Here is a 135163-nt window from a genome sequence, read left to right on the forward strand (position 1 = left end):
TGCGGTGTTTCCTGAGCTCTACCAATCACTCTGCAAGAAGACGTGATGGAAAATCAGTCCCTCTTTGTTGTATCTTTTTTTTTTTCTTTCGGGAAGATGTGTTTTCAGCACTCGCACGCAGGAGACACAGACTGCCTGTGGCCCCCGGGTGCAGGCCAGAGAGGCGAGGATCCTGCCTGGGAAGGGTAATGGAGTGCGATGCCAATGCCAGGTAGGGAGGTTTAACCCTTAGTGCCCTTTTCTGGGACTGCTGGCACTGTCTACTAAGGTCAGAAACCCTGGCAACATGTCAGAAGATTACAGCCTGTTTTTAGAACTACTACAGAGGTCTACCCTCCCCCACCATGAGGCAATATCGAAAAGTCACATCATAACCTTCCCACTTAGACTTATTTTTAAAGCATACACAAAACACATTTTAGTGAAATTGGAGAACTGGAGCCTTTGACCCAGAAATGAAACAGCTGTTGGCTTCCAGACTGCTTGTCATGAGACAGAAGACTTGAAACTTCAGAAGCAAGTTCAAACCCTATAAGGTGCAGTATTGCTCTTTATATATGTGCCAAGAGCTGCCCAGCAGCACATAATGCACAAAACAGGTTTCAAACAATTATAAGGCACGACATATACATCAAGCATTTAAAATATTTATTGATGTTATAATTTTTGAGGAAAAAAAAACTTTCCTCGATAGGACTCACTACCCATAGGGCCAACTGTTTGGATGCAAATAATCTTAACTGCTTGCGTACCCATCGGTACCCTTTCAGCTAAGGAGCCATTCAGCCTCAGCTTCAAGTGCAGAGGAAGTGCAAATAGCCTCTGCACTTCAGAGCTGAGTTTGCTTTGCTAGGAAACCGTTGAGCAAAATCCCAGCACGCTCTGATTCATTCTGCCCGCTGATTGGCTGCTCTCCTGGCCGCTGACATCATCCTGTTGCTGGGTGGAAAACTGCTGCACCGCCGTCCATCCTGACTTCAGATTCTGGTGAAGGGGACATTGTACTCAACAGCGAAATCAGATTGTAGCTCAAACGGAACATTCTCCTTCTTATTAGATCCTTTCCATCATCCTACCCCTCTTAAATGAGAGTGTGCCTGCCCCCCCCCATAATGGAGCAAAAGCTTTTGTGTGGCACTCTATCCTCCAAACTACTCAACCCCAACCCCCTCTAGAATACCTTTCTTCTTTGAGTGTAGATGGTCGATGATGTCTACATCTCCCAGATGAGGCTGGCTTTCTGATTAGTTTATGTTTGCCTTTATCCACAGAATTGAAGTATGTTCTTACTTGCTACTGTGAATTGTGAAGTAGTACTTCGGACTTTGTAATAAATGCCTTCCCGGCTCTCATTATTCTCCCAGTGTTCTGTGAGGCATTGATAAAGGGGGGAAGGGATGGCAAAGGCCAACTGGGCTATTGCCCTTTGCAGTTTGCAAAACTCTTTTTATGTTCATCCTCATTTGTCTCTCACAACAACCCTATGAACTAAGTATATTTCCTCCTCCATTTTATAGATAAGGAAACAAGCCCCCCGATATTAAATTGTTTGCCAGCCACATAGTCAAAAACGACAAAGCTGGGACTCAAACCCAGGCTTTCTGACTCTTGTTTCTCAACTTTGCCCACTCAGACATAGCATCTTTCAGCCCAGGGAGATTTAAGTGGCTTGCAAGGATCAGTCCAAAGTGGCTAAACCAGTGCCAGGACTGACCCAGCAACCCTCGTTTCCTGTACAAGACCTTTTCTTCCAAACCTCTTGCGAGCTCTCCAGGCACCATTCTTCAGGTTTTCTTTAGGGATGTTCTTAGATACACATTTACTTTAAAAATCCCTCGGCTTTCACAAGCGTTTATTTATTAAGTGAAGCTTTAAGGGAAAAAAAATAGAAGGCTAATAATTCAGATGCACATTTGCATACATTACATAAGGCTTCTATCAGGGGTAAGGTTCTCTAGTTGCAGGCTTATTTTAAGTTTAATATTTTAATGGAATGACTTTGACAGTGCAGAAATAGCAGGCTTCGTACCAGCTCAGTAACTTCGGTGGCAGAGGCATTTCTGCGGTGGAAAGTGGGGCTGCTTCTCATCTCATCTCAGAGGAAACACTGGATTTCTCTTGTTGATCTCCAGCTGGGATGATTAACCACCATTTGCTTGGCTCTCATCTTGCCTGGCTGGGGATTTGCTTTCATCTCATTCACTGCTCCAAGCCCTTCCTCTCTTCGACTTTTTTTTTTTAAGATTTTATTTATTTATCTGAAAGAGAGAGAGAGTGCAAGCAGGAGGAGGGGGTTGGGCAGAGGGAGAGGGAAAAGCAGACTCCCCACTGGGCAAGGATCCTGACTCCATGGGCTGGATCCAGGGGACCCTGAGATCATGACCTGAGCCAACGTCAGATGCTTAATCGACTGAGCCACCACCCAGGCGCCCCCTCTCTTCAACTTTTAATACACATTTGAAATATGTCAGCCTCCCTAAGTTATCTCTACGTAAGCAAAGCAAAAAACCACGGAGTTACTCCTTGGAGCCCACCACATCTGGTTTGCTTAGGCAAAAACAATACTCCCTCAGCCATCCTCATTTTTAAAGGAGACAGACTCCTTCCACAAGGACTTGGGAAGCTAAAATGTTGGAGGAGGGGTTGAGGGAATGAGGGGCACAGATGACTCACACGTGGAACTGTAGGTGTTTATTTTCTATCTTGATCTTTGTGAGTGCAGCCCCGAGACACAGCTCTGTGACTTATGCTTTACAATTTACATAGCTGATCTCAGGTTCTTTGCGTGGTTCCATCATCCTCTTAATGGTTACCTTTTCCCTCTTTGGGGACGTTGTGAGACTGTGTGTTCCTCTCAATCCTCATGTTTCTTGACTTCTGTGTGTGACTTATGTATACGTGGGTCACTCTCAATTTCAGCAAAATCTGTCTCTGAAACTGCTTCATTTTACGCTGCTCAGATGTTCACGTTTTCCCTGCCTGTGAAAGTGCAAACTTACTGATGCTTGTCTTTCGGTGTTATTTTAAGGTAACAAATAATTTTTCATATTGAAAACAACAATCTTGGTCTCATGAACTCTCCAGAGTGAACCTAGGCGGTCTCCACACCCAATTCTCCCCGCTCTGTTGAGGGAAGAAACCACACCTTTGCTCCTGCTGTCCCTTTGCAAGAAATGTTTGTCTTCAAAGAGGCACAGAATTAGCTCTCAGTAAATGTTCAAGAAAAAAAAAAAATCCTATGGCCACATAGCTATTTGGTGATGGTTAAAACTAAAATTAGATCCCAACCTCACTTAAACAAATATTTTTTTATGAAGAAACGCATTAATGTAGGTTAAGACATTGGTACAATATCCAGCCCATTCCAAAGATCCAGGTGTGAAAGCTGTCTCCTGGGATCCCAGGAGCTGGATCACTCCTTTCTCTTAATCCACCCAACTTCCCCTCCCTGCCTTCCGATCTCCACTGGGAGATTCATTTTGCCTAGCAAGTGACAGATAAAATCTGGTCAACGAGCATCCATCATGTTCTAAGCTAGATGATCTCAAAGGGCACTGCCAGCCTGGCCTCCTAGGTCTTCAGGCCCTTTGCAAAATAATGCATGTTAGGTTAAGAGTTCAGGCTCTGGAATCAGGCCTCCTTCCAACCTCAGCTCTGCAACACACCAGCAGACTGAGAGGAGGGACAGAAACCAATGTAAACGTGCAGATAACTTAACCTCCCCCCATTGGTTTCATCTTTTTTATAAATCAAGGGTAGTCATAGATGCACTTCTTATAGATGATGTTTAAATAGGATGTGGCCCGTGAAGTCTGTATCGCAGAACCAGGATGTGGGGTGTGGAAGAGTCTCAGTGAATACTACAGCGTATTTTTCCAAACAGACCAAAATTCAGATGCCATAGGGGAAGAAAATCAAGGTAATGAGAAATGAATGAAAGCAAATTTCAAGAATGAGTATCTATGGCACTCATAGCTCCATTAAAGAAAAAAAAGTGAAATAAGCAGGGACAGTATGAAAGACTGCAAATATATCTAGATGGTTAACATCAAAAAGAAGGATTTTTGTTGCTGTTGTTGTTAATGAGCTTTGCCAAATAAAACTGTGGCTTTTATTACATTTGGTAGGCCTGTTAATTAGAGTCCTACTGGCAAAATCCAGCCCTTTTGATACCCTTGATAGATGCAATTGGGCGTCAGTGACACAGAGAAGGAGTTACACATCCCTTGTCTTCTGATTTCACTGCATCGCTTGCAGAATCTCTCAGATAAACTACAGACACTAAAAACTTTCACAAAATAGCAAACTACAGACACTAAAAACTTTCACAAAATAGCAGAAAACGTTTCTGGAGAGCAAAGCATGCGAGGCCGTGGCACCGACTCTGGGGAATGAACAGGAGCCCACGTTACTAACTCAGGAGGACCTGGGGAACATCTGAAGGGCTCAACTTTATATTTCAATCCTGGAAATGTATAGATAGCCTGGCTGTTTTGCACAGTTTCTGCCAGACCATAAGAAAGGATGCAGGCTACGTTCCCAAATAAATGTGTGCTGCGTGTCCACCACATACAACACACCGTGAGCGGTGTGGGGAATCCAGGGATGAATGAGCAACACAGCCATTCCCTACTGACAGTCAGGTATGCAACAGAAGTAAGACAGAACATCGCAAGCACTGCCATCCACAGGGGCCGTGGGTTCCCATCAGTAGTGCACTTCTTTCTGGTTACAAGATAGGGAGCCGCTTTCTGGGATAAAAATACCGTGTGGCATCCAACGTGTATTGATTGATCAATCAATAATCACCCAGAAGGGAATCTCTGATACTGCCATGCTAAGGGGGCTTAAAGTCCCCCTGAGACCTGTCACCAATTTTAAAAGTAGGGTCTTAAATTAGCAAAAAGAAGACATCATGTTTATCAGATCTGCATATGGCATAAAGTTGGGAGAGAGCTAGTGAATTGACGACGAAAGCAAGATTCAGAAAGATCTAGCAGGCTGGGAGGATGGCCTGAAACCAAGAAAAATGTAAAAATTTGTATTAAAAAACCAAATATATAAAAACAGGAGGAGAGAGAACTGGCTCAGAAGCAGCCTATGTGAGAAGACATGGGGAATGATTAACTGAAGCTCTTCTTGGTTTGACTACAAGCTTCTCTAACGAAACCAAATGTCATCATTAAACCCTAGTTTCTTTCAGGGCAGGGATCACATCTTAAATATTTTAATATCCTTCCTTTGCCTACCATAGGGCCAAATACAGAGTATGAGCTCTATAGAACTTTCTTAAACGGGGTGAAAAGTGAAAAAGCTCAAAGTAATAGGGCTCCACTAATGAAGCGGTAGTGGTCAGAAGCACCAGGAAAGGCTGTCCACTCTCCTCTCATGTACAACCTTCCTGAGACTGCTCTGGGCTTTCTCCTCCTGTCTCCTTAAGCTGATACCAAAATCAGAATCGTCTGCATGACTGAGAAGGCTGACCAGATGCCTGCCTAACCTCTGGTCCCCCGGACAGGACTCTGCTTGCCCACACAGCTCCAGCCTTTTTGGTTCCTCCAAGGCCCCTGAAGGAGTGCTGGACTCTACAGGGAAGACTTCTCTCTCCAGCCCCCACCTACACACATGTTCTACCTGCTTCTCCTGCTTCACCCTCCCCTGAACTGCAGCCCAGACCAGAACCCTCTGTTGTACGCTCTCCCAGTCCCGACTTGTCCCCTTTCTAGCACTTACCTCAGTCCTCATTCAACGTCAGTCGTGGCACTATTGCTTACCATCTGTCTCCCTGCTGCAGCATGAACTCCGTGAGGGCAGAGGCATTGGCCATCCTGTGTCTTCACCCCTGTATCCCAATTCCCCGGGCCAGTGTTTCTCAAACTTCAGTGCCCATGAATGACCTGGGGGCCATGTTAAGCTGCAGATTCTGATTCAGTAGGTCTGGAGTGGCGCCTGAGACCCTGCGTTTGTTCCAGACAATGCTGATGTTACTGGTCCTCCGATCGACTTCGAGTAGCCAAGCCCTGCAGCTCATGTGTGCTCCCTGCCTTAAAACCACCCCCTTCTTCCCATCTCCCCATGTCTTCATGGGATCCCCTCGCATCTCTCACTCAGACAATCTGGTCCCCCAGCTGGTCTTCCTGCCTCGGTTTCCTAGAGGGCTAGCCCCTGGGCCACACACCCTCATAGTGTTTTTCTGCGATGTAAGCTGAATCATGTTTTCCCTCTTCTTTCAAGAACTTTAGAGATGCCCTGTCACCCTGTAGGAAAAACCAACAAACAAAAACCAAGTTTCTAAGTCTGGCATTCAAGGCTTAATCCTGCCTACTTTTCTGGTCCTACCTCTCCTGCATCACCATCTTATACCCACACTCTTGCCCTCTCAAAGACTTTGTGGATCCTTCAACTCATGAGGCTATTCCATTCCTCCCTACCTTTGCTCAGGCCATTGACTTTCCTTGGAATACCCTCTCCAGCTCCATCTGCCTGATGGTGCAGAAATCCACACTCTGATCCTGTATGAGAAGCATTTCTAGGATTCCTCTCTCATGGAGAACTGGCTGCTCCCTCATTTGGGTTCTGCTGTGGCTCCTTGTGCTAAACTAGTTTATTTACAGGGCAGCCTTCTCCTTCCTGGCAGTGAGTCCTCTGAGTACAAAATGGCATCTCATTCACCCTTGTAACCTTCATGCCTGGCACATGGCTGGTGCGTAAGGCATGTGTAACACGAATGAATGAGTGTTACCATGCTCTGCTCCAAATGCCATATTTTAAGGGGGATTCTTTGACACAGAGCAGTCCTTCTAAGGAAGGACCATCAGCATTGGTCCAAAATCCCCATGAGAAACAGTTCAAAAAATGGCCTAAACGTGAAGCCTAGAGAAAAAGATGTGCCGGCACATGGTAGGTGCTCAATAAATATTTATGGAACGAATGAACAAATGAGTCATAAGAGCTCTCTTCATACAGAACTCTCAAATAAAGGAGAGATTACATGCATTCTGAATTATCTGTAGTTCCAGAAGTTCGAACATTGTATCAAAGGCAAAGATCTCAGTCCAATAAAATGATGAATTTTCTAACAAGACCCAAATGTACCAAATTTTACTTTCTCTAGGAGCCACCTAAATGATCCCCTTCTTTTACAAATATAAAGACTAAGTGACACGGCTTAAGTCTCGGGACCAGTAAGAATTATTTTTGTGGCAAATGACAGGAAAAAAAATTAAGTTTGGGTGATTTATTGCTTCAGATGGAGTCATTAAGTGCCCCTCTTTCTCCTCCCAGCCCCCGCCTTCCCCTGTGCTGACTTAAGTGTGAAGACCCTCCATAGCTCCAGCTCACTTCTCCCAGGACAAGGGAAGGACATCCTCCCACTCCAGCGCTCCTCTGATGGAACCATCTGGAACTGTGGCCCAGCGAAGCCCATGGCCCCAGGAAAACGGTTCTCTGGTGGAACAGAGGATCACATAGCAATGTTGGCCCCAGGGCACCTGAGGGAGGAGGACAGGGACAGGACTGAGAATGGAGGAGAGGGCAATTTCCCAGACTAAGATGGGCTACGAGTTACCCAAAGGAAAAATAAGAGCAGGAGACAAAAACCACAGTTAGCCACCATGGCCCAAATCCTTGCTTCTATAATAAAATGTGTAACTGCACTCAATATTCCATTTTTTGCACATGATATAAATTTGGTTGACAACCACTGGTTATTAAAAACTCCCAAGCAATTCAACCTACATTTTACTAACCTGGTAAGAATTCCCTAGACCAGAGGACCTGAGCGCACTGATCTTCTTTATTCATTTCTTCAAATAAAATGTTATTGTATTGAGGATATAATGATGAGAAAAACTGTCCTCATGAAGCTTACGGTCTCACAGAGCAGGCGAATAAGCGCAAACACAATTGCAAAGCAGGTGACAAGTAGTGTGGGGCAATAGCCTATCTCCGTACGACTGTATCAAGATATAAGAAGATCAAGCAAAAGTTTAGTCAAGTTCTTCACGACTAACTATGCGCTTTCTTTGCTAACTTGACCGGCCGCCTCTCTGAGTGATGATACAGATTGGCCGAAAAGTTTTTTTTTTGCTGAAGTGATCTCCACGTTTCCCTGGCCTACCAGGAGAAGAATCGCTATCCACTGGCTTGGAGCACTCGGTTTCAAACCTAACAAACACTCACGGACGTCCCGTCGTGGACACTGAGGTCACCACCTTCAGAGCACAGAAAACAACAGGTTACTTTCATTTTAGATGAAATGAGCAGCTCCTATCAGTGGCTGGGTCTATAAAGAATACAAAAGGAGAAAGTGAGGAGAAAACAATGTCTCGACTCCCACACCATTGAATTGCATATGTCACCCATACTTCCGACTCTGGTCCTGCTTGACTCATTTCTCTCAGGCAGATGTTTTGAACTTCTACCGCGATCCCACAAGGGGTATGACCTCTCAGATGTCCCCTTTGCTGTGGACATTCTTGTCTCCGTCTGTAGTGACAGGGCATACTACTCATCCTTCAGAGTCTGCAGCACGTGAGAAGGTCGGGGTGATACTCTTCTCTCAGGCTGAGAGCACCGAAGCTCTATTTTACTTGTCTCTCCAGCCTCGGTCATATATTTCAAGTTAGTTAGGTCCCGAATGATGGCAGGGGTAGTTAGGTTACTAAGTTTACCAGGATTCTGTTCTCTGCGTTTTACCTGATTTTTAAAATTTTTTTTAAAGATTTTATTTATTTATTTGACAGAGACAGAGACAGCCAGCGAGAGAGGGAACACAAGCAGGGGGAGTGCGAGAGGAAGAAGCAGGCTCATAGCAGAGGAGCCTGATGCGGGGCTCGATCCCATAACGCCAGGATCACTCCCTGAGCCAAAGGCAGACACTTAACTGCTGTGCCACCCAGGTGCCCCTGATTTTTAAAATTTTTCCTGTTGCTTATTGAAACCTTAGTCGCTATGAAGAAGCACACAGTACTTACACTGAGTCCAGGAACATCTAGGAAAGGACTTGGATTATTTTGTTATCCCTCTTACAGGAAGCACAGATGTGCTACTCTCAGGTGATCCAAGAGGCAAGGGGTTCCACTGTAATTGCTGGCCCACAATGTGGGCCCAGCTGGGCTGACATTTTAATTTGTCTCTTTTGTGGCTTCCATTATCCTGGGGACCAAGGTATAAACGTGTCTGGAATCACAATTTGTGGAAAGTTAGTAAAATTTTGGAACAGTGCCAGGACCATTCAGTGCTTGGGATGGATTTCTTGGAGACTCTCCAAATGTATGGGTTGTCCGTTGTGCCTTGTGGCCAGACTTGAGTCTAGAGTAGACAATTAAGTTGAAATTATGTTTACTGCAGCCTAGTTGCACAATGGAAAAAAACTGAGGTGAGAGGTCTGGAGAGGGTTGCTTCAGTGTTTAGGAGACTTTCGAAGGTTCCACAGAGGCATGCTGTTTGCGTGTGGTGAAGCTTGGGGATGCTTAGAAAGCAGTTACTATATAAATACAAAAGATGATTTAAAGGGGAAATGATGGCTGAGGCTGGAAAGGCTCTGGGTTTTGGCAACTGTGCTGTCTACTGAAAACGAAGGTAGCTCAATGTGATAAACAAGAGCATGGCCTTCTGGTTCAGCCTGGGTTGCTAAAGCACCTTCACCACTTGTTGGCTGTAAGACTCTGACAAAGTTTGCTCTTCTCAGAAAAGCAGCAGTATCGTGAAGTTAGGGTTAAATTAGGTAATACATACAAAACGTTCAGCATAATGACTGACGTTACAAAGTGTTCTGCCAAGCCTTATAAGGAGACAATCTAAAACGTTATATAAATCCAGTAGGTTATAAGGCTTTTGGGGTCTCAAACCTCCCTGGGAACTTGATGAAAACTATGGGTCCTTGTCCCTCAGAGGGAAAATGCACATATGCAAATTTTTGTGCATACTTTTAGGGAATTCAAAGACACAAGGCTGTACAACCATAGACTTTAGAGTAAGATCCTTTGTTCTAGGGCTAAGACCATTCCAGAAAGAGAGAGAAAGTCCTCAGTTTTATTTATTTTGTATAATTTTTGATCATTTATAATCAGAGTTACATAGCTTTTAAGATGAGGAAGGGTTTTTTTAAAGATTTTATTTATTTATTTGACAGAGATTGAGAGAGCACAAGCAGGGGGAGGGGCAGAGGCAGAGGGAGAAGCAGGCTCCCCGCTGAGCAGGGATCCTGGATGCTGGGCTCCAACCCAGCACCCTGGGATCATGACCTGAGCCGAAGGCAACTACTTAACTGTGAGCCACCAGACACCCCTGAGGAAGGGATTTTAGCTAGTCTAAATCCCCTCCCTCTTTTTTGGAATAACAACATTAAAATCCTAAGAAAATATTTGGTGTTTTAGATAAACGGGGAACTCTATCAATTTCACATTTCTATAATTTAAAAAATAAGTTCTCTTTTTACCACCTACGCTTCATTTTGAGATATTCTTTAAGATTTCTTGTATTTCCCCTCTATTCCTAACCCTGTACTCTGAGATACATTCATAGCCCTCAGAAGCTCACGTCCATTCAAAGCCCCATTATGAATACAATGACCATTTTCTCTGTGTATTTTAATTAGCATATCAAACTACTCTGCTGTATCCATTTGATATTGTGTTATTTGTTGAACTATACAGCTAGAGTATAACTTCATCAGGTAGGAATTCGCATTAACAGAATTATCGAGCACCTATAATGGGACAGGTTCTGTTCCCTTCTCCTAGGATTCATGAATGACTAGAGCCCAGACAGAGATGTGTGCATCATACAGCTTACAATCTAATGATGAAAATGATCTTTTCTTTCAGATGAATATGACTGGGGTTGAGATTAAGTTTGTGGACAGAAACAGAGGTAACCTGCAAGTTTTCAGCCAAGCAAATGTCACCAAAGCCTCTACTACCATTCCTCAAGGACACCTGTCTTCATTTGCTGAAACTATAGTTGGCAGTGTGGACAGCACTAAACACAGACTAGCCAAAGTGTGTCCGCAAAATCCCACCCATAACTTCCCTCTTGCAGGAACAAGAACAGTAGCAGTAGATAGGCCATGTTCAGGAGGTCATCCCTTGGTTTTTCACTGCAAAATGTGTTTAAGCACTTCTATTTTGCTTCCAGGATACTTTGGGTCACTTTTGAGGAGAAGGTGAGCAAGAGAGCAAAGGTCCTGGGGTTTAGCAATTTGCTGTAGTTAGAATGGAGCAGGGAATCTGGCTGACAATGTGGAGAAGCAGCAGATTAATTCAAGGGATAGGAGACTGGAACATGAAAAACTGGAAGGAGCTCAGATAAGTGACAGGGCCAAAGGCAAGAGACATTAAAAGCCTTTGAATCCCTGTGCTTTTGTTCAATCTGCTTCTGGAGCCCGGCAGCAGTGATGACACAAAGTCAGCACCGCTAACATGACGCTGCGATCCACAGGCTCTGGGCAATTCACCTGATCTCACTCAGGATAGGGGTAGGATGATGTTGCTGCAGCCCCGAAGACAAAGGACAAAGACAACAGAGTTGAGGTGGTGCTGGCAGGTCGGGGCTGGAGCCTCCAGTCACCTCAGCTTCTTGTCCTGTCTAGGGTACAGATTGCAGGGCTTCTTTCTGAAGCTACTTTGGATAGCACCAGCCTTAGGGAAACTACAGCGCCAACACACCCACGCCTCGGCCTTCCCTACGTTGCTTTTTCTACCTAGAAAAATCTTACCCATTTTTGTTACCCTCCACATCTAGGACCTTATCTTTATCTGGCTAAGTATACTCCCTAGTTCTTGGGAAAAGGGGAGACATTCTTCTCAGTGTTATCAGGAGAATCCAACTCAGACATCACTTCGGCCCTTTCTTACCTGAGAAGTCACCACGCAATGGGCTAAGACCTACAGTGGAAAAGCAAAAATTAGGTTCATGACATCCAAGGAAGGTGAAATTAACCTAAATGAGTTGCATCGTTTGTCCAAGAGAACAAAATTATTTACTTACGACTTGGTAATGCAGTGACCTTTCTTACATGCACCCGTAATTGGCAAGCCACAATATTTTTGGCAGACGACTTGCTTATCTCCTCTCCCAGGGAACACTTTGACAGACAACAGTACAAATATCCTGTCGCCTGGGTCCTTGGTTTTGTAAACAACCAGGAAAGAAATAAGGCGTTTTGCCTGATGACCAAGGCAGACTCACAAATAAGCTTCTATAAACTTCTATAAACAGAGGGCAATCGTAAAAGGCAAAGATGACAGAACCGATGGCTTGGTCCTTGCTTTATATATCTTGCCCATTATACCACCCAGAGGACCCTCTCGGCCCAGACCCATATTTTAAAAAAACAGACCTATTAGTATAGTTAAGCTGTTGCTTGAGTCATACAGAATACATCAGGCATATTATCTTTCATGATTTTGTTCATAACACAAAAGGTAGTTGCCTCCCATAGACTAAAACTGGAGATCCTCAGCTATAAGCTAGTAGGCAAAATGCTTCAAATATTTCAAGGTGCTCTATCTCAGAATTCCAGCTCTTTGTTGGAAATAATATGAGCTGGCAAACTGCAATTCTTCAGTCAAAACCTTAAATAATAATGATGACTGGCTATCTCTAGCTTAGAAAAAAGAGTTTATTCAGCACAAGACACATAAAGGTATATACACATATGTGTGTGTGTGCGCACACTCACCTATATACATGTACAAGGCCAAGTTCCAGAAAAGACCATCTTTCTTGGGGCGCCTGGGTGGCACAGCGGTTAAGCGTCTGCCTTCGGCTCAGGGCGTGATCCTGGCGTTATGGGATCGAGCCCCACATCAGGCTCCTCCGCTATGAGCCTGCTTCTTCCTCTCCCACTCCCCCTGCTGTGTTCCCTCTCTTGCTGGCTGTCTCTATCTCTGTCGAATAAATAAATAAATAAAATCTTTAAAAAAAAAAAAAGACCATCTTTCTTCGCCTAGAGAGAGGTTAGAATGAGGAATACATTGCTCGTTTCTGCAAGCACTTAAGTTCTTCATTAGTCGACGTTATCTCTGACAGGGAGTTCTCTATCTTGGAATGTGATTGGATAGGCTAATGGAAAACAAAAATGTTCTTTGCAAACACAAGTGCAATAAAGATGCTTAATGACAAACCTTGCACGTTATCAAGTACTCGAGGCCCTTTTAAATCAAAACAACCAGTGGTAAATGGTATCAGGGAAACCAGAATATTAAAATTCAAGTAAACTGCAATTCCTTTTGGAAAAAAGATTGTTGTATGAGACCTTTTAAAATAATGATAGTTAACATTTGTTAAGTGCTCATAATCGGGGGAACACTGTTCTATGCGTTTTACATATATTTTTTTCACTTACTCCTCAAAAAACCCTATAAAGTACTAAAAAATGAAATTTGAAGAATTTTTGATCAGTGACTAGATTATACGATACTGTGATAGAACAAAAAGTTTTCAGTTTCACCCTTACAGAGCTCTTAGACACTATATTCCAGGTCGCAGCTAAAGTTATCCTTGTATAATAAGTGAATGCTTCCATGTGCTCTTATTCCTCAGCACTATAGTTCCTGATAGAACATCTCTGGGTGTTCATGCTTACTCGGGGAAATAGAAAATGCAAAGTGACCACTCTTGTCTATTCAGTAGTTATCTCATCCACAGCAAGTCCGACACAATCAAAGCCTTCCAGTATTGCACAGGGAGAAGCAATTTCCTTTAGTCCCCATCCTCAATGTTTTCGAAGGTGTGGCAAGGCACACCTGCAAAGATGGGCCTCATTGATAAAGTGAAGTACCTCCTTCATTTTCCAAGGGCTTAACATAGCCTAAGAACTATTTACCTAGGAGATAAAGGGTCAGGGGTTGCGGAGCTGCAAATGAGCCTATTATAAAGGAGAGAAAGAGAGAAGGGGGAGGAGAAAGGAGAGAGAATGAGAGAGACTGACCTTAGGAAGGGAAAGAAATGGGGCTCTTGCACAGACAAGGCATATGAGGCACAGGAATGAAAACTCAGAAAAGCCCAGATCTGTTAAGGCTAGTGATGGGCTCTACAGAAACAGCTGAGTCATTTAGGTTCTTTCCACATCTGGCAAGTTGAAGCAAATTAAAACACTTACACATGGGGGTGCCTGGGTGGCTCAGTGGGTTAAGCATCTGCCTTCGGCTCGGGTCATGATTCTGGGGTCCTGGGATCGAGCCACGCATCAGGCCCCCTGCTCATATGTGTTTATATTTCCAAAACAAAATGACCTCCTAGTATATGCCTGGTCCCCTTTATGCCCCATAAAGACCACCACAGTGATCTTTAACCTGCAAATTAACACAAAGTTCAATTGTGATACCCTCATTCACTTTATCTTTTTTCTCGACTACATGGTTCTTGGAAACTTTTGAGGAAATTGAACTTTAATTTCTCTTTTTACTTTTTAAAACATCTTTTGGGTTCAAAAACCCTAGGCCATCATCAAACTGGGACAGCAGGCATTAAGTCTAAATGAAGGAGCGCTTTTTGCCTCTCTTCACATAGACACATTAGAATCACTTGGGCATTAAATGTGAAGGGGAGAAGCAGTTTGGGTAATAGATGACTGATCCCCACTCTCCAACTAAGAACACAAAAAGTTTCTAAAAAGTTTGAGGGTTATGCAGAGCAGACTTTCTTAATGAAATGTGAGCTGTAAGAATTTTTTTTGTGCAAAAACTAAAATGGGGTTTTCTGGCCGAGTGAGTTCTAGTTCTTTCTTTGGGAATGCCTGACTTTCACATCCATTTACTAATGAGAACTAAAAGTAATATTTCATATTTGTAAGTGCTTGACATGAAAATGAAGGAAGACTGTTTCAGTCAGTCTCGTTTGGTTGACAGAAAGTGAGGTGCACTCAAGTTACTTCACAGAGTTGGCAGTGGGAGGAGATGAGATGGGGGAAGGGAATCGTTACAAGAATACACAGCAAGGACTGGACCGGAAACACACCAGGACTGGAGGCATCTTTAAGTACTCGTGTCTTAGTGCCTTCACTTTCTTTCTGTGTGTTACTCCAGCTTCCTCAACCTTCACTCTCTATCTGTTCTGATCCTTCAAAGTTTGAGCCTGCATATGGTTCACGGCATCCTCCCACAATCTGACTTTGCTGCCAACTGGCTGAGTGTCTTAGCTTCCCATTGCCAAATCTCCAAGAGAGGCATCGGATTGGCCCCACTTATCATTTTAAGCTAGTCTATACAGATGGCTGGCCGGGTTACAGAATGGCTGCCTTCAAATCAAGTGTCTACCCTTTGGTCCACGCATCTCAGACAAGGGGCAAACACATAGCATGACTATTCAGAAGGAGGCCACCAGCAGAAAGATTTCCTTAAAGGAGGATTTGGATGGGACAGGTTGAGCTAAATATCTCTAGTTTGCCGGCAGATTATGCGGAAACCAGAATATTCATCTTCCTTCTGAGAGGAACTCAACTAATCACAACAGACCTGGACTATTTGCAACTTGGCACATGAGAGTGACAGCACCACCTTCTTTCCTCTCCCTGTTCCCTCAACTTTATCGCCTTAACCACCGTCTACCACCATCTGCACGACTGACCAAGTGCCTAGGAATCTTCTGACTTCTATATCAAAACATAAGTAATTTCAGCTTAGAGGGCCAACAACAGTATTTTTCATATTCCAGGACCACTCAATCATTTTATTTTAGAGTAACATGCCAGTGAGCAATAAAATATCAGAATAAGGATAATAGATACTACTCTGCCTACTCCCATGGCATTTATATTAATAGGAATCCAATTAATACAGGTGCCCAAACTATATTTGGTGAGTGTTGGGAGATCTAAATCAGCTGACCTCACCATTTGGTAACCTAATACAGAGAATTAGTTCAAAGAGTATTCACAATAGGGGCGCCTGGGTGGCTCAGTCGGTTAAGCTTCTGTCTTCCACTCCAGTCATGATCCCGGGGTCCTGGGATCGAGTCCCATATGGGGCTCCTGGCTTAGTGGGGAGCCTGCTTCTCCCTCTGCCTGCCACTCCCCCTGCTTGTGCTCTTTCTCTCTGACAAATAAATAAATAAATAAATAAATAAATAAATAAAATATTGTTTTCTTTTTTTATAATAATTTTTTATTATGTTATGTTAGTCACCATACAGTACATCTTTAGTTTTTGATGTAGTGTTCCATGATTCATTATTTGCGTAAAATATTGTTTTAAAAAAGAATATTTACAGTAATGGCTGATTGTATAATGCCAAGGCAGGGTTGCAAAAGACTATAAACCCTGGCATCAAGCAAATATGGATTCAAATCACAGCTGTCTTGTAATAACTGTGGGACTTCGGCAAAACTGCTAGTCCCCATAAATCATTTGTAAAGTGGATATAATAATAACCACTTCATGGGGGTTTTGCATATAGTTAGGCAAGATAATATTTATAATATTATTTAAAATAAATAAATATTTAGACAAGATAATTTAGGCATAAGTTATTGCAAAATGACTGGCACACAGTAAGCACTCAATAAGTGGTAGTAATGGTTTCCATTACTATCACTATTTTGATTATAATATTGTTACCATGGGTGTTATGGGGATTGCAGAATAAAGATGAGAGATATGAGGATTATCTTCAAACACCAGACAGTCTTAAGAGAGATGACACAGACATACATCTTAGAAGTACAGCATACATAGAATTTGCACATACACAAGGGGAACTCAACAGAATGGTGGACTAAGTGGGAAATGTTATGTGAAATAATGTTTAGTGACAGTCTTTAATCGGGAAAAGTAGGTTCAAATTCTGGCGAATTTTTAATAAGGATCATGCCTCTTCGAAAAGAAAGGAGGGATTGCTCCCGGTGTAAAAGTTTATCTGTTGTAATGTAAAAAGCCAGGATGCCTCGGATTTTCATAACTGGAGCATGAACTCTATGGAAAGCATCGAGAATCGCAAATGGAACGGACCTACTGGATGGAATACACGGAAGTCACCATCAGAAACTAGGGGACAGCCCACTGCTTGGATGCACATTTCACTTCCCTGGGGAAGCCTCAACCAGGCTAGGATCCCCTGCTGTATATTCTCTTCCTGTGTTTTCCCTAATAAAATACTCACTACATAGTGGCATTATTTGTTTAAAGCCCATCTTCTGTGCTCGGTTGTAAGTTCTGTAAGACCCTAACTCACTATTCATCACTTTATTTCTGGGACTAGTCACGTTCCTGGTACATGGTAGGTACTCCACAAATATATGCTGAGTGAATGAATGCATGAATGCAAGAATGAATTAAGTAATGAACATGGAATTCAGAGGTGATTTCATCATACACTGTTGTGCATTGTTCTCTAATATTTATAAGGGCTAGTCCTGACTTCCTGTTGACATTTTAAATTGCATTGAGACACAGCAAGAATTCTGCATCATATGTCTCTACCACTATGAGACATCCAATTACAGGCATAAATCCTCACAGGGTCTTTCTGAGCTCTTTGCTAACAATCCTTTTTATCCTCTACTCTCCATATTCTATCTTCTATTTTCTATACCAATGCAGAGATTATACCTCAGTCTCACTATTAGATTATAAACAGGTCTTTTGCTATTTTTATCACCAGGACTTACTGCCTGGTAACGGTCCCATAAATAAATGAGTGAATAAGGGAATATTTGGACAGCATATATTTCAAAGCATACTATCAAAACTTGCAGCCTTCTAGAACCTCACAAATTGCTGTTGTGATTCCGAGCTTATGTTCATGTAGAAATATATCATCTCAAGCCAACATTTTATCTTTGAAATTGCTGTCTTTGTTGTTACCATTCACACAAATGTTGAAAGTTTTTTCTTGCTAACAAGGCAAATTTTACCTTTGCATGAAAATATTTTTTAAAGATTTATTTATTTATATGAGAGAGAAAGAGAGAGAGTGTGTGCGTGCATGCGCGTGGGCACAAGGTGGGGAAGGGACAGAGGGGGAGAGAGAATCTTCAGCGGACACCTTGCTGAGCACAGAGCCCAATGTGGGGCTCCATCCCAGGACCCTGAGATCATGACCTGAGCGGAAACCAAGAGTTGGACGCTCCGTTGACTCAGCCACCCAGGCACCCCTGCATGAATATATCTCTACAATTTTATAACTTGAGAACTTCTGTTGGTAAAAATAACATGCTCACTTGTTTTCTAGTTAACAAACTCTAATACATTCAACCATTTCATCCAATAAGCTTTTTTGAGCACCTCTTAGTTTCCAAGCGCTTGAATTACTCAGATGCATGCAGAAGACTCGTCCCTGAAGGCGGTCAAAGTCTTCATGTACCATAGTCACATTCAGAGGGTCTGAAAGTTGAAGTGCAGACTGTTCCTTTCCAAGGGCCCCTTCAGTCTCACCTTGGTCCTGCATTTTGACTCCTGCAAATCCCTCGTAATAAACTACTACAGTATTGAAGACTTCTGAGTCCACAAATTATAACTCCTCTGTATTCCCATTAATTAGATCCTACTCCCAACCTTCCTTACTGTCATGTGGATTTTTTCTATTTTATCCATCCACTTTCATTTTTAACACCTAGACAACATATTTCACAACAATCTTTCTTTAAAATATATAAAATATCTCTGTGAGTTTCCTCATCTCTAAAAGAACGATATTGAGAATTTGGAACAATGAATTTGGAATACCAAGGAGAAAACAGATGAACAAGGAGAAATAATCCCAGAGCAAACAAGGGAAAACCAACACAATTCTGACAATTTTGAGAAGAGAACTACTTTAACTTTCTCTGTGCCTGCTTGAAGAAATGCTCCTACTTCTCCTATATCCTGCTTACACTAGATTCTCTCAGAAATACTAAGACAAAACAGATCCACAGAATTTTAGAGTTTGAAAAGGTCATTGCAATTCTCTACGCCAACATGGATTAGCCACAAATATAATGAAGTTTAAGCCTTAGGGTCCATCGCTAGCATTGGCCCCTTCCAAGGCCCTGGGAGAGGTCCAAGCAATGTGTTCACATGGTCACATTTTTAATTAAATATCAAAAGTAAGCTATTTTAACCATTAGCTTAAAATGTACGTCCTTCAAACTCTGCAACCCAATGTACATCCTTCGAACTGCCCCTTGTGCTGGTGGAACTGGGAAAGCTGTGGGTATTTTTGTCACTCTGGCTAAGGAGCAGTTGAGGTGGAGACACTTTGGCCTGGGTTTCCTGGGTTATATCCACATATATGTGGATAACAGCCATTTCACTGTGTGGTTGTTTCTTTGAGTTGTTCCTGTGTAAGGATGACTTCCAAACAGTTTCACTGTCCATTGGGCCAATTTACCAGCATCAGGTCACAAAGATACAGGATTAGAGGCTATTTCATGACACATATATGTCTTAAGGCATTCAGCACTGGAAATGTATGGTAGGGAAAAGATAAAATTATCTTTCTATTCTCTCTGGAGAAGATAATACTGCAAAAATCATTGTCATATGAAGAGGAAATCAGCCCCCAAAATGTAGGAAAAACATAATAAAGGGTTGTATCAGATAGTTAATTAATAAACACTTATTTGAATTTTGTGATGTTTATGGTATTTTCACCCTTTTAAAATTTATTGTGATTTTGTTACTGATTTTAAGTATTTACTTTTATAACTAATTTTTCATCTACAATTTTATATTCTTTTCTTTAAAAAGGTTCTCATTATATATAAGCTTCAGTCTCCCTAAAACCTGGATTTGGCTCTGGCCCTACTTAATTACCTCTCCACATTTAACAGGTGAGGCCCAACCATACCACATAGTTCATAGCAGTACTGAACTAAATCCTAGGTCTCCCGACTTTCCGTCCATTGCTATTTTAACCCACATTATTTTACTTTTGAGAAGTCCCCCAAAGATCAAAGACCTCCACTTAAAAAAAAAAAGAAGCAAAAAAAAAAAAAAAATCCCCTGACCACAGTATGTAATAATAGTTAACACTTATATAGCATTTCTTATATGTTAGGCATTGTTTGAAAATATTTTACATACAGCTCATTTAATCTTCAAAACAACTCTGACTAAGCTAATATTAATATCCTCATTTTCAGAACAAAAATTTGTCCATAAATTGGCGAAGTAAGTAGAGCAAGGTCACACTGTGCAGAGAGCATAACATCCTCTGTATTGTAGAGCTAGCAGCAAACGTTTTTTGTGGCCGTACAAATGTTCTAGGCACTTTGTTGAGCGTTATAGTACATTATCTCATCCAATCTGTACAATCACCTATTAAGATATGTAGCATTATGACTCCATCTTAGAGAGGAGAAACAGAAGTGTAGAGAAATTAAACGACTTGCCCAAGATCACATGTCTCATAAGGGGCAAAGTCACTACTTAAATCCAAGCCTGACTCTAGGGCCAGGGCTTGTAGTTTCTACATGATAATGCCCATCAAAAGAAAACACCCTCGATGTCCTTCTACTATTACCACGTCCCCTGTGCTCCCTTTCTCCTAAAGTTACAATTAGAATGGGCATGTGGGCAGAATTAGATTAAGGAGTGGGGTTAGCACCATAAAGGACATAGTAACCCCTTAGACAACTGTCCTCCACCTTGTGGGATGTATATATATTATATATATAATCCCATTGTGCACACACATGCACACATACACACACACATATTTAGATCTTAGTGGAATATTTGTTCTTTAGAAAATGAGCTTTGGTAAGAATTTTCTTGGTGGAGATGAGGGTGTGTGTGTGTGTGTGTGTGTGTGTGTGTGTGTGTGTGTGGGGGCATGTACCTGTATATCATGATATTCCTTGCGTCTGATCCCTGTCCTCAACTTTTGCTATCCCTTAGAGATGGCAAATTTAGTTTTGATTCATTTTCTGTGATAAAGTTAAGAATGGCAATCAGCAGATCACTGATTGAGATGCTGAAGAAAGTTTATAGAGGTGGCAAATTCCTACAAACGGCAAGAAGATAACATAAATATAGTGGCAAAAATGTAACTTCCAGGGAGTGACAGACACCTTGGTAGAGAGTATTCATCCAAAACCATATAGCAGGTACTGAGCTCCAGCAAAAGGTTGCCATGTGGCAATAGGAGTGTAGTGTGACCAGATCTGACAATTTTTCAAGGGAAACTGGAAATCTAGATTTGGGGTGTTAAAATCTCCTGACTTGTAAAAATTTTAAAGTAATTCTTTTTTTTTTTTTTTTTTTTTCTTAGCACTGTGCTGGCTCACATTGTGCAGGCCAAACAAACAACAACAAACCCCACATCTGTAGGCCTCTCCCTGGAAGTCCGCTTTGTATGGAGTTAAATGCAGGGAACTCTGAAATGGGAAATTACAAGAAACAACCAACAGAAATTTGGATCTTGGTGGAATATTTGTTCTTTGAAAAATGAGCTTTGGTAAGAATTTTCTTGGTGGGGGTGAGTGATTCAGGGTGTGGGATGGACATGGGCACTAAAGCTATAGCCCTTTTGGATCAGATGCTCTTAATTTCTCCTTTGGAGTAGTATTGGTCTTGGGCCTTGGGAAAAAAATAGCAGGAATCTAATTAACAGCTCAAAGGGAGCAATCAATTTACAATTGTGTGAAGTGCAAATTCCTTTGTGCACGAAACAAATTACAGTATTTGCAAATTTGTAAATAATGCAGCACTTTCTGCTATCCAAATGCTTTGGGTGCCCCCGGGAAGAAGGAAAAAGAAGTCTGAGAAGGCAAAATGTTAGAAAATGACCTATTGTCTCAAGAAATGGAATTTTAAAAATATCTTTAGTAATTGATTTTTTCAATTGAACCCTTATTTAGGAACTATAAAGGGGCCCAGTTCTTAGGTCAGTAGGAGAATATCTAGAGAAGTAAACAATTTCAAGTCCAAAGGTCACAACATGTTATTAACAGGGTACCTTCTTTCAAAATTACTGAACAGGGAAAGTTGCCCCCAACCTTCCCTGCCTGAGTTTCTGGCAAGAACTTTCAATTAATAAAGGCAATAGCAAGGCCCAGCCATAATAATCATTATGTTTAATGTCAGAGAAGGAATCAGTGACTGATAAGGACATGAATCCAGCCAATCTGCTTCGCAGAAATGATTTTGTGACCACTCAATTCACAAATATTTATTGGGGTCCTTTTATAAGATGCTATCACTGTTATTTGAGACTAAAAGACGCCCTGGAAGAATGCATGGTGTATTTAGGAAAGTAAGAGTGAAAACTCATTATTTTTTTCCAAGATTTTTAAAGCACTTCTCTTCCTGTCAAGCTAAGAATTGAGAATACAAAGTAGGAGTGCCCGGGTGGCTCAGTGGGTTAAGCATCTGCCCTCAGGTCATGATCCTTGGGTCCTGGGATCAGTCCATCTGGCTCCCTGCTCAGCAAGGAGCCTGCTTCTCCCTCTCCCTCTGCTGTGCCCTCTCTCTCTCTCTCAAATAAATAAATAAAATCTTTTTTTTTTTTTTTAAAGAAAAGAAAATACAAAGTAATTGTAACTTCATCCCTGCCCTGGTGTTCACAATCTAATGAGAAAACAGAATTTAAAGCCAATCATTTCAATACTGAGATTGTGCTAAAGAAGAGATAAGAGGATGACACCATAGACACTTCGATAAGTGCTTGAGTCCACCAGGAGATCTTTCAACAGGAGATGAAAATCACCAGGCGGAAGGGTGAGGAAAGCATTAGAAGTGGAGGTAAGTGGACTATTTATGGGCCCAAGGCAGGAGAATGACAGTTCAGATTTGTGCTTTCCAAATGATTCTCTTCCCCATGTTCTCATTCACTGTGGGATGAGTGCAAATTGGTTAAACCTTTCCACAAAATATTTTAGCAAATTGTAACAAGAGCCTTAAAACATATTCACATCCTTTCAGTTAGAAATTCCATATCTAGGAATCAGAGGGGTTGCCAGAAACTTATGTATGAGGAAGCTTATCATAGCATTATTTATAACCATGAAGAACTGGAAAGAGCCTCCATGTTCAATAATGGGGTAATGGCTAAATACGTCATGGAACATGCAAGCCATATGATTTTAGGCACTATGTGGGGGGGAAATCACATTTTAAGAGAATATTTCAAAACAAGCAAAAATTATTTCTAAAAACAATGTCAAACAGTTAATAAAGTATCATCCTAATTTTGTAATGAGAAAGTTAAAAAGCACTTCTCAATGTGGTTGTAGTTTTCACCCATATCTTACTTTTCTGAAGGTCTTTCTTATTTTATACATACCATACAACAAAAGGGAGGGAGTTTCTCCTTGTCCTGTGTGAAATCAAATGAACTGCCTTTTGTTTTCTTCCCTCTTAAGAGTGTGATCCAGGATTCACAAATTACTCTCTTAAGTCACATTCTCTTTATGATATCCGGGCTGGTGAGAAAAGGAAAGGAGATCAGGTAAGGAATGGAAGAGAAAGGAAGGATCCACAAGTTAAACACTGACATGAGCACAGACAAGAAGGATGATTGATGGGAGTGGGGGTTGTGAGGACCAGAAGAAAAGGTGGAGGCTGTGTCCCAAGAATGAATTACTGGATTGAAGATTTTAGCGGTGAAACATAGACACATATATAAGGGTTCAATATAAGAAATGTCACACTGTTAAATGTCAAATAAATGGCCCTCTGGATAATTAAGTTTACAAAAGTTTGGAGGAGTCTGGTGGAGTGATCCATCCTTTGGTCACGTACATGTATCAATGAAGCTATTCCTCTAAAACCTCCCTTTAGCAATCTTTGTCAGAGCGGGTAATGGTGTAGATTACACTCTCTTGGCCATCCTTTCTGGGGAATTTAGTTACTGAAGAGCTTTAAGAAAGTCATTGTGAAAGGATTTTAACTACTAAGTAAGAGGAAAGGTTATACGAAGAATATGATAGAAAACAATTTGAATCTAAAATACTGTTTGAGAAAATTCAATCTCTGCACAAAAATTCACTTCATCCTTCAATATCTCCTATTCTTTAAAATGTATTCATATAAAATCTGCTTTACAAGAGAGAACCAGCCAGGAATATAGCCCAAGAAATTTACCACTAAATGGGGACACATATGTGTTTCAGTTCTTAGGAAAACTGTGCTGTGCTAACTTTCTCCCTGGATTTCTTGGTTCCCTGCTTTGAAGAGCAGGTGGTGATTTCTCTCCTTACCTAATTTTTCTTGCTTTTGCAGTTTCTAACTGATTGTTAAGCACTTTCCCCTCACCACTGCTATTCTAGGTTATATATGTCTACAACAGCGTCAAGTGACCTTTAGCTATCACTAGTTAAATGGATCAACACATTTATCCAACCACATAACTTAGACGCTTCAGGGGTTTCCCAGTCAATTTTAATCTATTTAAACCTGACACTGGCAGATTTCCACTTCCTTTGTTCCTTGTGTGGACTTGGTTTATGTGTGTTGGTCTCTAAAAGGGACAGAGGAGGCAGCTGTTGAAAAATGAGATTGACAGTTTTAACCACACAATTTGGTCTAATAGCTTTGATATGCTAAACTTGCTAGCACCTCCAAGTGTACCTTTCTGATTTTGCATTACAACACCACACTGAATCCCTAAGGAAACGGGGGCGGGGGGGGGGGGTGTGTTTGTTCTTGTGTGTGTGTGTGTGTGTGTGTGTGTGTGTGTGTGCGTGTGTGTTTAATTAAAAAGAAAAGGAAGAAAAGAAAAAAATGCAAACCAGTGACACCGTTCTTTTACATCATCTCCAGATTCATTCTGCGGACTGCAGGCCTTCACAAATCCCGGTCCACTAGAGACCTTTAAAAAAGGAGAAGCTGAGAATACAGATCATGTTCTAAAGAGCGAAAACAGGTGATGTCATAACGTACAGTCCTGTGTGGTCACAGCCAAGGCCGGGTGGGGAGCTGGGGCTCCAGTGAGCACGGAGCTCCGCGCCAGTGGTGAAGCAAGTTGTCTCCGGGGCCAGGAGGACACCGGTGGGGACGCGGCACCAATCAGGTTCTCGCTCGGCGCCTGCCTTTGTTCTCACTGGGGAGCAGGTTTCCGGGCGTCTCGCGTCGGGAACCCGCACTGGACCCGCACGCGCGTTGCTGGCCTCCTCGAGAGACTTGGCTCCCCCTTTCGCCTGTACCCCCACACTCTGCCAGCCAGAGTTGTCCCCCAATTACATGTGCCCTCTCTCCCTAGAGCGTGGACGCCAAAATCCTGACTCACCATTTTTAGCTTTAGAAGAGGCAAGTCCAGCCCAATAGTTTACAGACGATTTGTTCTCTGAACCTTCCCTCCCGAGCAAGGCTCTGTGTTCTCCATGTTTCTGATCAACTGTCTCAGAAAAGACCATTGGGTGTGAGGATAAACCTGTCTCTTTGGCCCTTTCCTTCCTGACAAATAAAGGAACTTTCATTGCGGAAAGGACTGCGAGAAGGTGCTTCAGATGGAGGAGGAAACCGCTAAACCAGAGGTTTTGTGTCTCCCCTCCGCAACTCGATTAATGGTGTAAATATATCTCAAACGTCTATCCCTACCCCCAGCCCAAGCCTCAGGTAATTGGTCTTTTGCAAAACAAGGCTCAAGATAAATGATGCATAAAGTTCTTTGAGATCCCTGGATGCCAAACACTACGTGACTGCGGTCTTCTTTACAGCTAAGCTAAGATTCTGGCTGAGAGAAAGCCTAATCACTGTCCTGATAGCGTGAACGTTTTAGCTACGGCCTCGCTCCAGTGCCCAACCTTTCTCAAGAAACCAGGAAATATTTAGCTCAGTTTTAGACCCTCTAGCGAGGCTCTAGCTCCCAGCTTTTTCTCTCACTCTCCTTACCATTTTTGCAGGGACCTAGAGAAGGGGGCGTTGCTTGTCTTCGGGGAGGGGCTGGGCTTCCAGGGATAATTTGCATACGACACACCCTCTTCCTCTTATTGGCGGAGCAACACAAACTGTATTCCCTTCCACCCCACTACCTAACTAACCCGCCATCTCTCTCCAGTTCCGAGCCTCGGAGATAAACTTAACTTGCCCGGAGATTCAAGGCGTCCTCGGCCTCTGTGATTGGCCGGCGGAGCTCCCAACCGGGCTCTGGTTGCTCATTGGCTGTGGGCTAGCGGCCCAGGGGCGGGGCCGGGGCTGTCCGAATGGCGGGAGGGGGCGGTACCGGAGCGTGGAGGTGGTGAAGGTGGTGGGGAGGCGGGGGCGGGGCCGCACTGAGGCGCTGCGGCGGCGGCGGAGGCGGCGGCAGCGGTGGCGGCTGCTCGTCCTAGCCTGGCGGGGGCGGGGGTCTGGAGGATGGGGGCGGGAGGAACAACGGGCCGGTGAGGAGCAGCCGCCGCCGTCTCCGCCGGCGCTTAGGCAGCCGCCGCGGTGGTCGCCTCGGGCAGCGCCGCTCACTCTCGGGCCATCGCTTCCCATCCCGACATTCCGCGCCCGGGGGAGGCTGAGGCTGAAGCGCGGCCGGCGGCAGGGGGACGGTCCGACCCGGCAGCGGCGCGGGCGGCCGCAGTGATACCCGGCCCCGCCGTCCGTCTTCGCCCTCGGCGTCCGCAGCCACGATGAACCGGGGCGGCAGCAGCCCGTCGGCCGCCGCCAACTACCTGCTCTGTACCAACTGCCGGAAAGTGCTGCGGAAGGTACGGGCTCGGCCTGGGGTCCAGCCCAAGAGGGGCGCTTCCTGCCGGCGGGGCTCGGGCTGCTCGGCCCCGGGGCACACTGTTGGGGCGAGGCTTAAAGGGATCCCAGGGCACCTTCCCCATGCCGACACCGAAGAAGGGGGCGTGGGTTGAGGGTGGAGGTTTGCACTGCTGCTTTTTATCTCCGCCGGGACAGATGCTGGTCCCGAGGGGTTGGGGATTTTTTTTCCCGATTTTCTTTTTGCTGCCAGTAGTCTGTTTTGCGGCTCACCTCCCTGCCTTGCCACCTCCGGCCTGCTCTTCGGGCGGAGGGAGGGAGCGACCGGTTCGATCCTCCTACCGGTGCTGTAGGATGGAGGTCGGTGCGAAATCTGAACAGCCTGGTCTGGTCTTGAGGAACCTGGCTCCCTCTTTGCTGTGTGGCTAACTCTTGGGGGGGGGGGGTATTGTTTATTCGGTCGCTTCTGCCTTCCTTGCGCGCTCTCCCTTAACACCCCTTTTTACATTCATTTGACGGCAGTCTTGTGTCTGTAGTTCAGTCTTGAAAGAAACTGGTAAAGCAGCTTGAACTTTATGCCCATGAGAAATGCTATTCGACCTTACAGTTCCTCTGGGGTTGGGGGAGGAGGAGACGGAGGTGGACGTGGGTTATCACTCCTTAGCACCCCCCCTCCGCCCCGTGTAGGTCCAGAAAAATCAGACGTACAATCAGCTTATTGCTTCCCCGAGTGACTGATAGAAAGTTTACTCCAGAATTGTTTAGCTTACTTGGCTTAATCACTCCGTTAAGGGGTGGGGGAGGGGAATGAAAAGATGTCGCTTTAGACCGAGAAAAGCTTTTAATCAGACTTTTAACAGCCTCTACTGGGTAATATTATAATCAGTTTATTTTTCTCCAAACTGTATTTTTACATTTCATTAAGTGGAAACAGTAGTCGAGGTGCTTCTGTTTGTCCAGTACAAATGAATTAAAATTGCTGAGCTGTGCAAATGCATTGGGACTGAAAGACTAAGATGAATACGGCACCGTTTTTAGTCAATTTCTCTAAATACAGTGCAATTGGAGTTGTTATTTATATATTAAAAATAGAAAGAAAGCCTGTAAGTAAGCAAGCTCAAATATTTGCGCTCTTTGTCCAAAAACTGTTTTTCTTCCTCTGTGGGTCAGGCCAAGTGCCAATCAAAGTTGTTTTTCAAGCCTCTTTTCCCTGCAGTAGGGCTGCTGCTTTTTCCCCCCCACTATTTTATTTGAGAGTATGAAGAAAGCAAAGGGATTGCAGATTTGAAGTTAATCGAACAGTTAAATATGCCTTAAATTGTGTTTATTGGATATGTTTCTCTTGAAACAGATTTTTATTAAATGTGCATGTTGAGTATGTGCAGTTATTTTTTTTTCCATAAACTCTGGGATCAAATTACAGTTGATACTTGCTCAGCTCATTGTAGGGCAGCTTGTGAGAAATGTAATGGATCAGAAGTGCAGATCAGCTTAGTGGAATGTTAACTCTTTCACTTCAGGGTCAGATGTCATCTGAACCTAGCTTTAAAAAAAAATATTACTATTATTTCCTGACTTCAAAAGTGATAAGTTATGTCTTTAACATGAAAAAATTGTTGCTTGGGACACATTTGATTAAACTCAAGCCTGGTTAAAATTACAGCTAGTTGGGGTTTTTTGTTTTTTGTTTTTTTAATTGAATAAGGAGCAAAGGAAGTATATTGACTTTGACTTTTTTTTTAATAGCTCTGTCAGTTTGGTAGGCTTAATAAAATGTTTGGACGTGATATTAGGCTTCAAAATCTAGTTTTTCTTTTAAGAGAACCATGGCCATGGATCCATCACTCTTTGCTGGCATTCTTTATATCTTTCTCTTAGCTTTTAAGAAACTATTTCTATTTACCTAGAAGGAACATCCTCATTTCTAGTCATTGTTAAAAGAGGTATATGGAAAATAGATATTCACCATTTTCATATTTTGTAATTGCTATGTACCTCTGCCAATATTCCAGTTTTTAGTAACTCCAAGGTATTTAATACTGATTCATGCAGTAGCATGAAATAACTTTAGATGGAAATGGGATTGTTTGAGCCAGTTATGACATGACTTGGCAACATTTGTGGCTTTTAAAGAGTGCTATTCTTAAGTGCTCTTAAAAGATACCAAGTGTTTAGCATTTTAAATTCTTCATCATTCTAAAAATAGCATGTAAGAGTTTATTTCTAATAAAGATGATTTTCTTTTTGATAGAAAGTATATACCTTTAAAATTCATCTGTAACTCTAAAAAATGTGATTCTTTGGATTTATCTTGTGTTTTCCACTTAATAAAGTGTTCAGTAATAACCAAGTGAGTCATAGCATTTTAAATTTTAGTTCAGTTCATAATGAAGAATGAAACTCATGCACACCCAGTGTGAATTACTCTTTGCTGTTATAATCCTCATTAATGATGGGGAAAGAGTCACCTTTTATGTGGCATGAAGCCTTTTTCTTTAAGTAGCTTAATTTGTTGCAATGTGTTGAATTTGTGGGGGGGGGGCTTCAAAAGGAACTGGATTCACCTTCAAATGAAATAACTTGGTTTAACCTGATGTCTGAAAATTGAGTTATGTATTGCATGAGAGTCACATTCATTATTTGAAGTGCCTTTACAGTTTTGATTCAGTGTATTCTAAAATAGAAAGATTTCTTTAAAAATTGAATATACCTAATTTGGTATCCTAGGTTAGTAAAAAGAATATATTTCCCATACAGGGAAACAGATGAATGAACAAACAAAAACTGTCCTCACATCTATAACTCCTACTAAGTCTAACTTGTTCTGTTATCAATGAAATAATTTAATAAAGTTTTTAATAAAAGAGGAAATGCTTCCACTTACTTTGGAAAAGTTAATGAGTTTTGAAGTAAAATACATGTTACTTGAAGAAATTCCGGTGACAACCAGACAAATTTCAAAGTGGAGTACCAAACTGCATTAAGAAAGGTAGGTAACTGTCAGTCCACTTATCTTCTGATGAATGAAAGGGGGCAGATTATGATGTTCTTTGAGTATGGAGCAGCCAGTGCTGCTGAAGTGAATAAAACTGCACTGTAAGTTAGAACATTGAACATTTAAAAATTATTAATGTGTTTAGTTAGTTCTAGTGATAGATCTTTGTTGGTTACTGCATTTTTCCACTTTGTTTATATAATCACTTATTTTGGCAACTTTTTGGTGAGTTTTTAAGTGAAAAGACTGCAAAAATAAAATAGGAAATATTAAATTGAACCATATGAACCTCACTTTTATAATTAAAATTGTCAATTAATAGCAATTTTATAAGGTTCAATCAATAGAATGTAGAATGTAATTGCTTTGACTGATTTTCGTAGCTATACTCTTGGTTAATTAGGTTTCTTAAATGTATTTTTTTGATTGTCAAAACGAGTTTTTTACTTATTTTATCTTAAGTGAACTAGGCAGAGATCAAGCTGTGAATTTATGATAGCAAACAATTATACAGAGGTTTTCAAACTGCTTTTTAGGGAGCCCTAAAATGCTTCAGTGTTCAAAATAGATGAGTTGGATTAAATTTTTAAGTACAATTAAAATTAAGTTATAACTTAAAAATACAGCTACCTAAAAATATGTTTTACCAAATTTTAACAAATTGTTTTAAAAGTTATCCTTTGTTGCAAGATTACTCTTGTGCAGGCCATGGAATAAAACTTGTTCTGCTACCTTTGTAAATGTATTTGAACTTTTTTGTTAATGTGATATTGATAATAAGAAAGATGGTCATTGATTATGAAGGCTTTGGCCTTCAAAAAAAAATCCTTCCCCCACGTATCTACTCATGTTATATTTTTACTTGTTAACAAACTTATTGTTAACAGTAATTGTTACTTTATAGCTAAAACACATTAAAATCATTGTTTTGTGTATTTATATGTTGCGTAGTTTGGGTCCAATTAAAATTTCATTTGTTAAAGGGATTCTGTTGCTTCTCCCACCTTCCCATCACCAAATAAGTAAATTGCCAAAACATAACTGCTAATGTAGTGATGCTGGAAGCCACTGGATGTGCTCATGGTCTCTGATAGGTCTTTTAATTTGGTAGGTCTCTGGTAGGTCTTTTAATTTGCGGCAATTTAGTTAATTTACTTGAAGCCTAGGTTTCTCTGTAAAATGTAGATAATTTCTGTTTGACTTAGAGGTTGCTGCATAGCTCGAGAGAGGTAATGTGTGTTAAAGTGCTTTGTAAACCATAAGGTATAACTTATAAATATAAGAAAAACATGAGCCTATTTATTTTCCCAGGTTACTGTAGTTCTTTGTGAGTTTTAGCAATATATTTCAGTACATACTGAGTAATTTGGTTAGTCTTCACTTTTCTGTCCTTTTTAATTATTGTCTATAAATGAGAGGTAAAGATACTATGCTTTGGTTAGAATGATCAACATACTGATTTTCAATTGGCATATTTCTATTTTACCTACTCCTCCCCCTCTTGCATAGTAACCCCATGCATTGCTTTCATTTTTTCCAATAATTAAATAAAATGAAATTGCCTTTTCGACACTTCAGTAGATGAGGGAAAGTAGTATTTAGTTGGAAAAGACTGAGTCAAAGATGACTATATTTAATAGAAGTTGGGGAGATCTAAGGTAAAGCAAAGAATTAATAATTCTAATTTAGGAGAAGAGTTATGGGAGTAAAGGTGTCTTAATCTTTTCTCCCCATCTCCATCCCTTTCTTTCCTTTTGAAAGTATTGGGTTATAACTTAAGTTTGTCTAGACTTTCACAATTTTTAGAGCGCTTTCACATTATCTCAGTTGATTCTTAGAAAGAAATTTAAGTGCCGTGACCTCTATCATACAGCTAGTAAAAAGTCCACTTAATTCTTAGAACTGCTTCTGTAATAAAACTATATTCTTACGGTCCCCTGCAGTATTGAAGCTGCCAGGGAATAGCCTCACTTCAAGCTTCAGCATCTGTGAATGGCTGGAGGTCCCCAAAACTCTCCATCTGACCATTCTCTCTCTTACTGGCAATGAATGTTTTCAGTGGTTCTTCAATTTTCGGGATCACTTGTCTCATTTTTGAGCAAATGTTTATCAAAATCCTACATGGGTAAAAGATCTATTAAAAGTGCAAGCTAGGCAAATAGGTTTTAATATAATAGGGTATAGAAAGTTAAGTTTCCTGGTAGGGTTTCCAATTCCACATTGTAACTAACCATTAGGAAGCTCTGCTTGTGGAGTTTTGGTGTGCTATCAAAGAAGAATAGTCACAGTTAACTCTTTCATTTCCCAACTTCTTATGTGTGCGAGGCCAGATTTTCCTCACATACTTCAATCAAAACATCGCAACAGATTGAATACAGAATCAGATATGAAATTCAGCTGTCTTCTATTAAACAGACACTAAGGAGATTTGCAAAACGTAAATGTCACTCTGCTCACTGTTTTTTTGTTTTGGAAAATAAAATTATTTTCATAAAAATACGTGCCTTATGTTAACATGGAATGGATTTATTATTTTAAGTGAATTAACATTTAACATTTTCTCAGTTTGAATTTCTAATACAGTAAATATTGACAGTTGTAACCTGTACACAAACAAAAGCTCTTCAGGTTCCTCCATAATTTTTGAGTGTGAAGGAGTTCCAAGACCAGAATGTTTGAGAACTGCTGAGCCAGAGTTCCTATAAAAGTATGGTACATGTAAATGTAATTCTCAGGAGTCTATGGGGAAAACAAAAGGCAAATACCACTCACAGAAAATGTAGATAAGGCCAACCCAATCACCTCTATTCTGAGTGAGGATCACTTGCAGAGGCTGCCTAGCACCTTTTCAGTGACACCCTATAAGCTTCTCTACTATCACAGTAGGAGTTAGGCTAACTAGAAATGATCTTTACTGTTTGTGAGCATACCCTTACCTGGTAGAAACCAAGGAGGGGAAAAACACATCTCTTTGGCTCTGAGGGAATATTCTCCTAAGTACTATGCAATAAAGAATGGTCAGATCCAAAGATTATGTCCATTGTGCTCTAATTGGTTGGTTCTTGGTTGAAAAGGAAAGGCTCTGAGCAGCCAGGTTAGCCTTTTTTCTTGAAAGCTGAGACATGTGGGAGAAGCAACAGAAGAAGAAGAGACAAGAAAGAATCAGAGAAGTATCACTGTAGACTGCTGATAACAAGCGCTGGTAGAATAAAGAAAAAGAAAACCACCACTGTAGACATGAGATAGGACAGCTTTGAATGTGGGAGTCCCTAAATACTGCAATCCTCAAAGACAGGGCGTTTTCTATTTTGTGTGTAGGGGATGCGGTTACCCTGTCCACACAAGGTACGACAGACCGCTACCTGCAGTTCAATGTGGTGTTGAAGGCATGGGCATAAGGATCTATTTGATCAGATCTGGTGAGACCTATAAATGACTACCAGTATCTAGACTATCCCTAAGATATCACTGTGGTGGGGGGCAGGGATGGGGGAGGAGGTAGGATTCGCCATATACAGTAAATACATGGCAAAGCCAAATGATTAGTGATATGTCCCACACAGTTACCTTAAATGTGTAAGTAGATGCAGTATAAACTATTTAAAAATATATATCTATACCATCCAAATCTATAGTTAGCATGTAGAATTCCTATTTGTCTTTCAAAAATCTTCAAAACTTGTGACATCTCAAAAGCATCTCCTAATCTGTAAACCATTTTCCTTCTCCCTATTTCCTCAGGACTGCTCTTCTACCCAAATAGACTGCATTTATCACACTTATCATATTAAACTATAATTAACAATTATTTACATATATCTTCCCCTGCTAGGTTTCCTCTTATTTGGAATCTGGTTAATAGAAAGTTATTTTTAGCAAAATTAGAATTCTGATTTAAAAATTTATTGCTCTTGGGGCGCCTGGGTGGCACAGCGGTTAAGCGTCTGCCTTGGGCTCAGGGCGTGATCCCGGCGTTATGGGATCGAGCCTCACATCAGGCTCCTCCGCTATGAGCCTGCTTCTTCCTCTCCCACTCCCCCTGCTTGTGTTCCCTCTCTCGCTGGCTGTCTCTCTCTCTGTCAAATAAATAAATAAAATCTTTAAAAAAAATTTATTGCTCTTATAAATATTGGCAGTGTACTTGTATTGGATACAATATAATCTGATAAAATGAAAAACTTCTCTCATTTTCCAAAATAGATTTGATATTTGCCTGGTATGTCTGTTCTTTACAGTCAGATTTTGTTCTCTATAAGGAACACTTTGAGAAGTTCAGTGGTAAACATGACTTTACCATCTTTGTGGCCATGGGAATGTTTCAGTGAAATATCCTGCTATGTTTTGGAGAGAGTTCTGATAGGGAGCAAGAATGTCAGTTCACTAAGAGGGTCAAGACACTGGCCTTAGCTATTGTTCCTTCTCAGAAATGTAAGATGGCCATTGCTTTAATATGGACATATGCTCTACCTCCTGGAATGTGCTAGTGTTCTGTAAGGGATGGCAGTTTTGGAGTACTAAGGACGTAACTTCAAACTTCCAAGATTCTCTGTAGGCCACCTCTTAAGGTTCTTTTCACATATTATTCTGGCTAAGACTTTCCCTCTTACACTTCCCCCAAGTCCTTTATTTTGGAAATCTCCCAAGCCAGCTGTGATCCCCTTGGCCAGCAGGCACTCCCTTGGTAACTGAACCAGAGAATTGTTCCTAGGCCTGGACTGCCCCCTTAGTTATTAGCCTTTACTTTTTAGATCCACCCAGAAGTGAGTCACTTTTTGGTCCATGGGCCAGGATATTGACTGCCCCCTGAGGGACACATGAATATTATGGGGTATTTAACAGTGGGTTTGAATAACCTTGCTTTTTGTTGCTCAAAACTTCCAATAGGTAGTAACAGGCATTTTACCTTACATTGCATGAAGAATGTATTGAACATACCATATATGAATAAGTATGACCAAGTATAAAAATGGTTGATTTAGGGCTGTATTATTTCTTGCACCAGAGATTTCTTAAAGTATAAAATAGACATTTGAGTGAGACTTATTTTTTCTCCTAATTAACAGCTACTTGTAATGGAGGTATATGTTCTCATTTCTAGGTACATATTTTATTTTTACATCTCCCTCTATTGCAAAAACAAGCTGCTTGAAGAAATGAAATCTCTCTTTCCAGTTATAGGCCAAATATTGAGAAGGTTGAAATTAACCTCCTGGCTAACTAAAGCTGGATTTTGTGGAAGATTATTGTAATTACCTGAGATCATAACTCTTAGTTTTGAAGCACATTTTATAATATCAGTAACGATACTAGCTTCTTATGAATACTGCATATGTACCATAGACTGCCAAATACTTAATTCCTGCATATGTATCACATTTAATCATCAAAATGAACCTATAAAGAATTATTACATTTTATGGATGAAGAGATTAGGGCTCACAGAGCTTTAGTTACTTGTTTAAGGTCACAGTACCAATAGGTGGCAGACTCAGGATTTGAAACCAGGTCTAACTCCAAAGCCTGGCTCCTTACACAGATAGAATCACCGAATTTCCTTACAATCCCCGTTTTCTTTATGGAACAACTTTTACAAAATATGAAATTAATGAAACTTAATAGGACTTGATTACTCAAGAGATTAATAAGAGGGATTTCAAATTCAGATATTTTCTACTTTATATTAGAAATGCATATTTCTTGAAAAGATTAAATCAATTGAAAAACAAATTGAGGTTCTCATTGACAGTTTTGACCTATCTAGTTAGCTCTTTTATCTATCTATGTCTGTTGTTACTTATGTGATCTTTCTTCCTAATCCCAGGATATATTTTTCCTAATTTTCCAGCAAACTTTGACCCATTTCTTTTGCCAATCAGTCATTCATTACTTCAGTAATGTTGATTCACTCAATACTGCTGACATGTATCTGACAGAAGACATTGTCTAGAACATTTTGAGTTTAAGTGTTTTATTTCTTAAATAGGGCCTCTAAGAAATGTTCTCAATTTTTAGTAATATTTTGCAGTAAAAAAGAGTTACTTATGAAGATAAATATAGCATGAATGTTCATTTCCACCATTCATTTTGGCTTTTTGTGATAAGGCAAAAATGATGCTAAAAGGAAGCACAGATCCGAAGATTGGTGTCCAGCCACTGGCCCCCCCACCTACATTTTGTATGCAATATCTACAGAAGACTTACAGAGGAGTTACCAGTGTTAAAAAGCATTTATGTTGGGGAGAGGAGTTTGTGGGAGGATGTGGCTCTGCTATTTGTAAATTAGAACTCTTGAGAGTCTTTCCATAGAAACACAGTAAGATATCTAGTTAAGTACTATTAATATTACAGTTATATTCAATAGGCATTTACTGATTAGCTTGGAAACCTAACCACTAGGTATAACATTGTCTCCAGGGGAAATTACATTCCAACATCTAAGTAACTGCTTCTCTGGAGAGCTTTCCTAACTTGCATACTTAACACTGAAAAGGGTAAATGATTTTGACAAAAAATATTTTTGCAGTATGTTCACTCTGAGATGATGTTTGTTTATTGTGTCTAATAGGAAAATTCCGTGAATGCAGTTCTATCCAATATTCAAGTAAGAGTTAAAATGAAGAGGGGATAAAAATTGGGTGATAGTGAGGTGTTGGGATAACCAAGGGCCCAGCATCAAGCTGGCTTATCCTAGTGTGCTTTGTACTTACTTACCAAGGCTCTGGCCCAGCACGGTGAGTTTTAAGCTGGGTGGGGTATTTTTTACTTTCATTTTGTCTTTAAGGTAATATAAATGAAAAAAATTTTTTTAATTCCTCAGAAAGTTTCCTTCTTATATGAAATTAGGGATTTAACTTGTGTATCTTATTTTTTTTTGGTATAAATTAATAAAAGAAAGCACACCCAGCAAATTTACTCCACCAAAAAGGGATTAAAACAAAAATCACCTAAGCTGAAGGTACCTCAACATTAAACCCCAAGTAATACTCAAATTCTTTTATATAAACCTTTTTGTATAATATATCAGTTGAACTTAGTGAAATCTCAGGTGGGGTGTAGAATATCTATTTGCATTGTAGTTTTATTTTTTTAATAGAGTATGACCTATATAGTTAATAATCTTGTAAGCTATTGTTTTATATTGGGTAGCTATTTAGATAACCACAAGGTCTAGGTTTTAATATTCTTTAGGCAAAGTTCATTGTTGAATACCGAAGACTAGCATGAATTCATAAATGTTCTTTTATGCAAGAGACCTACTTAGTATTTCGTTCCCTTAAAAATGGGGGAAAATACATGTTTAGGCAAATAAGAATGTAGAAACAATTCTTTTTTTTTGGTAAAAATATATATGTTGCCATTTTATGCTTATTCTTTATCTCAATGTTACTACTTCATGGCCTTCATACTCTTAAACAGGCAAGAAATGTAAAGGCCGTTAACATTTATAAACCACTCACATACTATATGAATATCTGTCATTCTTTTATATAGCAGACCTCAAATGCTCCTACCTGTTAGGTGCTCAAAGCACAGTCAGTGAGGACATCAGCGTTCTTGGCTAAGCTGGGTGATGAGTTAGAACCTACATCTGGATCTCATAAAGAGAACTTCAAGATTATGCCCCTCATTTGACAGATAGTATAGAGTAGTCTTTGGCAAATTTTTTCTGCAAAGGACTACATAGTGAGTACTTTAGGTTTTGCAGGCCTATAATGAGGCCTAAGTAGTTATCTGTGTGACAACCACTCAACTCTGTCCTTGGATGGCAAAACCAGCCATAGACAATTCAGAAAGAATAAGCATAAAATGGAGATGTGTATATTTTTATTTAAAAAAAGAATTGTTTTTGCATTCTTATTTGCCTAAACATATATTTTCCCTCATTTTTAAGGGCACTAAATACTAAGTAGGTCTCTTGCATAAAAGAACACTTAAGAATGGATGTGGCTTTGTTCCAATAAAACTTTGTTTGTGGACACTGCAGTTTTAATTTTATATTATTTTCACATGTCATGAATATGCTTTTGGGTTTTTTCCAATTACTTAAAAATATAAAGCCCAGGCAGTAAAAAAAAGAGACAGCAGGCTGGACATAGCCAGCAGTCTAGTTAGCTGACCTCCTGATGTAGAGGACAGTGCAAGGAATTTGGCATCAGAGGCCTAGGTTAGGTGACCTTTCTGAATTATGCCTGCTCACTACTAACATTTAGATAGTATAGTACCTATTTAAAAAAACCATTCCTATATCACTCTAACTATACTTTTATTGGCGTACAAAATTAATCCAAAGCCAACTATTAATAAACACCGCATTTATAAAAACATCTAATTAGAATGACCTGTCTTTAGTACCTGGATAGGTACTAATTTGGATATATCCAAAGTAAAACTTTTAAATTAAATCTTTAGATACTAAATATCCTTGAAAGCACATTTGTCAGGCCATCAAGCATTCATAAACACAGAGTGCTTTTTTACCTCTTTTGAGGTAACCCCTTGTCACACCTTGTTTGATTTTTAATAGAAGAACCACTATGTATTACAAAACTTTGCATTTTAATTACAGTTACATTTTGGGAGTTTTGCAAAACCTAACTTATATGAATGGTTTGGATTGATAGACCATAGTGCAAAACTAGTTACTTAAGAGTCTGTATTCTGTGTGCTGGTCAGAGACCCCATGTTAGGATTTCAGAGGTCTGTCTTTGAAGTCTTGAGTGAGGAGAATATAGAATAGTCCCGTAGACATTTCTTATGACTACAGATAGGCAATGCAACAAGCATAGTACTTTTTCTATAGTGAATTTTAAAGTGTTGAACTCATTCTCTTATTCTACTGAGGTCCTAATTCCCTAACTACTTTCCTCCACCGACATTAACATGGTAGCGCTCAAGAACTGTGTCCTATGGTGAGTGAAACAAACACGTACTCCAGAGCTGACAAGGCTAGTACCTGAATGCAGAAATACCTGAGTGCTGGGATGGGCAGTGTGTGTGAGGGGAGGGTAATCCAGTGGAAACAAACCCCTCCTCTGGTGAGCAGAAGTGACGGCTGTCAGTAATTCAAAAATGGAAAATCATTAATTATTCAGGATACTTTTTAAGACGAAGAGCTTTAAACATTTCACACCTCATGTTTAGTCAGCGAATATAAATGGCACCATTTTCCAGGGTTGCACGTTTGTGAAAGTATCAGTATATGGTGTCTTCCATGGTTGAGTTCTGATGATGTCCGGAGCAATGACACCGCCAGTGCAGAGTGCAGGATTCAGGCCCTACTCCTTCAGTCAGACTTTTCACTGAAGTGAAGATTGACAGCTATAAATTTTAATATTGTGTGCTTCATGCTAGATCTGGTAGGGAGTTCTTTTGACCAACTCTTGCTATGACTGCATATTATTATGATTATATATAGGAGAATTAAATGTACATAACTCAAGTGTTGATATGGACGATTGTGCTTATCTTGTTCTCTTTTTTGGTATGAAGTAATCACTAACCTGATGCACTTGGTTTTGTTTGTTTTTTAAGTACAATTGATATACATTGTATTAGTTTCAGGTGTGTGGCATAATGATTAGACATTTATATACATTGCAAAACAATCACCACAATAAGTCTAGTTACCACCTGACACCATACAAAGCTCTTGTGATGAGCACTTTTAAGATTTACTTTCTTAGCAACTTTCAATTTTGCTATATCATTGACTGTAGTCACCATGCTGTATATTACATCCCCACTACTTATTTATTTTATAGTTGGAAATTTGTGCCTCTTGATCCCCTTCACCAATTTTGCCCACCCCTCCACCTTCTTGTCCTCTATATCTCCCCTCTCCACCAGTCTAGTCTCTGTATCTATGAGTTTGATTTTGTTTTGTGTGTTTATATTTTTAGATTTCCACAGGTAACTAAAACCGTACAGTATTTGTCTTTCTCTGTCTGACTTATTTCACATAGCATAATACCCTCAAGGTCTATCTGTGTTGCAAATGACAAGTTTTCAGTCCTTTTCATGGCTGAGTGGTGTTCCATTGTGTATATATACCACATCTTCTTTGTCCATTCATCGTCAATGGGCATTTAGGTTGTGTCCTTGTCTTGGCTGTTGTAAATAATGCTGCAGTGAACAGAGGTGCATATATCTTTTTAGATTAGTCTTGTTCTCTTACGATAAATACCCAGAAGTGGAATTTCTGGATCATATGATAGTTCTACTTTTCATTTTTTGAGGGGCCTCCAAACTGTCCTCCATAGTAGCTGTATCAATTTACATTCCCACCAGCAATATACAAGGGCTCCCTTTTCTTCACATCCTTACCAACACTTGTTATTTCTTGTCCTTTTGATGATAGCTATTCTGACAGGTGTGAGGTGCTATCTCATGGTGGTTTTGTTTTGCATTTCCCTGATGATGAGTGATGTTGAGCATCTTTTCATGTGCCTATTGGCTATCTGGATGTCTTTGGGAAAATGTCTATTTAGATCCTCTGCTCATTTTTTAAATTGGATTGTTTGGGGGGTTTTGTTATTGTACTAGTTCTTTATATATTTTCTATATTAACCCCTTCTCAGATACATGATTTGCAAATATTTTCTCCCATTCAGTAGGTTGCCCTTTTATTTTGTTGATTGTTTCGTTTTTCTGTGCAGAAGCTTTTTAGTTTTATGTAGTCCCACTTGTTTATTTTTACTCTTGTTGCCCTTGCCTTTGGAGTCAGATGAAAAAAAAAAAATACCACCAAGAATGATGTCAAGGAGCTTACCACCATTGTTTTCTTCATGGAGTTACATGGCTTCTGGTTTTACATTCAAGTCTTTAATCCAGTTTGAGTCAATTTTTGTGTATGGGTTAAGATAGTGGTCCAGTTTCATTCTTTTGTATGTGGCTGTCCAGTTTTCCCAGCATCAATTATTGAAGAGATTGTTCTTGCCTCCTTTGTCGTAAATTAATTGACCATTTATGCTTGGGTTTATTTCTGGGCTCTCTTTTTTGTTCCATTGATCTATGTATCTGTTTTTATGCCAATACTATACTATTTTGATTACTATAGCTTTGTAATATATGAAATCAGGGAGTGTGATCTTTCCTCTTTTCCTCAAGATTGCTTTGGCTGTTCGGGATCTTTTGTGATTCCACATAAATTTTAGGATTGATACACTTTGTTTTTAAAAAACAAATCCTGTGATGTAAATGCAACTATCCGTGGAAAATACTTTACTTTTAATTGACGGAGCTTTTAAAGGTAAGTACATCTATGTGTTTTTCTTTTGTTTCCTTTACTAACGGTCTTTATTAAAGCTATTGCAGAGAACATGTTTGTCACAATGGCAAATGGAAAGAATTGATAATTAACGAGTACCTTGATGATAACACCATTTAACTTCAGATATTTATAGAAACAGTTGAATTTTTTTAAAAACTGAGTAAAAAACTCACTCAGAATCCTACTGTCAATGTGCTACCAGGTGCTACATCTTTTGTTTTAGAGTGCCACTGAGGTTTGAACCTGTCATGACTATGCATTTAACAATTTTAGCTCTTAATAAAGCACAGTGTTACCATTTATGAAAGGTACTCTGATGTCATGAGAATAAAGTAGTTTGTCTACCAGTACTTCTAGCTTGCCCATCACTTTGTCAGTGACAGGTATGCATTTCATGCCCATAAAATAGTAGAGGAGTATATTGTTATAAAAAAGTCTGTTTCCCTTTATTCTATCTTTATAGTCACTTTAATGCATTTTAGTGTTTATGGATAATTAACTATTTGACAGAGCCGTAGAGCACTTGAGAAGTAAACTGCAATGTGCTGTCAGTTGTAGATCAATCAATTCAAGATAAAGGATTTCTAAAATAAAATGTAAGTCAGTGGGAAAGCTAGATTGGACTCCAAGAAACATGATACATACCTTTTCTGGAACACATGTAATGCATAATTGGTTTACACTTATTTCTAAGAAAAATTTACATTCAGATGCTAAGTTCCTCCGCACAAGTTTATGGCGGATAGTTGCTCTTCAAGGCCAACTGAATCCACAGGAGACACAGCCATTTTCTGTTGGTCAAGGTTTGGTTTTCCTGAATGTCATTGTAACCCCAGCAGCTGCCTAACCACTGGATAACAAGTTTTAGGAATTAACTTGGTTTTGATTGAATTAATATCCTTTCCAAATTGCTAGGATTGACCGTTCCTCCCCCACCCCCACCCCTGAAACTGAAGCTATTGTTTTATTTAAAATGGTTCCTTTGGGGAAAGATTGAAGTGATTTATTAATAGAGTAACAATCTTATAAGTTAATAAGCTTATTTAATGTCTTAGACTGTGGTTCTTGAAGTGTGGTCCCGGAAGCAGCAACATCAGCATCACCTGGGAGTTTGTTAGAAATGCACTATTTGGGGCCCCAGCCCAGCTCTGCTGAATCAGAAATTTTGGAGGTGAGGCCTTCCCATCTGTATTTTAACAACCCCTCCCATTGATCCTGATGCACTCATAAGGATCGAGAACCACTGGTCTGTGGTTATTAACCAAATGCTTCTACAAATCAAAATTGTGTGTGTCCATTTTATTTCCAGAATGCATTATCAGTTGTTTGAAAACTACCGTAAAAAGAGGAGATTGTTTCAAATTAAATCAATACGAAATCCCTACTCTTTATAGAGAATAAAGGTAGTACCAGCTCTAGAATCAGAAAGATTTCTTTGCCTGTTTAAAAAAATAGAGATTTGAGACCATCTGGTACAACATGTTCTCACCTTAAGAAGTATAATGTCTTATTTTATTGTGGCTGGATTCTGAACTTTAGCTTAAGGAAAATAAGAGAGTTGGGTTTTAGAAGCTATTTTATTACTGAAATTAAATGAAAATATCTTTTGGAATTGCTTGTTTACATAAAAATAGTGTTTTAGCACCAACATTGGTAGACTTTGATGGGTCTCACCATCTTAAATTATTTCTATTTCACAGAAGATTGATGTTTTAAACTTTCATGAAGAAGATTATCTTGGACATTTTTTTTTCTTTAATAGAAGGAGAAGTGATAATATTTGTCCTAAAGACAGGCTTAGAATTGAAAGATGGAATGTTTTTGTTTGTTTTGTTTTGAGTCTCTTAGACAAATTTAAACATACGTGTAAATTATGGATATCCTTTTTACCTGTACTAGTAGCTTACTCCTCAGTTACAAATGGAATGTCAGAAAGCAAATCAGGAAGGCTGAAAATTAACACAAAGGCAACTTAAGGAATGTCTGTTGTACGTGGGCTCTCTATAAATCCAAAGGATTAAAGATTGCTCTTTGAAAGGAAAGATTGTTTTGACTAGTTGCAGTTCTCTCTAGGATAGTAAATAGAAATATTTTATTTTCTTATTTGGTTGCATATAATATGGAGGTAATGGGAGTGTTTCTCTTATTGTCTCTAGCTTAGTGATAAAATCTAACCTATGTTGATCTTTCTCAGGAAAAATAACGAACTGTATTAAATTGCCCCCCCCTCCTAAATTCCCATTTATGTGTTTACTGCCCCAGAAGCATATGTAATTACTTAATTCTAACCCATGGAGAGTGATGCTTTTCTATTGACCACTTTTCTATCCTTCTGTGAGGAAAGGACTAATATAGTACCTTAAATAGAACTGTCTCCATGGCAATGGGCAGTCAGCTTTTGACTTTGAGACTCATAAAAAAGGAAATTTAGAAAGGCATTTTCATGGTCTAAAATAGCAGTGCAGCAAAAGTAAGGTATGAGACTATTTCCTGTCAGTTACTGCGTGTCTGATGAAGCTAGCATAACATGTTTTTTTACATAGTGCTTTTCATCTGAGCATTTCAAAATGCTATACAACAATTCCTCCCTTAATTAATGAGTGATAATTATTATCTTCAGATTAATGGAAGACTTGAGCAGCTCAGATGTAAGTTTAGGATTGGGGCCTCTGCCTGAGAAAAAAAGGGTTGCCTAGCTCTAGTTGTAATTTTATTCTCATAAAGAATAAAAATACTAAATTATGGGTCATTCTTGATTATATTTAAATAGAATTCTCTGGGAAACACTGGAAGCAATGACAAGATTAAAAATAAAAGCAACACTTCATGCCTATTTTTTCCCCCTAACTGCTTCCTATAATTTTGAGTCTACGGATCACTTCTGTTTAAGAGACTCCACTGGCAACCTGCCTGTCTTCCTTGTTCCTTCTTACATCCACACACACTTAAGAGACCAAACTTTGGTTCTCACTGTTGGGCCACCTAGCCTCCTGTAAAGGTCCATGAGAGTGCTGTTTGGTAGGGGCTAAAGAATAAAACCACATTATCATTTGTAATTTTTTGTCTTTTCTATATTTATTTCCTTTCACAACTAAGCCTTATCTCAGTAAGGGTTCATTTCCAGTTGAATCATCTCTTACCTTTAAATATCATCAGTAAATGCTTAATAGTCTGAGGTTACTCTTAATAAGGGAATCAATTAAACCAAAATGTGACATAAAGGCAGTGGTATACTGGACTACTCTTGGGATTAGATCTATGTATTGAAGTGAATAGTGAATGTATTTTCCATAATAGGTTATTGAGTAGAAAAGGCTGGGTTTCTTTTCTTAAAGGATATAACTTCATATCCATTTTCATTTTTAAAAAGATAAAGAGACATAGAAGGGTAGACGTCAGGGGAGACTGGGTGGCTCAGTCAGTTGGTCATCTGACTCTTGATTTCAGTTCAGGTCATGATCTCAGGGTCCTGGGATCAAGTCCCACGTTGGACTCCATGCTCAGCGGGGAGTCTGTTTGAGATTCTCTCCCTCTCCTTCTGTCTCTCCCCACCCCACTCACACCCGCTCTCTCATTCTCTAAAATAAATTAATTAAAAAAAAAAGAAGGATGGACTCCAAAATTAGTAATATCAATTCCCGGGTGATGGGATTGCTAGAAATTATTTTTATCATTTACTTCCTGTTATGGTCTTTTGTTTGTTTCCACAATAAACGTGTATTTCATAAAAATTTTAAGAGCTATTACTGTTTTGAAATAAGTAGAACAAATAATTTCAGTGCAGAGAGTAAATCCAAATGAGATGGTAAATTAAAGGCCCATTGAGACAAAAACAAAAGCTCATAGATTTAATAGATATCCATAGTAGTTGTGGGTAAATTGCCAAGGGAATAATAATGTGTGTGTAGGTGGTTAATAAGGACTCAAATGTGTAGACATCAATGCATACAATCTGGAAATGAATGAAGGTATTGTAGCTATCTGGATAGCAGTTTCCTTTCTGTTATCATATGCATCATTCCAGGATTTCTCTTTAGGAACCTGTTGTACTTATTAGTATTTAAACAGAAATTTAGTTTTTTTCTCTTTAATTTGAATTCAAAAGATGGCTGCTGTTGTATTGCTCTACTTTTATGCTATATGGTAGATAAGACGACTTGTATAAATTCCAGGAATTTATCAAATATTTAATTTGAACACTATATATTAATCTAGAGGTGATACTTATTAGGACCTGAGTATAGATGAAGGTTATTTTATGAAATATTTTTTTAACATTTATTTATTTATTTAAGAGAAAGAATGAGAGGGTGTGTGCCAAAAGGGAGAGGACAGAGGGAGAGAGAGAGAGAATCTCAAGCAGACTCCCCGATAGGCAGGAGCCAGACTCAGGGCTCCATCTCAGGACCTTGAGATCATGACCTAAACTGAAGTCAAGAGCCAGATGCTTAACTGACTGAGCCACCCAGGTGCCCCTGAAATAATTTAATTTACAGTTAATTGATATTTACATTCCAGCATTTTTGATGAATAAAAGGGCATACAGAATATGACCTGTTTTAGAGAGCTTACTGTGTGGTTGGAGAGAAATATATTTTCTAAATACCTATGAAAGGAGGTAAAAATGGAAAACATATTATTTTGGCTTTTGTAGATATTTATCGATTGTTGCCTTAATGATCATGAGGGCATGAATAAAATGTCAATCATCTAAATACAGTGTGTGGAAAAGACTAGTTAAATATTAAATACCTTTTTAATTTTCAAGGCAGAGTTGATGTGGTCTTGGTGACTTTTTTTTATATTTTTTTCAGTCTAGATTTTAACTCTTGAAAATGATCATCTACTCATTAAAGAGTATCTATAACCAGTTATTGTGTTAATGAGTGTTTCTTACTTAAGTGGCTATATTTGCAATTCTGTTTTCCATTTTTAATTGTCTGGAACATTTGATGAGCAAAATTTTGAATTAAGGGACTACTGTGAGCCAATTAATAGTTTCATAAATCTAGTCTATCAATCTTCCTTTAGCTTGTTAGATAACGTTTAAACGTTTTGACTAGTTACATTGTGCATTGTGAACTCAGTGTTGACTAATTCTAATAATAGCAGATATGTAGTTGATAATGTGACACTGTTTTAGGAGGTTTACAGGTATTCACTCCTATAATTATTCTCACTGCTTGTTTTAATAGCTTCCTATTTACCCTACATTGGTGAGGGAGAGATCCCCAACTTTGAGTCATGGGGATGGCCAGACACACAACACCCAACACAGGACAGATGACATCAGCAGTTTGTTCTATACACTCTCGGTCCAGGGGAAGAAAACACTGAACACCACACAGGGCCCCATGGAGGTTGCACTTAGGAGTAAACAACCAAGGGCTGTGGGTGGGAGGCTTTGTCATATCAAGAGGTTGAGATACCCCCTGGTTCCTGTGGGAATCTGTGATTGGCTTGTTTGAATAATTCCATGTATGGTGGGGAATTGAAACTTGCTACTTGGGGATAAGCAGGAATTGCACCTGGTCCATGTGGTAAGGAGGGTTGTTTGGCCTGGGGACCTTATCCACGTGAACAGTGTGAGAATGGGAATTTGTAGTTAGATTATTTGAGATCCTCCTTATTGTATCAGATGTCAAGGCAGCACATAATATTGAGCCTTAATTTTAGGCTTTGCCCCATACTACCCTTTGAGGTGGGTGCTATTATCACCATTTCATGGATGAGGATATCAGGTACACAAGGTAACTTGCTTAAAACTATGACCACATACCCTCAATGATTTTCTTATATGTTTGTTTTCCCTCAACCTAGATAGAAATTCTTAGTATCCAAAAAGAACAGAAAAGAATGTAGAAATGAAGTAACTTAGTGTTTTTATCACTAGTTGCTGAGTTTTCATCTAAGTGCTTTGATGATTTTATTTCATTTCCTTTTATAAGTCGGTAAACTCTAATACAGTTAGATACATTTGCATTTCTTGACTGAGAGTGGCAAGACCTAGTTCTTACCAAGAGAGGCGATAGTTTCTGTTTACCTCTTCTAAGAGTCTTTGAAACAGAATAATAGATAATTTGGATCTTACTCCATCTATCATAGAGGGAATGGTCTACTGGTCTTCATTTCTAAAGGCTAGTGTTTCTGTGAGTAAGTTATATTTTTAATAAATATATAGAATGTCTTTTGGTTGATAGAAATTTTGCTGGTATGCTTGATTACAACTTTAGAATTTGCAAACTTGATTTGTCACTACTGCTTCACAAACATACTTTATCTACACACCAGGAAGTAATTGATTATTATCTAAGATACAAATCCTATTTTTTTACTCTAATGATACCAGGGCATCTCAATTTTCTTAATGAAATTGGTTATCTTTTTCTGTGAATCTGGTTTTCAAATAATGCAACTCTAGCTATAAATTGCCTAAATTAACTGTTTTGTTATGTTTTTAAAATAGGGCCAGATCTTTGATGTAAGAAAGACAAGTATTTATTTATAGAGTGTTATTTATAATAAACTATATGACATGATTGAAAGCAGATTTTCCACATTTGAATTTCTCTCCCTTCATCTAGTCTGTGAACTTTGTCAAGTTAACTTTTTTTCCATGAAACAATTTAACTTGTATGTATTCAAGAGTCTTGAGTTTGGTATAGTGGGATAATAATAATAAATGTCTTTAGTCTTCCTTTCTGTCTTAAGAAGAGCTGCATTTAAGTGAGGTAGTGGTAGAATGCAACATGCTGTCCGTTCTGCTGTAACACTTGGGCAAATCTGTTCCAATTGTTGTGTAAAGGAATGATTTGAGCATAATGGTAATTCTGCATTTGCTTCGTGCAATTTCATCTGTGAGAAACATGAGGTAAATTCAGAAAAGTGCACCCATCTGACCTGAGCTACCTAGGAATATCTCACACACACACTCCTACCTCAAGCATCTGCCCTCTACCTCAGTGTGCCAGTGTTCTGAGCTCCACCCAGCCTCCTCCGGTGTGAAGCCTTCCATCGGATCTCCCATCATCCTCTTTCCACTACTTTGTAATTCAAAGGTGGGTGTGGGGGGGTATAGTACTAACAATAAGTTAATTCATTTCTTAACGAAGGTTTCGGGGAAACACAGTCCAGAATATAGGGGATTTAGTAAATCTTGTCAGAAATTCTATCTAAAATTTGAATGTAGGGTTGCTTTTCATTTTGGGCCCACTATATTCCTGACCCAGTACTAGGCTTTTTCTTCGTACCTTATCTCATTCGATCCTTGTAACAATCTTACTCAGTTGAGATACCATCTCCACTTTATGAAAAAATAAATTGAGGCTTGAAGAGGTTAAATATTTACCCGCTGCTTGGATGCTATGGTATTACTCTTATAATGTATCCTTTTTCTCTGGGGAAATGTGTATTTTTGAAACACTTGTTTATCCTTTTGTAATAAAAAAAATATGATCATCTTGTTCTCTAAATTTGAAAAAAACACATTTTCTGGGGGAAAAAAGTTTGTTAGATTTTGTGGAGAAGGACACCATAACCTTATAACATTGTAGAATATTGCCATTCAAGACTTAGAAATCTGTATTTTGTGTTTTGCCACTATAGAAATAAATGTTATTTCAGTTCTTATCAGTGAAATTAAGCTATGGCCTCTGTTCTATATGGCATCCTTATTTGAAATTTTCATTTGTTTCAAACTGAGGGCTTCAGAGAGGAGGGGTGTGGGGGACTGGGCTAGGCCTGTGATGGGTATTAAGGAGGACACATATTGCATGGTGCACTGGGTGTTATACACAAATAATGAATCATAGAACATTACATCAAAAACTAAGGATATGCTGTATGGTGACTAACATAACATAATAGAAAATTATTATTAAAAAAAATCAAATAGCATTAACAAAATACAAAAGAAATTATTGGCTATCTGAAATGCAGAAGTCTGTTTGATATGTTAAAAGTATTTACAAATATTTACCAACTAAATTCTGCTTAAATAATCACATATCTATTCAGACTTATTAAAAATAACTTTGTTTACATGATGGGTAAGAGTGACTTAACTTCGCTAAGTTCACTTCTAATCAAATCACCATTTGATTAGTTTTTGAATCAAGTTCTGTTGGTTTGGAAGTGTACTTTGTCTTTGTGAACTTAGTCTTTAGGTCTTGGTATCACTCATAATTGTGCCCAAGGAACTGGGTCATTCCCACCCTAATACACTCATCTTGGAACAAAGATAGTCGGGGGTACAACTAAGAAAACAAAGTCTTTGCTCTCGAAAATAAATTAGGCTTTGAAGAGATATCAATAAAAACTCATGGGAAGATCTGCAGCTTCAGCCTTTGCCAGCTGGTTGTGGGGTTTTTTGGAACCTTGCCGCCATAGTTGGAGGAAGCAAAAGCAGCCCATGTGGAGGAGAACCATGGCACCCCAGCCAATAGCCAGCACCAACTAGCCATTTGAATGAGGCATCCTGACCTAGTAGCCAACCCATGAACTCTGATAGCTGTATACATGTTTGGCATACTGATGATCATATGACTCTAAATTGAGAAGAGAACAATGTATTTTTTTGGAGATTGCAGTCTAGTGAAGAAATAGCTGTATTTGAAGACCTGTTGGATTGTACAAACTCCCTAAAAAATAAATTATGGAAAATTAAGACTCACTAATATATTGAGGCCTAGTAACCCTTACTGGTGAAGCTAAAATTCTACAATACATTTCTTAATAGAAATATCTGAAAACAAGTCCATACATCATTTTGTGAGGACATTGAAAAATCACTTACAATAATAGATTATAAAGATTTTTAATCTTATAAAGCAACATGAATCCTTACAAGAAATGGATTGTTTTATTTAAAAATTTTTTTGGAGCAGGGTATGTCTTCTCAACTGGATCATTTATACAGAACATAGAGTGTAGATCATTGAAAAGGTTTTTAGATAAATTTAAACTGAAAGTCATTCTGTTAAAAATATGTAAATTATATAGTATATAAGATTTTATTAATTTAATTTATTTGAGAGAGAGAGAGCACAAGCAGGGGGAGAGGCATAGGGAGAGAGAAGTGGGGCTCCATCCCAGGACCCTAAGATCATGACCTGAGCCGAGGCAAGACACTTTACAAACTGAGCCACCCAGGCGCCTCTCTCATCTTTGAGTTGACTAAAAACTTAGGGATTTCGTATGCTAACACTGAGGCCTGAAGAAGAGGCTGTCTTTAGTTAAGTTAAATTAGTTACACAGAATGCTAAAGAAGAGAAAGGTATGTGAATAGCATCTGTATAGAAGCTAATCTGGAAAATGGGAGGTGATATCAGGAGAATAACAAATTAAAGACAGTCTTTTTGATAATTAGAAGATAACTTTCATGTATTTTAATTGTAACATAATTATAGCTCTTTCAACCAAAACTACACTCTGAGAATTTTGTTGCCCAAACAAATTCAAAATGTTTGGATGTGGGATGATTCTATTCAGTTGTAATTGTGTGTGTGTGTGTGTGTGTGTGTGTGTGTGTGTGTGTGTGTGCACATGTGTGTCTTAGGACTAGTATGAGTCCAAGATGATAATAATTGTTTAAGGCAGGGGGTGCCTGGGTGGCTCAGTCAGTTGGACGTCTGCCTTTGGCTCAGGCCATGATCTTGGGGTCCTGGGGTAGAGCCCCGTGTAGAGCCCTGCACCTGGCTCCCTGCTCAGCGGCCGAGTCTGTTTCTCCCTCTGCCTCTCCCCCAGCTTGTGGTTGCTCTTTCTCTCAGGTAAATGAATAAAATCTTTTAAAAAATTTGTTTAAGGTGGTTATTGCCCCCAAACAGCTACTTAATATCATTAAATGTGTAGTAGTCTCAGTAATATAGAGAGATATTATGTGATCAGTCAACATTTGTTGAGCACCAGATTTGAATTTATTATCAAGTAAGATGGAATTATGCTTAGAATTAAGTTAGTGAAATAAAAGATAAGGCCATATAAAGGTATAATCAGGTATCATGTAAGCGAGAACCCAGAAGAGGGTACAAACTGTTGAATGACTCAGTATAGAGAATGTAGGAACTGAGTTGGGCCTGAGGAGATGAGTTAGCAACACTGTAATATGAAAAAGGGATGTGGCGTTCCATGTCGAGGTTCAAGGACAAAGGAACAGAGGTACAGAAATATGCAAAGGAGTGTTTGGGAGTCAGCAGATCAGAGTGGTTGAAGCAGTGTTCATGTCAGGACCACTCGGAAAACAAACATTGGAAAGCTAGGTGAGGGCCAGAATATTGAAAACTTTACCTTCTTTCTACTGTCTCCCCCCCCCCCCCCCCCCCCGCTCAGAGCTTGGGATACAATGGTGTCTTATAATGAGGTAGTGGTGGTGGAAGTAAAACACGTATTAGTCACTGAAAAGAGACTTTGTGAGCAGGTGGTGAGAAGTTGCTATTAAATGTTAGAGTGTTCTGCATAACAGGAAGTTTGGGTCTTTAATTGCAGTTGAAAATAATCAAACACTGTACCCTTGCCAGCAATCTCCTCTCCCTGAAACTCATATCTTTCTATATACCTGCCTTATAAATTTATATCTCTGGATTATTAGAGTCAACCTAAATCCAACCTGCCTCCTTCTCCTAATTTCTTTTAGATCAATTGGTGCCACCATTAGTCACCCATCCAGGCATCCACTTTAGAGGCGGCCTAGACGTCTCTCACTCCTTCCCCCTCCTATCCAGTCATCCCCTCAGTTCTGTTTATTCTGTGTCCTAAATCGCTCTCAACAGAATGCTTTTTCTTAATCCATACTGCTTAGTGAACCCAGGTCTTCTGTCTCCTAGAAATTATAGGAGGCCTCTAACAGGTGTAATGTTCTCCAGGCTCCCCCTCACTGGTCCTTTTTCTCATTGATGTCAGAAATATTTTCTTAAAAGATAAATATAATCCATTTAATATTGTCTATTATTCATATGAAGTCCAGGCTCTGGTCTGGCATTCATGATACGACTCTTACCTATTTCTGTAGGCTTGTTCCATGAGAGAGGTTCAGGCATCAGGTAGAATAGCAGATAGTTCTCTAAACGTGTCATGCCTTTGCATTTTCTGTTCCTTTTACCTAGGATGTTGTACCCACATACACCCATCTATTTTCTAGATGGCCTGACACATTTCCATTCCTTCCTAGAGATCTGTCCCATTGGGAAGGCTTTTTTGATCCATCCCCTTGCAGGCAGAGTTAGGTATTTCTATTTTGGTCATCTCCATTATAGCTCCTAATGTCTATTGTAATTGTACATCCATATTTATTTACCTGATGTTTCCTTGAGGTCAGCACTTACGCTTTATCTTCATACTCCCAGCACTTAGCCCAAGACCTTCTAAAGAACAACCTTTAAAAAAAAAAAAAAAACCATCTGGGGGCACCTGCGTGGCTCAGTTGGTTAAGCATCTGCCTTCGGCTCAGGTCCTGATCTCAGAGTCCTGAGATCAAGCGTCACATCAGGCTCCCTGCTCAGCAGGGAGTCTGCTTCTCCCTCTGCCTCTCCCCCCAGCTTGTGCTCTCTCTCTCTGTCAAAAAAGTAAATAAAATTTTAAAAATTATCATAAAAAAGTCGAGCTATACAAAAGCAGAAAAAATAGTACACCAAACCTCTGAAAGCCATCACCAAACTCAATATTGCAAGATATTGCCACTTTACTTCATCAATCCAGTGTTGTTATTGCTAAGGTAATTTAAATTAATTAAATCTCAAAAGCCATTTTCTTTTACCCCTGCTACATTAGCACCTAAAATACATGAATGCATTCTTATGTAACTACAATGAGAATATCACACCTAAAAAAATTGGCAATAATTGTTTGAGATCATGTAATAGTTCATCTTATTCAGTTTCCTCTCATTGTTCCATGTCTTTTTAGAGTTGACTTTTTCTGACTTAGTCCCCTGAAGCTGTGTCTTTGAAGTCTCTCTTCAGAGTCATCTCTCCTGTTTGTTGCTCCTGCTGTTTTTCATGCTTTTAACCAGTTGGGTCAGTTGTCCTATAGAATATTTCATAATCTGGATATTTTTCTCTGTCTTCTCATGGGGTCTTTTAACTTGTGCCTCTAACCCTCTGTTTCCTATTAATTTGAAGTCTGGTTCAAATTCTGATTAGGTTCAGGTTCAAGTTATTTTTGGTACATAGACATTTTCCTCATCCTGTTTTTATGGCTGTATAGATGGGTTAGGTTCTCAGAAGTGAGATTGCTGGGTCAAAGGATAAATGCATATGTAATTTTTCCTGACATTGTCAAGTTCCTGTCCCTGAGAGTTGTTGGAGTCTTGCATTCCCACAATTTTTGAGAGTGTCTGTTCCCTTATAATCTTGTCAATAAATAATATGTTGCCTAACTTGGTTATTTGCCAGTCTGATATATGAATATAATGTTTGCTTTTCTCTTTTTATGAGTAATTTCTTCTGTTAATGCCTGTTGTTTGTCCATTTTTTTATTTGGTTTTGTTTTTTTTTTTCTCTTGATTTTTGGGAGCTCCTTAAACAATTAGAGAATTAACTATTGTCGGTGTTAAATTTCAAGTATTTGTCATCTGATTTTGCTTATGGTGTTTTCGTAGCATGTAAAAGGGTGTGTGTGTATGTGTGTGTATGTATGTGTGGTTGAATTACCAATTTTTAAAAATTGTTTCTGGATACTGAGTCATAATTACGAGAATGTTCCATTGGTTTGTGAATCTGTTCATATGCCAACACAACTCGTAATTGTAGAAGTATATTTTACTATGTGGTAGAAGTATTATAGTAATATATTTTACTGTATTTTAAGGGTAGCACCCCTCCTAAATTATGCTTCTTCTACAGCATTTTCTTGATCATTTGTATGTATCAATTGAAAATTTATTTTGCAAATAAGAAAACACTTCCATAGAAGTTCTATGACCCTGTAGTAATGAGAAAAACAAAACATCGTAATTGTTCCTAAGCGCTTCTTAATACTTTGTCTTAATATGAAGGTAAAACATGGCAGTCTTTTTGCAAATGACTGAAACCGTTATATATAAAAGGATACATAATTAAAAGAGAGACCTGAGTGTATTGGAAACATTTATTCAATCAGTGGTTCCCAAAGTGTGGTCTGTGGACCTATAGGCTTTAGCACAAATCAGAGCAGTGGCATCACACTGTAATGGTAACCACTGTTTTCCTCACCACCTTGTATTCACAGTAAAAATTCTTCAGTTTCACTCAAGAATATTCTTGATGGGACAGTAGAGATTACACATTTTGTTAGATCTTGACCATTGAATGCTTACTTATCTTTTAGGTCTCTATTTCAAAATAGAGAATATGCACAAAGCTCTTCTGCACGCCCAAGTATGGTGGTTGTCTCCAGGCGGAGCAGACACGTGATTGAGTTGTGAGCCAAGCTCGTCATTGTATTAAACACCATTTTTACGTGGAAGAATGACTGATGGTTACCCAGACTTGGGCATCTGGCAGTTTCAAAAACTAATTCACAAAAACTAACCAAGTGAGCCTGCCACTTTAAGGAAAACAACTGCCCGGACTTATTGCCAATAATAAATTTGAGCTTTCGTGAGAAAAGAAGTTTTGAAAACTGGTATTCTCTACCATGAGCTTGACCACTTCTCAGTACTTACAGATGCCTCTGATACAATCAGTGGTGGTATTAACAAATTTTATTTTTAATATTATATTATATGTGTCACTATTTTAAAAACCTCCAAAGCTCAGGGGGCCAACGCTTTCTAAAAGAGCACTGGTTAACATTACAAAATCATATGTGGGTTAATGATCAATCTAGTACAAGATAAGCCAATGGATTTTAATGCAGCAGAATAAGAAGTTTATTAATAAGGCTTCAGATTCTACATTACAACTTATAAGTTATAAAAACTACCATTTGTCCAGTTTTAGTATCAAAGAATGTGCAAAATTATGTGAAAAGGCTATTTTACACCTCCCTTTTCAATTACATCTTTGTGTGCCGGATTTTATTCACGTTGTACAATCACTACACAAGATAGCAACATTTTGAATGCAGAAGCAAATGTAAGACTCCACTTCTTTTTAATTAAGCCAGAAATTGGCACAAATGTAAAATAATGCTCCTCTTCTCAGTGTTTTTTTTTGCTGCTATCTATAGTTTCCAAAAAGTTCATTTCTGTTAACATGTAATGGGTTTATTACTTCTGGTTTTGCTTTTAAATGAATAAATACTACAAAATGTTCTGTGGTTTAATTTCTTAAATGGCAATTATTGATCGATATTACTTACATAAAAGCTTTTGGGGTCAATAATTTTTAGTATAAAGAGGTCCTGATATCAAAAAGTTTGTGAATCACCCATTTAAATGAGCATAACTGGTGCCTGGCTGGCGCAGTCAGTTGAGCCTTGGACCCTTGGTTTCAGCTCAGGTCATGATCTCAGGGTTGGGCAGTCTGCTTGAGATTCTCCCTCTCCCTCACCTCCCCCCATTCACCAATGCACTCTCGTCTCTTTCTAAACTAAAAAAATAAATCTTTAATAAAATAAATGAGCATAACAGCTCATGGTTTTAATTCTAATTATAATAGGCTTTAAATTTACCTTTCTACATTAAAGCGCAATTTTGTAGTTCTCTGTTTGTAGACTTAGAGGTTGACACCATAGAACAGAAATGAAGTTAATAAGAATTAACTATCAGATTTTGATTATTATTTTATTATTCAGATCCAATTTTCTATTCCAGGCAAAAATTAAAACACAACTGTTCTTTCCAAAACTAAACAAAAACTTCTGTTTTTCTTTTAAATTTCATTACAACTGAACTTGAATATAATTCAATGTAAAATCAAACACGCTTTAATTTGCTCAGTTGTTGTGTTCCTGGGAGGCTGTGTGAAAGGTACTTTCTCAATTTAAATGAGAGCATAAGTTTCTTGTTATTTTTGACTACTCAGTGTGTAAAGAAGTATTGGTTTTCAAATGGTTAAAATGCTTACATTTTATAAATCTCTAGAAATCAATTGTATTTTGTTTTTCTCCTCATTCCTCTAAGCTAAGCAAGTGATCTGTATTTTGTTAATCATTGTGTTTTGAAAGATCTGGAAACTGTCCTGGCGTCCTGTGTTCCATCAGAAAAACCTAAAGGCCTTTTGATTTTGTTACAACCTAGGTGGTAGATGCTGAGTTTAGAAGTTTGATTTAAAACTGTGTTTCCCTGGGGTGCCTGGGTGGCGCAGTTGGTTAAGCGTCGGACTCTTTGTTCCGCTCAGGTCCTGATCTCAGGGCTCCGTGCTCAGACACTCTTTCTCCCTCCCTCAGACTACTGACTCTCCCTCTCCCCCTTCCCCTTGTGTGCGCACTCACGGTCTCTCTCTCTCTCTCTCTCAAATAAATAAATCTTTAAAAAACAAAACTATGTTTCCCTCATATACCAAGGGAACTACATTCATAGCATAATTTTTTTGTTTCTTCAAAAGACTAGTTCTACCGACCATGTACTATTATCAGAATATTATGTAACTGTAATTGTCTCTAATGGGAATCTTACTTTCTAAAACTCTCAATTTTAATCTCTTTTAATCTAATTAGGACCTAATTTTAATAGTAAAACTTTCTAAAATCAAGGAGAGTTTCTATTATTACACAATACAAAACTTTAAACATTGTTTGTAGAGAAGTAAAGCCCTTCTTAATACTTTTGTGGGACTTGGGGAGAGATCCTATAATTGGTAGTAGAAAAGTATATTGTCTATATGTTAACAGAGAAGTATTGAGTTAGGTAGTGATTATGGACTCCCATTGTCTCAGATACAAAGAGTAATAGTTCTCTCCTCATTGTCTTGGGCTTGAGCCCAAAATTTTAATAGCATGTTCAGCAAGTGTATTTCTGAGTTCTGCATCTCTAAAAAAAAGTGCTCAACACTGAAAAGCTTATATAAGAGCATTTGTTGTTCAGGATTAGTGTCACAGCATGTAATAATATTATTACTGATTCTAGAAAATATTACAAATTATGGGAAATGGCAGATATTATTTGTTTTAGCAATATGAGAAAATAAACGAACAGGAAAAAGTGCCACATAGGGAACTCAGGGGGTACAAGGAGGGTAATGGATTGATGTCCAGGACTGTGTTTATTAGTTTAACTTATTGTTGTTTCTCAATAAGGATACAGAAAATGGCCTCAAGTCCACAGGATGCTCTTGCCCTGTTGAAGGAAGAGAAGAGTCTGTACCAGACTCCTGTCTCCTTAGTTCAGTTCAACAAATATACGAGTACCCTATTATTTTCATGTCGCTGTGCTGTAATACTGTACGTATTGTATCAGAAATTGATCCTGCTCTTTAAGGAGCTTATTTATTATTTGAAAGGAGTGATAAGATAATGATATATGTTTATAGTTATAAGAGAGAGAAACACAATTGTGAATCTTAAGAAAAATAGGTTTAAATTCATAGCAGGTCTTAGGAATTGGTGGGAGTGGAGGGGAGACCAAAAGAGATGATATTTGAGCTGGGTCTTAAAGGAGGAATGGGTAGAATTTCAATAGACATAAAAAAGGGAAGGCAGAGTCTCAGGAAGCACTGGTTCAAATATATCTAAATTCCACAGAATACGGAAAAGACCTGTCATATTAGAACCACCGATTTCTAAGGACGCATGGGTGGCTCAGTCAGCTAAGCGTCTGCCTTCAGCTCAGGTCATGATCTCAGGGTCCTGGGATGAAGCCTTTCCTCAGGCTTCCTGCTCAGCAGGGAGTCTGCTTCTCTCCCTCTCTCTCTCTCTCCCTCTGCCCCTCCCTACCCCCCAGCTCTCTTGCTCTCTCTCTCTCTCAAATAAATAAATAAAATCTTTAAAAAAACTACTGATTTTTTAATTTATAGGTGAAACTAACTTGATAGATTTATGCTACTCTGTGGCATTGCATGGAAAGTGGAAAAGGATGTGTGTTCTTTGCTGCTTGCCTCTGGATGGCCTTGGACATGAACATGATTTTAGATTTACTTCCAGTTTAAAGGATTAGCTTAGAAGTATGATGCTACTTATGTAGTTTAAAGACTATCCCAGCCCCATATTTTATTTTATTTTATTTTATTTTATTTTATTTTATTTTATTTTATTTTAAGAGAGAGAGAGAATCCTAAGTAGGCTCCACACCCAGCATGGGTCTCAATCTCACAACCCTGAGATAATGACCTGAGCAGAAATCGAGGATTGGATACTTAACCGGCTGAGCCACCCAGCTGCCCCTCCCATATTTGTTTTTAATATTTCTACCTTTGTAAGTTGGTGTCAGTCTGTGGTGGTACAGGGTGCTGGTGGTCCTTTTGTTTTTACAAGTTTGCTATTTCATAATCTGTATAAAAATAGAAAAACTTGCCTGCACTTTCTACAGAGTTCACCATGTATTCTAATGAAGAAAATTTCAGAGATTTTGTTACTAGCCAAGGGAAAGCTCATTTAGAAATTCAGCTATACTGTAGTGCAAATTTAACTCATTAGCTACCTTTTGCTATATAGATATACATGTTTAATTATTTTATTGATGGGATAAGGCCCATTCATCTTTGTGTACTTAACTGTATCTACTTCAGCAACTATTATTACTGATTTCTGCTAGATAATAGTCCTACTCAGTAGGTGAATTTGCCTATCTTTAGGCCCACTGTTGTTGGTAAAACAGATTTACCAAATGGTTCCTACCGAATGGCCTACCTAGGTTTTCTGTTTTTTTAATGAGAGTTGCTTAATCATGATGTCTCATTTCTTGGAACTCATTTTTTGAAAAATGAAATAGAAAAAAAATACTGTTATTCAAATGATCATTTCATAAAACTTTCAAAAATGGACCAGATGTTTGCCTGACACTGCAGATTGTATTAAATTGAAATACTCAAAGATGTCCAAGGCACTATCCAGGCCCACCTGGAACTGACAGCTTAGCAGGGGAATGAGAAGGTAAAGAAATCACTAAAATACACTGGATAGGGGGTGCCTGGGTGGCTCAGTCGGTTAAGCATCTGCCTTTGGCTCAGGTTGTGATCTCAGGGTCCTGAGATCGAATCCCCCATTGGGCTCCCTGCTCAGCAGGAAGTCTTCTCCCTCTCCAACTGCTCCTCCCCCGCCAAATAAATAAAATCTTTACAAAAAATACACTGGATAAGTGCATTGCTTTTGGTGGAAGTATTTTGAGATTTCAAGTTAAAATTTTAGTCAGTATGTGTTGGTAAAGAATTGCTGAAATTCACAGTTAACAAAGGTGTCTGCATGACTCTACCTAGGGTTGGCACTATTGTTGACTGAGGGACTTGATAGGTTTTGTTTTACTAAAGTCGGTTAAAAGGAGTCCACGCCTGGTCTTGGGACCTGAAAATGAGGCAGGATTCCCACCTGTGAAGGGGAATTTTGAGTGCTCTTTGGAGAATCAGCATTTCTGCCACTCGCTACGATGCCTGGCTGAGCTCCTGATGCTCAGTGGTTCTTTGCACACCCTAGCGCCGAGTAACAGGTGAGATTTTGGTGGGATTTGAAAGATTCTCATCCTTGGTGCTATTGCCATTTGTTGCTACCAGATCTTTTCTCGCAAAATGACCTTAGATCTCAGTTATTATAATATCATGCAGGTCAGTACATATTTTAATTTAGTGTAAAAGAAGCCACAACTTGTCTTTTAGGCCATTTGGGGGTGGTGGGAACATAATGCATATTCCAGATCATTACAGAAATTTAAATTTTAGTTTTCTGTAAAATTACCAGTCTATCATAATTAATCTTAAAGCCTGTTCTTTTCTCATTTAGGTAGTGATAGAGTTTTTATCTCTGTGTTCCTTTCCATTTGCCCTTTTCCTCTGAAATATGTAATGTCATCAATTTCTCTAAACACAGTCATGATCCCTGAAATTGTCTGCCAAGGGACAAAAAGATGGCATCAGCATTATCTCATAGCATAGAGCCACCTGTCCATCTCTGCCCTTCCCGCAGTGGTTTGTGCCAAAATGAAACACCTGTAAAGAATAGAAGGAGACTCAACAATTGAAATGTACGTTTGTATTGATCATTGCAGTTGGCTTTCTTACAGTCACACTTAAAATTTTTGTTTGGGGCATGTGTTTCTTATGTAAGATGTTTCGTCGCCGTTGTATGTTAAAAAAAATGTTGAGGGTATTAAATTGCCTTTCGGTATAATTTATCTATTTATTTATTATTTTGTTTTGAATAGCCTCCACACACAATGTGGGGCTTGAACTCATGACCCTGAGATTCAGAGTCACATGGTCTACCAACTGAGCCAGCCAGGTGCCTCCTCAGGGTATCTTCAAAAGCTATGGGATCAGTGTGTGCAGTGGAGTCAAATTTCTGTTTTGCCACAATTTTTTTTTAAAGATTTATTTATTTATTTATTCGACAGAGATAGAGATAGCCAGCGAGAGAGGGAACACAAGCAGGGAGGGTGGGAGAGGAAGAAGCAGGCTCATAGCGGAGGAGCCTGATGTGGGGCTTGATCCCATAACGCCAGGATCACGCCCTGAGCCGAAGGCAGACGCTTAACCATTGTGCCACCCAGGCGCCCCTGCCACAATTTTTATATGTTGAAGATTTTAAAAAACCTCCAAGTGTCGCTGTGTAAAGTTAATGATACCTATTACTCAATATTTTTCTCTTCTAAAGAGGTAAATGCATAAGTAGTTTTTACATTTTAATAAACAGAATGTGCATGTGTTTTGCTTTCCCATGATAGACTGATAAATGAAAATGAAATTTAATATTTTAAAAGTATTTAGGAGCAGGAAGTGCAGCACTTAATTCTGCGGGGTAGTCCGCTTTTTAGGGCCACATAATTTGTTGATTACCTCTAAAAACTCGTAATTCTAAGAATTCCTGACTTCCAAGTATCTGAATTTTCTATTGGGTTTAATTTATATAAAGTTATCTGGTAAATTGCTTAGCTGTTACATGTCAAAAGAAGCAGTTTTCTAAATATAATTAATCTTCATCCTTTCAGTGTTTTGTTTTCTAGCAGATAATGACTTAATAGGCTAATCTCCACTGATGAATTTCAAGCATAACTTCTTTCAGCTATAATAACATATCTGAAAAAAGAAACTTTCCTCATGGTAGCATTCTTGACCTCTCAACCCTTGTAAAACAATCTTAGAACACATATAACTGACAGAGTCTCAGTTCCTATTTTATACCTAGTTTTCTTTTCTTGATTGAAATTATGGAATTTTGTGGAAAAAAATTTAAACAAATCCTTTGACTACTGTCTAAAACATTTGAAAACAAACCCAAATTAAATTTACTATTGTTTAAAGTTCCTTAAAATTTTCTATACCCTTGTATTTTTTTTTTAAAGATTTTATTTATTTATTTGACACAGAGAGAGAGACAGCCAGAGAGAGAGGGAACACAAGCAGGGAGAGTGGGAGAGGAAGAAGCAGGCTCACAGCAGAGGAGCCTGACGTGGGGCTGGATCCCAGACCGCCGGGATCACGCCCTGAGCAGAAGGCAGATACTTAATGACTGAGCCACCCAGGCGCTCCTACCCTTTTATTTTTTAACACTAAAGGCAACATTTTAGAGACTTTGCTCTATTTACATAGTGATTTGAACATTGTCATCAAATTAAGACTCTGTAGAATGGTATCTTCCAACTTTACTGCCATTAGAGTTGTTGGTTTTCCAGTTTTAATAGGCAAATCAATTTTTATTTTCTTTCCATAGCTACTTTTTAAAAAAAAGATTTGTTTATTTATTTATTTATTTATTTATTTATTTATTTATTTATTTATGTGAGAGAGAGAGAGAAAGCCTGCGTGGTGGGGGGGGGAGGCAGAGGGAGGGAGAGAAAGAATCTCAAGCAGACTCCCCTCTGAGCATGGAGCCCGATGTGAGGCTCCATCCCAGGACCCTGAGATCATGACCTGAGCCAAAATCAAGAGTTGACCGCTTAACCAACTGAGCCACCGAGGTGCCCCTAGAGTTACTTTAATACATGTTTATTATGCTTTTGTTTATTCCTGAAATTTTAACCATTTTGTATCTTTGTATCTTTGCTAAAATCAGGACTAAGTGATGCTATAGAACAATGCTGTACCATAGACACTTTGGCAATGATTAGAAAAATCCTAGATTTGCATTGTGCGGCATGACACTCACTAGTCACCTGTGACTTGTACTCCCTCAAATGTGACAAATGCAATTTGGGCACTACATTTTTAACTTTATTTAAAGTTAACTTAAATTGAAATAACCACATGTGAGTACTATAGTAGACAGTGCAGCTACAAAAACTCAAAAGCTAGCTTTGGGAATTTAGATTTTCTTTAACTTTTTTTTTCTTTTTCTTTTTAAAGTAATCTCTGCACCCAACATGGGGCTCTATCTCACCACCCCGAGATCAAGAGTCACATGCTCCACCAACTGAGCCAGCCGGGTGCCCTGGGATTTTAGATTTTCACAGAAACAAAACAAGGCCATTGTACAAGCTTCAGGAGTATGATCAAAGCCATTTGTTTCTGCAGAAAAAGATATCAACATTATACTTAAAAAGAGGAAAATATGGCAGTGTTATTCCTCAAAATTAGGCTGCAGGTGACTTTCACTTCTAGAACAACCCTTGAATTCTATTAGAGCAGCATCTGTTGAGAAAATATAGCTATTCTAGTTTGGGGTGTTTGGTTTTGTTTTACAATAGGGAAAATTGACAGAAGAAAAATAAAACTAAGACCTCATTTTGTATTATGCTTTGCATTTTTTTATGTGTTATCTTCTTTTTTTTTAAGATTTTATTTATTTATTTGACAGAGATAGAGACAGCCAGCGAGAGAGGGAACACAAGCAGGGGGAGTGGGAGAGGAAGAAGCAGGCTCATAGCAGAGGAGCCTGATGTGAGGCTCGATCCCATAACGCCGGGATCACGCCCTGAGCCGAAGGCAGACGCTTAACCGCTGTGCCACCCAGGCGCCCCTTTATGTGTTATCTTCTTAAAGCCTCCCCATGAGAGGGAAAGCTGAGATGTTGAATTGACATAATTCTCAGTTGTGAGAGGAAACTATTTCTCAACTCTTATGGCTGAGAAGGGTCTGTGGAGAGGATGACTTAAAGATTGAGTTGGGAAAAGGCAGTTACAGTATTTGGCAACTGTTTGAATGTGCTCCTAGGATGAAGAGTCAAAGGTAACTCTCCACTGGAGCCAAGGCTACTGGTGCGGTGTGATGATTTTACAGCTCAGACAGGAAAGTGAGAAGGGACAATAAGTTTGATGTAGAAGTTTTTTCTTTTTTTTAAGATTTCATTTATTTATTTGAGAGAGAGTACAAGCGGGGGGGAGTGGCAGAGGGAGAAGGAGAAGCAGGACCCCCCCAGCAGGGAGCCCCACTTGGGGCTCGATTCCAGGACCCTGAGACCATGACCTGAGCTGAAGTCAGATGCCCCACTTTAAATGCCCTGGTTTTAAACATGTTGATTCTAAGGTGCAAATATTACAAACAGGTGACGTCGCAGGCAGCTCAGAATGCTCCCCAGCCAGACTGTGGACCCAGCCAAGAAGAGCTAGCTCCGAGCTAGATAACAAGATTCAGGAGTCAGTTGGCCTGGCTTGCTCATTTTCAGTTTACATGCCCTTTTTTCTCTACCCTCCTCCCTCCGGTACAGGGACTGTCACACAACTCAGTAAATTTGGTTTTGTGGAAAGAAGATGTAAGCCCTGGAAGAGAATGCTGACTTGAGAAAATGAATATTAATGAAAGAAATGCAGGGGATGTCCAGGGAAAGTGTGCCAGTGGTCAAAGACTCAGTCAGATGGGTGGTCCAGTGTTACAGAGGCAACCACGCGTAGAGTTGCACAGGAGACAGATCTGAATCATGCGAGGAGGCAAGAAGGCTGGTGATTATGTAAGGAGCATCTCAGCTGGGATCTGAAGAGTGTGCTTACATAAAAAGCACAAAGTAGTGGTTGCCAAGGGCTGGGGGGTGAGGGAAATGCGGAGTTGTTGTTCAATGGATATAAGGTTTCAGTTATGCAAGATAAGAAAGCCCTAGACATCTGCTGTACAACATTGTGCTTATAGTGAGCTATTCCGTACAGTACTCCTGATTTGTTAAGATGGTATATCTCATGGTATGTGTGTTTTACCATAGTTTTTTAAAAGAGAAAAAGGTTTTATTTTTCTGGAGACTGTCCTTTTCCTGGAGACTGTCCTCAGAGCGGAAATTGAGACGGGAATTCTTGAAAGTGGCTGATTTTGTTTGTTTGTTTGTTTCCCCCACCCCCACCCGAATTGCCCTTATCTGGATTCACTCTTAATTTGGTTGAGAGCATTTCTGCAGTTACATTAAAATGCTTGGTTATGGGATTGAGTAGGTGTGATCATCAGACTGATAACTCTGCAGAGAAATCATTTATCATTTCAAAAAGGAATTAAAATGCCAGAGATGTGATTTGAAAAATATAATAAATGAAGAGTCTAGACCAGTGCTATTTGCTAGAACCTTCTGTGTTGGCTCAGGGGAATGTCTGTGCTGTCCTTCATAGTAGCCATAGGCGCATGTGGTGGTTGAGCACATGAAATGTGACTAGTGTGGTTGAGGAACTGTACTTTTAGCTTTATTGAATTTTAATTAATTTAAATGTCATCACATGTGACTGATGGCCACCATACAAGGCAACACAGGTCTAGAGACTTCAGAAAAGTTGATCAGGGTATGAATGAGGTAGCAACTCAGTCCTGGGCATTTCGAATTTGAAATATAAGCTGAGGAAAGGTGTTACAGGGTATTACAGGAGACTGGAACTTCAGCGTAGGGTTTTTAAATGAATCTTTGGGATATGGTGCCACCCTCTTTCTTTTGGGCTTGGCCTTATCAACTTAAAAAACATACAAAGATAGAAAGTAGGTGGAGGCAACTTAGAAAAATGAGTTCACGGTAGAATTTACGAGCTGCCTTGGTCATTTTTTAAATTTTGTTCTTCACCTTCTTATAAATATACAAAACAGCTAACTGAGACAATAGTAGACTCCTCGCCAGAAAAGGGGCTCCTTTTACAGAAGCAGGAACTAGGCTGCTCATTTCAGTCTTGGTGCTATTTTAAAAACATAACTGAAGAAGGATACCTGATGGCAAAACTTAAAAATGATGTTGGTTTTCAGGGGTGCCTGGGTGGCTCCAATGGCTAAGCATCTGACTCTTGGTTTTGGCTCAGGTCATGATCTCAGGGTCATGAGATCGAGCCCTGCCTCGGGCTCCGTGCTCATTGCAGAGTTCACTTGTCCCTCTCTCTCTGCCCGTCCCCATGCTCACGCGCTCTCTCTCTCTCTCTCTCTCTCTCAGATAAATAAAAATCTTTAGAACAAATGATGTTAGTTTTCCCTTCCATTCAGTGTTTAAGCAGCTCTCTTAGGTCAGGCCACATCATCTCCCCCCGGGGCTACTTGCAGTAACTGCCTAGCTGGGGTGTTTCTGTTGGTTGGTTGGTTGGTTTGTGTTAGTCTCAGACCCAAGGGCTACATCACTCCCAGAATTGTATTTAAAAAATTGTATTCTTTAAAATATTGTATGATTATTATTAATTGTATTACACATCCCTACGTAAGAGATTTTTACCTCAGATATGTATATCATGAAAAGTTTCAATCACATTTTTGGATGCTGTTTTTCCCTTTTTTAAAAAAATATTTTATTTATTTATTTGAGAGGGAGAGAGCACAAGAGGGGAAGGGTAGAGGGAGAAGCAGATTCCCCACTGAGCAGGGAGCCCGACGTGGGACTCAATCCTGGGACTGGATCCTGGGACTCCAGGATCATGACCTGAACTGAAGGCAGTCACCTAACCAACTGAGCCACCCAGGTGCCCTGTTTTTCACTTTTGAAGTGAATGAGTGGGCATTTTCTCAGCTGATGAAAATAAAATTGGTAAAACATTTTTGTTAGCATCTTTGAGGCTTGCATCAAGAACTTTGAAGATATTTAGGACCTAAACCCCAGGAAATCCACATCCGGGATTCTCCCTAAAGAACCTATCCTGAATACGACAGTCTGCTGCCCTCAAATCTCTTTATACAAAGATACTCATCATAGCATTATTTATAATAGTGAAAACTGGACATAACCTTAATGTTCAGGAATGACTGAGCAAGTGGAAATTGTTAAAGTGATGTCTTCCCACTTCACCTGTGTGTGTGTCTGCTCTGGGATATGTTGTATGCAGTTCGGTTGGTTGTATGCATTTCCGCCAGGCTCATCCTTGTTTGTGTCTAGCCCATTGTAGATACTCAATGAGTGTTTCCTGACTAAATGAGCAAATGAATGTTGACACAAATGAAATTGAGTGTCTGTTGCTTCGTATCAATTGGTCAAAATGAAGAAATGTTACATTCTTTGAAATGCAGCAGGACACAGTTCCATTTGTAATGAAGACGTATTTCAGATTTAAACATCTTTTCCAAAAAAACAGTTTTGTAGGCAGAATAACAATTTCAAGCAGGTAAAGGTAAATTCAGTTGATAAATGTATCAAATAGTGATTTTTATAAACAAATCATATTAGTAATAAATCATTCTTTATCTCCTGAAATCCCTTCGTACACTTTTCGTTTTTCTCTCCCTATATTGTCTCTGAATTTTATGTATTTTTTATAAATATAAACAAAAACCTCCACTTCCCTTCCCATTGGCATTTTTCTCCTCAAACCTGTGGTAAGTCCTCACAATCAGTTTCTCCTAACTGTTTTCGTCGTCAAGGAAATTGCTTTTCACATCTGACTGCATTAGGCTATATTACAGAGAGAGTATTTGAAATGTTGTTTTCTACAACTCACAGAGGCTAGCAGAGGGAAGAAATCTGTTATTTTCTTTTACATTATTTTTCTGGTTAAAACTAGATTGTGGTTGATGTAGACAGGAAATGCCAATATTAGAACTTCTAAATTACTCCTTTTTACATGGAGTTCTCTAGTGTGTTTGACCAGTAGGTTAAGATGTATTTGCCATCATTTTATAAATACAACCTAAATGCCTGGTCCTGTCTGAAACCTGAGCAGGTTTACATTATCATTATTCAATATATTTATTCCGATAGAATTCTGAAAAATGATGGAGAGTGTGTGCCTTGCTCGTGAGGGCAGGGATCCTCCCTGTAGCCTGAGTCTATCATAGTATCTGATCAGGTTCTCAAAAAATCACTGAATGCCCGGCTGTCTGCTTTTTGTCCATTTGTTTTGTAACTGCTGCTCATGGAAGTAAGGGATTGGAATAACTGTTTTATGTTTGGTAGGCTTTTTGATTTCAAGGAACAAAAAAGACTGTGGTTACCTTATGAAGAGAGAAAGAGGGCAGGATGGAAGGGAGGAAAAGACACAGGAGAGCCCATGATTAGATTTACTTCCTCTAGTGACTCCATAGAAACGCTAGTGCTTTTGCCCTTAGAAGCAGATGTCTGTCTGTTGCCCACTGTAACGCCTCTGCTTCTGAGCCCTGTGCGGTTGCTCTACTCTCTGTCAGAGCGCAGCACTTGCAGACACCTCTGGTAACTCTAGAATCTTAGCTGGTCCCGCGATTACCCCTCAGTTGTGTTTGGGCAGAACTTTTGCATCAAGGCACCCATAGGCTGCAGATCAGTTTCAATGTTGATTGGTCTAGTCTGCTATGGCCAGGAGACAAGGTCACATGAAATAGATATTGCCAACATTGGATAAGGAACCATGTAGAGTCTCACTTCTTTGGTTTAGAAGTTTCCTGAGGAGGGCTTGGTGGCACCTGAAGCTTAATACACTCTTTTCCAGCAGAGCTCTGTTCTCATGTTATGTTCTTCAATTTCCCACACAGTCTTTATAGTCTTTGTAAACCATGGCCAAGTCCCTGTTTTGTTTTTATTGAACTATAATTGACATACTTTACATTAGTTTCAGGTGCACCACATAATGAGTCGACGTTTGTATACACTGCAAAATGATCACCACCAGAAGTCTAGTTACCATCTGTCACCCTGCATGGTTACACACTTTTTGGTCTTGTGATGAGAACTTTTAAGATTTACCTTCTTAGCAACTTTAAAGTTTGCTATACAATATTATTGACTGTAGTTCCGTGCTGTCCATCACATCCTGTGACTTATTTATTTTATAACTGGAAGTTAGTACCTCTTTATCCCTTTCACCAATTTGCCCACCTTTCCACCCTTCTCCCCTCTGGCAACCGCCAATCTATTTTCTCTATCTAAGAGTTTGGTTTGGTTTTGTGTGTTCAATTGTTTTATCATTTGGATTCCACATGTAGGTGAAATTCATATAGTATTTCTCTTTCTCTGTCTAACTTACGTCACTTAGCATAATACCCTCAAGGTCTGTCTGTGTTGTCGCAAATGGAAAGATTTCTTTCTCTTTTATGGCTAAGGAATAAACCATTGTATACATTGTAAACAGTATACCACATCTTGTTTATCCATTCATCCATTCACGAATAGGTTATTTCCATATCTTGATGATTGTAAATAGTACTGTAATAAACATAGAGGTGTATATATTCTTTCTAATTACTGTTTTCATTTTCTTCAGATAAATACCCAGAAGTAGAATGGTTGGATCATATGGTAGTTCTATTTTTAATTTTTTGAGGACTTTCCAGACTGTCTTCCACAGTGGCTGCACCAGTTTGCCTTCCCACCAACAGTGCACAAGGGTTCCTTTTTCTCCACATCTTCGTCAACACTTGTTGTTTCTCGTGTTTTTGAGCTTAGCCATTCTGACAGGTGTGAGGTGATCTCTCATTGTGGTTTTGATTTGCATTTCCCTGATGATGAGTGATTTTGGGCATCTTGTCACGTGTCTGTTGGCCATCTGAATATCTTCTCTGGAAAAATGTCTATTCAGGTCCTCTGCCCATTTTTTAAATTGAATTTTTTTTTTTTTGCTTTTGAATTATATGAGTTCTTTATGTATTTTTGGATATTAACCCCTTATCAGGTACATAATTTGCGAATATCTTCTCTCATTCAGTAGGTTGCCTTATTGTTTTGTTGATGGTTTCCTTCACTGTGCAGAAGCTTTTTACTTTGACATAGTCCCACTTGTTTATTTTTGCTTTTGTTGCCTTTGCCTTTGGTGTCAGATCCAAAAAAAATACTGCTGAGAGCAATGTCAAGGAGCTTACCACCTATGTTTTCTTCTAGAAGTTATACGGTTTCTGGTCTTGCATCCAAGTCTTTAATCCATTTTGAGTCACTTTTTGTGTATGGTGTAAGCATAGTCTCTATTTTTATGTTACGGTTTTTGAGGGCTTCTTTTTTAGAACTTTAGAATATTACTTTTAATATAGAAAATTAAGTGGCCATTTCTCCTCTCTCTCCTCCTGGCTAAGAAGGACTTCAGAGCCTTAAGAGGCTCCCTCTGACTATTCCAGCTTTTCAACATGCCTGCAAAGGAGGAAGTTATTACCTGATTGGAATGTTTGTGGGTTTATAGATATCACACTTAAATGGGGATACCAAAATATTTTTAATTAAAAAAAATTAACAAAAAAATTAAAAACTTCAAAAAAATCTAACACTCAAACATGCCATTGGCAACATCCCAGTCAATATTAAATAGAGTAGCAGGTGGAACAATGTGCATTGCTATATTCTCCATTTCTTACATTAAGATAAGCTCTACTTCTCTAAGTTTTACATTTTTCTTACTTAAAGCTTCAAAACTTTATATTAGATATGTTTATTCCTATTCAGGAAAAAACCCACAGGTCAGGTCATTGCTTTGGGGAGTTGCATGGAATCCTCTGAATTCAACCTTTCCTGGAGATTTCAGGTTGAGGTCTAACTGCACTAGTCTCCTATTAGATAGGATTTTATTGTGGAGATTGACAGTGTCAGTCATATCAACTATGGGCTAAAAATCTCTGGGGCTGTAGAAGATGACTGAGGGAAATGAAATTTTGGAAGCCTACTGTGTATCCAGAACTGGGGTAGGCACGTGCCCCATTATCTTTTTTTTTTTTTTAGTTTTTATTTTATTTTATTTTTTAATTTTAATATTTTTTTATTATATGTCAGTCACCATACAATACATCCCCAGTTTTTGATGCAATATTCCATGATTCATTATTTGTGTATAACACCCAGTGCACCATGCAATACGTGCCCTCCTTAATACCCATCACCAGCCTATCCCAGTCCCCCTCCCCTCTCCCCTCTGAAGCCCCAGTTTGTTTCCCAGAGTCCATAGTCTCTCATGCTTCATTCCCCCTTCTCTTTACCCCCCCTTCTTCTTCCCTTTCTTCTCCTACCGATCTTCCTACTTCTTATGTTCCATAAATGAGTGAAACCATATGATAATTGTCTTTCTCTGCTTGACTTATTTCGCTTAGCATTATCTCCTCCAGTCCCATCCATGTTGCAGCAAATGTTGAGTTTTTATTTTAATTCCAGTTAGGTAACATACAGTGTTATATCGATGTGTTTCAGGCATACAATATAGTGATTCAACAATTCTGTACATCACCTGGTGCTCATCACAAGTGCACTCTTTAATCCCCATCCCGTTTCACCCATCCCTTCACCTGCCTCCCCTCTGGTAACCATCAGTTTGTTCTCTACAGTTAAGAGTCTGATTCTTGATTCATTCTCTCTCATTTTTTTCCCTTTGTATATTTGGTTTCCTAAATTTCACATATGAGTGAAATCATATGGTGTTTGTCTTCCTCTAAGTGACTTATTTAGCTTAGCATTGTACTGACTCCATCCGTGTTGTTGCAAATGGCAAGATTTCATTCTTTTTTATGGTGGAGTGATATCCCATTGTGTGTGTGTGTGTGTGTGTGTGTATTACCTCTTCTTTATCCATTTATTAATCAGTGGACCCTTGGGCTGCTTCCATATGTTGGCTATTGTAAATAATGCTGCTATAAACATAGGGGTGCGTGTATCCCTTTGAATTAATGTTCTTGTATTGTTTGGGTAAAAACCTCATTGTGTGATTGCTGGATCATAAGGTAGTTCTATTTTTAACTTTTTGAGGAACTTGCCCCATTGTCTTATTCACACATTAGCCCTATGGATTTCCTGTGATCTGAGACCTGTCCCTTATTTTGATTTTACATAATTCTATTTATTCAGTTTGTTTTAGTACCTCAGCAATAAATTTGCACCAATTTATCTTTTCTTAGAACGTCATCATTAACACATTAAACTTTTTTTTAAAAACAGGATAAAAGAATCAGAGTATCTCAACCCTTGACAAGAGGACCAAGTGCCTTTATTCCAGAGAAGGAAGTAAGTTTATCTGTGTTAAAATACATTAAGTGTGATATGAAAAAATAACTGAATGGTATCAAAGAATACCTCTATTTTTCATATGGAAGTAAATCCATGTTTTGCTTTTGTTCCTTATTTATATATCAGAGAACCACAGAGATATTTTCTTTTGAACTTCACTTAAAAGTTTGTGTGTTTAGTAATCTGCTTTCTTATTTTAAAGTTAGTTATACTGCAAGGTTAGAAAAAAGTAAATTTTACCATGTTTGATTTCAAATATAACTTTTCCAAACAAAGCTGCTAACAGTAATGAAGCTTTTTAAAAATAAAGTTTAATATTAAGCCAAAGGTTTTAGCTTTCAAATAGCCACTGTTTCATAGTGATTATAGGTTTCATAAATGTTAAGAAAATATATTTGAAATGAAAAAATGAGTTTCCCAACTAAACCTATTAAGCAAAACATGCCATTACATCATTAGTAGTTACTCTTTCGTTTGTTTGTTTGTTTTGGTTCTGAGTCTCTTGGACAGAATGTCAATACAATCTGTATAGTCTATACCTTTGGTGAGGGTGGGGAGGAAAGATGGTAACTGCAAGAAAAAGAGGTCGTAAAATATAATGGAAAGAAAAATAAGATCAATAGAAGATTTGTGCCTCTTTTGTGGGTATACATTTTTGTGAAAGATCACAGCAATGTGCAGGACTTCCTAGATTCCTAGATGCCTCTCAGATATCTACTTGGGCTAAGAAAATTTTAAGAACCACTAAACTGAGGAGTTTTTCTCTGCTGGAAGGAGTTATTGCCTTATTGAATACGATTGTATATACTGATTCACTATTTACTGCAAAGACATTTATCTTAAATCACCAGCATTATTCCTATATTGTTCTGAAAGTAGTCAACAAAGATATACAGAGCACCTGTTATGTGCCAGGCACTGTCTTAAAAGAAGGGATGAATAGAATTCGAAGAACATATGCCAGGTCATTGCCAGAGTCAATAGTCCTTCATCTTCGTTTTGCTTTTTGAGTGATCTTACCATTTAATGGAAAGGTTAAAGGAAAGTTAACAGTAATGTTTTGGGAACTCGGCATCTCTAGCTGATCTAGGTGGTGACCAGTCATTAGAGAAACGGCTGTGTTTATGCCCATTTTCCCCTGCAGTGTAGGGACCCCTCTCAGCCAAATGATTATCTCGAATGCGTAAAGACTTCCTGAAACACAGTCTTTTTCACAGTATATATTTGAAGGTAAGCTGGTTTGCAGAAGCCACCACCCTTTTCAGGACCTCTTGCATCTGTTAACTTCTTTGGTGTCCGTTAAACAAAAGAAACTCTGCTGGGGAAAACAAAACAAAACCAACAAATATTCTGTGTTTAATTACATGTGGTTGATCCAGATCTTATTGTTTTTAACATCACTTGTTCCCTGTAAGTTGACAAAATGGGGGGAAATGGGCAAATGAAAGTGCACTTGGCTTTCTAACTAGCTGAAATGAAATTGCTTTTTTACGCCATTGTAATTAACATTTCCTCACAGTTCACACTTTCCAAACATTCTATTTCCTTTGGGATTACATTTTCCTCGGTCAATAGTGCCTTTGTGTAATTTGTACTTATTTTTCAGAAGAGACTGTGAAGCCAGCCTTACAGAGTAAACAGAGTTTCTAATAGCAGTATGGATCTTTGAAAAGACCATTAGTCTGGACTTCAGAAAATCTGGATTCTAGACCAGGCTCTGTGGTTAACTAGGTGCATGAGCTCGAATTTAATTTTGAATCTGAAATAAGAAATGTACTCTTAAGTCTAGAATTCTAATTCTAAAATATCAATAAATAATGAACCAATCGTAGAAATATTCATCTCATGTCCATTAATTCCCACGGAGCTGGGTCCTTCTACAAGGTGCTAATAAGCTCTTAACACCTTCAGAGCCAATTCTTGGCGTGATGCCCAAGCTGTCATTGTGTATAAAGCCATATATAATAATCTATTTTTGAGAAAGCTCTTTTGATGCCCTGGGAAAGAGGATGTCCATTTTAATAACTAACCTTGTTTTTAGTAATTAATACAATAGGCTGAAAATAAGAATGACAGTATTCTTAAGTCCTTATTAATTTTTCAATTAACACTTTCCTACAAATTATCATATTTTCCTTTGTCCCTAAAAAGACTTCAGAAAGCCTTTTATTTTATGTTGAAGAAAAACAAGCAAAAGATCAGACTGAAAATATTTGTCTTAAGATAATGTGATTAAGTATCTTCCTAGGCTGTTGAGGTAAAATTGTAACTCTAGGAATCAAATGCCACCGCTTTGCTGCTCCACAAATTGGTATAATAATGGCCAGGCAAGTGGGCCCTGAAAACGGTGCCTTATGTGCCTGGCATAGCAGATGGGAGCTGCCTTTCTCCAATTTCAGAGCCGTGTGTTTGACGATTTGACATTTGTTGTTTAATAAATTGTGGTCCCGGAGCCAAAAACGAGTGGTGCTTTCTTTTTTATTTCCGTTTCTGGTATGAGCAACTGCATAATTTCAGGGTCTGTTCATATCAAAAGAACATTCATTTGCTTGAAGAGCGGCATCGTGTATGTAAACAAAAGATACATTGCTTCTCAATAATCCTTGTGCACCTCTCGATTGTAAGGTTGTCCAAGCAAACACGGTGGACGAGCGTACTAACTTTCTTGTGGAAGAGTACTCTACATCCGGTCGTCTGGACAACATCACGCAGGTCATGAGTTTGCACACTCAGTACCTGGAGTCTTTCCTGCGGAGCCAGTTCTACATGCTGCGCATGGACGGCCCTCTTCCCCTACCGCACAGGCACTACATCGCGATAATGGTGCGCCTACTTCCCGGCTGCCTGGGTTCGCGTGACCTCACCCTCACCCACTCCTCCTCCTCCTAGTGTGTGTGCATGTGTGTGTGTGTGTGTGTGTGTGTGTAGCTAAGATAATTTTCTGGAAATAAGAACTGAAGAAGACCATGGCCTTTCGGATACCATGTGTCATAGATACCTTTTGAATTGCTTTACACAGCTTAATGGACTCACTGTTTCTCCTTGAATGTTCAGTTTATTTTCTTACGGTTAATGATGCTTGTAGGGTCCGAGGGAATATCCCTAACGTCCCACAAGTTTGGTTTTGGCTCTTGATAACTTGTTTTTATTATTAACAAAAAAATCAATGACATCTGATTAAGTCATTTTCTACATGAAGAATATCACTGATTTGGCCAGATGAGAGGAAAGTATCCATCAGCACCAATGGAGAAAAATTCTTAAATGAATCATAACCCCGCTAAGTATAGTACTTGATGCAAACTAGTTCACTAGTTAATGTTTTGGTGGGGGTTGGGAGAGAATTATAAATTGAGATGAGAAAGGTAGAAAGGAACAGTGTCACAGTTGGACTATTACAGAGAAAAGGACGGAGGACCTGGTCAAAGTGCCCTGTGTTGGACAGTTTAGGAGAACAGCTGGGCTGGCAGAGCTAGCCGGCAGTTAGCAGGTTAGTTTTTCCCAACTTTAATTTGATTATCTTGTTTATGCTCTCGCAAAGTTTTAAACAAGAAGAAAAGGGCAGCGCTCTGTGTTTTCTCGACTGACAAACACGACCAGGACGATAATTCCAGCTTATGGTTTTGACAACAGTGAGTCCCAAGGCCGCCTTAGAACGATCACAAACTAAGAGATGAGCAAGATACGGAAAATAGAATGAGTAAACAATACTATTTTCCTGAGAAGCAGTCCCAGGGAAAGGAGCGGCGAAAAGTCTGCCTTGCATGGATTTCCCAAACTATTGGTGTCAAGGCTGGCTTTGACTGCACAGGAAGGAAGGTAGCAGCAAGCTTTGGTCTTATCTCAGTAGGGTGATGTGCCCAGATAGGACTGAAATCACAGTTACCTCAAGGGGGTAAGAGGAGCACCCAAATTAGCATGCGTTCTGAATCGATAGAATACAAGTTAGTGAGATTTTATTGTATTTTAAATAGAACATAGTTTATATCATTCACCATCATGAAATGGACATGTATGTTCTTGACATAACCAGAAAGTGGATTCTAGGCTAATCCATACCAACTTCTGGCTGAGAAAGTAATTACCTACATGTGACAGTTAGTTGCTTATACAAATATCAGCTACATGTATTGATTCAAGAATCTATGGCATATTGTGATAGAAGTTTGAGGAGGAGGGGGAATATATAAGAAAAGAATTATTGGTTATTAAAATGACCAAATATTGAATATTGAAATATATTGAAATAACCAAATAAACTATTATTGGTTTAGAACTAGTAGAATCAGACCTCTACCACAATTGTTGTATCAACTGACTCTTCTTGTGTTTTAGGCTGCAGCTAGACATCAGTGTTCCTACCTAATAAACATGCACGTGGACGAATTTTTAAAGACAGGAGGTATTGCTGAGTGGTTGAATGGTTTGGAATACGTACCACAAAGACTGAAAAATCTTAATGAAATAAACAAGCTGCTAGCACACCGACCCTGGCTGATCACGAAAGAGCACATTCAGGTACTGAGTGCTGTTTGGAAATGAAAAAGAAGTTTACTCATGATTCTGGCCAAGAGTTCGTTTTTCTTTTCTTTTGTCTTTTCTTTTCTTTCTTTCTTTTTTTCTTTTTTTTTCCACTTAAGACTTAATTTTAAATACTTACATATTAGAAACTTAAAACATGGGCTATCAGTATGTAGAAGAGATAAATGTAGAAAGTCTTTGGGTTTAATTTAGGTATAAGTGAATATTCCTCTTTAGGTAATCGATAATGAGCTACCCAGGTGGTTTAGTGAGTGGCTATGAGAAAAGTTGATTTCTATTTTCAAGAAAAATAAAGAGACAAAGAAAATAAACTGCACGGTGGGCTACCTGGGTTCTCACGCTTGTGACCTTGAGTAAATTAACTTCTGTGGGCCTCAGTAGTTCCCCCTCTATAAAATGAGGAGCCTAGATTAAATGAGTTCCAAACTCTTTTCTAGTTCTAATATTTCATAATTTTCAGATGTGCAAATTACAATTTTGCAAATAAAAAGCAATGTGCCAACTGGTGTGAATACTTAAATACCTCTGGAAGCTAGAGCTTAGATGAGAAACAGAGTTGCATCAACTAGAACACTTGCAGGTGGAAAGAAGCTTCCATCAAAGGCACACAGGGTGAGGCCATTATACAATATCCTTGGCACTGTGCTTGGCACTTGGTCACTATCCAGTGCATAGCAGCTGTCATCTAAATTATTATCAGAGAAGCCTTAGGCATTTAAATTTCCTGCTTCTGATGTGTAGAGATGTCCTTGGTTTTGTTGATCCTCTCAATTAGACAACATTTTTGTTAGTTCTTTGCCCAGTTAAACCAAACTGAGCTGTTGTCAGTCTCTATACTCTTAGAAATTGAGTATCTGTTTGGTAATATGTGAAACAAAATGCTTCCCTGCGGTTTATGTTCTGACGTGATAACATGTTACTTAGAAGAATTGATCATTATTTTAATGTCAGATGTTAATTACTCTGTGCCATATACTTCAGTGGGTCTAAAAAGGTATACTCTGCCCCTGGACATGCTTGGGATCTAGGGGAAGAAAGAAAGAGAGGTAATGACAATAAACAGCACAGTGGTATATGAAGATATGAATAAAAAGAATGGAATCAGGAAGTTGTGTGCAAGAGGTGACATTTGAGATAGATCTTGAAGACTAAGTGGGAATTTTCAAGGAGGGGAGGGTATTCCAGACAAATAATAGAGTGTGAAACATTATATGTTGGAAAAGTAGCTAACAGCTTCAGATTACTGACTGTAGGGAAGGTTATGTGAGGTGGGGGTAGGATATGGGAAGAATTGGGAGCGTATCACTATGACACAATGAATACTGTATTAAAAAATTTATGTTTTATCCTCAGAAAGCTATGTTCTACAGAGTTGGGTTACGTTACCTCAGGGGGTGCAGAAGGCAGTCCTTCAAAATGTTAGAAAATTGTGTGTGTGTGTGTGTGTGTGTGTGTGCATGCGCCCATGTGCTCATGTATTCTTACCTTAATAAATTTCTCTATTTGTATATTTTACAATATTAGTATTACAGTACATGTGTATAACTAATCTATATAAAATGTTGTATTTTATAAGTATTTATTAATTTATAAATAAATGTACATACTATCAGAGGTTGGAGCCCCCAACTGTTACTGTCAGAAGAAGTATATGTGATCAAGGGGCACCTGGGTGGCTCAGTCAGGTAAGCATCTGACTCTTTGATTTTGTCTCAGGTCATGATCTCAGGTCCTGGGATCAAGCTCAGCATTGGGCCACACACTCAGCACAGAGTCAGCCTGGAATTCTCTCTCTCCCTCTCCCCCTCCCCCTGCTCATACCTATTCTCTCTCTCTAAAATAAAATAAATAAAATCTTAAAAAAAGAAAAAGTAGTATATGTGATCAAAAGATTTCAGAGATCACTATGATAAAAAATTAGGAATCATCAAAGGTTTTTGAGCTGAGTTTTAACATGAATGTGTGTGGTGATGCAGAAAATAAATCACGGATGGCATACGCTAGAAACAGGGGGGCCAGTCGTTAAAGCAGTTGCAGGGGTCCACGTGAGAGATGATTTTTTTTTTTTTAAAGCCAGAGGAGAGATCAGACTGTATGTAAGCATTCTGCATGGGAAGAGGCAGGACTTGGTGACTAGTAGAATGTGAGGATGGAGGAGAGGGGACGGACAGGAGAATGGGTCTGGTTTCTACCCTCTTGACTGGCCAAAGGCAATGCCATGAGCAGGACAGCATACACTGGCCCAAAAATATAAGACTGTGACATCCATATAGTGATGTCCAGTTACTGAAGGAAATACAGGTCCGTAACTCAAGATAAAAGGATAGATTAGAAATGAAATCAGATACCTATTTACAGTAAGCAAAGGTCAAGTTGAAGGAATGAATGATCCAGTCATGGAGATACTGCACAAGGAAAGATCATGGGCCGAATAGAGCAAGCCAACATTTTGGAGACAAACAGAAAAAGGGGGCTGTGAGGAAGATGGGGAAATATGCATTTCAGGGGAGAAAGGAGCAAATAAAATTAGTGGATTTGCTGAAGTCAAGGGAGATTAATTTCAAGAAGGGAGGAAGTAAGGAAAACACAAATCCTACAGAGATCAAATAGGATAAGTACTAAAAGAAATAGTTAGATTTGGCCTTTTGGAGATCATACATGACCTTAGCGAAAGTTGCTTTCAGGAGCTTGCTTAAAAAAGAAAACAAATTATAATGAATTAAAAAAACAGAAATGAGTGTGAGATGAGAAATTTGCCATGATGAGTGCTGGCTGTCTATCCTTTCAGGTTTAATACTCTTGGAAAGACTGACAAAGGCATTGTGAATTCTGCCAGTTGATTTGGAAGGCTCTTTGCCAGTATTATCAAAAGTCTTTAAAATATGATTGCCCTAAAAATCCTATTAGGAATTATTCAAAGCTATAGCATGAAAATGCTATTTATAATAGCAAACAAACAAACAAAAACTTAGAAGCAGTTTGAATATCTAACAGTAAAGGAACAGAGAAGGAGCTCTGTACATCCATTGCTATGTAATATACAGCCCGTGCTCAATGTAAGACAGTGTAGCCTCATGAGAAATGAACATGTCAGAATGTCAGGTTTGAAAAGCAGAGAAAATTAGATGTGTTACTTTGATTATATAATTATGCTTATAAAAATAAAATATGTGAAAGTTCTTTAGGGTGGTAGAATATGATTAATTTTTCCTGTTCTTTTTCCTGAGCTTTTGGTAATATATTACATTTCGTGTGTGTGTGTGTGTGTGTGTGTGTGTGTGTGTGTGTGTGTGTGTGGTTAATGGAGAGTAAAGCAAAAAAGGTTTCTGGTTGGGGGTTGGCTGTGTAGTGAGCAGAATTAAGAGTGTAGATTTGTGGGGAGCTGCTGGACATGCATGCACATGTGCGCCAAGCAAGAGAAAGAGAACACTGATGGGAAGGACCCTCTGATGGATTGAGAGATGGGATTGACTTTTGGAGAAAGTGGGGATGGAGACATCACTGTTTTTAATGGCTTCACTTGTGATTCCATCCTTCAGCTGGAGGATCAAGTAAAATGGCCTATGAAAAAATGCTTTGAAACTTTTGAAGTTTTTTTTCAAAGGTGAGGTAGTATTCTACAGTTCCTATCATCTGCTATTGGCTCTTTCTCCATCAGGAAAGACACCTGAAAGTTGACTTACTGAATTGAATTTTTATGTGACTTTTAAGGTAAAGTCTTTACCTAAAAACCTGAAAGTGAATGGCTTTGCTAGATAATCTTTAAAGTCCCTTCTAGCTTCAATGTTCTTTGATTCTCTGAAATATCTTATTAAAACAACATAATATGTAAAAGCACTTTGGAAGCAGAAGATCCATGGTACATATAAGGGGTTTAGAATAATCTACAACATAATTATATTGTTAAGTTTGCCGGTTGAATGTAATATTGTTTGACCAAAGCCATATCTTTATTATATGGAACATTTTTAAAAGGGAGTTTTAAGTATGATTGCTATAAATGGACCTAAAAATTTGGTGGATTTTCCATGCTTTCTAAAATTGCTTTGTAGCGTTCTGTGATTTTCATTCTTACTCTGATTCGCTTTCTCATTTCAGAAACTCGTCAAAACTGGAGAAAATAATTGGTCTCTGCCCGAACTGGTACATGCTGTGGTCCTACTGGCACATTATCATGCTTTGGCAAGCTTTGTTTTTGGTAGTGGCATCAATCCAGAGAGAGATCCAGAAATCTCCAATGGATTCAGGCTAATATCAGTCAACAATTTCTGTGTTTGTGATCTCGCTAATGATAACAACATAGAGAATGCATCCCTTACAGGCAACAACTTTGGGGTTAGTGTTCTGAGCTTTGTTTTTCTTTACTATTTTGCCTGAAAAATATCTAGAAAGAATTTGTCTGACTAAACAGGAAATCATATACTTGAAATATTTCTACACAACTTTTACTACTGTAAAAACTTCACTTGTACATGAAGTTCTGAATTGTCTTAGAGAGGCTTTTAAAGCAAATAGATAGGGGCAGCTGGGTGGCTCATTCGGTTAGGCATCTGCTTCTGGCTGAGGTCGTGATCCCAGGGTCCTGAGATCGAGTCTGCTCCCTCTGCCCCTGCTCACGCTCTCTCTCTCTCACTCCCTCTCTCTCTCTCTCTTTCAAATATATAAGTAAATAAAAATCTTTGAAAAAATAATAAAGCAAGTAGATATTATTACAAATCATAAAGCTGCCTCATTTTAAAAAATAAACTATAATTTAATAAATACCAAGTGCTAGAATTCTAGATTAAATGTATCTGTACTTATAAATTTTCTAGATTTGTAACTGCAGCAAAAACATCACACTCCTGAAAGCCTTTCAGTCTGTCATATGATTTTCTTTGGAGTTGATGGAAAACCCAATTAGGAACTTCAGAACTGTGCCCACACCACTGTACATAATAAGGTGGCATTGGGAGACAGGGACATTTACTGGAATAATTCTTCATATTACTAACACCCAACATTATCTTACCTGGCTCCAGATTGTTGATTCCCTAAGTGAGCTAGAGGCCTTAATGGACAGAATGAAGAGGCTTCGAGAAGAGAGAGAAGATGAAGAGGCATCTCAGGAAGAAATGACCACTCGTTTTGAGAAGGAGAAGAAAGAAAGTCTTTTCGTGGTCTCTGGAGACACTTTTCATTCATTTCCTCATTCAGGTGAGCTCGTGCCCCGCACCCTCCCGTACACACTGTCTTTGCCTTTGAACTGTTGCATCCCTGATAGACCGTGTTCTGTATTTGCCATACGGATCTGTAAAAGCGACTCCACTACCATGTTCCTTTTATGTCCTCCTCCTCCAGCTTCCCCTGATGCTGTGGCAACCCCCCCCCCACGTTGGTGCATCTATGAATACCCTCCAGGTCCAGTTGAAGGGGACTTCCAGCCTTATAGTCCACACTCATCTGGGATAAAATGCGATTCGAAGCCAGAACAATTGCCTATAAAATTAGATAGAGACACCTAATTCATTCTACTTTTGTGATGTTTTTAAATGATAAGTGAAATCCTGTTTCAATAGATAGAATTTAAAAAAAAACACATCTCTGCCTTTTTTGCGTGTGGGGAGTATGTGGGAGGATTGTTCTCGCATTGCTACTTTTCCAGATTAGTTCTAAAATTACATTGTACATGCATTTGAATTTCTTTGGAGACATCTTCGGAATTTTATAAAAATGCATTATTTAGGTCATTTTCTTATATTGAATTTGGAGGAATTCATTCTGTATTAAAAGCTGGACATCTTTGCTCTAGTCTTAAAAATACACTTTTCCCCCCTTAATACTCTAAGAGACTTTGAATTAGGCAACTTTTCAGTTATGACTAAAAAAAGATATTGAACACCACATAGTAGATGTTATTAAAATAGCCTTGGGGCACCTGGATGGTGCAGTTGGTTGAGCGTCCGACTCTTGGTTTCTGCTCAGGTCATGATCGAGCCCCGAGTTGGGCTCTGAGTTCAGTGGGAAGTCTGCTTGAGATTCTCTCTCCCTCTCCCTGTGCCCCTCCACTCTCTCTCTCTCTAAAATAAATAAAATAAATCTTTTTAAAAAATAGCTTTGACTCAGTAGAAAGCGGAAACCCTCCAAAATCATCAATCTACATAACATTTTAAAAATAGAGTTCCATTGGTTTAAGAAATGTTTAGTCTTAAGGCCAGTCAGTCTCATAAACTCCAAGGGTAACTGATTGGGCCTTAACTTGTTTGTTAATGTTAAACATAGCATTGACCAGTAGTTCTCAGAAGTTTCGCCAGGAAGAACAAAAACCCCTTTTATCGTCTCCCCTGTGGTCTTTTTTTATGAAAGATTTTATCCACCACATTGACTATATTAAGTTCTAGTTTCTCAGAGCTTCTAAGCAGCAGGAAATCCCAAATAAAGAAACTTAGTGTTTTAGTTATCGCCTTAATATCCACTCTACAAACATTTATTGAGTACCCTCTATAGTCTCAGGACTATAGTAGGTACTAAGGTTTTCAGGCTAAATAAGACATGATTCCTGCCCTCTGGGAGCTCTCCTTGCTGGTGGGAGAGAAACAAGTTCAATACATAGCAGAATGTGAACAGTATGTGAACCTAAAAGAGGGCCCTGAATCCAGTCTTGGTGGGGAAAGAGTGTGCACAGAAGGGGTCCTCAAAGAAGACTTCCTCCAACCATTGGGCTCTAAGTCTTAGAGACTCAAGTGCAAGGGAGTTAGCAAGTGGCTGGGGGACAGGGGAGTTGGTGGTAAACAACCCACGGAGCCAAGGCACCCCGCTAAGGAAACAGGATGCTGGGCACAGGAACAAGTGGGCATAAATCATGAGGCGGGTAATGTCATCACGTAAGCTGGTTAGGTAAAGAGAGGCCTTATCATGATGACCTTTCTAGCCTTCAGGAGCATGCAGCCTGCCATATTTTGGGCATTTTGAGCTAAGCGGTCTGTAAAACCTGCAGTCTGGAGATGTCTAGTACACTGCTTCTTAAACTTTCATTGCATGTGAGTCACTGGGGAATCTTGCCGAAATGCTGATTCTAATTCAGTCAGTCTGGTCTAGGACCTGAGAGGCCACATATCATTCCTCCAAGCGATGTCAAGGCTGCCAGTCTGTAAACCACCCTGTAGTAGTGAGGGCCTGGCAGATGGTCCGAAAGTCAGGAAAGGCTTTTAAACTCCAGATGAAATTTTGGAAATTATCAGCATATGATTGGGAGTTAAAATCAGAAGAGTTGTTTGTAAAAACCATCCAGAGGTTGGTTTTTATAAACACATGGGACACAGGAAACACATGGGACAAAGGGAAATTGTAAGCTCAGGGTGAACCTTCAAGGTAAACCAAGACTGGAAAATATAAACATTTTTATTAAGGTTAGTAATCTCTATTTGCTTTCAGGCATTCATTTTTAAGAGCCTTTCAAACATCACTAGAGCTTGAAGGATATAAATGCTTTATTTCTCTTAGCTGTTTTTTAATGTTTAAAATAGATTTTGGTTTTTGTTTTTTTAATCAGAGCTCTTCTGAGAGCTTCTTTTGCTTTGTTTTGTTTTTTTATTAAGTAGACTCCACAGCCAGCGTGGAGCCCAATGTGGGGCTTTAATTCAATACCCCTAGATCAAGACCTGAGCTGACATCAAGAGTTGGACACTTAACTGACTGAACCACCCAGGTGCCCCTTGAAAATATGTTTTGGACCCCAGCTTCTACCTTCTTGGATCCTTGAGCAGGGACTCCTGGCTTCTACGGTAGTGAATTTTGACTAGCAAGTCTTAGATCCTTGCCAAAAATTATGTTCTAATTTTGACAGAAGAGGCTGTATCACTTGTAAATCAGTCAAGGAAATAAATCATTTCTTTGTTTACTCTTAACCATTCCTGATACTACATTTGCTGGTCACACAAAGGTAACAGAAAAAAGACTCCGTGGAGTGGCTAATTGAGTACTTTTTATAAAACTTACCATGTTTTAAAATAGAAATAGAAATGTATTTTTTTTTATATAATGAATTTCTTGGTTTGACCCGTGTGATAAAACATTCCAGATTCCATGTGGAGATTCTAAGAATAGCTTTTCAAGCCTTTTGAAGAAAATAAACGTTTAAAATGTTCTACAGAGGTAGTATTCTATAGATATATATAGATACATAGATATATAGATTTAACTCTATAATTCTAAGAGTTAACCAGCTCTTATTCTTTTTTGTTTTTCAAGTTAGAAAGCTGTTCCATTACTATAATAGAGTGTTTTCTATATTATGTTTGGGGCAGCTGAATGCAGCCAATGTGCAAAATACTATTTCCTTTGAGTCCAGACTTTGAAATATTTGTTTGCATAGAATTAAAATTGGAGTTTAAGATTTGTTGATCAGAGTACTGATTTTAACTTCTTAAAATAAATTTGAAAAAAAAGTGTTTGTAGTTTGAGAGACCTTTGCGCATTTCTTTCTGTGGACTAAATGGTCTAAAAAACAGGTCTTGATTGACTCCTAATTTAAAAATGAATAAAAGGACATTATTTGTAGGATAAATTATATCTTGCTTGATTCCAGTTACTCATTACTGTTTATTTTAAAATGTTTCAAAGTCGTACGACACCTTGAATATGTTTATGGGTAAATCAAAAACTAACATCAAAATCAATTGAACCAGCTGTGTAATCGTCAACTCCAGAATCGGTATTTGCCCATTGAAACCAACTGGTTGTGCTGTGTGGGTGGAGAGATCACGTCAGGGGAGAAACTGTTTTGCAGACTTTAGTTCTCACTCTCTGTTCTTGGTTTGATTTTACTTCACAGCCCACAAAACTCCTGGTTTTCCTAGCAGCCTCAGCATTGCTAACTACATTTTCAATTTTTTTGCTTCGTTTCTATTGATTAGTATGTGATGGACTGAATTAAGGAAAGCATAACCTAATTCATGAATATGGAGAGCCAAAGCATTGAAAACGCCATTTTCAAAGTGTTTCCATTCACCCGAACAGAGTTCTGCAACCCGAGGAGACAACACAGTGGTTGTGGGTTGGGCTAGGGATAAGCCCGAGATTTCACTTTACAAAACTGAAAGTCACTTGAAAGTTTCAGATCAAATTAAGTAGTTCGGTGTTTACAAGTTTTCCACACCATCCTAAACTAATTCGCATCGTAGTTCTTACAGTACTGACAGCACTCTTAGTAGCTTACAGTTAGTTTACTAATTTCTTAAGAAGATATTTCTTTTTGCATTAATAAAACAAAAAATAGGTATTAAGCACATAGCGTAGTACCTGGAACATATTAAGTACTCAACAGGGACACCTGGGTGGCTTAGTCGGTTAAGCGTCTGCCTTCGGCTCAGGTCATGATCCCGGGGTCCTGGGATCGAGTCCTGCATCGGGCTCCATGCTCAGAAGGGAGCCTGCTTCTCCTTCTGCCTGCTGCTCCCTCTGCCTGCCGCTCCCCCTGCTTGTGCTCGCGCGCGCTCTCTCTCTCTCTCTCTCTGACAAACAAAGAAGAAAAAAGTACTCAACAAATGTCAGTCTCTTCGTATTATGGGTAATAAAGAAGTTAGGTAAGAATTTAATATTTCCAAAGTTGGGTGGCCCGGGTGATTGATCTTCCCGCCATTATTGAGCACCCTGTTAGTTCATGGCAGTGACCTAAGGAAAGGGTAAACCTGGTGAGGAAATAATAATTATTGCTAGGATTTCATGAAATAGCCAAGATTAAAGATAACGAAGGCAGTACTAATTTACTACATCTTTTGGATGAATTACTGTAATTGTACCTGTTTTTTTAAGGCTCTCAAGACTGTCCAGTTAAGAATTTTAGTTTTTATGCCATCAAATTGTTTAAGTGGGGCTCCCGGGTGGCGCAGTGGGTCAGACGTCTGCCTTCGGCTCAGGTCATGATCTCAGGGTCCTGGGCTCAAGACCCAAGTAGGGCTTCCCTGCTCAACAGGGAGTCTGCTTCTCTCTCTCCCTATATGCTTCTCTCTCTCCCTATATGCCCCTGTCCCCCAACTCATGCTCGTGCTCTCTTTCTCTCTCTCTCTCAAATAAATAAATAAAATGTTAAAAAATTGTTTTAGAAAATATTTAATACTTGTTTATTATTAAGTATTGTATTTCTTTAATATTGATTAAAATACTTAAAAATATTGTTCTTTGCATACAAGGAGCTGTTCTTTATTATTTTGAAAACAGCATGTTCCTTTTCTAGAGTAGGAGGCAGTAAATAAAGGTTATTCATGCCCTTTCAGTGGTTGAAATCAGAAAAAAGTAATTATAAAGACAGACTATCCTAAAAAAAAGTGAGTTAGAATTTTCTTTAAACGAAATTAACATGCATTGACACTTAACATTTTTCAGTGGTAAAATTTTAATATTATCAAGTATGCAGAAGTCAGCTGTCTTAAAAGATTGTTGGAGTCTTCCTATCTTCCTGAATGCCACTTTTATAATATTCTGATCCCAATTTCATCAACACGTTGTTCTACATCGTACGTTGAATGCCTTTTTATTTACATGTGCACACAAAAGTGCGCGTAGGTTAGGTGTCAAACTCAAGGAATTTTCTCAAACTGACCCTTCCTACTCTAGCACCCAGGTCAACTCGGAATAATGGCAGTACCCAGAAGGCCACTTTCCTCCCTGTCCCAATTCCCTTCCCAGGCCTTCTTCCTGAATGCCCTTTTGTGAGCTAAAAATGGACGAGATTGCACTAATTTTCAGCATGAACACATCCAGATGAAGCACCACTGAATTTTAACAAAATCTATCTTAACATTAAACTCCACTCAAGTGGTCTTTCACCTTCCTCTCTTCTTTCTCCACATCCCACTTCATCGAGCAAGAGTTCAAAAAATGTTTAAGCTCTATACTCAAAGCCTTGTGCTATCATAATCTTCTGAATAAGTAAAGGTAGTGTATTGATTCTTTGCTGCTACCGCTTAGATATTTCAATGTTGTCACATTTTTGCCCAGACAAGTATAGTTAAATGTTAAGATTGCCAGTATTTGGTAATGAGATTGAATTCAAAACTTAAGCCAGGAAGTCAATATTGTCACTTCAGAAATCCATGAAAAAGCTAAAAAGTGGAGGGAAATGGAGCAGTTCCATTGTTCTATGCACAGTTTCCTTTACTCTAGATTGTTCATTATTGTCCTTAGATTTTGAAGATGACATGATTATAACATCTGATGTCTCCCGATATATTGAAGACCCTGGTTTTGGGTATGAGGACTTTGCCAGACGAGGAGAAGAACATTTGCCAACATTCCGAGCTCAGGTAGGTTGGATGCCTTTAATTCAGAGCAACTAGAGAAGAAATACTGTCATTTTAACTGTGAAATGTTGAAATGAAAATACGTTGACTTCTAAAGAAATTAATGGTCATTTTGATAGAGTCTGTAGATTTTTTTATGTAACCTAGTTTTTGGCCTGGTCTAATCTGATCTCCCAGTAGATGAATTATTATTTCAATGTTTTCCCTCTAAGAAGGCAAAAGGAAATGGTCTTATTCGGTTACTTGCGTTATTACATGGTAATTGTGTAATGTTCATACCATTTTTTTTTTCTCAGAGGAGCAGGGAGGAAATCAAGTAATAAAGTTACATTTATAATAAAATGGCATTTTGTACTAAGATCATATACCAGTAGTTATGGACTTAAAGCCCGCCCCACCAACCCCTAGAAAACAGAGCCACAAGAGTGATGTGGCCCCTAAAGAGAGTGGAAGTTTGAATTAAGACAGACTCCTTTGCACTTGTTTCACTGATCTGCTAATTGTCCGTGTCACTGAGTAGGTTTGGTCACATAGGAATATTCTCAGATCTTCTGGGGTTCTTCCAGATAAGGGTGTAGCTTGAGTAGTACCCGACCACAGGAGGTGGCCAGAGTTCATCCCCAACATGTCAAACCATGGACCCCACTGAGCAAACTCCATGGCACTCTGATCTCCGAGCTGATATGAAGGGTTCTTAGTAAAGCTATCAACTTAGAATTACATTGGACAACTAATGAATCATCGAACTTTACATCGGAAACCGGGGATGTACTGTATGGTGACTAACATAATATAATAAAAAATCATTAAAAAAAAAAGAATTACATTGGAAATATCTTCACTTACTCACTTCAGTAGTTATATTTACTACAAATAGGGAATTTAAACGGAGACTGCCCATTTTGTAACTGGATACAATTTCTTCTTTTAGGACTATACCTGGGAAAATCATGGGTTCTCCCTGGTGAACAGACTTTACTCTGACATTGGACATCTCCTTGATGAGAAGTTCCGCATGGTCTACAATCTCACCTATAACACTATGGCCACCCATGAGGATGTTGACACAACCACGCTGCGCAGAGCTTTATTTAACTATGTTCACTGTATGTTTGGAATCAGGTACGTTCATTGTTGAGACAGTTTTAAGTGTTTCTAAATGAAAATTCTGACACGAGTCTTGCTCCTGTCCTGTTTAGTGCTATACAGTATTGGGAATAAAATATTACATGTGGATTTATGATTTTGAAAAATGACTTCCATTTTATAGAAAAACATTTTTCCTTGTTTAACTGTTAGGAATCTTAACATGCACCTGTAAATACAGTAATGAGAATTTTCTAAAGAGGGGAAAAAAATCAGTAATCATTGGGGGATACGATAGAATCAGACTCAATTTAAGAATCCTTTCTGGAAGAATTAGACAGTTAAAAAACATTTATTGTGCCCCTTTAGTTCACTGTAATAAATGCTGGTTTGTTTGTTGATTTTTAAAGGAACGGTAATTAGGGTATATAAAACTAGGATAGATTGTGTCCTCATAAAGCTCACATATAAGAACATTGAAATGAAACTATCAGTCTATATAAATTAATGGCCTCTAAATTTTGAAAATTGGCATTGAGAGGACAGTAAGTACTAATGAGTGAATGAGATTGAATGGTCTAATCAGGAAAGCTTTTTTGGCAGAATGTGCCTTTTTGAGCTGGGTTTTGAAGGCGTTTATGGAGATGGCTTTGCAGAAAGAAAAAATTCCTAGTTATGAATACATTCAATTTGACTCTACTGTATCCTTTCTAATATAGTATCGGAAAGCCTTTATGGACTGGAATTAGAATTCAATTTGTTAAGCAAAGTATTTTCTATAATTTTAATGTAAAAAAGTTTTCCTGAAACGTCAACATAGTCAAGCATTCTACCTAGAAGACACTGTTATGATGGTAAATAGTTAACTATGCTATTTGCTCATTTACCATTCCAGACAATAAGTTAACACAGAATCATCACAGTTTAAAACACATATGTCATACCTACCTAATTTACGAAAAATAAATACTAACAATTTAGTTCAACTGTGATAAATTATGTTCAAGACAATCCATGACAAATGTTATGGTGATTATATTTATCTGTTGGCTGCTATCAAATAAAACTCATATAAGATCTTTGAATACTTATTTTTAACTAAGCATATGTTTGGGTTAAAAATTAACTGAAAATATAGAAGAGAAATCCCACGAGCTCCCACTACTGCATTTACCCTCCTATTTGTCTCTGTGCCCATTGACGCTGCTTTCTCTTCTCTCCTATGATGGATGAACTTCTATAGCCCTGTGCACCTGGGCACAAACTCCCATCTCCTCTCGTTTAAAGATCCCTATTCTAGGATAAAGAAGATGTGGTAGATAGATAGAGAGTATATCGTGTATCTGTATATGTACACATTGTATACATGTATATGTTTGTATGTGTGTGTACACACACACCCTGGAATGGTACTCGGCTACAAAAAAGAACAAGATCTTGCCACTTGTGACAATGTGGACGAACCTAGAGGGTATAATGCTAAGTGAAATCAGCCAGAGAAAGACAAAAACCATGTAACTTCACCTATGGGTGGAATCTAAAAAGCAAAACCAAGAAACAGAACCTGGGGGCGCCTGGGTGGCACAGTGGTTAAGCGTCTGCCTTCAGCTCAGGGCGTGATTCCGGCGTTACGGGATCGAGCCCCTCATCAGGCTCCTCTGCTGGGAGCCTGCTTCTTCCTCTCCCACTCCCCCTGCTTGTGTTCCCTCTCTCGCTGGCTGTCTCTCTCTCTCTGTCGAATAAATAAATAAAATCTTTAAAAAAAAAAAAGAAAGAAACAGAACCTGACTGAAACAGAGAACAAACTGGAGGCTGTGAGGTGAGGGGCAGGGGAGGGCGACATAGGTGAAGGGGATCAAGAGGTGAAAGTTCCAGTTATAGAATAAGTAAGTCATTATGATGTAATGTTTCAGCCCAGGGACTCTAGTCAGTGAGACTGTCATCACTTTGTAGGGCGACAGATGGTAACTACGTTTGTGGGGAGCATTTCGTGTAGTAGAGTAATGTTGAATCACTGTGTCCTGCACCTATAACTAATATCATATTGTACGTCACCTATAATTAAAAAAAAAGTTCCTCCTTCCAGGCGCACCTGGGTGGCTCAGTCAGTTAAGTGTCCAACTCTTGATCTCTGCTCCGGTCTCCATCTCAGGGTCGTGAGTTCAAGGCCCTACTTAAAAAAAAAATTCTTCCTTCTCTCTCCTGCAAAATCAACTTTACCCTCTTCACCTGATCTTTCCCATCAGTATGTACACAATGCTGTGACTTCTCTCATCTTTAAAAAAAAGAAATCCTTTCTTTCTTTTTTTTTATTATGTTCAATTAGCCAACATAGGATACATCATTAGTTTTTGATGTACTGTTCAGTGATTCATCAGTTGTGTACAACACCCAGTGCTCATCACCACACGTGCCCTCCTTTTATCCTTCTTTTCCTTCTGCCCGTTGCCTCATCTTCGGGCTACCACACACAGCCCAACTCTCTGACAAAGTGTGGTCTATTTGCTGTCACCATTTTATCCCCCGTTCCCTCTTGAACGCACTACAGCACCACACCAACAAAACCACTCTTGGCGAGGTTCCCTGTGACCCCCACACGGCTGCTTCCGGCGCACAGGGCTCAGTGTCTGTCGCATTTAATTTGTCAGCAGCATGGGACGCAGTGGATCACTCCCTCCCACCATAACTCCTGCCTTCTCCTCAGATGGCCCCCTCACCCCTCCCTAAAACCACAGCTTCTCTTCTCACAGCCTCGTTTCCCTTTCCCTCCACAGCAGTGAAGATCATATGCTTGTCTATTTTTTTCTTTTCTTCTCCAATAGAATTGAAATTCCATGAGACCGGGGAATTTTTGTTTATTCTGTTCATCTGTGTATCACCAGTGCCTAGAAAGGTGCATGGGAAGGACACAGCCCATAATAGGCACTCAGTAAATTTTTGTGACAACAGTTAGCTAATGAGTTTTTGGTATTGAATTGCCGGACAGTAAACGTCTCTTGATCCTGACTTAGAAATCAGAAATTTTGATTTTGTCATTATAAAACTGTTGTCATTCGGCTCGTAGGTATGATGACTATGATTACGGAGAAGTTAATCAATTACTTGAACGAAGCCTGAAGGTTTACATTAAGACAGTGACCTGCTATCCGGAGAGAACCACCAAGCGCATGTATGATAGTTACTGGCGTCAGTTCAAGCACTCAGAAAAGGTGTGTTTCATGACTCGATGTTGTAAACACCTTAGGCATGTGTCCAGTGTAATTAATGATCAGGAAAAATTATACAGGAAAATACTGACAAGTTAGTGCCATTAAAGAAAAGGAAGTGGCATCATCCAGCCATCTTTTAAAAATGTGTTTAAATTCCGATTTATTGAATATTAACTAAATTTTGGCTCTATGTTTTGGCCAACTTGTCTGTACGGGACATGTGTAGCATCAGCCTTTGAAAGGCTGGACCTGGATGTTGGTATTTTTAAAGTACCTTTAGGAAAATGTCTACCGTTCTTATGATTAATAAAAATCAAACCTAAGGAGATGTGTTGGGGGTGACTGTGCCAGGCCCGGAAGGTATCTCCGTGTAGAGATTAACTCTAGCCACTAGAGTTAACTTATTAGAAAAACAGTTTCTCATTCCAGTTTGGTAATTTAGTATTTGGACAATATAATGCATGACCTTTGAGCCAAATGTATGTACCATTATATAAGAATATTTCTTTGAATTAAATATATAGGAGTCATTATTTAAGACCTAAAAAATGTTAAGAGTCTTTACCAACATTACAGTGTAAGAACTGGCCTTACACCTTAGGTCTTTTCAACCTGTAAGTCCAAGAATCTTCCATTTTTACCACAGTTTCCAAGCTTTTGAGAGTAAGAAAATCTCTTTAGGGTCCTAATATTCACTAATTAATTCTATGACCTTGACAGAGAATGTTATGGCCTCCAAACCTAACCGATTTTTTGAAGTCTTAGAGCCAATCACACATCAGATAAATACCCATCTTACTGCCAGGGTCTCTTCCCGATGGATCTTTATGCCCTGTTTATATGTTTGCATTAGGTCTTCTTCCTTTGCCAGGTTGTATCTAGAATTCTCTTTACTTGTCAAGAGAATATATCTAATAGCATATCTAACCTGTAGAACATTATCAAAGTAAATATAATATCAGAAACATTGTAGTAAATTTCAAAAATACATGGATATTAATTTTAATCTATCAACTAAGGTGTATCTCCCCTAAAACTTAGAGGCTTCTTCACAGTTGTATCTGAAAGACTCCAGGGAAGCTATGCAAATCTGATAAGGACCAGACACTAATTACAAACTGCTTTTGGCTTCAGGTTTTCACTTTAGTATCTTTCAAGGACACAGTAAGAAATGTTTTTAAAAGCTTTCCAAGGAATGGACATAGGCTGTATTGAATGTAGCGCTGACTTTTAGCCCTATAAGATTTGACAGCTGGAAGAAAGTATCACTTACAGGAAGGTTGTCATTTATAAAAATATTTTTTAAAAGTTATTGCATAATCCAGAAGATTGATTGGCTTTACCTAACATATATTCTGACATAATGATTGGTACCTTACAGGCTTTTAAGGGTCATTTTTACTGCTCCCAAGACCCATTGCTTTTTTACAGTTTTGTCAATGAGCGGTACATCATTTACATGCATAGATTCGCCTACACACATGATAAACCTTCGTGAATGTCTGATATGTAAAAAAAAAAGAAATGTAAGTTTTTTCAGTTGTTTATATGGGTCACTAAGGAGATAGCATTTTCATTTCTAGGTTCACGTAAATCTCCTTTTAATGGAAGCACGGATGCAAGCTGAACTCCTTTACGCGCTTCGTGCCATAACTCGGCATTTGACCTGAAGCATCATCACCCAGCGAAAATGTCCTATGTGTGTAGAGACCTTTTCACACAAGATATACATCAGAAGCTGTTTGTGATGTAGCATCAACAATTATTCAATTCTCTAGTGTCAAAGTTTAGCCGTTCTTTTTTGGCGGCTGTAATGTGCAATGATGTGTTTTATTTTTCTTGATGCTTACCATTACTAACAATTGCAAAAATAATACTGAGGAGCACTACTTTGCATTGTTTTATAGTTGGATTTTTTGGATACTGACCATAAATCATGAACCTGGTTTATTAATGCTTAACTTCAGCGCTTTTGGGTTTGTATGTATGTGTATTCTTCTCTTTCCTTTTTTTTTTTTTTTTAATAAGGAAAAGCGCTTACAATCTGCTCAAGCAATTGTTTTTCAGATATTGGAATTCAGCACAGAATGACCTCCTCTGGCCATTCTGAACTTTTAATGTTGTGTCCTAAATCTGGTGGAGGAAAAGCATGCGCTGTTGAACTAAGCTGCTCACAGGACACGTATCTGTGTCCCCAGGAGATTATTTGTCAGGCACTGTTTGTGGGTTTTTTTGTTTGTTTGTTTGTTTTTGTTTTTGTTTTTACTGCTATTGGCGATAACGTGAAATGTGATACAGCCATTGTCCATAATTTAATGTGAAATTAATCATGATGAATTCTATAGCATGCTACTGAAATGCCAAATTCAGCTGTTTTCTTTCTCTTCTGAAACAGAAGTTTCCGTTTTCCATATCAGATGTATATATTAAAAGTGAAATTATGCACAATCCTTTCTATCACTGACAGCCATCCTCAGTCACCAGAATAATCATTGCTCGCAGAGCTGCTCACAGTTCATTCAGTTGGCACATACAAGCCTGTACCCACACAAGATTGACCAAAAAGTTTCTTTGCACATTTTTCTTTTCTCATAGTGTTTTCTATATTGCAGTAAACAGAGGAAGGTTAATATACTTGTATTTTTTCCTGGTAGGCCTTTAGAACTTCTTTCCCATGGTTTTTCTTCTAATAGGTTGAACAGTTGAATATTCAAAGGTAAAAATTGTGTTTCTATGCATTAATGTGATTGAACAGCAAGAACAACAAAAAAAGTGCAATATGTTGGGAAAAAATACTCCGCTGAACTTTCCCCCCATTATGTCATTGCAGAAGTGTCCTTTTGAACAGAGCCATAAAGAAATTTTGTTCCAATTTCTTTATCGCACAAGGCTTTTGCCTTACTGGGGTTGAACGATATTCTTTTCCTAATGCCAAAGCACCCCCTTCCCCAGGAAAAAAAAAAAATCTCTTTGGACAACTGGTTTTAAAACGATATCAAGTCTTAGGGGAGGAATAAGCATCCAAAAAGTCACATTTTTGCATTGGTTTCTGTCGCTTGGTTAGACTGTCTTCACAGAGCACAACATGATGTGTTTATAGCTTTAATTTGTATTGTGTTACTGAACCAGTGAAGTGCCTAACGAGACGCTCACAGCTACCAGTAGGACACGACTGCACCGCTTACCACTCGCTGGTTAATTAAGGGTGACTTGAACTTTAAACATGCTAAGTTTTTAAGAACTGCTCCATTTGTTCATAGTAAATAATATTGTCAAAATCCTCCATTAGAGTTCCCACAAAGATTTCATCTTAGACTTACTTCCTTACTTGTTAGGTAGGAGTTTTCTCTCATGAAAGAATCATGGACGAGTGTTTTGTTAGATCATTTTGCCCTTCCATTCATCACCCTTTTCTGGTACAACACGTCAGGTTGCGTTCTTTTAGATTTTGTTCCAGATAAGAAAACAGAAAGAGGACTGTAAGCCTACTAACATGAGGTGGCTCTGCATTTTTAGATCCCAGGATCTCGTGTGAAATCTTCCATGTGAGGAAAAAATTACCAATATTTTTTAAGACAGGGTGGATTATTGAAAGATACGATTCAGAGAATTCATGCCAGATCTCCTCTGTGTAATTGCATAGACCATATGTTGATTTTATTTGGTGTCACATTATACAGATACGTATTAACTGCAAGGGAAGTGGGAGAGTGACAAAACATGGGTGATAGCGTAAATGTTCATTTGACTTCCCTAACCTTAGGGCTTTCAAGCTGAGGATATCTTTGATTCTTGACATCTGGGTTTGGTTTTTTGTTTTGTTTTGTTTTGTTTTGTTTTTCTTTTCCTACCGTCCTTTTCAGTTAATAGCCCTGTACTGTTGTGCAGGTGACCTGTGTTACAGGATTAAAAGTGAACTTTATAAATGGAAAAGGAGGAGAAATTCTCACAGAACACCATATGAGCTTTAGACCAAAAGGAGAAACAAGGTGTAAGTAACTAAAATGGCCACTTGGTTTTTGTCTTTTGTTTTTTTTAACCCCAGAAATGTAAGTCGTTGGAGTTTGGGTTTTGGAAATATTAGTGCCTTTCCTAGATCTCTTTTCTAGCAAAGTTTCTTTTCAGCTCAGCATTGATCTGTCTCATCAGTAATCAGGAACCTAAGTCAACTTGGACCTATAAACACAGACAAAACAACATATTTCCGAACCTCAGTGAACCAGCCTAGAAAAACTGACTTCCGGAGGTGCTACCGCACCTACGAGCTGTAGCGTGCGCGGCATTCCAGGGCGCAAATACCATTCTACAGCGAGTTTGCTGGGAACGTTCTCTAACGCAAACTTGAAATTCTGATGTGGTTTTCCAGGGTGGTATTTTTTCAGAGTATTGAATTTACTATGTAGTAATTTATAGTATAGATTTTTATATTAAAATGTGATATTTTTAAAAGAGATATCTGGTTCAATTGGTGTAACGACGTGATTATACGATATGCTTACCTACACCTTGGGGCTCACGTTGTGCCAAACTTTAAATGTGCAAGTGTACTTGGGAAAAAAGCACATGCGAATGTGAATTCTCTGACTTCATCGCTTATCGTGTTAAAATTAGTCTAACAACCCACTGATGTATATGCTTGATTGATGTCTATTTACTTCCCAGCTTCGGTTGTAATTCATAATTTCTCAGATCACCGTAGGAAATACCTGAATACTCTCCCATTCAAAAGTGACTCTGTTCTGTAAGCCAGTCGCTTGACGGTAGGAGTGGCCCAGCAGCCACGACTCAATCCTTCAGATTAGGCCCCCTCAGATGGACTCGTGATAATCAGCAGAAAAGAGGCTTTCTGAGATGAGACCACTCATTACCTTCTTTACCTTTTTGAACCACGTATGTTGTCTCAGTCTCAGGAAGAATCTTCATCCCATCCAGGGTACTTTTACCATAAAAGATGACTAACGGGAAATCCGAGCCATGGCCTTGGCCTTTAATTATGGCTTTAAACCTGAATAATGGCAGAGCAATGCAGGGCTGTTTTCAAACAGAAAACTCAGTGGAAGCTTTCTATTAAAACCATATTTGAACCAGAGCCCCTATTTTAATTCTGTTATAAAGTCTCCTAAAGTTCTTAAACTCTTCTAAAGACTAAAGAACGTTATTCCAGAGCAGCTTTTTCCTTTTCCACCGTATAGAGTTTTTTAATCCAAAATCTTAGATTTTTATGCCACAGCAAAATGAAATGATCAGCAAACTATTAAAGATCTATACTTAAAAATAGTTCACCACTTTAGTGCAGCGTGTATGCATATATGACAGTAAGATTCTTTTAAACTCTTAAAGACAGTTCATCAGGGAAAATAATAAATTTCAGTGCATGTTATACAAATGATTTGCACTGTGATAGTAAAATGAGGCTTTTGTTTTGTGTTGTGTTGTATTTTGAAGACAATTCAAAATCATTCCTCTGAAAAGCAAGACCTTAAACTCTTCTCTTTATCTAATAGACTTTTTCTTCTTTGCCGCAAATAGGCGGTCTTGCATGGAGTAAAAAGTATATGCAACAATAATGTTATACGGGCAGTATCTGCAATCTTCTTGGTGGTATAATTCCACAGCACCCTGAGAGACATGCGGCCCCTTAGTTTGGATCGAGTGTGAAGACACTGAATTTGTATCATCAGAGCGCACTCTCGGTGGCCGTCATCGTCATCTGTGTTTCCCTACTGTATCCCTCTGGAGACTGAGAATCACATTATGGAGTCTTTCCTCAGAACAGTACTGTAACATGAATGTATTCCTCTCAGTCACCAGAACTTAAACGCCCCCGTGTGTGGAGCTGATTTCCATGCTAACTTGGCTTAGTGAGCATTGTCCACTCAGGTGAGACTTAGAACAAAAAGAGCTGGGGTGAAAGGAATCCTAGAGGCAGAGGCAGAGAGAGACCTGTGAGGAAGGAAAAGGTTTTCAAAGAACACATGGAACATCACTCTGAGTGTGGCTGTTCTCAGCATCGGACCCCTAACATCAAGGAACCTTCCCCTGTGGGAGTTCCGACCTGCATTCAGTCCACCCTTTCCTGCCTGCTTTCTTTCCCCCAAGTGCCTCAACCTTCTACACCCTTGCTGCCCCCCCTTCCCTCAGCCCAACGTGGTCTGCAGGCCTTTTCACCATCTGAACCCAACATCACTGATAGTCACCAGCATTTACTTTTCTGAGTTACCTTTTCTCCACTCATTAAGAATATGACTTTGTCCCAGCTCCCCTAAATCACTCAAGCATCCAGCTACATTTTGGCTGACCTTTGCCCTGGAGACCCTACCAGATATTATGCAGCACCGAGTGTAATCCTGTCCATCACATTCTCTTCTCCCCTTTCCCGGCTGCCAAAATATCTTGCTGTCCTCTACCTCATCCCCAAAGAGCCTATAAATTCAGAGTATCCAACCTTTTCATGGATTCACTCTCTGTTGTTCAGTAATGCTACTTCCATATTTTAATAAATCGTAGATTTTTGCCTTCTATCAAAGTAGAAGTCTTTATATTTGTACATGATATGGAAATAGAACTATTTCTGTCATGCAGAACTTAGCATTTAGCAGGATTTTAATGTGATTGAGTTACCATCCTAACCTGGATCTATATTAGGGAATAAATACTGGTGTCAGTCCAAGTTATTTGAACTTAAATTTAAAATTCTCTAGCAATCCAGACTGATCCATAACCCTTCAGTGGAACTGGAAATTTCTGGCATATAAATGGGTGGTGTTTCAGATACTTGTTTGATTGTTGTTGCTTGGGCCTTGAAACACGTTTCTAATAGAAGGACATATGATAAAGGATGTTTAGGTGGTCCCATTGGATCGCACAAGCCCATCTGATATATAACATAGATAAAATACCACAAAATTAGGTACATAAGAGTTTGGACAAGATTTCCTGGGTCAGACTAAGCTTCTCACCCCCGTTCTTACCCTGCTCTCATGGGGGGAAAAAAGTACTATGGGATGAAAGGGGAATGCATTGACTCTGTATGTCTTCCCCCGGCTGCATTTCAGTATATCCAGACTTTGTCACTAAGGAACAGGTGCACAGAGCAGGAGGAAGCAAGTCCTTCCTCTCCAGCCAGAGCACACTCTGTGTTATTCCTGGATGGAAACTGTCAGGTTTCTAACATGGGCTGTGTTGCTCTACAGATGGTTGTCTGACCTGAGGGTGAACCACCCTGTTCAGAAGTATAGATTATTACAATCCGTGGTGGTATTCGAAAGCTTTGCATTCTGTTCATGAGCAACCCAGCCTGACAGCAGAGTCTAGTAAAATGCCTTTAGGGGCCCAGGAGTGAATCGATGCCTCGTTAAGAATTGAGACTTAATAATAGACGCTGAAGGGATGATTTTTACTAAATCATATGTCATGAAGTGTTCGTTCTAGCTTTAAATTAATTATGACTGCACCACCATGAAGTAGAGAATTGAAAAAGGAAAAATATGGGGTGGGGGGGGGAAGAAGGAATATCTGATTTTTTCCCAGTGCTTGTGGAAATCTTTGAAACAATGAAATGCATACTATAAAATAGCCTTTAGAACAAACACCCCATTCTACTTATAACTGATAGGACAACATCAAATATTAGTAAGTCTAAGTATGATAAATAGAATTTTTGGTATATAAATTTTGCTAAAACAGTCTATTTTTCTTGTACCCCTCAGTTGAACCTCTTAAAAATGAATGTATAATTTCCACAGAAAGATTAACAAAGGGAGAGAGAACCTCTGACCTTTAATGCTAAAGTATTGTTCATGAGTTCTGGTTAGCTGAGTGTGCCATTATGACACTTAGCAAATGAAAGTGGCTGTACCTCTCTTTCTTAAATTAATCCATCTTTGCAGATTTCCACCGACTTCCAAATCTCATAAGGAAGGATCAAAAGGAAGCATAAAGGAAACCTATCAGTCGGGTAGGAAGATGTTTCCTTTGTGATGTTGAGAGACTGTCTTCTCCTTTCTGAATTTCACGAGTTCTCTAAAAGGAAAGGCAAGAGTTCAGTGGTACCCTTGTTCATCAAGGAAAAGGAGCCAAGCTCTCTCTCTAGTGCACATTTTCTTTGCATCCATAGATCTTCTCTGGAAAGAAAATACGATTTTTCCCTTCCTCTTTCTCTTCATATCTACTCTTTTCAACTCAAAATAAGGTAGACATAGGAAGCAAACCAAGCCAGTTTGGCATCTTCTCCATGCTAATAGAATAGTCCCACCCACGTGCACAGTCTGAGCGAGGTGAGAAAGAACCCCATCAGGTCAACTTGGAACATGGCCTTGCTCCTCGGATTAGGTCCTTCAAACCTGAAAATAACTTTCCTGGTCATGGAAGAACTGGATGTATCCTTTAGCTTATGAAATAGGATTTGAACTTGAAATCTCTTTTTAAAAAAAACCTGATTTTGCAGGGCAGCTACATGATGAATGTATATATTAAGACTTTGTAGCTGAATTGCACATGAAATCAGATTGCCAACTTCTTGACTTTCAATTTTAGATATCATTTTATCCTTCAGTTGTGAGCGATATATGTAGCATGCTGTGAAATGTCTATTATAGTTCTTTAATTCATCAGTATTAATACAGATTTATCTTTTGCGTTCCTTGGTACTTTTTATTCAATGTAATCAAAAGCTGTGATGTTTTGCCTTTGTAGTCCTGTGCTTTGTTACTGTAATTTTTTTTTTACGAAGCACGTGACTTTGGACTAATGTGAGGCAGATGACATGATCTTTAAGACTGCTCTATATATCGGTCTTACTATATAAGGTTTTCAATTAGAATAAGCTTTTATCAAATAGATCATTGATGCAATTTAGGATTCACACAGTTTTCAGCGTCAAATGGCGGTCCTATATTTATAGTTTCAATTCTGAAAATAGCAAACTTGATAAACAGCCACTTTAAACTTGTTCTGGCAAACCAGCCCCTGCTTTCGATGTAGTAGTCTAAGCTAGTTAACCATATACGCCTTTTCAACTATTACGCCCTCCACGGGAGTCAGCAGTTCAGGAGATTCTAGAATGCGTGAAAGCTTTTTGTATGTATAAGTAGGTTTTATTTTTCCTATGTTGCCGATTTTTACAATTCTGACTAAAGCTGACCTGAATGGATCAGTTTATGTGTAATATTCTAGTGCTTTAATGGCTTTTTTTTTTTTTTGGAGGGATGGGTAATATTATTTGAACAGATGCAGAAGGAACTGTTAGTGGGTCAAGACAAACACATTTGAAATAAAGGAACTGTGTATTAAACATGTTAACAATTCATAACTGCACTTTTTATGACATTTTGAAAATCTATTTATAGGTACAGAACAATGGGTTTTGTTAAACTGTATCACATTTATACTTGCAGAAATTTATTTCATTGTTATTAGTAGGAATTTTATTGGTTCAATAAAATTGGCAAAACTGAACCCTGATTACTTGCTTTTATATATACTTGTATTTACATTGGGGTAGCATTCGTGCCTAGGTTCATTTCTGCTTGACGATTGAGACGTGCTTTCAGAAAGACAGCAGAATTTTAAGTCTTTTTTTTTTCCCTTTATTCCCAGCCCACGGTTTTTTGGTGACATTTCTTATAATCACTTGATATTGCATTAATGGAATATGACAATAGCGTTAGTGGTGCAAAATATATAATTATTGTTACTTTTTAAAATGTCATTGTGATGGCAGCAAGAGCCACATCAATTTCACTATTATCTCTTGTTAGCCAAAATGGTAATATAGAATGGGAAAGGGGCACTGAACCTGGGGTCAGAGCCTGGCTTCAAAAACTTTTTCTACACATTCTAATACTAGCTTTGTGACCTTAGAAGTAATTTAATCTCTGGGAACCTTGATTTCCACACCACAGTCTGAGGGGAAGACTACCTTCTTGACGTGGTTGCTTAAGAATGAGGTGAAATGTAATCATGTATTTGAAGTATACATAACAGTGGCAGGGTTCAAAGGCTAAATGAGAAAGCCTGACAACAGTGTTGTTGCTAATTGAAATAATGAGGTGGGAAGGACAACAGATGGGGAAGGGAAGATTGTTCAGGTGTAATGGGCACTGATGGTAAGGTCTCAAGTAGATATGAAACACAGTCTTTTGGAAAGCTACAGAAGATGTGTAAAGCCTTTCACGCAAGGTTTTCCAGGGCAAGTCCTAATTTTGATTTATGCTGATTACATAAAAATTCGTATCAAAGGCGAGACCTCTCCCTTTGTGCCGCGTGTCCAGCTGTCCATGCACAATTGGCAGAAATTGGCTCCTTGCTCATGACAGTCTGTCTCTTTCAATAATATGCAATGTCTGGGAGAGAAGAAGGGGACACATCCGGCCAACTCGGCAGCCCGGCCCTTCCTCAAGACCTCCCCCAATTCAGAATCCCCCTTTTTGACACCGGTTCCCTGGGAATTTATTAACAACTTTGAACCATTTTTAAAAGTGAAATAAAAGTCCAGGTTTATGTGTGTGCTTGGTCCTTTCACATACAGGATCTCATTTACTCCTCAGGATAACTTTGGAAAGAATTGTTACCTCCATTTTACAGGTGAGGAAGTTGAGTCTCAGCTTACCCAGTGAGAGTTTGAACTTCAGTCTTTCTAATACCACTTCCTGTACTGAATTTCCCTACTTAATTCAGCCTAAGTTTCTTGCACGATGGTATAAATACTATCAACATGACATTTTACTTAAAAAGTTAAATGATAGTACACTCTCCAAACAGGAGGTTAGATAACTTTCCTCTCTGGCGAACTTGCAACTTTTTTAATTTTAAATAAATGGGTTTTTTTCCCCTCCAGTCGTGTAGGGCACTTCGATTTAAAAGATGGTCCCCAAGGGGAAGCTTCCCAGACCAATTATATCAAATCAGTCCCTATAAATTTAAAGGCTAAGAATCTCTCCCGAGAGAACAACAAGCCTGATCCTGAAGAAGCCTCATGAAAACTTTAAACTAGATTACATTTCAATTTTTAGCACCATTCCACTATATGGTGAAAGTTACCAATTCAAAGTCATAGTTGTTAACACACATCACTTTCTCACCATGGGGTGAGAACAGAGTCAGTGGCAGAAAACGTCTCTTCTCCCTAATCTCACATCCTCGACATGTTTCAAAACACAGGTGAGCCAAATCTTTCCATAGAACTCTTTCAAAAGCAGCTGAGGCAGGACTTCATACTCCCTCTTGCACCGGCCTCTTCCTAAAACGAACATTAACAAATCCTTCATCTTCATATCAAGGTGAAATTTAGGACAATGGGCCTGGTTACAAAACTTTCCACTACCCATTGGCTCTCCTTCACTTGCTCAGAGGCATTAGTACATGCCCCTTCAGCACCATTGCACAATCGCGGTAGCCCCTTGCTGACTCCCTCCCGTCCTGTCCCACTGCTATGGCCAGCTCCGCGCAGGCATTGGCCAGGTTCGGTGGGGGAGCATCTGTTGTGGCCCTAGACTGATGACTTCTGGCTTCTGGCCCCGGGGCTCCTCTGAGTGCTTGTGGTGGGATGCCAGAGAGAACTGCCTTTGCACTAGGCATGTGAAGTGCTGGCAGTCAAGAGTTAACCCCTGGCCAGTGACTAACGACAGGATGGATGCTTCCTTCTTTCAGTCTCCCAGGCCATGGTTTGGAGACTCACAGGACCCGGAGAATCAAGGACTGGTCTAACTCGATCACCTTTCCCTCTCTCCCTTCTCTTTCCTTCGTCCTCCACTTTCTCTGGTCTCCTAAACTGTGGTTTCTGGCTTTGCTTCCAGGACACCCCAGGCCAAGATAAGGCAGTACAAGATAGGAATTTAGAAAACACATCCCAGAATAAATTCAAATCTCGACGCCAGCATTGCCAGCTGTCTGGCCTTGAACAAGTTACCTAACCCTGTGGCTTCTATGGTTCCTCATCTGTAAAATGCAGATAACAGTATGAAGGAGGGTGTAGCCCCTGACCTTAAGAAAAGGGAAGTGTGGTTAGGAAGAGGCTGGCATAGGGACCCTAGACAACAGGGGAAAGATTAAGGGAATAATTTGTAGCAGGGGGTCATAAAACTAGCCATCATTTATCAAGAACCTTCTAAATGTTAGGAACTTTAAATACATTATTTTTATTACAGTCACCCTGCAAATGGGTATGTTCCCCACCCCATCCCACCCCCCGCCCCCTGGTTTAAAGAGTTAAAAAAAAAATAGGTCGAACAAAATTAAGCAACTTGTCTCAGGTCAAACAGGTGAACAGTAGAACATTCTCAGGTCTGTTTCACTTGAGTTGCTACTCTGTTTCTTCTATGCCAAATAAAGAGGGAAGTGTTTCATTTTGTTTGGTGTTCTCAGTGAAGGTTTAACAGGCACTGGTAGAATTGCCAAAATGTGGATTCGCAGAGATTGAAGGATAGCACACTTAGGCAGAGAGGACAGAGGGAGCAAACACCCGGAGCGCAACATTCAGGCCAGGCCATTGCATTAGAAGATGAATTTGGAAAGTGTCATTTGCTCAGACCGTGCAGGGTCGTCAAGGTTAGACTAAAGCACTTGTATTTATTCACTTGGCAAAGGAGATGAAAGCCGTTTCAATAGGTCTTGAGCACAGGAATGGATGTGTCCCACTTCGAAACCACAGCATCTCCTTGACAACCAGAGCCTGACTAGAATCTCAGGGCCTCTGGAAACAGGATGTGCAAAGCAAGGGCAATGCCGTCTTTGGGAAGTTTTCTGCCTATCCGGAATAATGTCCCCTCTGGTGATGCACACCAGGCTCTCATCGGTAGAGCAGAAGATCCTGGGAGCACACTGTGGACATGCAAGGCCTTCCCTTCCCACGCAAGCCCCTTCTGATGCCAGGACCAATCTGAGAGCTGTTAGAATTGCGAACCTTCTAGCTAGGCGTTACCCAAACAGGCAAAGTTCAGGTAATGGATATGGTAGATTGTTTGCATAAGAGCAACAGTTAATGTCCTTCTAGTAGCCACGATCTTTGGAATAGGACTCGACAACTTCTCTCATCAAGGGGTAGAGTCTATTTTGTCTATTTCTCTTGAATCTGGGTTCATCTGGGGACTTGACTTCGCCAACAGTGTGGCAGAAGCGACATTGTACGAGTTGCAGACGTAGGTCCTGAGAAACCTTGCACGCTTCTGCTCTCTCTCAGAATCCTGCCGTGTCTGGGGTCAGCCTGCTGGAGGATGAGACGCCAGCAGCAAGCGGAGTTGTTCCAGATGCTCTGGCCAAGGTGGTGGGTGGAGAAACCCACCCAAGATCAGTAGGGTCATCAGCCTACCTACAACTGACTGCCGACTCACCAAGCCCAGCCCAGATCCGCAGAATCTCCCAGGCAACCCGGATGCACGAGCAAAACTCATTCTTTTTTTTTTAAGATTTTTTTTTTTAATTTATGAGAGAGAGAGTGCTCATGTGCAAGTGCTCGAGTAGGGTGAAGGGCAGAGGGAGAGGGAGAAGCAGACTCCCTGCTGATGATGGAGCCTCACATGGGGTGGGCTCGATCCCAGGACCCCAAGATTATGACCTAAACCAAAGCCGCATGCTTAACTGACCGAGCCACCCAGGTGCCCCAAAACTCATTATTTCTTGTTGTGCATTATCGAGGGGGTCAGTACTGCATCCCATATAGAATCGGGATTGGGACATTTCTTTCTTTTATCTCAGTTTATTAAGGATAGCCTTGGGAATAGTCTTAGGGATTTTCATTCTTATCTCTAGAGTTAACGTAGTTAGTAACGTAATAATCAGCCCTCTGCTCATCCCTGTCCTCAGAATGTTCATCTTCCTGGAGTTAAAATATATCGCATTCCTATTAAGCTTGTTCTTGGGTCTTCACCCTCAATATTTTGAGCCCTAAACATGACTGTACCTATACCTGGACTGGTGAGTTCAGGGCAGACATATCCAAACTTCAAAGTGTAAGAATCACTGAGGAACTTGTTTAAAATCCAGATTCATTGAACCACCCCTAGCAATTCTGATTTAGTGAGTAAGGGCCAAACACCAGGAGCCTCCATCTTTAAAAGCATCCACATAACTGGCAGACACATGGTCAGACCTTGAAGGAAAATGTCTGGGTCATAAGAAGAACTTTCCAGCTCTGAATGTACCAAAACAACAATACAGGTGCATACCACAGGATAATATTTGAAGTCTGTGAAATGAAAAAGAAAAAAAGCAAATCAAACCACAGAAGGACAAGTGGATACAGAAAGTAATTATGAAAGCATGACTGGGGGTAGGGTAGAGGGGAAAGGAATATTTTTCTCCTGGCTTTTCAGTGAAGGTTCCTGCTATACTTTTATTTCTTCCTCAGGTGGAGTGTAGGCCAAATTAATAGTTTTCAACCACGATGTCCCCAGAAACACCTGGGGACATTAAAAATACTAATATCTGAGAATCAATCACCCACTCTGAGATTCTGATGGAATGAGTCTGAGTTACACCCAGGACATTTGGTCTTTTTTTTTTTTTTAAGATTTTATTTATTTGTCAGAGAGAGGGAGCACAAGCAGGGGGAGCGGCAGGCAGAGGGAGAAGCAGGCTCCCCACCGAGCAAGAAGCCCGATGCAGAACTCGATCCCAGGACCCTGGGATCATGACCTGAACCAAAGGCAGATGCTTCACTGGCTGAGCCCCCAGCCATCCCAGGACATTTGGTCTTAAAATCTCTCCTGGTGTTTCCAATGTCCAGCACGTTTTGAGAACCAGTGGGCAGAGGTAAAAAACACATCCCACTGAATGGATATCTTCCTAACAGTAGAAAAAAACTGCAGCCCTGATTTACCGCACTGACCTGCAGACAATGGGGAGAAGACAATCAGATTAGGCAGAAATAAAAAGGAATTCCCCCGCTGCTTCTAAGACCGCATCCTTAGGTGGAATCTCAGCAGTGCGAGGAAGGTGAACTCGGAAACACACACACATTTCCCAGGATCCCGAGGAAAAGAAGACAAGTGCCCAGTCTTGCTCGTGAGCAGAACGCTTTTGCAGATTGAAGTCATTGTAGATTTCTCTACATTTTTATATCCATATTTCTACATAGTGAATCTCTGTGTATCTATATGCGCACTTGTAAGCACGGTCCACAAGCTGCACGGTGTCCTCTGTCGTTGCTCTGCTCCCTATCACTTTGTGGTAAGAATGAAGTATAGCCATGAAAATAAGACAAGGGGGATCTTTAAAAATTAAATGGACTCTGCTACATTGTGGTCTAAATTGTGGTTCTCAGACCTTCTCTATGAGCATGAAAATCTATAGGGAAAAGTCTTTAAAATCAACATGACCAGAAACACCCAGACTTAGTGGATTCCATTAAAAGGTAAGGGCTCATACAATTTCCCTATTGATAAGCTCTACACACGCATTTTTTTGTATGCACTCAGCACCATACTTCCAAAGTCTCCTTTGGAGAACCACGTCTGTTTTGGGAGCAAGTGCCCTTGGACAACATTATCCGCGGCTACATGGCCCCAGATCCACCTGGACTGTCTATACCCTCTCTGTGTTTAGTATATGACTGGGACACCACATGGCATCCAGGGGCTGACTGAGAGGCTGGGAGGGGGTGGTTGAGAGTTTCAGGAGCCCCTGCTCCCTGACTTCGGGCCCCAGGCATGGTGGTGATGGCAAGTCAGCCGGTACAGCCCTCTCCTTCTCACTTCCTGGGCACTTATGGGGGTCTCTAGCTGCTCAGAGCCTGACTTTTCCAAAAGGAACATGCCCCTTCTGGTCTCATAATAGTAGGTTCTAACCAACTCCTTCCACTGAGCACCTTCCATGTAAAACAGGATTCTGTAACTAGAATTCTTTCTACTCAGTTCCTCCTGTGGCCCCCAGAAGGATTCAGGAGAAGGTCAAGTGCCCCCTGATTCCAACGTGAAATGATGTCCCATGTATTGAGGACTGGCAACAGAGGAGACCCCAATCCTCTTTGTGACCCTTCCTCCAGCCCCACTCCTGGCTGTGGAAGAGACAAGAGAGGGCAGTCAGGAAGAGAAGATTTCTTTAGAATGAACTGGGTTTGAGTCCCCGCTCCCTCCACAGAGACCATTCTGAGGAATTTATACATGTCATGTGGAGTTCAGGGAAACTTACAGACTGCTCCATAACGCCAATCTAAAGGAAAGCATGCAGCTAAACCCAAGAGTCCCTCATTGGCAGGCCAGTCCAGGAGGGAGGCCAGGGGACCAACACGAGTGCCCCTCCAGCACCTGGCAAGGCCAGGATGTCTGATGTCCTTGCAGGCCAAGAGAAGACCGTGAGGGATAAGCAGGCTGGGGCATCTCGAAGGGACACAGTCTAAGAGGGGGCCCTGCCAGAGTGAGGTGCCCCACCCCCTGCATGAAGGCCAGACTGGGGTGTCCACAAGAGACCACCCCCAGAATACATCTTCTGAGTCCGCCTACTGCGGTCTGGGCTGTTGGCTTTTATTATAAGAGCAACAAAAGCTACAGCAGAGTTTTAAATTGTGCGTGTGGAGGAGGGAGGAATGATAGTGACATGATCAGATTTGCATTTCAAGAACGTTCTGGCGGGAGCATGGAGAATGGAGGGGACCAGAATAGAAGTATGAAGGCTGCTGAAGGAGGCAGGCAGGGGAGTGAGAGGAGCAGGGAGCACGGACTGGGGTGGGTGCGGTGGAGGGGGGGGGAGGTGGCTTCGGTGACACGTGAGGAGTAGTAGGGATCAGAAAGGGGGGGTAGGGGTAGACAACAGGGAGGAGTCAGGTTGATTCCCAGCTTCCTGCCTGGCCCAAACAGCTACCCAATGGAGCCACTGACTCAGAGAACACCAGGAAGGGGCCAAGTTGTAGGGAAGAGACCATGAGTCTTTGCCTTGGTCACTGGGAATTCAGGGTGTCTTTAAGACATACAAAGATGTCACGTAGGGGACCTGAAGCTTTGTACCTAGGTGGGATGACTTAGGTAGAAGAGTGAGGGATGAGGATGACCTGAGAGCCAGCCTCCAGGGACTCAACAGTGGGCCAGGGGCTGGAGAAGGCACTTAGCCAGGAAAGGGGGTAGCACAGGAATGCCCAGAGATGCAGGCTGAAAGGCCAGGCACCCCACATGCACTCAGGGCCGGCTACACAACAGGGGATACGGAGACACACGCCCTGCCCACGTGGAGTTTCCAGTCCACAAAATGACTGAACTACAAATTGGAGGAAGCATTGTAAAGGGAAAGGCAGGGAATAAAGGTGAATTGGGGGGGCAGGGAAGGGTTCCTGGAGGAGGCGACATGTCTGCAGGTGGGCTCCTCGGCACTGGGATTCTAAGGAGAGGCAGCTGTTCCAATGCCATGGGAGCCACACTGATCTCTTCAACTTCTGGATTGAAGATACCAGGGCCCAGTGAATGGGGAAGAGTTTGGAGAAGGGGGCTCCCTGGTGCCCATTGGCTGCTTCCCCACTGGAGCCAGTTCTTCCCTCCCCAGCAACTTGCCGGGAGGTGCTGCTGACCCACGGGGACCTAAGGACTAAGTGTCTTTGACCAGTGAATATCTCCCAAAAGAAGGGGAGGGGACCGGCAGAACTGACCCAGGACCCAAATGCCTGGCCACCGGTGAACGGTAGAGGAGAAGATACCACAGGCCCTGGTCCAATGAGAAGATGTCTGAGCTCTTGGTCACAGCCCGGGGACAGGTACAGCCTGGCCTGCACTGACCCCCAAGGCAGTCAAGTCCTTGTTCCAAGCAAAGTGGCCCAGAGGGTGTCAGGGACCACCCAGCCCAGCCAAGGGGTCTGCAAAGAAAAGCTAACTGGGGTTGTCATGGCGATTTGTGGTGAGGGCATCAGGGAGTCAGATGGCCTTGGGGATACAGCCCAGGAGTTCCCCCACCCCCACCCCAAGCTGCCTGAAATACACTCCAGACTCAAGGTACACTCTTTCACCCAAGGCCCCCATCAGACTGCTTTACTGGATTCCTTTCATCTAAATCTTTTCCCTGTAAACGGTATGGCATTGTTCATATACAATCCCATTTAATGAGGGAGTGGGAAGCACTGTGTTGAGGCAGCAGCCCTAAACACTGTGAGAAAGCACCAAAACTCGGTGAAGAGAGAACTTAGCTCTGGACTCAGACCCAGATTCTAAGTCCAGCTCAGCCACCTGCTGGCTCCGCCCCCGCTGGTTCAGTGACCTTGGACAAATTAAGCAAGACCCACCTTCCTTCTTGTCTTCTATAATGGGACAATAGAATTACTTCCCATGGATGTTTTGGGAATTCAGTGACATAATACCTGTAAAGGACTGGATGTTAATAGTACTAATAATGACGCTAATATTGATTGAACACTTCCAATACCCCAGATACAGTCCACGTGGCTGACATGAATGAATGAATGAATGACCTATGACAGGGAACTCAAGGCCTTTCCAGTCTGACCCCGCCTCTCCGCTCTCCTCCTTGTGCCTTTGCTCCCTCCCCAAGCCAGATACAAGTCCTTTGCTCCAACCACACTGGCCTCTGCTCCTTCTAACAGCCTCCACCTTCTCTTCAGTCTCCAGGCACTCTCCAGTTGGGTTCCCTCCCACCACCTCTGTTGACCCAACTCCTACTCACCTTTCAGGTGCAAATCAAATATCCCGGGCTCTTTGAAGCCTCCCCAGCTGTGGCAGGCCATCAGCTGCACCCTCCCCTGCACTCCCACACACTTCCTCCACACCTGAATGAGAGTGGTAAACACAAGTGCCAAGCAGGCTCTGAAGTACCTGAACCTTCTAAACTCATCAAATCACCACAGGAACCCTATAGTGTAGGTTGTGTAATGAACTCTGTTTTAGGATACAAAATGTGAGACACAGAGAAGTTAAGTAACTTGCCCAATGCCACACAGCCTATAAGCGGCAAAGCCAGTGCACAAACCTCGGGGCCTTCTGAATGCAGAGCCGGTGCCATAAACACCACACTGGGTTCAGGGTGCCTAAGCCCCTCTCCTCCTGTGAAGCAGGGAGAGCTGGGGGGCAAGGGTGGGGGAGAGAGGATGACTGTGTCTCATTCTGTGTCCCCACCCCTCACCCCATCCACCGCCCTCCCCATACCTGGCAAACAAGCACACGCAACCTCCTTCCCCCAGACACAAAATAGATTATTAAAGGAAAAACCACTAATCCAGGAAAATTTACCCATGTGTCCTGGTCTTTTCTTTCTGCCCCTGATTTCTGAATGGGAAATTCTGCTCTGGGTCCTGTCCAAGAGGCCAAGCACAGTCTCTTTGAAGTTGATGTATAATAAAGAACTTTTAGTTCATCCAATTTTTTTTTAAAAGCCATACCCCCCACCCCCTTGAAGAAGTCTGGAGCCTAACTCTAAACAGAGACATAGTATTGGTCGTGACACCTTTTCCCATTGAAAGGAAGGGATTCTGTTTTTAAAGAAAAGAGTAACAACAGAATTCAAAAGGTTCCTCCCTGGCCAGGAAGCTCCAGGAGGCAGCTGTCCAGTCAGAGGACTCCGGCCCGAGGGAGCTCTGGGAAGGCGAGCTGGCTGCAGAGCAGTCCCCGGGTGGAGCCCAGCCCCGTGCTCACACCTCTCCACCAGAATGGAGCTGGGGAGGCTAGCAACCCTGAGAGGGGGAGGATCCTGGAAATATCTTCCAAGTTAGCAAGACGGGAAGGTTGCCCGGCTGGTGCCTGCCCCTTCCTTTACCACCTCCAGTTTAGTGTCTAATTCGGTTCTTTCCAGGATTCTTGCCTTTACCATCAGAAGTGTATCAGGTCTGGGGCCAAGTGGTCCTTTGCCCCAAGTCATCCGTGTTCCTTGACCCACCCCCCCAACAAACACACTTAGAAACAAAAGGTACGGCTTTGCCAAGATTCAATGGTGTTCCTTTCAAAACTCCAAGTCTGGCTCAGTTCAACGTGCACAAGAGGAGGCCTTTGAAGGTGCTCTGGCTAATTTTCTAATAAAGCAAAACTACCCAGCAGGACAGAGGCCAAAACAGAACAGACATCTTTCAAATTCAGGTCCTAATCAGCTCTGTAAAACATGGGTTTTGAAGCCAAAGCTTCAACTCTTGCTGAAGCCCCAGATTTGAAAACTGTTTTCAACTAGAACTGAGAGGCGACCTGGGAGGTGGTAAGGAAATGTGGGGGTGGGGAAAACACTGGGGTATGGTCGGGCTCCTTGTCCGCAATGACTGAGTTCATGAGTTTGCACACTCCTGGCCCCATTGGGGAGTATATGCTGAGCACGTCTTTATGCTAAGAGTCAGGGTGAAATTTGAAGGTGTCTGACATAGGGTGTCACCCTTTGAGTGATTCATCACCTCACCGAGGAGAGGGGGCCAAAAATAAGCAAAGGTCTATATATAAAGGACTTGGCACATGGTAAGGACTTCTCAAAGTCACTTCCTGTCCATTCTTTGGGCTGTTGGAGAGGAAGTGATGTGACCGAGAGATGTCCAGGGGCAGAGAGGAGCACTTTGACCATGGAGAGGCAAAGATCGTGGTGCGCCCGAGTGCCAGAGGGACTTGCATGGTGGGAGACGGCCAGGGCGACCAGGGGTGAGGTGGGCTACAGTGATCGAGCACGAGCTGGCGGACAAGAGCGGGGATGGGAGAGGAGGGCAGGATGCTCAGTCAGGGGCCCCCAACACCAGGCCAAGGGGTTTGGCGGAGCCCCCGTTCCAGATGGGAAGCTGAACTCTGACAGCTATGTGTGTGTGTGTGTGTGTGTGTGTGTGTTTGCTCTTTGCTTTAACAAGGATTTATTATATATTTGCAACATCTGAATTTAAATGTCTGGGTCAGGAAACATTTGCTCTTCAATTTTCGATTCAGCTCCAGGGCCCACCCCTCCTGTTGATCACCCAATTCATGCATTTATGTTACCTGCCCAGGCCCCGTAGGGACTTGAGCTTGTGGTTACGGATAGTAACAGGAAAACTGGACATTTCGAGAATGATGGAAATGGCCTTTCAGCGCTCACACTCATAGGTACGGTTGGCATATAAAAAACAGATACCCAGTGAAATTTGTATTTCAGGTAAACTACAAAAATATTTTTGAGTTATGTCTCAGACAGTGAAAATTATTCATTGTTTTTCTAAACTCAAATTTAACTAAGCCTCTGGCTTTTGGCTTTGGCTGAATCCAGCAAGCCTGCCCATGTGTCCTGGATCAGATTATTGAGAGGAAAGAGAGGGTGAGATCAACTGTGGAAGTAGTACAAGATGCCCCCAGAGAGATGGGTCACCTGTTCCTCTAACATGTCAGGGCGCTGGACAGGAGGGGAGAGATTCTGAGGAAAGAACGGGCGGAACCTACAGCCTCATTAGAGATGGGGAGCAAAGGCCCCCAAGACTTACAGAAAGACTATTCACACCATACCTCCACCACTCAATGATGTGGGACTCTCCCAGCCTCAGTTTCCCCGTTAGCACTTCATGGTGTGTCATGAGGCATAAAGAAATGGTGGGAAGGCCTTACGGGTGCTGCACAAACAAGGCCCCAGCCCCGTTCTTGTCACCTACGCTGCTGCTAAAGTCATGTCTCTTCTATGCTGTCCTTGGCCAATGACTTTGAACACGAGGGTGAACCGACCCCTGCTCCATTTCCCCCATGGGCCGGTGCTGTCTGGACCTGTACAGCTCCCCGTTATTCCCCAGGGGCACTCGAAAGTGCTCAGCTTCCTGTCCTCGGCAAACTCAAGGACCTTTCCTCTGCTTTTTCAGTAAGCCATTGGTAAAAATGTTTCTGAGGGTGGAACTGGGGACAGAGCCCCATGAGCCATAAATCCTGGGCCTCCAGGGGGCCCTCAGTAGACGACCAAACACCTTCTGGGGCCCATCCAATGCATCTGTAGCCACACCAGGTTCCTCTGTGCTCAGCCATGAGGCAGCAGCCCGCTCTGCAGATGACATAGGCCATGAGTCCAGAGACTGACGCTCCCCTCTGCCCCTAGAAAGGGGAGTCACCTCTGTGACTTGGGACAGATCATGCGGTTTTTGCATCCGGAGATAAAGTTTCATTTCACCTTTTGATGTCCTTTTACTTTAATTGCTTTTTTCTTTCTTCAGGTCAATTTTAGGAGTCCAAACAATTTCTTTCTGAGTTACAGATGATGGAGGAAAAGATGCTCTCCGTTGCCTGGATTTCCTCCCATCACCTGGCCTTTGCCTTCCTCCCACACACTCCCTACATTGGGGCTCCCTCCAGGATGAGGCACCTTTCCTTGGCCTCTGTTGCCACCTGCAGGATCACTTGGGGGAGAGTTCCATGACCCTGCATAGCCCTTGAAAAAGAAAGCAGCAGCAGCCTGAAGCCTTTGGGCTTCCCCTGTTGTCAAAGACTCATACAGTACAGCCTGACCTCATCATCTCTCTGGAGCTCAGGCTCCAATAGTTAAGTAGCTGAGTGACTTTGGGCAAGTCACTTCCTTGAGCCTATTTCCTCGTCTCTAAAACAGCATTTGACACCCATACAATTGCTTTGATAGTGATTACTGATGGGCCATTCATTCACTTATGTATCCGTGAAGCAAACTTCATGTCGATGGAAAGACACGGGGAAAAAAGCTTTCCTAGAGGAAATCGCTGTCACACAGTGGCATCCGTCAAATCCACAGGAAACTGGCCGTTTGTTGTGACACTTGCTACAACAGAGGTATGACCAAAGTGTCCCCTGAACTAAGTAGCAAAGAACTCTGTCAGGTGCAAACAGGGAAGCACTCTCAGTGGAAGAGACATATGAGTTGGTTTTGGAAAAACACATTCACCAAAATTTGGAGGAACACATAGGGGTTGTTCACTAGATAGAGAAAGGGACAGGGAAAGGACATTCCAGAGAGAGGGAGCAATGAACCAAAAATGCTTTGACCTCCCTTGCTCTAGAAACTTCCAAGGAGTGACTGAACTTTCAGATCCTGCAGCAGGCTTATTAGGAGAGAAGCAGAAGGAGGGAATTTTTTGCTGCTTCCAAGCAAGGAGGCAGGCACTCACTTTGCCTGTAGTGGGGCCCAGCCCTGCCTGGAGTCCAGCATGTGGAGGAGGAAGAAGAGTCACAAGGTTGGGAAAAGAACATTCCAGTCAGGATCCGGAGGGGGTCTGCTTTATGCCCCAAGCCCTGCCACCCACTCAGCGTGTGACCTTGGCTACGTCCTTTCTGTACTCAGAGTGTTGTTGCCAAGATACAAGCAAAATTGTTAACACAGTGCCCGACACAGACATGCTCAGATATATGAGCGGCCGGTATCACCATTAGATGTTCACCTTCAGGAAGGTCTTTTACCTCCCCAGGCCGGCTTTCCTCCTCCAGAAGATGAGAACGGTGTTTGCCGCAAGCCTCAGGAATTAACTGTGAAGATGCCATCAAGTCGTAGAGGCTGTAGAGTTCATATAAACCTGAGTTATAAATTCGAATGAGATCATCAAGCCTACATCTTAAAAACATACCGAGTGTCTACTATTTAGAAGGCATTTTCACTGTCATCGCCCCATGTAGCTTCTTGAGACAACAATCTTACAAGGTAGACATCCCGTTTTGCTTGCCTTACACATAAGAATCAGATGTTCTGTGAGCAGGCACTGGGATGGAGCCGTGAACAAGAGAGGATCACGGGAACTACAGCTGCGCAAAGGGCACAGCCTCGACCTGCCGACCTGCCAGTGTGCCGTGCGTATTGGTGCCCCGGCTCCGTGCGTGCACTCCCAGGTCCCACTCACTGTTTCCAGATCCCTCCAGCCTCAGGCCTTCCAGGGCTGCCTCCTTGTATCCTGACAGCCCCACACTTCTATCTCTAGCTCAGCCCTCTCTACGCAACCTCTCCACCACTTCTTCCATTACACACCTCCAACTTAGTACATCCAAGACTCAGACAGCCTTCCAGTCTTGGTCTGTGGCAGCTCTGTCCTTCCAGCTGCTTGGAGCCTTCTTGCATTCTGATCTATCACACCCCCCAGCAGACAGGAATCTTTTTTATTCTCGTTTGAAGTGCACGCCCACAACGGTGACCACTTCTCTCCACCTGCAGCACTCCCAACACCCTTCTCACCTGGGTCCCTGCTGTGGCCTCCATGGTGCTTCATGATCTCCTATTGCCTATTCTCAACACAGCAACCAATGCGATCCTCGTGAAAAGCAAACGCCCAGCCACAGCTTGAAACCCAGAAATGGCTCCCCATTTCTTTCACATGAACGCCCAAGTTCATAAAATGTCTGCAAAGCGCTGTACAATGCCTCCCCTTCCAACAGATACGATTTAGTTTTCCTGTGTATTGCTTATTGTCTGACTCCAAGCTCAGCAAGTGATCGTTATGGGCACATAGTGAGCAGTCTATAAATACGTGTTGAACGGATAAAATGACCATAGTGGGAAGTGCTATAAGAAGATGCAGTGTAACGCGAGGCAGTTCGTAGGGAGAGAGCCAGAATTCCAGCTGGGTTTTACAGCTCCGAACCCAAGGCTTCTCCCACCAAGACAGTGTGCTGGGGAGTGCCGGGCACGGAGCAGGTGCTTTCGTGTACTACCCGAGTTGGAATCTGAGGTGATTTCCCAAAACAGGGACGGTCTTGCCTCTGCCTCGGTCAGAGGCTTGCCAGCTACGGACACACACCCTGCCTTCCCCGACCCAGTTTTTTGTGTGTGGAGACTTCGTGGCTCCTTAAAATGTCACCAGTTCTCAAGAGGAGGTGTCAAAGGACAGTCCACTGGGCTCACGCTGGCTCCGCTAGAGACAAGATGCACAGGGACCAGTCCCGCTGAGCCCCAGTGCAGGTGATGGAGACGGCTGCAAAGGAGGAAGCTACCAGGTCCCCCCTCACCCGCGAGGCGGGGAGAGAACCTGGAGTCAGGCTGCCCTCTGCCGGCGAGCCTGTGAACTCAGCGCCCGTGGCCGAGCCCGGGGATACCGGGTGCCAAACACAGCGCCGCTCAACCGGAACCAACGCCCGCGTTAACACCTCTCAGATGGGGCGCCTTGCAAAAAAAAAAAGGCGGGGGTACACAGGTCTAGGGAAGGGCGGGCCCTATGGGTCCCACTGAGACAGGTCAACAGACTGTCCGAGCCTGATGCAGCTGTGCCTTTGATTCATCTAACTCCCCTGCTTTGAGGTCACGTCTTCCAGTAACTTCGCCTGCGCCGCCCTGGCGTGGCGCTTGCCTGCAGGGAGGAGACGCACTCCACAGGCCGACTCACAAGTGTGGACCCCGGGCAGCGCTTTCTCGGTGTAAGGACCTAAGTGACCCTCAGCCCCGTTCACCACTGCCCAGACCTTACCAGTCGGGTCGTCTCACCAGGGTGAGGCCTTTGGCCGAAGCGCCCCGCGCCTTCTGGGTAGGGTCACCAGGGGGCGACCCCGAGCGCCGGCCTCCCGCGGGTGTGCGGGATCGGGCCCCGCCGGGCCCTTCAGCTGGTCCAGGGAAGCCCAGAGGGCAATGAGGAATTGGGAGGACGAGAGCGGCGGGTCCTGGGAGTCTAAGGCTTCCTTCGGACTCCCAGGCTCCCAGCCCGAGGCCGGGGGACAACCCGAGCCGGGAGGAGGGACGCGAGGTCCCGGCAGCAAGGAGCGCTGGCTGTCCCTCCTGTCGCAGTCCATTTCCTTGGGCTTGTCTTCCCCGCGGCGTCGAGGGTCACCAAAGATGCGGGGAGCTGGGTGGGGCCGCCGCCCTTGTGCACGCAGCCCCCTCCGCCGACAGGACCCCACTTCCGGCCGCCGCAGTCGGACTCCGTCCGCTGGCGTCGCGGGTCGGGCCACCTGGGGGCGGGTGGGACCCCGCGACCCTGGTGAAGCACGGTTCTCGCCGCTGTGCCTCCGGACCCCCGAGACCGCGCACAGCCCAGCGCGCCCCGCCGCCCTCCTCCCCGCAAGGGTGCCCCCCACCGCCGCCCTCGTGGGACCCGGGGGCTGTCGGAGGAGGCGCCGACAGTCCGCGTAGCCGGGCACGCCGTATACACGTTTGTCCCCAGATCGCAGCTGCCGGACTGCCCGCTTTGGGAACGGAGCACCCGCTCAGGTTCCCCGTACTGAACTGGGGCAGGGGAGAGGGTTTCATCCCGGTTTGGGCCCTGGTGTCGTAAGCATCGGCCCGTCCTTTCTCCTTCGGAAATAGGCCGAGCAGGCTCCGAAAGACACACAGCCGCCCAGAGGAAGGGACAGTGTTGTCACCTGGCCTCCTCCCCGAAGACTTCGTCTGGAACTTGGTGCAGCCCACAGGCAGTGGGAAGGCGGGGGGGGGGGGGGGAGGGGAGGGGAGGCGGGGGGGGGGGAACAGACTCTATCCATCTGTGGCTTTCTCACCCACCCACCCCAGGGGAAAAAACACAGTCTCTGGCATTTTCCTGAATTCCTGATTTTTAACCAAACCATTGTTGGAGGTTGGCCACGGTGGGCCGGGATGGAGGACTTCCCCTCGGGCGGCGCAGACCTACCCACCCCTAGGCCCTCTGCGAAGTCGGCGCCCGGCCTAGCCAGCCCTCCCAGGAACAATGCCGCTTTGTAGCCCGTGCTCCCTCCTGGACCTGAGGCTACCCTCCACGCCCGGGGCTCCCTCCCTTTGGAGGACTCCAAAGACAGCTTTGAGCTTCACTGTTCTTCCAGGTCCCTGCCTGGGAAGAAAACAAAGCAACCCTCCTAGTCGCTGGAGGTAGTGGAAGAGAAGGGGACATTTTCTGCGCTTTGAGTGTGGGCCCACACCTGACTCCTCCCTGCCAGCTTTGTCCAGAGGAATTCCTACTCTCATGTTCTGTACCTTGTGCAAGGTCCACAGTTGGGAAATGGTAGAGGAGGTCGCAAACCCAGCACTGTCGTAGAGAAATTATGTATACAGATGTACACACACATATACATATATGAATTTATACATACATACACTTCTACATACATGAAAATTAATATATGAGTTTATACATGTACATTATTTTCTTTCCACCACCCAGGGTTGAGAATTAATGCCGTTTTGATGTTGTCCCCTTTCCATCTAGAGCCTCCAGAACTGTGGCTGGCATTTGCTTGACTCCAGTTCATCCATGTGCCCCAGCCAGTAACACCTTCCCACTCCCTCCTTCGCCTATTTCCCTCTTTCACCTGCCCCACCTCCTGGGCATAGGCCCCCTGCCTCCTCATTTGATCTGAGAGGCAGTGCTTTCTACTTGGGTGTGCCTCCTGAATGGTCCTCTCCCTTCAGGCTCTGGCTTGTCAGCCCTGCCTCAATACTCCTGCCAGTATCTCAGTCCACTGCCAAGACCTGGGAGGACCTGGTCCCTCCCATCCGCTCTGCAAAAGGGCAGAGCCTCAGGGGTACTGTGAATAATGGTTACTATCTCCACCTTGGGGAACTGTTGGCAACATCCACAGGCGTTCACACAAGCTAGAGCCAGTCCCAGACCAAGAACGATTGCCAAAGCAGAGAGCAGCGGATGCTGGCAATGGGGTCACTAAGGGACCATAGACCAGAAGTACGGACTGGGCGACTCCTTGGAAAAATATTCATATAGGGGTGTTGCTTATTTTGCGGGAGGCAAAAATTAGGTGCTTGAACTCACAGCTCCATACATTACCAGATTCTCCTCCTGCCCCTCCCTTTCCCTGCCTGAGCTCCTCCTGTTTGCATTGGCTGTGGACCACTTCTTCTTGCCAAATGACTCAGTACAGTGGGAAGTTTTGCTTATTTGAGGGAGGCCTGTATACTCTACAGGTACTAAGAGTCACACACACACACACACACACACACACACACACAAATTGAATTAAATAAATAAAAATAAAACGCCCAGTACCAGGTAACTGATCCCTGTGAAATTTGCAATCCTTGGTGGACGCTGAATGTTTGCATCAACCAAAGGCAAGACCAGGATAATCCACATGGGGCTCATGGACCTCAGTAATCTTGAGGCAGGAGGATCAAGGGAAATGTGTGCAGGCTCCAGTCTGGCTTAGAATCCTGTTCTGACACTAGCTGTGTGATCTCGGACCAGTTATTCAACCTCTCTGAGCTTCATATTCATCTTCCTCAAAAGCAGACTTAATAATTCTTTATCTCGGCAGGGTTGTTGTGAAGAGTAAATGAAATAACGTATTTGAAAGTTTCCGATATACAGTAAGTGCTCAGTGGGTGTTCATTTCATTGTTGGAAATTCTATTAGGAATGAAGCCAAAAAGGATTTCCTTCATTACATGTTTGAAAACCTCTGGAAAGATGGTCCATCAGAGGTCTTTGGGCCCCTCAAGTAGGACCTGGAGATATTTAGAAAGGAGGAAGGGAACTAGGGGTTCAGGGAGTTACCTCCTTCTTGGTTTCTCAGTTTGGGTGCAGAGGGAGGAAGCATGGTTTTCTGGCAGCATGAGTATGTTTTGGCAACATTTAAAAAATTGTCCCCCTTTTCTAATAAATGGGCTCAACTCTAGTCTCCTTCCTTCCCTCCTTCCTTCACCCCTTTTTCCTTCTCTTCCCCCTTTCTCTCCACACCCAGGAATCTCAATTAGTCCTTTTGAGTCTCAAATTCCTCATCTGAAACCTGGCAGAATAATTCATAGGGTCCTAAGGAGGGCTAAGTGGGATAACACACATTCACTAAATCAGCCCTATCTCCCTTAAGCTGTCTCTTGTTTTCCTTGTCTCTGTTGACTTCTAATTCTCCCTGCTTCTCCCCCCTTCCATTCTCCACAGAGATGGAAAGTGAGGACGGATCAGGCACAGAGACAAAGGGCAGGTCTGGGAAATATGTGGTTCCTTCATATCATTCCACCCTGTTTGGATGATGACTGCCATTGTGATGGGCTGTTAATATCTTATCACCTAACAAGCTCCAACCACGAGCGTCTGGGAGTAAACAACTCCTGAATCATTTACCTGTAGGAACTTTTCATTGGGTGTGTGGTCACAACGTGGAATCCTAGAGTAAATAAACTCAATACTGTAAGTTGATTCAATTTGGGGCCATGCCTAAACTCAACAACATTAAAAATGTACCCGCTCGCTGGGGACTCCTTGTGCAGGTTAGATAAAGGGACTTGCAAGGTTCATGTTAGCGCTTTGTTTGGGCTTAAAGGGCTGGCTTGTCCTTTTGAGGAAGTTAGGACCTGAAGTTAGGGCCTGATTGTTCTAGTGTCCTACAGGAAAGGCTGTCCTGGTCCGGGGCTAGGGCTGGTTGTCCTGACATGTCAGCATTTTCCCCACCCCCCACCCCCGTGGTGCTGCCTCCCTTCATAGTTCAATCTGGATCAGTCGCTTGATGCATTGCTTTTTTGGGCAACCATTTACTATGATGCCTGGGGGGGGGGCATTGCTAATAAAGGCCAGACCCCTTGCTGAGGACAACTCTGAAGGGCTCTCCTGGCTGAAGAGCTCCCCAGGGGCCCGCTGAGTCCTTTGCAACAGCCCACCTTTTCCTTTGCCTGTGTCCTTATGTCCCCTTTCAGGTGATGTCCCTGATCTCATCAGTGACCTTTCTTCATGCTGATCTCATCTCAGCCTCTGATTCCTGGGAGCCCAAGCTCAACATGGGGCTGCCTGGAAGGTGGGCTGAGACCGACCTGGGTTTAAATCCTGGCTCGATCTCTTAGTGGCTATGTGATTTTGGGCAAGTTATTTAACCTGTCAAAATTTCATTTTTCATCTGGGCAGAAAAGATTTTAGTAAAGATTGCTTGAGTTTATATAAAGTGTGTAAGTACCTGGATCACTATACATTTTAGTAGAATTTATATTTTTATGTTCTTGAAAATAATACTGCATCTTTGAGAAGGGTGACTCATTATTAAAGTTTTAGAACACTGTCTTAAGTGAAGCATAGTAGTTAAGAAATCAGAGGGAATGTGGGTTTGGTTGCCTGTAAATGAGTGAGCTAACCATATGACCTAGTGCATCTCTGCAAAATGTCCTCACCTGTGGAATTGAGTATTAATAGTATATACTTATGACAGATGGTATTTTCCTTGAATGCCTACAATAATATTTCTCATCCCAGCTGCTCTTCTAAAATGACCTTGCCATTCCTCCATCAACGGATGAATTCTAATTCCCATTCCCCTTGCATCCAGCCTGGCCTCAGTGACTCCCGTGACCACAGAATATTGCAGAAACAACGTTCTGGACCTCTAAGGCTAGAGTACATGAGACCAGGTCATTTTGTCTGGGTTTCTTATAACATCGCTGCTGGAACCCAGTCACCATGAGAGAAGCCCAAGCTCTTGGAGAAGTTGTGTAACAGACCCAGCCGACAGCCAGCATCACCTGCCAGCCCACAGAGTGAGCCATCATGGACGTCCCGCCCCACTGGGCTCTCAGATGCCCATGGCCCCAGCCAAAATCCAACTGCGACTCCACAAGACCCCAAAAAGATTGGCCCCACAGAGCCCAGTGAAACCACAAACCGTGACAGGTAATAATAAACTGGTGTTTTAAACCACTAAACCTGGTTTGTTACGCAGCAGTGGAAATGCAAACTCTACCTCCTAGGACTCTTGTGAGATGAGATAATGCAGACAAATGGGCAAAGTGCTTGGTCAGGGATGACCGCACGGGTAGAAAAGGGTAAGCTGATTTATGTGGAGAGATAGAAGACGGGGACACGTAAACTCAATACTAAGCAGGCGTCGTCTGATTCGTATTTAGTGAGCACCTGTCACATGCCAGGCTCTCTCGAGAATCATAAAACCTCTGAGTAGAAAGGAATCTTGGAATTCTTCTAGTTCAACCTGCCACCCAGTGAGGACATTCCTTCATGAGTGTTTGCTTAACCTGACAGTTACTTATTAGCCCCTGCTCTGTGCGCGATGGTAACGATGGGCAGCGGAATATGAAGATGGCATAGACCAAGGCCAGCGCCAGGGGCAAGCACACGGACAGCATGCCGGTGTGATTTCTGCATGTCCCCAGCATGGAACGACGAGCCACCTCGCTGTTGGCCAGCTCTGGTGCCACACCTTCCCTGAGCTTTGGCTCTTGCTGATCCATTTTTTGTCTACCAACTGGTATTTTGAGTGGCAGTTCTCAGTTCTTGGGCTCTTTGCCTTCTTCTCCATATCCTGAAGTTGACTATTTACACATCGTCTTGCCCTCTCAGCCCATGCTCCCCCTTACCAAGGAAGGCGGGCCTGGCCTGGCATCCCACTATGTGTGGTTCCAGAAAAATGCCAGAGATTTCCTTCATTCGCGTTCCTATCAGTCTGTGTGCAGCCGAAGGGAGTGCAATCCGTGTCCGTTTCAAACGACAGCATAAGCTGCCTTCTCAAGTTTCACAAGTGACACGGAGTTTTTCATAGGCTGGCGTTTTCATGGACAGGTGAAACCAGTTTTTTAAAAAATCCCGGAAGGGTTCACTTTGCATTCATTACAGCCAAGTGGTTAAAAAGCTGCTGCAGTTTATGACCTGTCACTGGTTCCCACGCAGCCATGTTTTATGGCTTCTTAAAGCTACCTATAAAAAATGTTTCACACACCAGGAGCTTCACGCAAATACAGCATTAGAATTTTTATTTTCCATGATACACATAAGTTCCGTGTCGCAGCTGAGAAAGCCCTTGACTTCTCTTGACAAACAGAGAAGGGACCCCATCAGAGCAGAGCTCAGAGTCCTTGGAAGCCCGCCCTTGTCCTCACCTGTTTCACCTGCTGAGAGCTCCGCCCCCACCTCGCAGGTGTTGGGACAGAGCAATCTCACGTCCCTTCATCGTCCGTCAGATCCTCCTCAGGCTCTTCCTCCCCCTTTGAAAATGTTATCCTTTGTTTGTACCAACGTTTCTCTGCATATCTGTAACGGTAGTTTATACACAGCACAACACAGGGCTCTGTTGTTTAGCGATTTACTCTATTTTTTGTTGCTATAATGTATTCATTCCATGGGGTGGGGGCAGAATCTGTTGAATCATCTCTGAAGACAGGGCAGCCCCCTTCACAAAATCACCAAAACTTTCCTATGGAGGAAAAGAGAGGAAGTGCTAAGAAAAAAAAAAAGAAAGAAACTTGGTGGGGAAGAGGGGAAGAACGTTTCTGGGAAGTTTGGCAACTGGTGGGGACTTCATCATCAGGAAGCTGGGAATCCTCTTATGCACCTGGGTCAGTGGGAGGCCCTCTGAGAATGCACCAGAAGCTTCGGGATACACCCCAGAAGCAGGTGGGTCTCGGGGCCAGGGAGTGAACTGCGGTGCTTGGTGGATGGATTTCTGGGCCTGGGCGTGAACACCAGCAGATAAAGGGTGAGGTCCAGGAGCAGGGAGAAGACCCCAGAAGGTGGTGGTGAGTTTCTGGTGCCACGATTGGACCTGGAGAGCTGCAGAGGTCACAGAGAAGTCCAGGTGGCTCTGAGGGTATAGGACCACCTGTGACCGTGGGGACAAAAATACAGGGCAGCGATGGCCAGGTGGGGAATTATTCATCAGTAGGAGTGGAGCCCTCACTCCAGGAGGCCCAATGGTGGCTTCTCCCTCTTAAAACAGAAGTGGAGGGAAAATGGCTCCAGCATGTCCAATACTCACCTGGTCAGCTATCTGCTTAATACCTGATGGTCTTGGAGGACTCAGGGGCTGGCAGCAGGTACTTTCAGCACCTCTGTTCCCAAGCAGAAATGAACCAATGGCAGGGCCTCGTGCCCTTGGCAATCTCTAGATAACCGATCTAGAAGAGAAGGCAACTCGGCAGCCCACTGCTCAATTTCTCTGCTTGCTATAGAGAACCCAAGTGCTGACTTCCATCAACTTCTTCAGCTCCACTTGCCCCTCTTCATCCCTGCCTGGGCTACAGGCTGGGGAAAGAGCTTTTTAAGTCATGCTGCTTCTTATTTCCGGAATAGAATTTTTCCTTGTTTTTCTCCCCATGTATTTATATTTGCTCTTCTTTGGGAGTAACTGATGTGGGGCCTCAGCCTTTCCATTGTGGAGAAGCTTGGTGGAGGCCTTTTCTGGCATCTCATGGCTTTGGGTTCTGGGCAGGAAGTGACAGAACTTAAAAGCCAAAACTAGGGAATCATGATAGGCCCTCCTGGGTTGGAAGGAAGTGTCTAGGGAGTCAGGAGTCCTCCTGGATTAAGATTTGTCTGCACAGTTATGGTGGGTCCTCCTTAGTAGGAGATGATTCTGGGAAGCCATGATTAGTGCTCCTAGGACGAGATGCTCCTGGAAAATGCTGATACATTCTCTTAGTTTGTGTGGTTTCTGAGCAGTCAAGAACCCTTCTGGATTGAGATGTGTCTAGAGGGTCATGATGGACCCTCCTATGGAGAAATGGAGGTCTAAGGTGTTCTGCTGAGCCCTCCTAGGACGAGAAGGATTGGGGAAATCATGACACCTCTTCTAGAGAGAGATGGGTCTGTGGAGTCATAACAAGAATGGCTTTGGAAAGACAGATCTTCATTCTTGCTTCCATTCGGCATTGGTCCCAAAGGCCTCCATCTGCTTTCCCATCTATGCCACCCCCCACAAGCAAATCCACGCCATCTTCCTCTTCCTCCTTTCCTGCTCAGGGGTGAAGATAGCTCACATCCTGGTCCGCAACCTCCAGCCTCCTACAACTGGCCCTGGAAGGCTGCAGTGCTTTTTGCAATACTTGCAACCGAGTCTACAGCTCACGACGGCACCAGTGGCAAGTGACACAGCATATGCATGGCTGCTGCGAGAGGAAGAACTGCTGACAGTGCAGCAGCACGCTGGGCTTCTGTGCTTTAAAGGGCAGGGAGAGGGCACCTGGGTGGCTCAGTCAGTTGGGCGTTTGCCTTCAGCTCCCGTCATGATCCCAGGGTCCAGGAATCAAGTCCCACCTCGGGCTCCCTGCTCAGTGGGGTGTCTGCTCCTCCCTGTCCCTCTGCCCCCCACCCCCGGCTTGTGCTCTCTCTCTCAAATAAATAAATAAAATCTTTAAAAAAAAAATAAAGGGCAGGGAGAAGAAACCACAGCAAAGGGTGCTCCCAGGTTCTCAGGTCTGGGCTCCAGATAGTGCCATTAATGAGAGTCTGAGGAGAATGCAGCCCCACTTGGGGCTTCTCATCTTCATGAAACTCCTTATTCAGTTTCTAAGAAGATCACCTCCATTTTTTCAAGCAATGCAGTGAATGGGATTGAGTTTAGCCACGATCACAGTGTTTACCTGCAGCCAGCTAAGCCTGCCTAGCTATTAGGACCTTATCCAAGGGATTGATTAGAATACTCATTCAAAGGAAAGAATATTTGTGTGCTAAAGGTTAGGAACAAAATAGTTTTCAGGGATAAGGTCTGCTTGCATTTTTCAGTAATCAAAAAAAGAAAACTGAATAGATCTCAAGTTTCTTTTCTGATCAGTTGCGTTTTCATTCTATTCAAGACACTATCTCCCTCAGTGGGAATGCACTTCATTTCTCATTACTGAACAGTTCATTTCTACTTGCTCTTTTCACTGACTCAGTCTAAGCCAGCCCTCTAAAATTGTTTTCACGTTGCCTTGTGAAGAAAGAAACGTCATGTCCATACAATGTTAGTTAGCATTTGGAGAAATGCCTACACAATCTCTAATTTCTCAAAATAAGCAATTCTGAGACTCAGTCCCTATGTAAGTGCACTGAAGGGAGATGTGTGTTCATGATTTGATCACCTTCCTTATCTTCTTTGTCGAACCCAGCAGCGTGGAGCTGGAGACCTCCGTAGGGCAGCGTGAAATGCTTCCAGGGAAGAGCATGGCTCAGAGGGCTCTTGCCTGGGAGCACTTGTGATAGTATCAGATATCTGCCCCTGGACTTCACACCCTGCCTCAAGAGCCAGCCGGTGAGGTAGGAAGGAGGGTGCACTGCTCGCAACAGGGCCGACATAACAGAGGCTGTTGAGAAAGCACTTCTTTTGTGCCCAGCAAGGGGCTAAGCACGCCTCATCCATCCTCTTGCTCTCACACCATGGTACCAGCTGGTAACAAATGGATAATTCTCCAGGTCATGTTGTTCTGGGAACGTGTAAGTAAACAAGCTAGGAGGCAAGGGCATGTGATGAACTGATAATCAGAGGATCAACTTGACCGTGATTTCCTTGAGGTTGGATCCCTCATCCTCATCTCAGTTTTATCTCTGCAGACCGAGACACTGAAACACTCACTGATTGTTTCTGGGTAGTCATTAAACAGACTTCAAGGCTGAAGGGAGCAAGAGGCAGATCAGGCTGCCGGTGGAGCCAAAGTCCCTGGCCCTTTCCAAAGGAAGATCAGATTTCTCAGAGACGAGTCTGAGCAAGGGACTGTACAAGATTTCCATCTGGACCATTTTGCTGTCAAACCGGCAGGTCTGTGAAACTCTGCAAGACTACCCAGGCACACTCCCTCTTCAATGGAACCCAGCTCCACCATTTTCAGGGTCCTTACAATGTTTACGATCAGTACTGCTCAATCTTCATTTTTCTGGAGATAACTCTTCCAATCTTTGAAATCAAATGACCCAAAGCAGGCTGGAATTATTCAGGGAAGTCAGGAGTTAAGCACCTGTCCACAATGATAGAGGTTTCTCCTCAGGGAGGACAACAAGTAGACCCCTATTCTACAACCTCACTTTTAGTCAGAGTGGCTGAATATATTGTAAAGCTGAGTCCCTTACTTAAGTTTTTTTGTAATGAGTTTGCAATTTCCCTTCTCAAAATGGAAACTTATTTGGAAATCCTTTGCTCATTTAAAAATTTTTTGACAGTTAAAATACATACAAATAATATGACATGTTGGAAAGATTGCATTTGTGATCTGCCTTTCTATGAACTCAGCTTACTCCTTTCAAAAAGATAAACTCTGACTATATAGCAACAACAAAAATCGGTGAGAATGTTCTTAGTCACTTTGGTGAGATCTGTACATATTAAGGACATGTGCCATCCGTCTGCATATTACATTTATCGGTTTTCTCCCTCTCCGCAGCCATAGTCTGTAAGGTGTACAGTACAAGCACATAACTGTAGTTTTGGTCTACACTTTCTGTGTGGTGGACTTGAAGTGTCCAGCAAATGGAGAGTAAGTACAAACTGTAAAAGTGGGACGCCTGGGTGGCTCAGTTGGTTAAGCATCCGCCTTCAGCTCAGGCATGATCGCACAGTCCTGGGATCGAGTCACACATCGGGCTCCCTGCTCAGCGGGGAGTCTGCTTCTCCCTCTGCCTGCTGCTCCCCCTGCTTGTGCTATCTTTCTCTGTCTGACAAATAAGTAAATAAAATCGTGAAGAAAAAATAAAAGAAACTCTAAAGGCATATCATCTCACATTTTGCAGACTATCTGATTAACTCTAATCTTATCTCAGTAGGTTTATTTTCAAAAGCTAAGAAAAAATATTTGCATTGAAAGCCGAATCATAAACACCCACTCTCATCTCCAGATAGCACAGAAAATTCTGGAACAAAGATTTGTGTTTCCTGACCCTTAGCAGAGCCCTACCTGCTTTGGGATTGAGAGAGAAGGTCTACAGACAGCATTTAAGTCATTTATTAAAATCTTGAGCTGAGCCAGTCTTTGTAGGAGAAATCTCAGCTGGTTATAACTATGTACTTAGGAGCTGGATGGTGGCATGGCAAGACCCAAGACCACTTGCTAGCTGTGTGATCTTAGATAAGGTGTTAACCTCCCTACCAGCCCTTGGTGACTTCCTTTGTAAAAATCCTCTATAAAATATGGATGCACTTTAGTAGAGTATTGAAAACATAAATGCTCGATAAAATCTAGCTGTTATTGTTATCGTGATGATTGTGACACCATCCAAGTCATGTAAACAGCAAGTCGAGCTTTGGAGGCTGTGTAATGATGTTATTCCTCAGGCTCATCCAGTTTCCTACCAATGGAGTCCAACCTTTGTTTCTCCCTTCTATAAAACACTGGGGTAATCATGGTAAATAAAATGCCTTCGTGTTTCTAAATCCTGATCACACTCATTTTCTCATTGGATCTCCACAATAACTCTGTTAAAGTAAATGAGGAAGACCTTGTTATCCCCATTTTATAGGTAAGGGACTGACGGCAAAGAGAGGCCTTGCCCAAACTGATAAAAAGTAGAATGGGACTCGAAGCAATATCTTTCTCACTGTGTCTCTGGGATGAGTAGAAGGGGCCTTGGCACGAAGGGTCATCCCCCTAGTTCTAGCTGCTCCTGGCTGCCATGTTCCCTGGTCTACGCCAGTGCTCAAGTTTTGCTGCCATCACTGGGAGAATCAGGATAGGGAGCATTCCTCCTCCACTTCCTGGCATTCTGGATCCCCAGTTTGCTGCCTTAGCACTGAGACTTCAGCAGCTAGTATCAGCTTCTTATCATCCCCAAGGTTGTACAAACAGGTGTTACTAGGAGCCATCAGGCTGGGGCAAGTCACACTGCTTCTACACATACAAACCCTCCTAAATAACGTCTTTATCTACTTTAAATATCAACATGCTCACCAAAGGCAGCCTTGAAAAAACAATTGTCACAAGAAAGCATCAGGCTGGAATAGATGGATAAATTTTGGAGGGGGGAGGGTGCTTCTGTTCTGTGAAAGGCCAAAGTAGCTCCAGCTTCTAGGCAGCTAGGCTGGACCCTGGGCACTGAGGCGATGGATTTAAGCACTTTGCATCCTTTTGCATGAGCAACTGCTCTTGTGGGACCATCCCCTTCTGCTCTGGTCCACAAGATGTTATTTCCAGGCTCATCCAGGGCTCTCCCAAAGCCCCTGGCCCAGGGCAACTGAAATGACCTAAAATGACAGAACTGACCTTGGTTGTACACCAGAATAATAGATGAAATTTTTAATAAATACTGATGCCCAGACCAATTAAATCAGAATCTCTGAGTCTGAGGTCCAAGCATCAGTTTTTTAATATAGCTGTATTGACATACATTGTATAATTGGCATACAATAAACTGCATATAGTTAAACAATGTGATGAGTTTTGACATAAATATATATCCTGACCCATCACTACAATCAAGATGATGGACATAGATATTGCCCCTAAAGCTCCTTCACACCCTTTGTAATCCTTCCTTACCTCCCCCATCCCCACCACCAGGCAAACATTAATCTGCTTTCTGTTGCTACGGATGCATTTATATTTCTTAGAATTTTACATATCACATAGTACATTCCTTTTCTTTTATCTGGCTTCATTAGCTAAAAATTATTCTGAGATTTACCCGTGTGGTTATGTGTCAATTCCTTTTTGTTGCTGAGTAGTATTCCACCATGGGATATACCACAGCTTGCTGATCTGTGCACCTGTTGCCAAACATCTGAGCTGTTTCCAGTTTGGGACTATTACAAATAGAGTTACTCTGAACACATATGTGTAAGTCTTTGTCTGGATGTAGGATTTCTTTTTCTTGAATTGACAGCTCAGAGTGGAATGACTGAATCACGTGGCAGGTCTATGTTTAGCGATTTAAGAAGATGCCAAGCAGCTTTGCAAAGTGGTTGTACCATTTTGCATTTCTGCCACAGAACAGGAGAGTTCCAGTGGCTCCACCTCCTCTCCATTCTTGTGGGTGTAGGTGTGTCATACATCTCACCAGAAATTTAATTTGCATTTCCCTAATGACTGATGATGTTGAGCATCTTTTCATGTGATTTTCCCCCCTTCTTTGACATTATGTATATCTTTCTTGGTGAAGTTTCAGTTCAAATCTTTAGAGATGGGACCTAAACGTCAATTAAAAATAAATTAAATCTGCCTGGTGATTCTAAATGTTTGGCCAGGATTAAGCACTACTGTCTTAACTAGGAAGTTGAGTGCAAACCTCTCGTTTAATCATGTGGGGACTGAAATCTAGAAAGAGATTGGGTTCCTTGTAGAGCAAAACAATGAAATAGCCCTTAACATGATTGTGGCCACTAGGGACCAGTTCTTCACTAACTACCTCGTTTCTGTAAGTTGGACAATGTATCTATCTGAGCTAAGACGTACTGTGTTCAGACTTATCGGTCCATGTTTCAACCTGATCATTTCACTCACTTATCTGAGTATTTGTTCTATAACAAAAATTTGAAGGACATGAGTAATTTTGAATTTGTGACAGTATTAAAACTATGGTGATTTGGAAGGGAAAATGGTCTTGGGGCTTCCACATACAGTGTGGACTATACAACTCTAGAGGGCTCCATTCACATAGACTATGGTGTGAAAGGCATCCCTAGAGTTGTGCAGTGCACAATCTGTACAACCATATAGGGTGACCCTAAACAACCTTAAACTCTAAGATCTGGTTCTCACCTTTAACTGTGCAATCATAGGAAGGTCCGTTCAATCTCTGAATTTTGGGTTGAAATCTATAAAATTGGGATAATTCATGCTCACAGCATAGATATGAATGAAATGAGGTCATGTTAGGGATTAGCAAACCCAAGTGGCTATGGGAGTCAAGCAAGTAACTTAAATGAGTGAAGTGGGTCAGGTCAGAGAGGTGATAAAGAAATGAAGGGGTTCATGACAAACTGCCTACTCTGTTCTAGCTGATTATAGACTTGTAAAAATGCTGGCACATAGTGACCAGAGGTCACCAGTGACCTTCTGTTTCTTAAAAGAAGAAGTAAAAAAATAAAAATATCTGTGGTCAAATGTGGTCCAGTGATGAATGTGAAAGGGCTTTCTGGATTATAAATCCCCTTATGTATTTATAGAGCATCATTATATGGCTTAATTCAAGCTGTGGGTCAGTCTGTGAGTGAGTATCGTAGACTTTATCTTGCACACCTCCTCTCGCCATAGAGGCAAGCCAACCTAGGAAGCCAGGTCATGATTTGAAGGTTGTATGGTTGGAATGGGATTAAAAAAAGAGGTGTTAGGTAAGTTGAGACTTAATGGCATTCAGCTAAAATAACCTGATGCATTCATTTCACAGGTCAGGTGATGGATTTGGATTTGGAGCCACTCCAAGTTCAAGTTGCCGAGACTTCCTCTCTTGTGGATAGCACTCATATGGGCATGGTCAGTGTCTGTCACAGGGACCCTTTCTTTCTCTGCCATTCTATGGCTGATCAATTCCTTCTCTGATGGAAACACCTTTTCTCTCTAAATCTAATGCACTCAATCGGATTATAAGGTTGCGGTGCGGGGCGTGGCTCCCAGTGACTTGCGCCAGTTCCGGAGCACTGATCCTGCGCATCTCTCCTCCATTCGGCTTTCGGCGATGTCACACTGGCAGCTTGAAATTAGCCACGGTGCGAGTGTTTATACTAGAGAGATTGGCAAATGTCACAAATCAGGTTTATCCCTCCAACCCCCAGAAAGCTGGTTGTTCGACACTAGCTAGCACACCCCTGGTTATGAGTGTCATAGGCCCTGCAGCTTCTTACCTCTTCCATGTGTATGTTTCTACTTTGATCTGTTATGGGCTGATCTCCTCCTTGACACGTAGAGAGCAATTTGCTAGCATTATTTCTAAGGTCTTGGAGGGGACCTCGCTTTGTCCCCAGCCCTCCCATTAAAGGGCTCACCTGGGCCAGGCTCTGGCCCCATGGGAAGCTGGTCTAACACAGGCTCCTCCTGACCCCTCAGCGCAGGGCTTCCCACCACACCCCTCACCTATCAAAACAATTCCTGTGTGTAGGCATTGCTCCAGCTGGTGGGAAGGATTTCATGAGATCATTTATTCCAACCAGCTAGTATTGACAGAGTGTGCTCTCCTCAGACTCTTTGTATTTTTATAGGAAATAGAAACAGCCCAAAGGAAGAGAATCAAGTGGCGAGATCCATCCCCCCCACCCCCCAGCAACACTGCAGGCTGCTGGGGAGTTATTTGCGATTGAGGACTTTTATGACATTTCTTACATGCTCTCAGGCTGGCTACCAACTAAGAATAACCCTGCCAGTGAAGTTTGTGAGTCTGGGAAGAAGAAATGTTAATAATAATAATAATAACAATGATGGTGAGATGATGGTTCACTATCCTTCCCAGTAATGTCCCAGAGAATTTTTCTGGCTTTTCCCAGAGAATTTTCCCAGAGAATTTTCTGGCTAACCCTCAAATAGAAGAGATTAACTAATAAAACTTGATCGGGATCTCTGTGACTCAGTGATAGAAAATTCCTGTTGAAAAGCAAAGATTTATTACCTGCAATTTGGCGAGGCCCTATGGACCGTCCTGTCCCTCCCTTCTCGTTTTGCAATGACATCCAGAAAAAGCACGGTAACTCCAGGGAAGTGAATTCAGATCTCCTGGCTCCCAGGAGCACCCTCCCCATTGACCAGCCTGCTTGTCCTCACTTCTGGAACTCCCATTTGCCTGAGTGTTTGCTTCTAGGTGCAGTGAACAGGATACACCTGGATCTGCCTGATCAACAAGTATCTTGGGAAATACACACTTGGGAGAACCTGCAGACACACAGTCCCAGAAGCTGCTGTTGGGTGTTCTTGGACATAGGTGACTCAGTGGCAGGCCAGGGTTGGCCTTCAGTTTGTAAGCTGTCCATTCTCAGAGGCTCCCCTGTGGCTTTTCACTCTCTGGCATGTTTCTCGTTCATCAGCTCTATTGTTCTATGACTCACGGAGTGTCTTCTTTTCAGTACCTAATATCTCAGGGACTCAGCTGACTCATACATGAGGAATAGGCATGAGGTGTGTGCTGAGCATCTACTGAAAATGGGATTTATTGATTTTGAGAAAATAGACTTAAGGAAATATAAGAGGCAGAATTCTGAGGGCCTTAAATTCAGAGCCTTCCCAGGGCATTATGTTCAATGTGTTCTGCCAAATCCAGTCTTTGGCTAAACCACTTATACGTTCTAGATAACTGCTTTAATTTTCATTTATATCTCATGTTTATATACTCATGTTTTAGAATACGAACCATGCATCAATTTTGGAGGAAATAGAACCAACCCTGGAGCTTCCCATAATAAATCTTTATCTGATACTTCATAGTTCACAAAACTTATAACCACATTTGATCCTTACAGGAACCCTATGAGGTTGATATTTTTATTTGGCGACTTTCCCAAAAATGTCATAGGAGCACAAAGACTTGAACCCAGATCTATAGAATCCAGAGTGCAGGCTAAAAAACAAACAAAACAACACAAAAAACCCCAAACTCATGCTATAGCTCTTTATAGAAGCACTTCAGTGCAGAAGTCATAGCATATTTGATCTTGAACTCCTTTTCCCTTCCGAAGATGCCCCAAGTTCTGGGAGCTCTTATTAGGACGTGGCCTTTCCTATAACAGTGAGACTTTAGGTAGTGATGTTTCAGATCAGAGTAGTTGTATTCAATACCATACTGCAAGCAACTTCTGTCTACACCCATAAAGTAAAAAAATAAAAAATAAAAAAAATGGTTTTTTAAATGGAATATTGGTCCATCTTAGTGAGTGTCCCCTTTTCCTACCCAAAAAAGAATCTAATACTCCCTAAGAGGACAGCAGCCCTAGACCTCTACCTTGAAAGTCTAGTTAGCTGTGAGTGTCCCTGCCACTACTCTAGTCTGCACAATGTCTGGAAGGTTGGATGAATTCCTGTAGGTGAAAGTACTTCTGCAAACTCTAGGATTCTGGTGGATCTACCATTTTCAGATGAAAAAGAAGCCAGTAAACTTTTCAGATGGGCGAGGCATATGCCAAGTTATACATGTATTTAGGAAGGGCTTATTGACATGGATGAGAATCCTAATGAGTGCTGGTTCGAGGCATCACCCTGCCCCACCACCAAATTATTGTATTTATTCTCAAAGCCCTTTTCATTAAGCACGAATTACATTTTTCTATACTTTTAAAGTCATGTAAGTTTAACTTTGGATGGTTGCATGAGCCAAAGTCCCCTTGTTACCCTCGTAAACTTCTCCCCGGTTACCCAGGAGCCTTCTGGTGTGCTCAGGAAGTAGAGCTTCTCCTGGCTGGGGCTGTCTGAGCAGCTCTCCAGGGGGAAGGGGCTCTGGGTTGAAAAAGTGATCTTTCAGGAGATAGAACTATGTCAAGATAAAAAGAAGCGAGACGGGTCCTACAGGGTTGAGTCTTAGAAACCCGGAAAGCACTTAATATGTGTTTCAGTTGGAGCAGGAAGCAGAGAAGGATGGAAAGATGCCCAGCTAGGTGGCCGAGAGGAGGAATGGAACTTACCAGGGAAAAGGGTACTTCAGGAGCCAAGTCCACAAGCTCTGAGCATCTGTCAGTATGACTCTTTTTTAAAAATGTTTGAACCAGAAAAACTATTAAGTGGGCCAACTCAGGACACAAAGAATAAGTAGATCTCTTATAATTTCTTAATTAATCATCAAAATTATCTCTTGGTTCATCTGATTAGTATGGATTCTTCTTTATAGAAATAGTCTCTTATTTTGAAAGGTATTATGCTATCTTCAGAGATAGCGTGCAGTTTCATATCATACTCACGCCTCCAAAGTTCAAACATACTGTCTGCATCTGCTTTGGCTGTACGTATTAAAGATCAGTTCATCTCTAGGCACTACCTCATGATATCTTAACTCACAAGAGGCTGAAGAATAAAGAAGAATGACTATTTACAGTAAGGGCTGTCATCCTGTCCAGCCACTAAAATGTACTTACTCCCTGTCTAGTTACCTCTCTTTCAATAACAGGTTCTTGAAAGCTGAGTCTAAGACCGTGGACTCAGCAAGGAAGGGACCTGGAGGGAAAACTCCTCTCTTCCGGCGACCAGAAATGCTCATGCCTCCCTGCCTGAATCGTGCTGGCAACATGCCAGCTCCTGGTCCATCCCTCACCTCCTTCTTCAGATACACTGACACCACTGATGAGGCTCTGGACTCCTTCACTGTCATTCACAGCCTCAACTCCCAGACTGTACTTTAACCCCAGCCTTTACAGCTCTGATCTAGAACTATCCTAAGCTCTAAGGCAACTTCTGGCCAATTTCATCTAAGATGCATGGATATTATTACCAACAATAACTGTATCAACAAGAATTAACATTTACCAAGCACTTACCATGTGACAGCCATGTAATGAATCTTCATTATCTTCATTAACTTCATTGAATTCATTATCTTCATTAACTCATTGAATTCCCATAACAACCCTCTGAGGTTGGTACTAACGATTAGCCCCATCTTACAGATGAGGAAGCCGAGGATTTGGGTGGAAACTT

General features: G+C 41.2%; 1 protein-coding gene across 2 annotated transcripts; it reads left to right on the top strand.

Moving 5' to 3' along the window:
* Positions 1-26210: 26210 nt before the first annotated feature.
* On the top strand, positions 26211-100646 carry SESN3 (sestrin 3). Of its 2 annotated transcripts, none has more exons than XM_045790805.2 (10): positions 26211-26563; positions 71006-71071; positions 73700-73897; positions 75410-75592; positions 79715-79951; positions 80638-80812; positions 86780-86898; positions 87827-88017; positions 91046-91190; positions 92774-100646. In XM_045790805.2, the coding sequence occupies exons 1-10, from the start codon at positions 26486-26488 to the stop codon at positions 92858-92860; spliced, it is 1479 nt and encodes a 492-aa protein (XP_045646761.1). In that variant the 5' UTR covers positions 26211-26485; the 3' UTR covers positions 92861-100646. The 2 variants fall into 2 exon arrangements, with proteins under 2 accessions (XP_045646761.1, XP_087724357.1); XM_087868231.1 differs by lacking the exon at positions 26211-26563 and adding an exon at positions 29357-29550.
* The last annotated feature ends 34517 nt before the right edge of the window (positions 100647-135163 follow it).

This window comes from Ursus americanus, chromosome 16 (genome assembly GCF_024610735.1).
Source record: "Ursus americanus isolate L20-20 chromosome 16, mUrsAme1.1.p, whole genome shotgun sequence".
In the NCBI taxonomy this organism is placed as follows: domain Eukaryota; kingdom Metazoa; phylum Chordata; class Mammalia; order Carnivora; family Ursidae; genus Ursus; species Ursus americanus.

Excerpts from the sequence above, each read along its gene's own strand:
- SESN3 (XM_045790805.2), top strand. The coding sequence starts at position 26,486 with ATGAACCGGGGCGGCAGCAGCCCGTCGGCCGCCGCCAACTACCTGCTC. Across the intron at positions 75,593-79,714 it reads TCACGAAAGAGCACATTCAG|AAACTCGTCAAAACTGGAGA; the intron begins GTACTGAGTGCT and ends TTCTCATTTCAG. Across the intron at positions 88,018-91,045 it reads CACTGTATGTTTGGAATCAG|GTATGATGACTATGATTACG; the intron begins GTACGTTCATTG and ends TTCGGCTCGTAG.